General features: G+C 34.7%; 7 protein-coding genes across 9 annotated transcripts; 5 read left to right on the top strand and 2 right to left on the bottom strand.

Annotated features, from left to right (window-relative positions):
* The first annotated feature begins 11,109 nt into the window (after window positions 1-11,109).
* On the top strand, window positions 11,110-55,302 carry LOC126840851 (NALCN channel auxiliary factor 2). Its single transcript, XM_050576829.1, has 4 exons — window positions 11,110-11,738; window positions 18,114-18,949; window positions 43,519-43,708; window positions 51,022-55,302. Exons 2-4 carry the CDS (start codon window positions 18,197-18,199, stop codon window positions 51,333-51,335), a joined length of 1,257 nt encoding a protein of 418 aa, XP_050432786.1. The 5' UTR covers window positions 11,110-11,738; window positions 18,114-18,196; the 3' UTR covers window positions 51,336-55,302.
* Window positions 55,303-60,501: 5,199 nt separating this feature from the next.
* LOC126840554 (folate transporter 1-like) lies at window positions 60,502-64,959 on the top strand. Of its 2 annotated transcripts, none has more exons than XM_050576386.1 (10): window positions 60,502-60,879; window positions 62,241-62,379; window positions 62,597-62,767; window positions 62,846-63,059; window positions 63,135-63,307; window positions 63,725-63,862; window positions 63,945-64,062; window positions 64,363-64,555; window positions 64,623-64,761; window positions 64,825-64,959. In XM_050576386.1, the coding sequence occupies exons 2-10, from the start codon at window positions 62,257-62,259 to the stop codon at window positions 64,903-64,905; spliced, it is 1,350 nt and encodes a 449-aa protein (XP_050432343.1). In that variant the 5' UTR covers window positions 60,502-60,879; window positions 62,241-62,256; the 3' UTR covers window positions 64,906-64,959. The 2 variants fall into 2 exon arrangements, with proteins under 2 accessions (XP_050432343.1, XP_050432344.1); XM_050576387.1 differs by having other exon boundaries at window positions 60,503-60,879; window positions 63,752-63,862; window positions 64,825-64,956.
* A 1,360-nt stretch (window positions 64,960-66,319) lies between these two features.
* On the top strand, window positions 66,320-71,205 carry LOC126841114 (TBC1 domain family member 5). Of its 2 annotated transcripts, XM_050577405.1 has the most exons (15): window positions 66,320-66,734; window positions 66,808-66,892; window positions 67,148-67,215; window positions 67,396-67,654; window positions 68,833-69,003; window positions 69,069-69,160; window positions 69,228-69,278; window positions 69,339-69,438; window positions 69,517-69,644; window positions 69,710-69,855; window positions 69,918-70,021; window positions 70,081-70,169; window positions 70,260-70,308; window positions 70,583-70,693; window positions 70,778-71,204. In XM_050577405.1, exons 3-15 carry the CDS (start codon window positions 67,148-67,150, stop codon window positions 71,006-71,008), a joined length of 1,599 nt encoding a protein of 532 aa, XP_050433362.1. In that variant the 5' UTR covers window positions 66,320-66,734; window positions 66,808-66,892; the 3' UTR covers window positions 71,009-71,204. The 2 variants fall into 2 exon arrangements, with proteins under 2 accessions (XP_050433362.1, XP_050433363.1); XM_050577406.1 differs by lacking the exons at window positions 66,320-66,734; window positions 66,808-66,892 and adding an exon at window positions 67,022-67,062 and having other exon boundaries at window positions 70,778-71,205.
* Window positions 71,206-71,798: 593 nt separating this feature from the next.
* On the bottom strand, window positions 71,799-72,636 carry LOC126841115 (26S proteasome complex subunit SEM1). The gene is made up of 3 exons (XM_050577407.1): window positions 72,385-72,636; window positions 72,227-72,323; window positions 71,799-71,956 (listed from the first exon to the last, which is right to left on the bottom strand). Exons 1-3 carry the CDS (start codon window positions 72,491-72,493, stop codon window positions 71,917-71,919), a joined length of 246 nt encoding a protein of 81 aa, XP_050433364.1. The 5' UTR covers window positions 72,494-72,636; the 3' UTR covers window positions 71,799-71,916.
* Window positions 72,637-72,993: 357 nt separating this feature from the next.
* On the top strand, window positions 72,994-75,853 carry LOC126841113 (leucine-rich repeat protein soc-2 homolog). The gene has a single exon (XM_050577404.1). It carries the CDS (start codon window positions 73,166-73,168, stop codon window positions 74,846-74,848), a length of 1,683 nt encoding a protein of 560 aa, XP_050433361.1. The 5' UTR covers window positions 72,994-73,165; the 3' UTR covers window positions 74,849-75,853.
* A 2,147-nt stretch (window positions 75,854-78,000) lies between these two features.
* Window positions 78,001-129,325, bottom strand: LOC126841112 (division abnormally delayed protein-like). The gene is made up of 7 exons (XM_050577402.1): window positions 128,758-129,325; window positions 101,615-101,773; window positions 97,186-97,934; window positions 81,823-82,082; window positions 81,209-81,341; window positions 80,423-80,633; window positions 78,001-80,154 (listed from the first exon to the last, which is right to left on the bottom strand). Exons 1-7 carry the CDS (start codon window positions 128,927-128,929, stop codon window positions 79,976-79,978), a joined length of 1,863 nt encoding a protein of 620 aa, XP_050433359.1. The 5' UTR covers window positions 128,930-129,325; the 3' UTR covers window positions 78,001-79,975.
* A 6,595-nt stretch (window positions 129,326-135,920) lies between these two features.
* Window positions 135,921-138,230, top strand: LOC126840731 (uncharacterized). The gene is made up of 5 exons (XM_050576654.1): window positions 135,921-135,993; window positions 136,584-136,706; window positions 137,682-137,830; window positions 137,917-138,030; window positions 138,117-138,230. The coding sequence occupies exons 1-5, from the start codon at window positions 135,921-135,923 to the stop codon at window positions 138,228-138,230; spliced, it is 573 nt and encodes a 190-aa protein (XP_050432611.1).
* Window positions 138,231-144,179: the final 5,949 nt, after the last annotated feature.

The following is a 144,179-nucleotide window of genomic DNA, read 5'->3' as shown; positions in this document are numbered from 1 at the left end:
TTAAGCTGTTTTGTATATTATACACTCGGTCGTGCTTTTAAATTATTGCGTGCCTTTAAAAAATACTTTAAATTTTAATATCGCTAGAAAATTGCACGTATACGTAATATAAACTATTGAAAGTTTTGTATTATATTAAAGTACACGAGGTTATAATAATTCGCTAGACCGTCGTATATTATATTCAGCCCATATAATATGAACGGAATCATTTTTAATGAATTAATTTTTTTTTAAGAAATATAAATAATATTTATTTTACACCTTTTACTTTCGATGCGGATCTATTTTTTTTTTTTTATAAATTTACAGTTTTATCAACTTATATAATATATATAATTTTTTTGTCGTGTTCGGAATACAAAAATAAGAATATTTGTTAAATCGCATATATTTAAATATTTACATTTGTGATCCCAGCTTTTGTTCTAACGGATTTTCATAAATAAATATTTATATTCTATACAAATATAGGTATATACATATTATATGCACTCGTATCGAGTAGATAACCGATTATGCCTTACGCGTGTGTCTAATAATGGTGACTTGTGTAGTAATTTTGATATCACACTCACTATTAGTTACATAGTTTAGCAAGAAAAAAAAATCGCTGTATACAATTCAATGAATGGTAAATTAACCTATATCGTTGAGAGCCAATGTATACACAATATACTATACAGGGTGGCCCACAAAGACTTGACTTATGAAATTACTTTTGTTCTAGTGAATAGTAGTCAACCTATATAATATATTTCTGTTCAATTATTTTTTATTTCAAAGGGTTTTTAATTCAAACTTAAGTCGAGTTAAATTTGGATAAAATTATTATTTTGCGATTTTCATAAATTTTCAGTCTAACACCATTATGTATAAGTGGTCAGCGAATAAATGTTTTTAAAACGCTAATAATGCGACAAACTATTAACGTTATATTTTATAATAATACAATCATATAAACAGAAAAACTAAATTGTATTTAAAGCGCCGGGTTAAATATGGTGGCCAACAATAATTAAACTTTTAACAAACGATTAAGCTCCGACTAAACAAATGTTTATGGCGATATTTTAGTGAACTCGGCACGTTCTTAAGACGCCAGAGTAGGTATGTGATATTGAAAGCCAGACCGTTAAAGAAACCTTGTAAATCCTCACGGATGCGCCACATGAAAAGTCTTCCAGATTAAAACGACGTTTTTATATTTTTCTCATAGGTCAACGACCCAATGTCAAAATTATTATGAACAATGCGCAATTAATCCAAATACTTTCATCCCGGAATGGTGACATAGTGGGAACGGCCAACAACAGTTAATTGTAATTATATTTTGTCTTAAACAGCGCCACGTCCTCGGACACGGGGGCGCAGCGTACACTCGAGTGTTCTGTATTTAATGAGTTTTTTTTTTGTATTATTGTTTTACTGTTGACAATCATAAATTGCCATTATCCAGCTCTGCAGTCGTTTAAAAACGCGAATCCGCCAAAAGACCTGTTCGTGGCGTGAGAATTAGCAAAACCGTGATTAACGACCCGGCATCGCAACAAACATTGACCACGGCCGGTAGTCGCTGTGTACCGTATAATTAACGTCTCGGTTCTTAGTAAACATGTTGAAAATGACGGACAACTATTTTTTTTTTGTTTCTCGTCTTATTTTACCGCGCCGTAGCTTAAGTAATTTTAAGAATCCTCTCTAGGAATTCTCGGCGACCGAACCGAACGGCCATCATCAAACGCGTTGTATTCAAAATTGAAAAAAAAAAAAATTCAGAATAAAATTACAATGCAAATATAATATAAACATAAAGTATACACTGGTCTGCGTACGGCGCGTGTACGTCGATTGCAAATTGGCATCTTTCCACTTGCAAAAGCTTTTGGCTTTTGTATACTCTGATCGTACGAGACTGGCATTACAAGTAGCCAAAATATACACTTGGAGTGTACTTGTATTACAAATGAAATTTCCTGCGAAATACTAATAACGTATAATATTTTTGTTGTATATTGCATAACATCTTTCGGGTCTCCATAAACAGCAGTTTGCCGTTTGTGCGCACCACGATCCATCTCTCCTACGCGCAGCGCTTGCATAATATTACTGCGTAAGAGAATACATTCATAGCAAACATGTTATATGGCATATACAGTGTTTAATTGAGTTCAGCTGCTGGCCTTTGATGTCTTAAATGTGCTGCCTCGCCGTCGACTATTCATCCGCACCCGCGCTGGTTGAATACTTCAGCACATAATATTGTATTTGGGTACAACCAGGCTAATCGTCGTTGCGCGTATCTAAATGCCAAATGGCTTTTGTTCCGGCCACGAGTGTAAAAGACGAACAAGTTTTTTCAAATTAGCTCTAAATTCCGACGAGCTTTCCATAAAAACACGTGCATGCAATTAATCTAATAGGAAAAGTAGCGCGACGGTTGTTTACCATTGCAACGCGATGACCAATTATTCCTGAAAGGCGAAGAAGGATATACCTTTACCGAGTGAAAATGTTTTAATCATTCGAGTGGAGTACCACTTGAGACGTTCGGTAATTACGAAAGCTACAATATTGATCACCTCCCCGAAGCTTCATCGCAGTGTTCCCCAAAAGATCGCAAAAAATGTAGAGTTATCTGAAAAGAGGAAAAAAACGCAATTTGTGACAAACTAAAAGAAATCTCCTTCACGTTAGAAATTCCTTTTGACTGGCTAACCAGTGATTCGATATTTTGTGGATCACTTAAACTGCACTATTTAATATGACAAGATTTTCTTGTATTAAGCTTCGTGAATAATATTTTAATACAAAATGTACCTCGACAAATTATTTTGTTGATGGTGGCCGGTTAATATGTGTACTCTAAAAATCAAATACTGCGGGAATTAAAAAAAAAAAACAAAACTTTAAAAATTTACTATGACCTAATGAAATTTTAGACTTAATGTGTCATACTTTTATAGTTTCTACTTTCTATTTACTTAACACTTTTAATAGTACAATAAAATACAAACACCTATTATGATACGGTTAGGTACAACATTAAAAGTAGTGTTACTGCGCATAAGCGTTATAAATATCATATTGTTATTAAATAATGGGTAACATATTAATTAAAAATACATTAAGCATCCTGAAGCCTCCCAATTAATCGGAATTATGCAACCTTATCTAATGAAAAAGCAACAGTACTGTTGAATGAAAATAGCAACTAGATTTTTCAGAGTATAATCTGATGTTTTTCAACCACTGCAGATTTAAGCGAATCAGAACTATGAAATTTGAAATTAAAATAGACGTTGAGGTATAGCGATCTTATATTAAATTATACGTCTAACTGTAAATAATTTGACGTGTACATAAGTTATAAGTACATATTATTTTATTAATCAATTCAATTTTTATAATAACACTCCATGGAATATTTCTTTTTAAATTTGATTTATACATCTTGTAAGTTTTTTATGCCAGCCGATTTTTACTTGGATTACCGTAATGTGATACCAGGATATTGATTTAACAGCATGAAATTCGATGCCGAATTTAACTAGTATATATTACAAACATGTACTAATATTATGTACATTGTTTATTCTTATCGTGGTTTAAAAAAAATATAAAACGGCTAGTTTATACATTAAAACTAATAAAACTCAAAATATGTATACTACACGTTGGACTGATTGAGCATGAGTTTAAAATAGAGCGTGGATCTACCACAGGTTTTATTTTATTTTACTAGTAATATTACAATATTATGTACAAATTGTTTTGTGTGGAAAATAAATATTATTAATTTATAGGTAACAATACATTAAACGAGTACCTATACATAATCCATGCGTCAAATTTTTACTTTTAATCTATTCACAACTATACAAATACTTACTTGTTAGATACCGGCTAAACTTTGAAGTTCACTTACATTTTCTATCTTTTTTATTGCAATTGTCAGACGATCTTGATGGGCTACTGACATATTTTACTACAGTATTATGCGGTATACGTTGCATAATGGTTTTGAGACTGAAGGGTAGTGTTGAGAGTTTTTTTTTATATATTGGCGCGTTCAATAAATGATTAAACTTAAAACCATAACTAATCGCCGTGATCAAATTGAAAAATAACTCTCTTCGATGGGCGTGTACAAATAATATAATTTTACCGGCTATCGGATCGGGCGGATACCTAAGTACGGTTGGAGATTGGTGACAAATCATGCAGTTTTAGCGGTTGCGTGTTTAAGAGTTTGTTTTTAAATAATTGCGTCCAATAGGAATCCTTCGGTGGATTAAATATACTATCCCGTGGTCCGTAAAAAAATCAATTTCAACGCGAAATAACTAAAATCCTGTTGATGTCGTTATTACACTTAAAAGTATAGTCTACTAATAGACTAAACGCTTAATTAAAATCTATATTACAATTTTATAAAGAAAAAAATAATTTTAATGCGGATAAAAATAAACCAATGGCCATTTAAAAAAATTTATCAATAATCACGTCCACGCAAAAATAAACAGTTAAAACAAAAATGATTTTACACTGTTCTTTTAATGGTTGAGTCGTCCAATTCCAAAAGCCTCTAATTGAGGGCAAGGAATCGAGTGGTGAAGTAGTTTTGTTGTAAAAGCCATTATATCATTTTGAAAACAAAGCTGTTATGTTGCGTTGTAACAGTGTTACATTCTTGAGTCATAACGGTTTTTCTTAAATGTCTCAAAATGAGGTGGTATGTACGTAGGCTTTTAGAACTGGACGACTCAATTATTAATATAGTAGTACCATAATTTTTAATTAATGTAGCCGTGCATTTTTCACCGTTTTACAGTTCATTTAAAATGCGCTTAGTAAACGGAAACTCTATACACCGATAATGAAAATCGTATTATAGTATTCTATTTCGGTTTAATACATATAAATAACCTATTTGATGGAATATTATGCAGAACGGTGTGTAGTAGGTTACTAATGATAATTAATAGGTCCTCCCTCGCAGGCGGCATTCTTCGGACTTAGTATACCATCGCGCTTTGGCCGAACCAAAATACCTACATCTGGTCCAGCATTTCCACTTAATTTAATAATATAGTTTCACGATAAATATTTCGAATTGCTATCCCAAATTATTACCAAAGCAAAACATTAGAACTCGGTATTTTAGTAATCGTGGTCTGAATTAATATATATATTAACAAGGGTTAGAAAATATTAGCGGGGTAAATCTAGAGCTAAACTATTTCAAAGTAAACTGAGTACATAATTGAACCTGAAAACTTAAACTGTAACGAACGACGACATGATATAAAAGTCTTCGGATATATTATAAATTATAACTCTCCGGTAATATTAATGCTGGCAACATTAATATTGTTTGTCACATACTTATTTTAATAACATCATTATCTATATTTTATCTATATTTTATCATATTGTTTTATTCTATTACATATATTCTATGAATTTTATTTATATATTCGACGACATCTCCTCTTTATTGTGTATTTAACGTAATGGAAACTATTAAATATTTTAAAACCAATTAATGTAACTTATTAGTTTTATAATTAGGTCACCAAGCATATAATATTTTTATTTATTTATTAAGAGTATTTACAATCTATGCTGCAAGGCATAATAAGCAAATAGTTACATTGTTTTATATACAGAGAGAGGGAAAAAAAATAAACAAATAGAAACGGTGATTTGATATGAGGAGGGAGGCTATCCAGTAATAGAACCCAACGTGATTTTTGTTCTAATTATTTTTAATTAGATTAATTTGAATTATTGTATTAACAGATCTCGACACCAATGTCTTCGGAGTCGGCGAGGTGGATTTCCGGGGAGTGAATTAGAAGCAAGTTGAGATATTAAAGGGTTAGAATGAGTGTGTAATTTGGAATGAAATTTTTTGTAGTGTTTTATGGCTAAATGGTTTATTGGTTCTATTTTAAAGTCATTTTGAAGTGTGCAGTTTGATACATACCATGGGGCAGAAGAGATAATACGTAGAGTGATAGATTGGAAAGCTTGTAAGGTACGAAGTTGGGATGGTTTTGCACATCCCCAAATTTGGATTGCATATGCCCAAATAGGCCTTAATAGGGATTTGTATATAATAATTTTAGTGTGGAAAGGTAATTTTGATTTGAGGATTGGACGTAGTAAATGGAGTCTGCTGTTCAGAATTTTTCTTTTAGATTTAATGTGGGAGCCCCAAGTTAATCGTTTGTCGAGTGTGACACCAAGATATTTGACTTCCGAGGATATTGGAATAAGTATTCCTTGGAAAAGCATATAATATAGGTAATAATTTTCACTAGTGTTGTAATGCATACAAATTAAATAAGAACGATTAATAATATACAATAATTTATGTTTAAAATATTTATATTCTAATTTAAATTCGGAACTGTTCGAAAGTAATTAGCAAATATAAATTTTCACAAATAAAAACGTGTATAAAAAATACTTAAAGCTAAATACGTTGTAAGTACTGAAAATGTGAAATGGTTTCTTATCCATATTTTTTTAAGGAGAGGCATATATTTTATGGGGCTGTTGTGATAGCAACCTACTTAAAGTTAAACAAAAAATCATAATCATGTTGGCACAGTTTTAGATGTAGGAATCTAAGCATTCTAAGTGCTATTTTTATACGTAAATAATGAACCTTGTATGTTTTTGTTTGAAATAATTATACATTTTTGTCTAATAGAAAAAATTATTTAGCTTCTAGACAACACAAATTAATATAAGTAACTATGTGTATATAGTACTATTTATGTTAAAATATAAACAGTTTTTTTCGCTGTAGGGATAATATAGTTTTAAGTTTATTCAAAAACAAAACCAAAATAACTAGTTGAATTAAAATTAAAATTCAATTCAATTTTATGTTATTTTTAACGTTATAGGAAACTATTTGTATACAGGGTGATCAGTTTAACGTAAGACGCTTATTTTAATATATAGTATGATATATGTAGGTGGTATTAATTTGCCTACAAAACCAAACATGTTATTGTACCCAACCTGACTTACAGAGATGGACATCTTCAAAATTACACTATCCGCTCAAGTGGAATAGTTAACACTTGGATTTTATGTTAATTTCGAAGTATTTCGAGTGTCGGCCTTAAGTCCCACTTTAATGAAGTTGCCGTTATGTGTTTCCACCGTTACATATTGTACGAAATTATTCTAGTACGTGCCGCGCCGCGCCGTACTTATATGTATAATAATATGAATATAATGTTTTGTATGGGTTTGTCTTTGAGGTTTTTCGCAGTGACTAGTGAAATTAGTACTGCTGTATGGAAATCACGGACTTTTCTTGCTAACGACGAGACCGGGTAACTTTGTTGTCGGCGTTTTAAGAAAACGAGCCCAAAAAGTTTACTGCCGCCGCCTTAGAAAATATATACAACGATTCGTCTTCATTAGAATATATCGATGTGAGTTTAAGCGAAACGCGCGTGTAACGAAATTTGTTTTCGCCGCCGTCGCGTACTGTTGCCCTTAAATTATAATATCTATAAATATAATAATATATTCCACATGTTATTATCTCGCAAACGCCAGTCGAATCCGATGATAAATGTTCGGGTGCAACACTAAAGTTTTCGAACGCGATCACTGTTACATACCTAATACCGTTCATTAATAAAACCCATTATAAAGTTATAGAAAATAATTCAATTACTATGTATATATATATATAATAGTATAGCCGTTGAACGGCACTTTATGGTGACAACTGCATGTTAATAAACAAATGTATGATTTTTACACAAGTATTTTTTTATCTTAGGAAAAACGTCATCTCGCGTTAAAATATAAAATAAAAAGTCAATAAAGATTGATCTGAAAAGATAATATACGAGTAATAAAATTCAATAATTAGCTTAAAAACAATTTTCAGTTTAGGTACGTATAGTTTTACTTGGACGGGTTTTGTGAAAAAGTCGTGTCACAAATACAACTTTTTCAGAAGATAATATTCATTATAACGGTGCTACAATTGCTTGTTCTTAATGTAATTTTATAGTAGATAATTGATTAATTTGTTTACAAACACCGACCTACATAATATAATACTGGTAATATTTAGTGTTAATGTACGCATAATTTTGTTCTAATTGTTGAATTCGAATGACTTTAACGAGAATCAGTGGCGTGAAGTTGAAACTGCGACTCACCCACAGAAAATGTATTCTATTTTTGCCTCTGTAACATAATCGGAATTCGGAATAATACCTAATCAAGCACTTAGCTGGTTCGGTAGGTAGGACCGATAAGAAGCGCTCTGAGTTAATTAACCAGAGTTAGGAAAGTATTTAGAAATAGTGACGGCCAATAAAAGCGCACAAAGTAACCCAAGATTGACAACTCAGCACTATTACATAGTTTTTTTTTAAGTCTGTGGACAAAACTCTATCGCATTGCCTATTTTTAATCATGCTGTTCAAAGTGCAACAACGGCCTAACCCAAACAAATTAAAAAATGGAGATAATACTATCATTTTTTTTAGAATTAAAAATACTTAAATGCAACACTGGGTTTTTTTACTAGTTGACAGCACTTTGGAAAATATTTATTGCACCGAGTACAGTGTATAAAAAAACTTTAAAATTATATTACTTTTTAGTTTTTCTGGGTTAGGCCATTGTTGTGCTCGCCGCCTAATTTCTTATAAACGAATATGCATTTAAACGATTACTCTTGTAACTGAGAATTTAATAATATATTATACAGTACTTAATTTAACTTGTCCAAACATTTAACACGGTTAGACATGGCCATACATTAAATGCAAAATATAAAAACAAACATTTGTTTCGTTCGTTTTCAATTACTCGACCCGACTGGATAAATGGACAAAAAAAAGATAACAAACATAAACTAAACTATACACGTTTCAGACGAAACGACACAACCACACTGCTCAACAATAGTGTCATTGTCCGAAAACCGATTGATCAAAAACACGACTTTTTATTGGCTTATTAGTCAACTTTATGGCGCACCGATATAATCATTTCGAATCGGTTCATTCATTCGTGGCAGAACACACGTGGTTATTTTAAGGCGGCGCACAAATATTGACGAACGATAAAAATGGGACATGCAAATATTATTATTACATCCAAGGTTGAGCAAATAGCAAGGTGCATGCACTATAAAGATGACGCGTATTTAGAGTAAACGTCGCAGACGCCAACGATTAAGGACGATATACATATAATAATATATTATGTGTGCGTGCGCGTCAATATTGATTTTTGTCGACGAGGTGAATTATTGTAAATTGTAATAAATGTTAAGCTAATATTTTCTCAGGCTTAAGGGTATTAACTCTTGCGTTGAAGTATTAACCGTCAGTTTCCGAAAAAACCGCGTCGTTCAACTGTAGGCAATAAATATAGACGCCGAGCAAAGTGTATAAATTATATTATATTATAATACTTTCCATAGCGCGCATTTAACGTTAGCAAAAAAAAATACAAATTTCGTTTCAAGTTCGTTGCCACGGTCAAATTGCAAATAGTATTGTCTTTAGGATTGACAATATAACTATGATTGTAAAAATACAGTCAGATAGGCTCAACCCTTCAGTGCCCAATGTAGCAAAAAAGCAAAAGTTTTTTAAATAATTGTATTTTGTTAGAAAAAATAAATATAATTGAAGTTGCGTTTAAACGTATTTTATTTTAGATTTATACTTGTTTTCCCAAATTCCTGATAATTCATTCTATACAAGAAAAAATTGTATATTATAAAATTAAAATTAAAATTAAGCATTCAAGGGTTAAACTTTATGTGGTACAAAACGGTAAGCAACGATCGGTCCGACTTCGAGGAACCGTTAACTGTATCAGATTTTATTTGGACCGAAACAAGTTAAAGACGAGCACATCACTGTTGAGTAGTATTAAAAATTTCAAATTGCAGGCTATTGTATATTCCGCTTCTCCGCTCCACGGGCTTACGACATTTGGTGGATCTCTCGTTCGTTGAAAATCAATCAAATTGTGGCACGCTAGGAAATGATTTGAATAAGAACCCACAAGTCGACAGTGCTAATACCACCTGCAGCGCAGATTCCAAAAGAAGACTAATGGAGAGGCCATGTGCTATTTCTGTGGATAGGCCGTTACGCTCACGTACCGCGCGGCGGCGGCGTCTCTGCTTAAAAAGTGTATAAAACACACTTGGAAGTTTTCTTCCGAGTAAATTTAAACTTTTATCCGTAGCGCATTGGAATATTTCGGATTTTCCTCGAGTATTTCAGGAAGAACGTAATATTATATTATCTCCGAGCGATGCAAAAAAATAATAAATAAATATTAATAATAATAAACCACCGAGGTTTCGTTTAGGACGAAATCGTCCGTTTTTGGAACTTTACTCTGTTCTGCGAAAAGCCGTTTCTAAAGAAAACGTTCGAATTAGTCGTGCGGAAAACGCGCGTGTACACGTGAACCGTCCAAACTATGTGGTCAGATCGTAGCATACAAAATATATTATGTATTCGGATATTTCTGGATGGTTATCTAGATCATCGCGATTGTAGGGGCCGTACGGTGGCGGACTTGCGGTCAAAGAAGGGAGGGAGAGAGACAGAAGAAAGTGAACACATTATCTATTAGAGATTTTTTTTTTGCGCGTCCTACACCCATCCCACCACTCCAGCCGCTCCTTTTTCGCTGTCGGCCGATAAAATACTGTGCGGTCCCGTACGTACAGCGTACCTTCTCCTCCTCTTCTATACCGTTTTACAACCCAGTCACTCCTACTATCAACGCAACCTCACCGCCGGTCGCGTCCCCCCGTAACTGACGTGCCGGCAGTATAAATAAAAACCACGGGCGTGTGCGACCAGGGGGGGTGCCATGAACGAGGGGGTCGCGGACCGAGATGGGGTACGGCCGGGGGATTTTAGGGGGAAGCTGCGGAGCTTCACGCGCGCGTCCTATCGATCGGGCGGCGGCGGCGGCGGTGGCGGCAAAAGATGGCCACTGCCGGCGCCCTCTCGCGCCGCCACTAGGTGCGATCACCCGGACCTCGGCCGCCGCACACGGAGAGCAGTCTCGCAAACGGTCGCGCCCCCATAGGTTTTGCGTGTGCGAATGTCATTGTGTTTATGTGATCGCGCGTGTCTACAAGAGTGCAGTACGACAGTGTCGGCAGTGTGTGTGCCTATAGATTTTGCCGCAGTGCCGCGCGGTTATTGAAAAAAAATACATTTTTAATTACATAAAATAGTCGATTTTTTTTTTTGGTTCCGTTCGACGAGATATAAAAATCGTCGTTCGTTTCGCGCTTGTCGAGTTCGCAATCGGTTCCGTCGTGGACAGCCACGCCGTCGGGATGACGGCTGCGACGGCGTCTGTTCCGGCGGCAAGTACTGCGGCGGCGACGACACGGTGGTCGGCCGCGATACGCCACCATCCGCACTGATATTATGGGACGCCGCGTAGCAACCCGCACCGTGGTACGGCATCGTCGCGTGCGGCCAGCGGACCGCCGTCGTCGTGGGCTTGTTGTTATGGTCGATTGTGCGGGTCACCAGCCCGGCGACGCGACATGATCTCTGGCGTCGACACGACACTACAACGCAGCATCACTCTCTTCGCATCGTCCTCAAAACCGGCACTCCATCGTACTGTTGCAACACCACTGACACCACTACCACCACCACCAACACTACCACCGGCGCGTCCGTCAAGTAAATGATTAAAAATATACTGTTAATATATTATACGATAGAAGCTAGAGATACCAAAAGCGAACAACCGATAGGAGTACGACACCAAAAGTCTGACTATAAAGTTTATAGAATAGCCGTGCAGCCCGCATAATCTGCGATCGGTCCGATAAGTATAGATTTCTTTTTGTGCAACCCAATATGTTCCCCCGTTAAAAATTCGGAATTCCGAGAGATTTGCTAGACCCGGATCCTCGAACTTGAGTATAGTGTCCAGAACGGACGCGGCGTGGGTTTCAGGTACTGAATACGAATTCAGAATTATGATCTATGTAAAACCCCTCTCATCGTTAACGGTTAGTCGCGGTCGAAAAAGAAAAATAGTTGTGTTTTTCTCCGACTAAAATAACCGATTTGATTTGATGAACCAAAGCGTTTCCGTCGAAACACAATAAATTTTCGACCGTTTAAGTTTCTTCGTGTACCTACCTAGTATACTTATCGTTGCCGTACGTCGACGGGGTTAGCCGCAGAAAAATCATTCTGAACCATCAACGGCAATATTACCGTGACGACGATATTATAGATCTCTGGGAAACCATCGCTAGTATTCCGGTTGCGTTCGTAAAAACGTTTTATTGTCTACCGTGTTCTTACGTAACGGCCGCCGGCTGCTGCTGTTACGTGAACACTGGACTTGAGGCTTTGAAGACCGGACAGGGCGGGAGGGAATCGATAGGAGAGACGGTTACAGTTGTATGATTACACTTTGTCCACGCCATCGCCGCCGACCCGCGTCTATCCCGAAAACGGTTTCAAACTTTACTATTTCCCGTCTGTCCTCGGACTTTATGCGGCCGTCTCCTCTTTCCTACCCGACGACAATGCGACTCGTTCCGGTTCGTTACACCGCATTCTCTCTCATCACGTATGTCGTCGAGTATATCCGTCAATACTCTAGAGCAGCAAAAGCTAACCCTTTGGTCGCAGCCGACTTCTATTGGGTCATTTGAAAGAGTCCGACGCGGTTCGAGTTATCTGCGTAGCAGACGTTGAAATCATGTAATAAATTTGTCCGCAACGGTCAGGGGGCATCCCGACGTACGGCATCGTTCATTAATTTCGGCGTGGACGCGTGGATAAAGTATTGGAGCGAGTGGTGTAGGATTTATTTGACCAATTAACTACCCGGACTAGCAGGACACTCAATTGCACCGGCGAAACTAATTATGTATGTAAAGAGGAAATTGACGTTGATCGGCTGTGAAAATAATTATTTTCGTGACGAATATTATTTTGCCACAGTCGCGCCGTGGCGTTATTTTGTATATGATTATTATTATTGTTGCACTATGTACAACTGTGTGTCAATTGAAACGAAGCTACCCGTTAACGGCACTCGTTGGTCGAACGGTGGTATAAACGCGTGCCGGCCGGCTACACGACAACCTTATTAGCGTTTAGGGTTGGCGGCGTACAACAAATATTCGGTTATACAAATATTTTAATGTACTCCGCCGCCTCGAATTCCGTACAACCGATCTGTCAGATCATTGTACAGCGAAAACACGTGAATCGCATAAACGATGGGCTTAAATTAATTCATACACTATCTTCGCACGAGCTCGGATCTAACGGACGGGGTAAGTGCTTAACTTTGTTTTATTTGTTCAACTAAAGCTGCCGTCGATACCATACGCTCTCACGGTCGTCACTTCAAATAAATTGTGTTTTTAGTTAAAAAAAAAAAAATGAAGATCGATAACGCAGCTTTATTTTTTTTTTTCGTAGCTTTTTCTTCTTGTAACAGAAAATATAAAAAAAAAATACCCGCAACAATCTTTTACTACCAATTGGAGAACGGTAGTAACATTTCACAAATCCGTGCTGGCCCTTACCGTTATTTCGAGAGTCTTTAATTCTGAGAAAAGTCCCATCGCGTTTTATTATTAAAAAAAAAAAAAACCAAACCGCAAATATAATGAAAAGTTCAAAATTTAATATCGTCAGCGCACCGATTAAGATGATAAAAATATTATATAATATGTGTACGGACAACAGGCACTTGCTATGATTTTAAAACGTTGTTACTAATTTGGATGTAAATGGCAAGAGAGAATGTCGAGTTGCTCAGACGATCTATATTATCCACCGCTTACAAAGCGCTCTACAAGGTTTAAAATGACGGTAATAAATTGACAGTTTGACATTTCGTAAAGTCAATCATCTAACGGCAAAGTAAACTTTAGTTGCACTCACTAGAGCGTTGCGCGCCTCTATTGTGGCCCACGCGGTGCGTGATGCTATAGAAATCAGTCCATTAGTTCTCGAGCTACAACACCACTGTCGACCTAAATCTTTAGAAGTATCATTTTTTATTATCCACTTCGTTTTTTTTACCTCGCATAATATTAATATAAAAGTATACAAATTTGGAAATACTTTAAAAAATCATAACGACCCGACGTCGATTTTTCGACGTTGTATTTTTTTAATAAATATATTTACTTTATATTCGAATTTTGGTAAGTACCTCAAACTGGTTTTCACTTGGATTTTCATAAATTTGCTGAAAGTATAAAAATAAGACTGAAGTCTTCTCTTACAACTACATAATTTGTATAAACTCATCGAAATTAAAAACTAGTAGCACAGTAAATATTTTCATTTTCAACAATTTCAGATTAACCGAAATGTTTTTTTAAATTCAATATTCAAAATACTAATTTAATTTTATGTAAAATCAAACCATTAATCGAATTACTGTGTTGGCACCACTAGATCTGTTTTAACGCCTAACTAATCAGTGTTGTATAATATCAGTTAACTAGATTCGTGAGAGTTCATCGATTATATTTTGGTCGATCTATATTATTACATGACCGGATTATCATGTTTCCACTGTCGATTTAGAATCCTGTATCATATCTATACTTTTCACCGACCGAGGCTGTAGTATTAGCATAATATGCATTAAATATGAACATGGAGCGGCGGGGGGGGGGGGGGGAAATTCATTAATACGTTTCTGAAGGATTAGCGGCTTAAGGACAATGTTGAAATACTATATAGCCGGCTAGGCCAATGCAGTGTAGTATTATTATAAATTCTTTTGCATATTATCGCGAGTCGGTATCCGTGTAAGATCGATTTTTATTACTAGGATTGCCCGTTATTACAAGACGAACTGCTCAAAAAGGAAAGACGGAGGGAAGGGATTCACCATCGTCATGCTCTCAAACTGATCAGCCGATAAAGCGATACTTACCTATATTGTAGTAGTACTCTTGACGAACGAGCACCTCGGATAGCGTAGATTGCACGTTTTTCACAATAGCGCCGTCGATTCCGTTCGGTATTTTTTTTTCTCATTCTCTCCATTTATTCTTTTTTTTTTTTATATACATTTCGAAAAGTCTAAAAGAATTGAACATTTTTAAAGTGGACCGAGGTAGGCGAAAGCCGTGGGCCAAAATACTAAAGCAGTATACCTAACGAAAAACGAAAATCCACGACAGATGGTAAAACAAACGACGGCATTATATTTTTGAATCGTGTAATTTATTTGGCGGTTTTTTTTCACCGTGTGGCTAGTATTACATAATTGTTTTTTTTTTTTTTTTGTGATTATTTACCAGGAAAATACTGCGTGCGGATTATATATTTAGATGTTCGGTTTTTATGGGAGACGACCCGACCGGTCGTGGACGAAACGCCACCGGGATGCAGGCTGCACGAAGACTTGACCTAGTTTCCGGTATAATGTAAACCGTTTTTAGTGGCCGCCGCCGTTACAACGTTATATTGTATCGGCCAAACGACCCACGCAAATAGCTTTGCCGAAAACAACCCTAGATGGCAATCGGAACCTGTCGGCGGCGAGGGCTGGCGGTTTTCTCCGTTTTTTTTTTCACCATTTCCATCTTTAGACGGGATAAAGTGCGAGTAACCCTTGATAGGCGTAAGCCGACGGCGGCCACGCAGGTTTTGTGCGCGTCACCGAAATCATAAACGTTCCGCCTTGGTCGTGTTCGCCGGCCGGGCGACCCTTTTTGGCTAAACAAATAATATATAACGTTATATATATATATAGAGATTGATAATAATAATATATCAAGTAACAAACGAACAACGGACGCGCGTTTTTAGTCGGTCCAAACACCGCGATTGTCATGCGAACAATAGCCCCGAAACGGTCTTGGCAAAAATGATGTATATATTTTTTTAACGCACTGAATAGTGTATTATTTTAAACGTTCTCGTTAGTATGTATATTTCCCTCCCCCCCTCTTTTTTTTAAATACTCTGAAGACCTAGCCCTCAGGAGTCGGTAATGGGAAGCAAACAGCTGAGTGTGCAAAAGCAAGTATAAGCGGCGATGAGGAATATCAATTCCGGATGTAAAACTAATATACTTTTAATTTAAAGTTTTTTTGAGAATTTTTCTCGGATCATTAAACCTACAACGTAACCGACCAGTTTTAGTTTGTTAATGGTCGATATTCTTAATAACTATTTATGTTATTAGAAATGGATCAGCAATGATTTGTTTTGTATATCAGGAATTACCGAACATATACTCGTATTATCGTGATAGTTTATAATTTATACCATTTGATAAATATGTAATTATTTATGAGAGAGCGGGTGAGGTATAAATGGTCGATATTTGATGGTCGCTTTAGTGGGAAAATTATCTTTGTATATATTTATTGGTAAAAGTACCTAAGTATATTGTTCATTATGTAAACGTACGGAACAACTGAGTAAATCTGGGAGAGAGAAGTGTTTGTTTTAATTCAGCTCCTAAACGGCATTAATATTGCTTACATTGCACGTACACTCACTAAAAGGTTTCGGCGGCTCCTTTTTCTGTGTGTGTATTTTTTTATGTAATTTGTTTGACCGCTTAAACGGACTGCAAGTGGCTATAAAGCAGTCAAACGCAAATGCTCACAGACGCCTTGTGTTTATTTTTGTGTTTCCTTTGAATTCGGATAATGTTTCACATCATATACTAACGTCTGCTTTTAACCATTTTCGAGGTTAAATAGCTGTTATACAATATAAATTGCCAGTATTGATACAGTATCGAATTGTCGGAAGCAACTACCGTGCAAAACCGCACTGTATCTGCAAGTTCCACAGTATATTTGTTGTACATTTTTAGAAATAATTAACTACTAAAACAAATTGCTGCTTCTTTCATCTCCGCCTCAACGCAATATTGTTTATTTACAACAAAAGCTTATGCTTGTTTGAATTTTTTAGTACACTCTTTTGTCGTTTAACACATTATGCTAATACTACATTACAAAACGTTTTCAGAGTTTTTTTGGCCGTAAGAAAAAAACTACTATTTTGTTCTTATTATATACTACAGCGCAAGATTCGTACGAACAAACTTATTATTCAAAAGTGCAAATATCACGAGAGTTTACTAGTGTCATTTGGACAGCTGTGTATTATTTACATAAAACCTTTGTGTAAATAAAATATTGTTTCAAATAAACTTGTTTCGCTCGGAATGACAGCAAACTCCTAACGGAAATACAACGTTTTTTTAACGTAGAGATTACATTTTTTCCCCCGTATTTTTTTAAAACTTGTGTAACGTAACTTGACGAATACTACTTTCACTGTACTTTTATTATTATCGTTATTGAGATTACTATAGTGCACTCGATGAGTCCGACGACTTAATGCTTGAGTCTTGACAATTTTATTGAGTCAATAAACCTATTTGTCTTTATCACTTTCTTTCAAATAATAAGGTTTCTAAAGAATATCACTTTTATTGATCTTCGGCCGATTTAATCCGGACGTGAGAGTTAAGATGTATGGGATTCGGTTAGGTTGGTAAAATGAAACTGTCGGATTCTTAATATACCGGAAAAGTGTATGTGCCAGAATGGTCTCGCTTGCATGTGTACCTACTATACTGAGCAAGGCGGAAAACTACTTAATGTAGAATTTCCTTGCGGTCCCGTACGATTCCGTCATGGACAGGTTTCTTTATATCGTTAAACAATTTTTATTTGAAAACTACTTTACCATACCCCCAACGTTCTCGGTAATGATATTTGATACTGTTTAGATGTGAATTTCCTGTAAACTCAAGTTCTCACCGTTAGACGAGGTCTAGTGGGCGGAGTCACCGACCGCACAATCGTTTGATTCCGACTTTAATGTACTTCAGACAGTCCATATCCTTTTGTCATTTTCTAGATACTTGACCATGTACATAATTCCTTACTACGAGAATCCTTACAAACGTTGGTGGATTTTTAAAGCACACGAGGGACATCTTAGAACATTTTGAGATAACGATGGGGAACGGAAGACGTGCAAAACAATTGTCTCGTGTTTAATATTATGTATACTGGTTGTTCGCAGGTACCAGAAGCAAAAATGCAGATCCCTCGGCGAAACGGCCGGATCGGTTGTGATAGAGTGGTGGCGCCGGTCCCGGCGGTACAATGCGCGGTGCCAGCACCGGCGGCGGTTCCGTTTGTGTCATCCGGTGCAAGGTGGTGCTTGCAGTGTTGGTCATGACCGCAGTCGCTGCCACATCAGCGAAACCAGCCGCCGCCACTGCAGGCGTCGCCGCCGCCACTGTCGCCGCCAGAATCTCAGCAGCCACGGCTGCAGCCGCCACGGACGCCGTCACGCCACCATCACCCTCGGCACCGCGACCGCGACCGCCGCCGCCGCCGCCACCAACAACGACAACGACAATCGTGTCCGGCGCCATGTCCAAGTACGACGTCAGCGGTGCCGACGGGGGGGATTGCGAACAGGTGCAGGTGTCGATCCGGGCGGCCGCGTGTACCGGACAGATCAGCGAGGGTCCAGGACCGCCGCGTTGCCCGGCTCCGTGCCCGGAAAGTTCCGATATTAATAATAATGTTAATACTAATGTTAAGGATAGTAATCTTCAGTGCCTTGAATACGCGCACCGAACGTCCGTGGCGGAAATGTGCCCGGACGACTTGGACGCGTACCGTCGACCCGGCCGCCTGTCCCGGTACCGGCTCCGACACTGTTGCCACCACACGGTCGAGTCGGTCGTGCAAAGGCCGTACAACGACTCCGCGTCGTGCGCCGCCGAGGTGGACGAAGCGTTCCACATGGACAGCATGGCGGCCGCCATGTCGTGCCAGTTTAACGAGGTGTTGGCCAGGTACGACTGCGGCCAAAATTACTCTTCCAGGACGTGCCAGACTTGCCAGGTAAGCACACGTTTATTATACTCGCCAAGTCGGTAGTAATTTAGTATACTGTTATTATGTTATAACTTATAATTCATTGGTTTTTATAAAACGTTTTGTTATGTTTGTATTCCGAATTTAAGCCCTTTAGCGTTTTCCATCCGATTTCAGTGATTTTTCATTAAAATACCTCATTGTATAGCAAACATTGGAAAAAAACGCCAATTAATGATGAAAATTGTAACACGGTCGCTAATTTCGATTGTCAAACCTTGTACGAACTCAACAAACGTCGTTTAGTGCAATAATAATAAGAAGTATGCAAGTCTGTGAAAAAAGTCGCGATAATATTGTTAAACTATTATGCAAAGGCGGTTCGTTGGACCGAAAGTAAAGGTGTAAAAAGGCACAAGTGCCGCGCCATCCGCCGTCGGCAAACACGATTATTATAATATAAGAGCAAACAAATACCAGCGGGTCGGGTATAATTTTTCGGTTGATATAAAACAAATATTTATTCAACAGTTTGTCGGCAGCGTTGCTGTTTAAAAGCGCGCTGCGCCGTTAGTTCTCTGAGCGTTAAAACGCGTAAACGCAGAAGAACTGTAGACAATGTAAACAGCTATTGTCTCTATTAAATATATTATATAACGTCTACTTTCGGTTTCCTCCGACAACATCGAAACCTAACAAATCGGAACGCAGTTGGCACAGTGGGACGCATGATGGTGGTTTAACTGTTTAAGGAAGAGTGGATTTCGAGAAGTACATCTAGATCATCAACGATCTAGGTGTCCGTTCGTCCAAAATTGTGCATGACCCAAACTATACTAAAACACTACGACCTATTTAATATGTATTATACTGATAGAAATGTGCAAAGATTCGATTAGTATATTCTTTATAGAAACAAAGTTCTGTATAAAAAAAAAAAAAATGACCAGGAAATGTATAATTCTTGGAAATAATGGATTCAAATTTTTATGGTTGGGTTATTTTTTTTTTGAATATATAATATAATATTTTAAACTTCTATCTTGTAAAATTAATACTTAATAAACTGCTCTTACTCGTTAAACTTAAACGTACGCTAATGCCATCGATAACGTCGCATTAAGTTATATTCTACCTATACAACGAATAGGCTACGAATACAACTTAAGAATACGCATATCATCTGTTGAAATCTCTGGTCGGTGAGAGATCGGTTTAAGGCGTCAAGCACATGTAGAAGACAGTAGGATGTACGGGTTAAATTTTACACGATTCATTCAAGTGAATACATTTCCATTCCCATATATAAAAACTTTTATGGTACACTTTACCTTATTTATTTGAACCACGATTAGGGCGCAGTAAGCTTTCTCGATAATTTATCGTTGGTCTGTAAGACGATGAAACTCGCAATTTTTTTTCTTACGTTTTTTTTATAATTAAGGCAAACGTTAGAAATTAATTAAGAACCGTTTGTACTACAAAAATAATTTATTTAGTCTGATATCCCTGATATCGACTCCGCACCTGAAAATACTTGTGTCAGTTACGTTTATAAGCCAACGTTAAAACATGCAAGCGTACAAACTAAATTAACATATTGATCGAGTCGGCAACGAATTATTATAAATACCCAGACGCTTACTTAAGTAACACCTTCGTGTTATTCTTTGATATTATACAAAAGCAGCTGCAGCATTTGTTTATTTTGCCCGCGGTAGGGGCATTTGATCCTATCAAGTCCTTTTAATCGAAAACCCTTTCTTTTTATTGTAAACATTTTGTGTTCCCGGCAAAAGACCACCCTCTTAATAGTCTGGTCCTTGGTTAAACACTTTTACTGATCGCAGGTGAACTGCGCCAAGTGGGTTCTTCATCCTCTCTTGGTTGTTATCCGGCTTAGTGGACGCCTCTACAGACCTATCTTAATTGACCGACCGACTTCAAGCCAATTTACACCAGAATACCGTTAAGTTTATTACACAAATAGGATGTTCAAATTGGTACAATAATATGACGTGTTAATTTTGTTTTTTTTCACGCTACAAAATCGGCCATAGATTTAAACTGTTCTCAAAAACAAACGCGGTCGTTCAATTAACAATAATATAACGGTATTTCGGTACAACGTTCGCCTTGGTCGGCGTTTGCAGTGAACTTATTGTTGTTCGGACGTTTAAGGAGGAATAGACGTGTGCTCTATCGATTATGTTGTACGGCTGCTGCTGTGCCGCACTTGGCCGGTCTCCAGACGGTTGTACAGTAGTGTTACTGGGCTCAGTGTACTTGTGGTGTACGCGCATCGCAATCGCTAAATGATTTCTGTCAACCGAGAAATTAGACACACATGTATGTAATGCGGTTTAACCAAAAGACACATCGGTCCGGCCCGAGAATGGATAGGTACGCACGAGGTGAGGGAAGCGAAGGGGAAATCTTTAAATTTCGACACAACCGACCGCGTATGCGCCTGGCCTCTAGACCTCTCTCGGGGAAAACCTCGGGCCGACATGATTTATGTCGTTTCCTGATAAGATGACCCTGTATTAAGATCACTAGCACATGTACACCGTTTCCATTACAAGCCCGTCAAAGCGCTACCGGCGACACTATCATCAAAATAAATACACCAACCGACGTCTTCGTTCACCTTACGTTAGCAGAAAACTTTATGTCGTAAGTCGTCCGTCGCCGAAGTATTTAAGAAGAAAGTTAAGTGTTTTTTTTTTAATATAAAAACAACAAACTACTATTAAAAAAAGATAAAATAAATTAAAACGAACCAAGTGAAAAAAAAGGGTAAAAGAAAAAAAAATATTTTCTCTTCGCTTCTTGCCGACATCCTAACGTGGTGTGTATAAAAAGCGAAAAAGTTTCGTCGATTCGTTCCGCGGTGCTCGACGGAGGGGGGGGAAGAGTTACCGCGATAAGAACTTTTTAAATCGATATAATTCGTTCGCGTTACTTTAATGACCTAAACGAAAAAGTTGCGTTATTGGTTATTATTCTCGCTTTCACTCTCAGCACCGGCACACCGTAATAATAATATCCACTCGGTTGTACCCTTAAGGCGGTCGAGTAGGTGCAACCGCCACGTTCGTTCTGTTAAACGAAAACATAAAAAAAAAAATCCCATATATAAGTACACTCGGTTAACGAAAGTCCCCTTGGCCGAACTCCAGTCCGTAGCCAACGGATTATATATAATATCTTTTCGTTATTTTTATACTTTGCCCCGCAGTCGGTTTGGCGCAATCGAATTTGTTGTGTTTGCTCTGCTGACCAGGTCGACGCGAGGGATACAAAATGAAATCATAAGTCACGTTATTTCTTTATTGCGGGCGGGTAAACAAAAACAAAAAAAAAATCATGGGAATAAAAAAACTATGGTCGGTTTTTATCGCCGGGCCACGAGCGTGCAGCGGTTTTGTGTGTTCGCCGAGAAAAATAAAGACAAACACCGTACACATTGTACATTGTACTAGCCCCGACAAAATTATATAGGATTGGATTTGGAATTGTAAACCGCAAAACGACGGCGGCGGTAGTATAGACGGGTTTATAGTGTAACGAAATCACGTAATTGATTCGGATTGGCTACGCGGGACCAATGGTAAATGGTAAGCCGTTATTGGCCCTCGGAGGTTAAGCGACGGGTGCAAAATAAACCTGCGATAAATCCTTCTCTCTCTATCTTTCTCTTTCATACTTACTTCCTCTACTGCCACCCGCTATACATATATATATTGTATTCTATATATATATATAGAATACAATCTCCTATCCCAGAAGCGGTTCACAATTAAAGGGTACACGAGCTTGTCCCTGTTCCGCAGCTGTACTTCCGTGTCCCATGTACTTAAGGTACCTATATATTATATATATATAGACCTTATTATTTCAAAGGTCTCACAGCCTATTGCCACTCTCTCGGCCGGATGTTAAATATTTGACGACGATTTATCTCCCTCCCTCGCCCAACTTGTGTCGGTTACGCGCATTACATTGTCCGATACGATCTGGCTCGGTCGATTAATCCAGCGGCTAAGTGGCAAACAACGGAATGGCCTTTTGTAAATCGATTACGTTGCGATTCGACCAGTGTGTATGCAATAGAAAAAAAACCTCCATAACATATTTGGTTCATATATAAAACACTCGGGAGTCGTCCCGGATATCTAGGGGGGATTTTTTAAAAACGTTTAGTTCCTAGAACTAGACTAATCGGCAGTCGGTTTAGTGGCTGGTAAGATTGTCAGGTAGTTGGCCCAAAGAACTGTCTCGGTGTCATTAAATTGTTTTAGCCGCTTTTTAAAGATAAGGGTATGCGAAAATTATAAAAAGATTTGTATTTGTCTTGTAATGCGTTATGAAATGCTTGTAAATACAATCGACAAAAAGAAGATTTTACAAAAAATATCCCCGCTTCAGTTGTCAACGGTATTTAATTATGGATAAAATATACTACCGTATAAATTTGTTTCTTTGACATTTTAATAATAAGACATCCGTAGTAACGATGCAGATTTAGGGAAAACTTGCCGCACAGTCAACGCGGTTATATCGAGCATTCTATACGGTATAGTTGATGCCCGCAGGCCGTCAAGTAAGATTTTCAATATATATAAAAGAGAACATCAACGTTTTGAGCAAGTCGTTTTTTTTTTTCAGCTCGGTGTTTATTTTTTATGATAAATCTCAAGCATGTACGAGAGCCAATATTGTATAGCGCGAAGAGAAATAGAGATGCCAAAAGACACATTCCTCTCGGCCTCGAAATTGTGCTCTTATTTTTATGCCCTCTGGACATAATAATATAATGCCCATAGCCGGCGCTCCGTATAGGCATTTAAACACCACGGCAGTCCTCCAGGTAATCGCGCCTACTCTAACCCCGGATATTCTGTTTTTTTTACATTTTTTCGGAGAGTTCACAACCCGCCAATTTAATTCCACCAATTCACAGGCGTGGAAGGTAGATCTAAGAGTAATAAAAAGAAAAATTTGATAAAAAAAAATACAAGTATCGATTTGTTAATATTGTTTTTTGCAATTATACGGTTTCCTAATATTTTGCAGCCCCCCAGGAAACTTTGGAAAATACTCCATCGAGTACAATACACGAATACATCAATTTCAACACAGCATAAAATAAATCCAACAAACTTGGACTTACGCCCATTACCGTTGTAATAGCCGTCGGGTTCGGAGCGCACCGATATTGTCTTTATTGTGTTTGTTTACTACTACTAATAATAATAATAGATCTAATAATTTTTGGTTTGATTCTGTTTTGTTGGCAAATAACAAAACATTTTCATTTATTTTTATTGGAATAGAACCGTTTTTTTAAACATGATAATGTTTTTAGGCTATGGTCGACCAAGAAAATTCATGAGATTTTTTGCGTCACGCTAAACGCTTATTAAGTTATTATATGTTTACAAAATAACAAGTTATAATAATTAACAGTTGAATATTATCGATTTATTTTTTCGTTTACTCATTTGGTTTACTAAGGATTTGTTGAAGTTTTCTAGCTTTAGTTGAAAATGACACGATATTGTTTCAAATTAACTAATATATTTTAAAGTTGTGTGATTTTTCCACCCAACCTGTGATGGATATTTTTTTTTTATTTAAGCGATTAAAGGATCTAATTTGTTTTTGTCAAACATTGACTCTCTTTTAGATAAGGTATTATACATATAGCATGAAAAACTTTGTCGAAAACCAAACTTACTAAAAAAAACAAAAAAGGCACGCCTACAATAGTGGTCGATTTAAACGAGTTGTTCGTCTGTGTGTGTATATATATATATATATATATATAAGGCTTTTATTAATGATATACACGCCGCGGTGTATGCATATTGAACAAAAAGCGCATTAACGTCTACCGAAAAGGTATTCCGTGTTATTATTGTTATTATTATTATTATTATTATTGTCGTTGTTGTTGTTGTACATGTAGTAGGTACTATACTACGGTGGGTACCGTTTCTGTGGTGTTTTATATCGGTTTCCGGAGAGGTTTACTCCGCCCCTGTCCCCGGTAACGCCGAACTGCTCGGGAGCAAAATAAACCCGTATTAATCAAATATCGAATTGATTGAATTTCCAATGCGGCCGAGGGCGGTGCCGCTGATGCCCCGCGCTACTCGATTGTTGTGGGGCAAATATTATTATTCACTGGTCTCAATTATATGCCGCGCGTTTGCACCGCCGACAGTGATGTCGACAACGGTGGAAAAAAAGTCATTTTCCTTCCAAGTAGTACATTATATTATATATGTATAATACATTTCTTTTTACAATATAAATTGAAGTTTCCCACGAGAAGTTTTGTCCTCAAAATTCACAGCGGCGGCCTCCTTTCGAGACTGATTGAAAACGAAAATGTGCTTCTGCCTGTAACGCGATTCCCCGCACCGCGTCCATTACCGCGCGAGGTACTTAACCTAATTTCGTATATATTATATAATTGTACTTCGTCCGTCTGGTTTGTCTGCTCGGGCCAAACTTTAATTTGCGTTGTCTGTAAATAAAATTTTTATTTTTGTTCCCTACAGTAGACTTACGGTACCGCCACATTATAATAGTATACAAATATTGTACGCAGCGTTCAAACGAACATCATACATATTGTTCAATTTTTTTTTTTTTTTGAAGGAGTGGTCGGGCTGGAAAAAGGTTACACGTATCTTGTTTTTTGAAGTCTTTAAAAAAAATACAGTTTAGAGATTAACGTGATAAACATGACGTCAATTTTGTTCACATTAAACCGAGACAATAGCCAACAACAACTGTTATGTTGCTAAGTGTTTTGTAGTAATTATGTCTTTTTGGCACTTCCCACGGATATGTCGCTGTTGTGTTGTATTATATTATCACCACAAGCCGAATGCCCGCAGCGGCGATTACCTTTGCTTCGACCACCCGTTGCACAGTTGGCCATTGAATTCTTTTGACAGTTTTATCGCCCGTTGGTCCATTCGGTGGGAGACAAACAAGCTAGTATTTTTGTACTTGAAAAAAAAAAAACAATAATAAAACCAGTTGCTTTTTATTAAGTAAGGGAAATCGAAAAAAATATATAAACTATTCAATAAGTCACAAGCAACCTTTGCCGCGAAACGGATTTACTTGTTTCACTATCAGAAGTGAGATCGGTGAAGTCAAGAATTTCCGAGTTAAAAGAATCATGTTGAATCAATTGGTTTGAAATACGTCACGATATAACACACAATAATAATATAATGTGATAATGATTAGAACAAATTGCCGCCGGTTGATGACCGGTCTGCCACGCACAAACGGTATTTTACTATCGAATGCGATTTGCGTGCAGTACATTACACACGACGACGGTTGCAGTCAAATGTAAATAAATACATATATTATAATTTATACAAGGCGTAGGGTAGGCAGGTACTCGTTTGTCGAAAACGCATAAACGCCAAACGGTTAAAACGTCGCACGGCTTGTTGACGGGCGGAACACGCACGGTTTTGGGGGGTTTCGCTCTTTATTTTTGTGTTGTTTCCGAAAAAAAAATTAATCATTTGCGACTACCGGCTGAGAGGGTTTGTATTGATTTTTCGTTACGTTTACCGCTGGACAATTCACTCGATTTTCAACGGTCCGGCGTGGGACCACGCACGCACCAGTACGGTCCGACAGCCGATTTGATTACACCGAAAAGCAAAGCCCGAACAAAATAATAATTGTTCGGTTTATTTTTGCCTCGCCCGAAAAATAGTTATATTTTATTATCCTCGGCCATAAATCTCCACGCGCGCACGACACCTTGTGCCCGTGTCTTATATATATATGTATTCTATTTTGTAAGAAAATCAATCGGCCCAAATAATATTATACACCCGAGCGCGGGGCAGAGACGTCGAGTCGGTTAGGACTTTTTTGTTTGGTTTAAAAGTTTGATTTTTTTTTTTGTGCCAGCGCGGGGCGTTTGCAAATTTGCTGCCGGTTTAATTTTGAAAATTCTGGTCGCGCCCCGCAGTCTCTGTGCCGCGTTTAAGACAAAGACGCGCCATTAATCATCGATATTACAGGAAGGCGGGGACTTCGAGGGCAACGACAACGAAGAAGAGGGTTAAGGGTGTGACAAAATAAAAAAGAGAAGTGTCTATATCTAATATATACATATATATATATATATATATACATCGTTTGACGGCATCGCCGTGTATAGGCTGCCGGAGTTATTTTGTCACGTTTTTAACCCCGTGCCCTCGAGCCGTTTTCGACATATCCCTCCCATCAAGCACATAACCCTGATAAATATATATGTATACCCTGTATACATGTATATGTATATAACCTGTATAGCCGTGTCGACTCTGTATATATATATATATATATATATATATCGAAGAAGAGGACAATATCGGTCGGAAATGAAGGTGTCGAGTCGACGAATTGTGTGTACGGCGGCGATATTAAGTCAAACTCTCCTCTCCCGGACTGATTGATGGTAGACGGAACGCGAGGACGACCGGAAACGGAGGAGACGTCGTCGCTGAAGAGCTTTGGAATCACGGCGGGGCGCCAACCCCCCAATCGACTTATATACACGCACTTAGCTTAATTACTCGGCACTTTACACTGGGGGAGGGGGGAGGGTTACGCATAACTTATGTAACGTTGAGTGTGTGTTGGTGTATTCACTCACAACGCGTTCTCGCATCGGCAAATGTAAATGGGCAAAAAAAAAAACAGTAATAATAATAAAAGAAATTGTCGGTATGATAACGCGGGGGGCATTTTTTCATTCCCCTCCCCCGCCCGGTAATCTCCGAACGTGGATGTGCGACGGTTCGTGTAGAGTGTTGTAAAACAAAAAAAAAATAATTTCCGCATTAAAAAGTAGGCCGAACGGAAGAGAGAAACGTTTGCTCGTACGACGATAAGAGCATTATACACGGTTGACCCGGGAAAAGGGGGAGGCGATGAAGGGTGGCTGTAGTAGTAGTGTTGGCGACGGCCGGAGTAGTGCACAAAATACGGTGAAGCAAAAATCTGGAATAGGCCTTTGCGCAGTCGCCGCTGTGTTGTGTATATGCGAAAGTAGTCAGTTTCTGTCTCTCTCTTTCTCTCTCTCTCTCTCTCTCTCTCACTTTGCCTTTGCCCGCTAACAAAACGCAGTCGCGCTACGACCCTTCTCCGGCCACGGGACGGACAGGCAGAACAGTAGCCGGCTGCTGTGGTAAAATATATATTTATACATACATATACAATCCGACTCCGTGCTAGGGTGCGTGGGAGGAAATGGTTATATAGGCAATTCCGTGGGAATAGAGAGAGAAAAAGTATGGGCAAAAAAAAACCATCCCCGGAGTGTTGTTTTATTAATAATATTATTAGGTATAGGCGTTAGGGTATTTTTTTTTTTTGACGCCATCGGTTGGTAATCTGACTTAACGGCAATAATGAATGATTTTTATTTACGCCATTCCGATTTATACGGGCTCGCATTTTTAAAATTTTTTTTATTTAGGTCAAACCGTTCTTCTTACGGTAACGACACGGGCGCGTTCTATGTAAATCGACAGAGAAAACAACATTACTATGTCTTGTCCGTCTATCTCGAAGTGGAGATTTCGACGGACTATCGACCAATAAATTAATAATATTAAAAGTAGAGTTGTGCAAACGTAACAGTTGACGATTCGAGAAGAGCTGGCCGTTTTTCGGCAGCTTAAGTTCTATTCGCATTAATAGCAGGGGGGCTTAAACCCGAATTAAACCCGATACCGCAAGAAAAAAAAAAGTAAAAGCCCGAAATGAACCGAAAACCAAATAATACCGGAATAAAAAAATGTCCATTTTTTCCTTTAACGCCCAAAATAAAATAAACCCTAATTCCGTAAGTATGAATCGGGTGTTTAATGGCGGCTGTCGAGCGCAGTTTTTTTGGGTTCAAAAAACATAGGTCGACTTACCCTCAAACAAAAATTACATCTTTCCATACTAATATTTAAATACTTACATTTTCACTTGAAGAGTAGTGATATTATGAAAAACATATTTTGTTATAGAAATGAGCAAACAATATTATTTAAAAACAATTGAACAACATATTAGAATTTTATTTTTAAAATGTTTTGAATACTGCAATATATAGACTTCATAAACAGGAGGGCATTGCTGTGTATAATTGTTTTAAACATATTTTATCTTCTACCGGGGTTTTAATTGAATTAAGCCCATTTATTTCAGCAGAGTTTTCCCAAGGGTATTGCTAAAATTATCTTGTGGGTTGGTTTGTATTTTTAATAGCAACATTAACACAACTCGGAAGTTCATCGTATGACAGTATTAGAGAGGTTTGCGTGTGACAGTTTGACTGCGGCTTAGTCCGCACTAGTTTGTTACTTGTGGTTTTAAGTATAGCGTAGAAGACTTATTAACTATCAGTGGCTTTTTTTCGTCATTAAATGGGTATACTGGATATGTGGTGTAATTTGTTATTGTTCATATAGATATGATTGTTGCTTTATAAATGACTTCAAAAAAAGTTTTAAGTGCTTTTTGAGAATAAGAAAACATAAGTTCACAAAAATGTGACATTACAATTACAATACAATTTTGCACAGATTTTATATTCTATTCGAAATTTATTCCAAAAAAAATGTACAATGTTTTTTTTCATTACATTTTAGTTACACTTCACACATGGCTCATTATTGAGTTTGTTGTCGGATTATCAAAATTGTATTACATAACTTAACTATCTCTATAAAAATATTACTAGTTTTTAATTAAAACAATTACTTTGATAATTTTGTTATTGTGTACGTTTGTCATATTTATAAGTTTTGAGTGTTTTTTTATTGTTTGCATTTCACTTGCTGGTATACTCGATATTTTATCAGGCCGGTTGCACGTTAATCGACCATTGTTTAGCGTCTATGATTAGTGTTGGGAATTTGATTTTTAATTAACTTGTTTAACTTTTGGCTTTTTGAAGCAAACTATCTGTGTGCGATTTCTGATTTGCAGATTAGCTAAATTAAGAGGTTGGTCAGGCGGTTAAAAAGTTATCGTGGATATGGACACCAAAAAATAAAAAAAACACATCATTGTAAAGCCAATGTAAAACCTAATCTTCTCTACTTTTGAGTTCGGAGTTGACTTGATGGTTTTTTCTTGTATTGAACGTTTGTAACAATAAATATTTGTTAATGGTTCAAAATAAAAATTAAAAAATCGAAGATTTAGCCACACATTTCTATGCAAGTATATTATTAAATTATTATAATAATGTTTATGGGCAATGTAAACGTCATAATATAATAACTTAACAGACAGTCGACGCATGGTCTTCTTAGAGACGGTACGTTTTTTTGCAATGCGTGAATTCTACCTATTTCCCGCAAGCCGGCTTTTTGTGTATTTACATTGATATTTAAAGGCCGTCAATTTTTAATGGTCGGTTAGGTTTCTACGGAATCGTATACCAAAGGCCGGGGCGAGACGTATGAAAACAATGTACGGTATTTCGCAGCACGATTTCCGGCTAAGGCGAAACTCAATTTTCACCACTCGATTGAACGCAATCGGCCGCGCTTTCAACACAATCTTGCAGAACAGTCGACGGACCTGAAACGTACATCCGACCGGACACGGGTCGGGCGATTCACACATATAATAGTGTAAAAAGCCCGCCAAATACGTTCCGGTCAACTACATGTTCGGCACCGCAACCGGCGTTATTCCACCCCGAGGGCCCGTTTAACATCAGCCAACCAATTCAGTATAATCCAAGCCGAACCAAGTTAACTTTGTTAAGTCGAACGAAACATCATCAATTGAATTATACGAGTTAACTCATTCAGTTCAACTCGATTAAAACGATTATCTCAACTCGCTCACAATCTCATTATGTATTTAATAGTATATAAATTAAATTAATTTTCATAACTCCTTCGTTCTGAGCCATTTTTAATTTGTGTGCAATTTAAATAAATAAATACGATCGACAAATATAATGATAGCGTAAAAACCATTCAGTTAAACCACACATCGTGTATTAAGCCTGTTACCCTCAAGGCGGTTCATTGAACCGGTACTAATTTAAGCGGTAGACCGCCATTAAAAACTGAGCGGTTTTATACCTTGACTCTTAGAATTATAAAAATGCGTTTATCCAATTAGCGTTGGTAAAACGTGAAAAATCAATCAAATCAGAAACTCAAAATTGCATTGTAATATAAATAGGTTAATTGGAAAAAAAAATAACGTGAGCACCCAGCCATATTTAACCGTGTTTTCTGTATACTCAACTTGATGGTGAGAATTTCAACGATTTATTCAATAATTTTTTTTTAAATTTTTGTTTTATACAAGTATTTTAATTCAGACACTCGTCTATTAATATTAAACGCTATAAAGTGCTTAGAAATAGTAAAAATCAGTTTCTATCTTTTTTGAAGAATTATGATCGATCACCACTGGTTATATGACTTTTGTAAGAAATAGTATTCGACATGCCTCATAAAAATGTTGCAAAATATACACCACTGCACGTATTATTGCAAATAATTTATATTATTTTACAACATCAATTTTATTATTAATGTTGTTATAATTATTTGCAAAAGACAATGTGGAATCGCAGTTTTTTTTAATAACCCGCGAAAACGTTCTTAGCTGTAATACTGTTTTGCGAAGAAGAAGCTATTACTTAAATCTCTCCTTCTCCCTTTCTCCAACTATCTATCTCCGTTAAAGCGTACAAAGCTCGTTGTGTGTGACGAGTGCGCAATCCGCTGTCACTTTAGTTTTACAGGTTTTAACTCGAGCTACCCGAGTCGACAGCGAGATTGTTAAACTCGGTATTATAACCCGCGTTTTATGTCTTTCCTATCCAACAATATAATATGAAGTCTATATACATCATCGGTCGTTCGGTCGTTTTCTCCGGGTATATAAATCATATATATATATTATACACAGTGATTGAACGTTATGATTTTATCATGGTTTATTGTCTAGCCGATGATCAATTAAATACAGTTGGCACGCAGGAAAACTATAGTTTTTAAAATTTTTGTATTTGTAGGCGCCAAGAGTGAGCTTCTTGTGAAAACAAGTCTCGTATAAGAGTTTTGTTCGGTTTAAACCGTGATCCAGATAAGGAACCAAACGTCTGCGTTGAAAGCGTGCATGGTAAAATGATCGCCAAAGTAAAATTTAAAATAATAATAATATTCAGCGAGCAGTCCAAACTTACTTTTGACTGCGGAATAATCTGTGCGTCTCGAAGGCCGATGACCTGGATTCTTTTCGGTCGGGACCTTTGTTGGACGTTGAAACAATAAAGTGCGGATTTGCACGCATTACACCTTATCGGCGCGGATCTATTGTGCTTTGAACAATTTATCGGCGGCGGTGTCGGCGATTCGTGACTTTCTGGCTAGTGCTGCGAGGCAATATATTATTATTATACCATAGCCGTCGATACGCCCAACTATTGGGGAGAGGGAAGAGTGTCTGCGGGTAGTTCTTGAGTGTAAACGGTCGCGAGAGAGGTAGGGCATACGGCGAGACACATACTAGGTATAACACCCGCGGTAATCGCCGCGATTTAGGTTAACTTTAGCGGTGAAAACGATTTGAATCCTGTAAGCACGGGCCACGGCGCGCCCTCTTCAGCGCAAAACGTGTGGTATCCCATGACCGACCCCCCCCCCCCATTTCGCACACGCTAGACGGTACAGCCTGGCTCGTTTATTGGCACGGCCGTGGCGGCGACGACCGTCCATCCAGTGTGTGTACACATATATAATATAATATAAATATATTTATACATGTGTGTGTGTGTGTGGTCTGTGTACCACCGACCCGTAAGGCTGTTGTAAGCGTTCGCCGCCGCCGCCTCTGGATGAACGTAGGTTATAATCCTCCGTCCGGGTTACTATAGCGACCGGCGTATCATCAGACGGGGGTGTCACGTGTGGTTTGCGACTTACAGACGCTACACGCCGTTAATCGATTTACTCCTCTCCACACACACACACACACGACATTATATTATTACTTTTGTATAATATACAATATATAATATATATATATACCGACGACAGTAGAGTGTGCACATACACTCTACGTGTGTGTATACATACATGTAAAAAAATATCACCATATTATATTTTTTACCTTACGTACGAAGTTTGTATTCTTTGAAAACAAAGATAAAAAGAAATTGTATCACAATAAACCCGCGGTTTTCAATTCCAGTAAACCCGGTCGGAGCGGCCGTCCGCAAATCAACCGCCGACACTATTTGTCGCCACTATACTTTTTCGCTTTCAAAGGCTACCGTCGATGGCCAATGAGCGACCTCGCCTCTCTCACGTCTATATTATGGTGAAATCCGCAATTTCCTTTTTATTTCTTGCTCATTGCATAATGTAAATAAAATACTATACTTGTGGTTTGTGTCGAAAAGGGCTAATCTCATTTCATTTACATACTTTCGGTAAATGAGCTGTATTTTTTAATTTGAGTTTTTATTCTGATTACCATAAGGCTCTGTAATTATTTATTTATTTCTATAAAACTCTTCATAACTTCTTGTTCTGGAACTTGGAAGTGCTGTTATTTTACAAAACACAAAAGGGTGTAATTGTGTCAAAAATGCATAATATATTCGTTCGAATAATAAAAAAAAACATAATTTTTAAAACCTATTTCGCATTGAACTAATCTCACATTTAGCAATTTTTCAAAAATTCATGTGAGTGTTAATAAATAATTTACCGTCATATTTTTTGGTTTATGAGAAGTATAAATACATGTATATTTTTTTAACTACCTAAAAAAAAAATAATTAGCCTTCTTGGATCCAAAATAGTACATATGAAAACGACTTAATAAACTGGCCGTAATATTTAGCTGTTACATAATAACATAGACACATAACGCCATAAAAGCTAAAACAAATTTAATTTCTATTTTTTACATTAAACATTTTAGAATTTTTTTAAAATAATAATCTATTACAATATTTCAAGACCTAACTAACCCAACCTAAAAAAAAAAATGGATCCACTAAATGGCAAAACTTATTTTTTTTTTTTCTTATTGACATTTGAAAAATGGTGTTAAAAAATTATAATTGTTTTTCTTTTATGTGATGTATTTGTGGGCTAAGCTTTTCTGACGCTATGTACCTCATATGAGGTATATAATACGTATAAAAAACTTACCTATTAGAATACCATAAAGACTGATTTCCAAACTAAATGAACACCCGAAATAGCGATATCACAATATATTGCTAACTCTATTAACAGGTGATCGCACATTTATTTACCGAATGGTATTCAATTTGTTCGCGTACAGACAATTAATGACAACGGTGCGCTTTGTATATATATATTATAGACTTTATACGTACAGACTTTTTTAGGCACTCACCAATGGGTACTGTACCGTGTAGTGATTTCGTCGAATATAGGTCGTTCATTAAACTCGACTCGTTTTTTTTCTATTCGTGGCTGGTTAAGGTGGAAGGAAGAGAGAAAGATTTACGGGTTGCACGCTCGAACTGTAAGTAAACACCAAAACCGATCCGATTTAACGGTGTGCCCCCGAGCAAAGTTTGAAGGGGCAAAAATTGTCCTCGGGGACCGTTGGTTCGGAGTAGGACACTCTCCTTTATCGCGGTACAACGCAGCACCTGTACACGGAATTCCAAACGTTTGCCGACGAACCGGCGACAAAATACGAGTCGACCGTTTGAAATTTATAACCGACCTCGTGTACTTGGCCCGAACCGAAAAACAATAGTTTTTTTTTTTTTTTTAATTAAATGGCTTAAACGTTGAATTTTGCAGTTGGAGTTGTAAATTTAACTCGAACAAAAAGCCACAAAGGCAATGCGATACTTTGAGTCGCTGTGCGTTCTAATTTATTCATTCATTCATTCATTCCTATACAACGAAACTGATGTACATGCACTTTATGTCTCTTTTTTTACCCCGTCAATTGTTTATTGTTCTTCCTGGTTGTAGGGGAAAAAACTACACTAACCGGCTCTAAGTAGAATATACAACACGGGTTTGTTTAACCAGGCCGCCGCTCGCCGAATACATAGGGTTTTGCATTTATAACAGGATAACAAAATGCACAGCGTCCAACGATACATTTATATGTATTTCCCCGAGGGTAACAACCCATGCGCATTTTATCTTATAATACATTTTGAAATTGCATAATACTCCAGTTGATTTCGAATGCGGCCGCCTTAGATGATAAAATATATAACAGCTGAATTACTTAAACCCCAACAAACTAAAAATGTATACTTTTATTACAAATAAAAACAAACTAATAATTGGTTCTTGTATCGCACGGCCGGGCTTTCGGAAACGCTGGGCCGATTTATACATAACGCACTATGGGACTTTTCTTTTCTACTTTTTCGAGATTCAAGAGGTTGACGTTTAAAAAAATCCCTATCTACCTATCTCTCTGAATCGTAAAAAACTCATTAAGTACCGAGTTTTTGAGACAAAACGCAAAGTTTGGTCGTTACGATACGACACACCTTATTTACGGTACAAAAGTCGCTTTACACAGCGTATGCGGGAAATATCGCTTTACACACCATAAAACCCAAGTTGATGGGGAAGGAATAGCCACACGGGACACAAGAGAATTTAAGAGTTACCGTATTTACCGTTTGGGCCTAAGACGAAGTCGAAAAAACTTTTAAACTTTGGTCGGTATTTTTTTTTCTGGACGCAGATACTAATAAACGTACATACAACGTTAACGTATTACATACGAGAGAGCTCTTCGATATTTTAAACCACATTAAAATATATCTAATAATGTGAGTTTTTAAATTTAATAATGATTAAACTATTATTATGATCATCAACCCATGTGATTACTTTTTGATTAATGATTGATTTAATCTAACATTATAGTACCCATTACAATTATTGATCGTAATGACTAATCTATATCAGATTACAATTTACCCAACGCTGGTATAAGATACAATACCTTTATTCATTTATAAATAATTACGCATCTGTATAAAATTACATCTTGATTAAACTTGATGTTAATATTATAATTTATAAACTTAAATTTAATCCCAAAAATGTAAAACCTAATTTTTTTTTTAAAAACAAATTTATTTTTAAAAATTTGAAAAAACCCTTACATAATATAGCCCTAACGTTTGTGCGTATTTGAAGTATTTTTTCTCGTTTTATTTCAAAATATTCAAAAATCAAGGATATTGGCGGTTTTTGCAATTTATGATATCAAATCTAAAAAAGTTCATTAAATGCTAAAATTTTAAATTTTCCCATTACTTAAGGTCCTCGTTGGCTCTTAAAATTTGAAGCAAATTGGAGACACGACTTACAAGTTGCGGGAGTGGAATAGAGCTTTGGGTGCTGAGAGTTTGCGCCTAATTATCCTCCCTTATCTAATACCCCATTGCATTTTGTTTGTTTTCGTTTTTGTGCCGAACCACATGTAATGGCCCGTAAAAACGGTTTCGGAGTAGTTTTGAATAATAATATGCGGGGTGCACGGAAAATCGCATAGTCATATAGGCTGAAATCGATAATGTATACATTTATACTTGGCTTTTTTTTGTTTCGACGGCAATAAGACCGGGGACACGAAAAGGTCCTGTATTTTTTATATTTTTGTTTTTTTAACAAAGTCTGGCCCGAAGGTGGTTCTAACAGTACCCCGTGCATTGTATTCTGTCGTGATCAATAAAACATTAGACGAATAATGCTCATCGACCGGCATTTGTCGTTATTATATAATACACGGCAATACCCCGTACTAATACCCCATCACTTGGTGATCGACCTAACCGTGAGTCGTTAGGAGTTGACTTCCAAGCCAAAATCATTAATATAAAACATTTAATTTTATCGTGTTCTTCATTAAGTCTTAAAAACTAGTGCGAACACGATTATGATGCGACCTATTTTGTCAGTATTTTTTTTAACAAAATGAACAGTTTTTAAAAATTATTCAAAATCATGCAGCAACCGGATTGGAATCAGTTCTGGAGTAATAATTTAATTACAAAATTCATTATACTCTCTTAACGAGTTGATCAAACAATACAATACTGCTATTATAAATATATATATAACGGGTTATATAAATGTATAACGCTTATTACCGTTTATTTGATTTGTATTGTTTTATAACCTGTAAACAATTATTTTAATCCTATGGTAAATACTTAAACTATCCTTCCCATACTTAACTCGGAGACAATGACAAAACTTTGTAATACTTTCAGATGAAAATATACAGATTACGCCCTGATAGGTTACTTCAAAGTTACTAATTACTATATTTTAGTCCTATAACAGAGTTAACGCAACCAGCGGCACATTACAGCATAATATATGTCGAGTCAGATGGGTTAATTATTCTACAAGCGAAAATAATTTTTTAAAATATAAAAATAGTTTTTTTATGTTTTACTAAACCACGCATAATTAAAAGTCTATTATAATTAAAATCTTAAAATTAAATTTAAAAATATACGTATATTTTGTTTAAAAATTGTTTTAATTAAATTTATCGCATTTGTTTAAATATTTCTACTGACTTAGTTAATTTGTTGAAACTATACATTTCAACGACATCGAACAATTATTTTTGCTAAAACGTGAAAGTAATTTAGACTAAGTTAATTTTTTATAAAGTAAATATTATAAGTAACTACTGGGCAAAACATTTTTTTAAATAAAACAATGAAATATTTCAAATTTTCAAAACATCTTACTGAAATTTGTTTCTAAAGAAATTTTTTTTATGGAAATCAAAAAAACAGTTTTCAAAAGTGAAATTGTTTTTTTTTTCGATTGAAAAAAATAATTGTTGATAAAACGGATTGATGATTGTTTAAATTATTATTAGAATAATTATCTTACTTTCTAAGATTTTAGGTTTCAGACGACAAAGAATTTACTACAAAAAACCTTTTTACCAGTAAAATGTGCTTATTATAGATTACTTATTTAATACAAATTACTTTAACAGAAATCTCTACAGTCCTATGGTTTTTCTAACTGTTATCTTTCTCCAAAAATACCCTAAAAGCACCATGCTAAACTTATTTAAAACAATTTAATTTATAAATATTTAAAGCAATTTTCTATGTAAATTTAAGTTTATGACAATTATGTGCACTCAATTATTGTTTTATATGTTATATACAATTTCTGAGAACACTGTACACAAAATTAAAAGTATAGTTTACTATGTTAATTTGACGAATCGTTGTTAGTTTTATAAAATAATTAAATAAGGAAAACAGGCCTTAGATATTTTAACACGACTAAATAATAGTAGGAATTTGCTTATTATCCCACTGCCTGCATTTATCATACGGAAACAAAATAATATGCTTAAGCCGAGAAAAAAGTTTTTTTTAATAACCGAGCCGCACTATTACAAAACAGTCGTTAAAAACTATAAAAAAAAAAAACTGGCCCGAAGTGCTTTATTGCGAGGAAACTTTTTCAATTTATATTTTTTCGGCGTGACGAATATTTGTTGAGAATTATTATATTAATCTCTTGCGCGTTAATCGGGGTAACAGTGTCGTTATTAAGCTACATTTTTAAGTTTAAAAACTGCAGTCATGCGATTTATATTATGCTCATCGTCGTCGTATATGTAACTCCGTTTGAAACAGGTTGAATATTCTGTTATTTCGGTTTGCCCGTTCAAAACTCAAATTCGTATTAGTCAATAATTCATAATAATAATAATGATAATAACAACACGCTATAATGTAAATTATATTGAACGTACCGCGGTGGAAATCGGGTATCGAGCTAAAATAATTGTTTCGTTTGCCGCCGAAAGTTTAACATTACCCCGTATGAATCGTCTAATACAAACGGCTGTGGCGTTCCATTAGTTTTGTGAAGTCGGAAATAATCCCACGGAAAACACAGCCGATTACGGGCGCGCGATATAATATTGCAATGATATAATATCATTGCAATATATTATATTGTGCTCGAGTAAAAGCCAAACCGTATACCGTGTGCGTTCGTCATTACTTCCGGGTGAATCGCAAAACGAACTTTTGCGTTTACCTTAATTTAAAAAAAAAAAAAAAATTAACGTGAAATAAAAACAACGATAGTTTTACCTCCACCCCTCCGTCCGTGTAACAACGCCGCATAACGTTTGTACATCACGAGAGGTCATATAGACGGATACGGTACGCTAACTGTTGGCATTTTTATACCGTTTCATCTTTTCGTAATATTATTAGTTAGGTATACAATAAATTGTACTTGTGTGTGTGTGTGTTTTTTTTTTTATGTGTCGTCCACACGAAACCACCGGCTGGAGGGCGTGCAAAATTTAATCATCCCGCCGCGGCCTAATGGCCGCTAATGAGCCGGGCCGGTTCCAGCAAAACCCCAAAAAGGGTCAAGGCTGATTAACGCTCTACAATTAGCTCGTGCGTTGTATATTTACATATATCAATTATTTCCTAACCAGCCCGTTGACGTCTAATCCCGGGGTCTTAAATACCGTCCCCGTCGGATCGACCCCTGACACGAGTTTTGTACGATAAAACATTTTGATCGCGACCGCGGGTAATCTTTATTGCGGGCCGAAGAAACCGTCGAACCGCGATTGCCGTTGTTATTATATTGCGGTGTACAACCCCGACGGAGCTCAGCACTTTTAGCCGCACTCGGCCGTGGTCGATCTCCACTGTTTAACTTTTAAATCCCGGCCAACGGCATTATAAACGAGTACGGAATGCATATAATAGTATTGTAATATCTTACTAAAATAATGCAACTCGGCGAAGTAACGACGAGCTTGTTACGGCGCCTCGGGCAAACTCCAAAGTCGTTGACTGGATTTACAGCTTTAGAAAAAAAAATACACATGTATGTATATATATATATATATATATATATAAATATACAACATTATAAATTGCTGTACGCGTAAAAACGAACAAACGTTACGAGATATCTCGCCGGAAAACTTGTGGAGAGTAGTCATCTTATACGATATATAATAATAAAAAAAAGAGATTGGCATCGTCCCCGGATGTATATTCTTTATCCGGTGTATTATAGTATTTGCTATCGTTTGAAGAGCGCGTGCCTATAGGTGTTTGAATACGACAAAGAAGCGCACAAAGAGGAAGTGGAAAGACAAGAGGCAAAAGGTAAAAGATAAAACGAGCGCCGACCTCTTGAACTCCGATAGACACCCGTCACGCTTTTGTCAGACGACAAGAGTCTACAGGCTAAGCCCACTTTAGCATGTACCCTGCAGTGTTATTTTCCGGTTTCCATGATCCCCGAGTGGCGTACCGACCTTTATCCGCGACAGCGTAGGTCGATGCAAAATGTGTATCAGTAGAGTTGATTTTAGCAGGGCGACAAAAACCCGTAGGCGAAAAAAATATACACATACAATGACGTCAAGTTTTTAATTGAAAAAGTTTAAACGCTAAGAAAACGGCTGGCTGTTTCCTTGCAGAATAATTAATATCATGCTGGTACTGTGTGCGCGACCGAGTTGTAGGCGGGTCGCGGCCACTCAGGTTTTTGACTTTGATCAAACAGTGACCGCACTTTGACGTTGTGCAAATAATCTACACGGCATAATATTGCAATCTTATTATCCTTACTCGATTTTATTACATTCACGAATCGCGTTTGGCGTTTTTATTTTAAAGAGAAATGGTTTACGAGTAAGCAGATACTTACATAGTACATTGAGTAGGTACCTACTTACCTATAAACCATTTTCCTGTGACGAATAAGGCGCACGTAATAGTCTTTTAAATTTACAGTCTTTTCTCGGCACGCTGGACAATCCTTTTTCTGTTTATGGCAATGGTTTCGCCGAAGGATAAACCCGCAGTTTTTCACCCGAAACGAGGAAAATAAAAATAATGAATCGATATCATTTAGTCGTTATAAATGACATCGAATGAAGAGTTGTAATTTTATGACTCAATAGCGATGATTTGTCCATAACTACTACTAAAGTTTTATTGCCTCAAATATAAATCACAATGATAATGATTTATTACAACTGTCATTTTAATATTGTCAAAGTGATTATTGGCAAAACATTGTGTTTGTTTTAAACGTCAACCGATATTTATTTAACACTTAAGTCGATCGCAGTGTTGGTTTAAAATTGTTTTCATGTTTTCCCGTTCCAGCTGCGAGAACCACTGATTTATCGCCTAAAGAGCAGTTTCTACTCTGGTAAACACCTGATTTTATGATTCCCTTGCTACCGATGATGCTGTGTCATCTGCGAATGACACTATAAACTCCCGCCCCTCGCCCGCGATATTTCCCACGCGGCCACATATTATATTATGTAAAGTAAGGGTGACAAAACAGTCCCTTGTGATACACCTGGTCGGAGGGGGGAAGGGATTTTACCCCGACTACTTGTCATACGCCTTGTTCTTACCAAACGTACGTGACGGAGATAGAATTTTAACAGGCAGTTTGTTAATATAACAATAATATGTTTAAACTAATTTGTTTTTGATGATTATTTTGATGTAGGACGTAATTCTGAAAACAGAGCGTACCCAATCTCGGTGACGTATAATACATATATAGTTATACGATTCTCTGTAATGGTAAACGCACCGTTACACATTTACATTTTTAAAAATTCCAGGTATTTTCAGCTTGTTTATTCTGCTTATAACACAGTATAATATGTCGTTAAGTATTATTATAGAACAAGCTCATATTGTGCATTTCATCTAAAATGCCATTTTAAGAACAATTACTCAAGACACCCCCCAGGGAACGACAAAACGTTCGTAACGGTTGAAAATGAGCTAAATAAAATGAACTGCAAATGTTTGTAAAAGTTTTCAGGAGTAATTTCCAGAAATACGACGCGATAAATGAGTTTAAACGGTCTTTCTCGAAACCAATTAGTACCGGAATTAATATCGAGATTCAAAAACATAACAAGTTATTAAAATTTAACTCTTACCGAAATAAAACCTGTGTAATAAGCAAATAAATAATACGAGTTAAATTAAAGTTGTCAACGCGATACAATATTGGCTTAAGGTAATATTCTTAAAGTGTTCAAGCTAGTTAGCTGGAACAAGGATAAAAAAAAAATGTAAGAAATGTACTTAAATTTGATTTGTTGTTCAAAATAAACTTCTAGTATCCTCGTCTTCCGTTATGTATAACTAAATTGTACACAACGAATTATTTAGTTTACTTAACAATCAACGTTGTAAACAGATACTATCACTTACAGAAGATTATATTTTATGTATACTATTTTAGCTATCTGTGTAATCACAATATTTAATCAGACCCATTGACGTGTAAAATGTAATATTATAATAACCCAAAATATTTAGATGATGACTTTTGATTGCTTACTTTCAATAAGCTATAAAACATTAGCATTAATGTTACCCGTTATAATAAAATACAATGTATTCGTCATGTTTTTAAGACTCACAGGATTTTATTTTCGCAATTTTTGTTCTCAGTAAAAGATTAATTATTTTTAGCCCCAATATCACATAATGCGATTTAAACTTTAGGATAAACAGATTTTTTTTTGTGAAAATATTTATTTTCTCTAAAAAAAAAATATTTATATGCTGATTATTAATAATTAAGTGTATGTATAGTTTGTTGTATAAGCCGGTGCATTATGATTTTAAATAAACAGTATGCTAGGAGTCGTAGGATACCTATTTATTTACGTGATATGAATGTGAAAACATTTCATTTTTAGGATTTCGTTTGGACAACAAAATGTCCCATGGTGAGTTATTACAAGCGATCCAATAAACGTATGGGTTTGATAAAATTAAACATCTACTGAACCTTCACTGTGCCGAAAGCGCCCCAACACGTGAACCATCAATTTTTATTGACCAAACCCAATGACATGTTAAACCATTTGCGCGACTCTGCTGCCACCGAAAGTTGCATCGAAAATAACTGGCTTTATGTTACACTCTCTCAGTTCAAAATAAGTCAAAAAGCACAATATATAAATGGAATCGCACATACTTTCCATGCATTAGCTTTTGTACAAAGTCTACTCTCGTTGTGTACTAGTAAATAATAATAAAAATACACAAAAAAGTACTATGATTTATAATAATATATTTAGGTAGGTAATCCATACCTCTTTATGTAAGTCCAACATAAAAAAGCTAGTACAGTGGGGTCGGGACATAGTGAGGATGTAAAGTGTGTGTGTTAATAATTAGTTAACTAACTATACATAGTTTACAAGATTTGCTTAGGATTTTTTCTAGGTTTCATTTCAAAATTAATAAATGTGTTATAAATTAACTGCGATTTGTAGGTATGGTATTTATCTACCAAGGGGTGGAGGGTTTGGTTTAACGTCTATTCCAAACGGTTTATATCTATTTTGGATGACAAAAATCTATTATTTTGGTAGACCCGAGCCACACATTAATACCTATATTATTTTCATCGAATAAAATGTTGACAGTTGTTAATTTTGCCATTTGTTTTTTTTTTGTGTTTCAGGACGCCTACGCGTTATGGGCTTGCTCGGCCGTTTTGCCGCATTGGATCCCGCCGGAGAAGGAACCCGACCGCCGGTACAGGGTGAAATCTTGCCGGTCCGTGTGTCTCGAAGCCGAACAGAAATGCCCGTGGTTGCTTCCGGTGGCCGACGCCAACCCTTACGCCGGCGAAGCGGCTTTCACTTGTATAGGTAAAGTTCGCGCTCGATGCGCATTTGTATAGTTTACACAACACATACATCACATACATATACAATACGATAGGATATACAATAAAAGGAGTATGTGTAATATTAGCGTGGGCGGCCCGGCCCGGAGAGGGAGCTAAACCGCTAAGCTCGAGTGCCGGCGTAGGCAGTCGGATAGGTAGACGTGCACAGTGCACACACACACACATAACGAGCATCCAACACAAACTGTATAACTCATGATGGGCGCAGCGCTTGTTTCCCCTCTCCTTGTCATTGTCCTAACTCTCTCTCTCTGTCTCCTCGTGCCCCTCTGACGGGCGATGTTGAAAAATCGAACGTCATCACGTCGTCCGTCCCGCATCTCTCTTTGTCGTTTTACCCACGCCCGTCTGCCGGCCGACCCCTCTCGCCTATACGTTCCCCTCCGGCGCCGCTTCCCATACGCGATCCTTGTTGCCGTACACACGGCAGTCGCCGCGATCCCGGCTAGCTAAGTCCTGAGAACTACTATTGCCGTCCCTTTGGACCACCGTCGTATCCTTCAGAGGGCGTTCGTCTCTCGAAGCCTTATATTTATATGTATATGTTATTTTCTCTCTCTTCGTTTCAATAATGCATTTTTTTCTCCAGGACACGTTTGTGTACATACGGGAGCACCGGACGGTAGCCACATACATTTACGCATAAGGGTTTACCCTTTTTTTTTTTCTAGACCGCATAAATGGACACGTCTATAAGGGCGGGAGCACGGCTCCGGTCGATTGTAATTATTATTACTATACAGCGATGCGACGAAATTACTCGTTAGCCGTGGGAATATTACAACGCGGTTTTACGGTTGTTACTTTTCAACGGCAACGCACGCGATACATATTATGTTAAACACGCTGAACACCGCACGATCGGCCGCGGGGTGCGTCCACGACGGAACAGCCGTTGGCGTTACACGGGGCGACGCGATGGCGAAATCCCTGTATGAAAACCTTTGGAATTTTTTTTGTAAACGCGTTTATTGCCGACAGTCTGGTGGCCTTTTGGAAACGGCAAAACTTTCAAAAGCGAACCGACCCGTTGGATAAACTTAGTCCGATTGAACGCATTGCCCGTCACGGTAGCCGGTTTCGAATATCGCACAACCGTAACCCTTGTTGACGGGTAATTACGCGCGAAAAAACGTTTCGGACCCTTAGGCCTGTGTTTGCGACATTTTTTTTTATTATTAAGTTAGATTCGCTTAAAATAAAAAATAGTCGCTACAGACATTTTTATTTGAACTGCGTTAATATAATGCACTTATGGGTGATATGAATTACGGTTAGTTTTGTTTTTAAATTAAATGGCCAATGCAATAAATATGTCGTGAGCCGGGTGGTAACTTACACAAGCACCGAGCCAAGCTCGCATAGCTGTCGTATACATATACATAATTCGAATCCATTTAGAAAATGATGTAATTAGAAAATAAAATAAAATAAAAACAGGACCACACCACGCCGTAAACCAAAATGAATACACTTATCAATAGAAAATATTATGGTACGTATAATATTGGTTGGCCAATTCGTTACCGTCATATAAATTTTATACCCTGTTTATAAATGTGTACATTTGTGTAGCTAACGTTCTATTAATAATTTAGTTAATTATTTGTACTAAATGCACGAAGCCATTAAGGATTTTTTACTATCAACATTCCATACCATTGAACTCCAACTCTCGTAATTATGGAATAACATAATAGTTTTTTTAATGTTATTTAAAAAACTAATATTTTTAACGACGTTATTAAATTATTGTACTGTTTAGTATTGCAGTTTTGTTTTTTTTAACTTGCATTTCTTTAGATAATTTGTTATTTTATTAACCATTAAAATGTTTCCTGGGCGTGCACTCTATCACAATAGTTAAAATTTATTATAATATGGTAATGACTCAGTCTATTATTGTTATCTATAACGAACGAAATGATAAAAAGTTATGAGCGTCCAACGGTATTACTGTTATATTTTTCTTTTTTTTTCTTATTTACCTATATTAAATTTAAAAATATATACATTTATTTTTACGGTTCAGTAGTTTACACGCATAAACACTACTTAAAATTAAAAACCCTTTTCCGCAACGGTCGGATAGATGAGTGAACACTGTTCGATAATATATTAATGGCCGATAAAACACCGCTCATTACATGTTCACTGATCAAACGGGTCGTATGTAGATAGGTGCTTTGTTATTAATAATTTCCGATTATTATTGAAATCATGTTTGACAAATAGCTCCCTCTTCCCTCCCATCGTCTGTTCACTGCACATAACCTACTACATTGTTACGATCGGTATTCGAACACCGCATTTAATACACCATAAACGGTAGAGTCAATATTTAACGACCCAATACAAACGATGATACAATTTTGGATTTCAAAGTATTTCCCCCCTTGTATTTTCTCAACATCATTCGCGCTTACCTTATGTTATGTTTCGGTTTTTGAAGAAAAAAATTATAGCTATCAGTCAAAACCTAGTAACCCGTATCAAGCAGGCTCTTTATACAACACTCATTGGGTTTGTATAGTTGTGTTATGAGTCATTAGCAAAGTTAACTACGCACTACGCAGTAGTTTGACACACGTGCGACGTCTTTCACGAGAGCCCGTTTGGCGACCAACCAAAATCATATACTATGCAAAAAGCTGGCACCTTATTTGGGTTTTTTTCTTAAGCTTAACATAATTTATACATCAGTTGCTCGTAAAACGTTCCGTCTTCTTGTTTTGCTAAGGTAATTTGTACCACATGTTAAATAATTTACTAATAGTATGCATTTATACACGGTGTATTCCATGAGGATTTACTTATTAAAAGTTGTCTTCAGTAAATTAGTGTTTCAAAATTACGTTTGGTTTAAAGACTCTGGCTGTATATTATTTTCGTTTTAATTATAACATTATTCATGTTATTATGGAAGAACAACATGGATTTCGGCCTGGTCGGTCAACAATCACAAACTGTCTAATTTTTAATAATTTTGTTTTCAACGCTTTCCAACATCATTCTCAAGTAGACGTTATTTACACAGACTTTCATAAGGCTTTCGATACTGTGAATCATGCTGTCTTAATAAATATTCTAAAGGAAAATGGTATCGGCGAGCCACTATTGTCTTGGTTTAAATCCTACCTTGAAAATAGGTTTCAATGGGTAAAATTATTCAATTTTAAATCTAATGTGTTCCATGCCTCCTCTGGTGTACCTCAAGGTGGACACTTGTCTCCATTATTATTCGCTATCTTTATCAACAGCCTAAGTAAAGCGCTGCATCACTGTAGTTTTCTTTGCTTTGCTGATGATATTAAACTTTACATGCAAATAGACTCTATAGAAGATAGTCAAAAACTTCAGAGTGATTTAGATAGTTTTATTGCTTTTTCGATAGATTAGGTTTATCTATGAACTTGGCTAAATGTAAAGCCACGACATTCAATAGGATCCGCTCCCCTATTTTGTTTTCTTATCACCTCCGGGGTTCAAAAATTTCACGTTGCAATGGGTTCGTTATGGATCTTGGTTTCAAGCTTTCTAGTAAGCTTGACCCTGGTCTCCATATTGAGATGGTTTGTTGTAAAGCTCTTAGAGTTTTGGGCATTATAATGAGGATGTCAAAGGACTTTAAGCTAAGTTCTTCGATTAAAGTTTTATACTGCTCTTTAGTCCGATCAATACTAGAATATGGTGCCATAATATGGGATCCCCATACTGCCGAAAATGCTTGCCAGGTTGAAAGGGTACAGCGTAGGTTCCTTAGATTCACCAGCTACATTTTGGGTATCAATTGTGCACCTCACGACTACACTCCCGTTGCCAATCAACTTGGTTTAGCCTCATTAGCGGAGCGCAGGCAAATTATGGGTGCTAATTTCCTGAAAGGACTGTTAGCTGGTAAAGTAGACTCTCCAACCTTACTGTCCTGTGTACATTTTAAAATTCCACAACGCACCTCTCGTTCCACACCAAATTTTCATATTCCATTATGTACCACCAACTACTTATTAAATGAGCCTATGAGACGTATGATGTCTAATGCCAATACGGACCCCTCCTTTCTTATTTAACTATTTTCAATATCTTCCTTGGGTTTAATTTGTAAATTGTAGATTGTTATATAATACCTTATTTTATTCTCTTTATATTTTTATATTTTTTGTTCTAGCTAATATTTTAATTCTCGTTTTATGTTTTTGCTGTATTCCTGTTATTATTTCGTTCATTGTACTAAAAGGGCTCAGCCCGTATATTAATAAATAAATAAATTATATATTTGCTAATGACTTTAAATGAATCAAAAATAAAGAAAAAAATATTTATTCGCAAAATACACAACAGACATTTATGCGCAAAATATTCGACAGAAAATATATCCTAATCTAGTATTTGAAGTATTTGAATATGCTTGTAGTTGTAAATATTTAAATTATAATGAAGAGGGTTGGTTTTTTAATGTTTATGTGCTTCAACAACCTTAACATTAAAACTTAAATCATGTAAACGCCAATAAGGCGCTGTTCAACTGCGTAGTGTAAGTATAGCTGTAACTAATTACATTTTAAAAAATATTAAATTTGTACCGAGCAGTTATCAAAAACATAATACTTAAAAGAATTTGGTTTAAATAAAAAATATTACAATCCTTGCAAGACACCTTGTATACGATTTATATTCAATATTAAAACCTTGTGAAGTAAGACGTTAAAAGTTTTAACTAATACTAAATTCAAAGGCCAAGAAGTTATAAGACATTAAAAAAAAAAATAGTTTTCCAAAACAAAAAGTATGTTTATACTAGTCGGTACAATGTTAAAAATTTAAGGATTGAATTGTTTAAAATCATTGTCTCCCGGAATTGTTTTAACGTTAGGATATTATTTTTAAGTTTTGCTCTTACCTATATATAGATATAACTGGTATTATATAAATGTGCCCAGTGTTAAATGTCAAGCCGCGTCGGTCGACTGGCGTATTTTTTTTTTTACTCAACATCAAAAAACAAAACAGTCAATAGAGTAAAGCTTTCTTTTGAAAAACTACCATGACCCATTGTTCGTCCGCCTTTACCGAAGATTTGTTTTCCATTATTTTTTACGTGCATTATTAAGCGAAAATGGCAACCGACAAACGAAATACACGCTGTCTAAAAAAAAAGCTTATATATATATATTCTTATGTATTATATACAAATCACGATTTTTCTAACGCTGATTTTTGACGACCATACACAAGCTCTTCGTCCGACAACATATCGGTTAGACCTTTTTCTTGTTATTGTTTTAACAAAGCGTGCGTTCAGCATCCTAAAATTCTGTACCTGTTACCCCCAAGATAAAGTTCGTCGAGTCTAAAAGCAGGTCAAACAATATGGCCAACTTGCTAAGCTAACGAGATATTAGTTTCCTAGTTGAAAGTACAACACATGTTATTATGGAACGTGGCCAAATTCAGCAATTCTCGTGCACTACGTTTAATATTGTGGTCCTGCAAAGCAATAATTAAATTTTAAATTAAGTTAATTCGTTTAAAAATTAATTCAATTTCTAACCGCCACTAGCCTCTATGATCGGGCGCACTGTGTTGTCATAATGCATACACAAACGCGCTCCGTGTACAACTTTGCCTATGCGTGTTTAATAATTTGATTTTCAACAATCTTAATGATCAAAAATTATTAACAATTCGTTTTCATAATTTTTAATTAAACCCCAATATAATGGTACACCTCGAACAAGACCGCCACAACTCAGAATTAATCAGTTTTGAGTTATAAATACTTTCGAGCAGTAAAAAATTAGCTTTATAATATATTGTAAGAACGCCACATTACATATAAATACCACTTAAATGCCACCTTAAATATGTGTCAGTATTGATTTTTTTTTTAATTTTTAGTTACTTATAAAAGCAATAGAGCCATATTCACTTTATAATAATATTTCCGTTTTTAATTTATCCGACTAATCACTGAAGTCAAAATATAAGACTGTATTACTTTGATTTGTGGCGTCCTTGAATATCAACTGAATACAAACTATACGTTCAGTGTGTAATTTACCTCCATACAATGTGTTCATGGAAAACAGTAATTATTAGAGTTGTAGCAGTATTGCATTTAATAATTTGTGGATATTACAATATGCAACATGTATTGATTTCAATACTGTCATATTTTATTAATATAGTATTCTTAAAAACAATAAGCATATTCAGTACAGACACGTCTTTAAATAAGGCAGTCTTGCATTCACAATTATAAAACGTCATAAGTCTACATTTTTGGGTTTTAGAAGCATTTCAAAATATTTAAAAAAGGCATATTGAAAAGTTTGCTTTATAAATTTTGAGTTGTGGTGGTTAGGTTCTATATGTATGCGATACATCAGAATTACAACTAATACATGACACTGTTTTCTTAGACTGATTTATTTTATTTTAAAATTGATGAAGTTTAATTATTTCTCGTACGTCCTAAATTTAATATGATAAATAGTAAGTGCTCCAACAGTTAAAAATGCACACTAATTGTAAACATAAACATATGTTTATCTCAATTATTGAGCAAGTAGTCCCGTTTTCGATAGCCCCTTGTCAACAATAAGTTGGAAAGGGAGGAGCTGCGCGTCTTTAATAATTTTTCCCAATAGATTCTTAGAACTATATGTTCCCTAAAAAGCAACTATAGGAAGCTCCCACTCTGTGTCCATAAGCTAAAAATAGCAATACTGGTTTACACCAATTTATAAATCTTAAAGAAACTGTCAACGGGTACTTTCGACGGTCTGGTTCTTAAAATAATACGTAGTTAATAAATTTAAAACATGATTTCTACTTTTTTGTTTTATAATAAATGCGTTTATATTAGGTATTCACGATGATCTGACCAATTCATTCATAATTAAAATATATGATTAATCTGATTATTGTGAAACACAATATTTAGGTTAGGTTAAAACCCATTACTTAAGTCAAACATTTTTCTACTCTCCTCGTTTTTCTTTAGGTCGCTCTTGGCAAACACGGTATGCCAGAAACTCGTGTAATCAATTTCTACAACACGGCTGCCGCTGGTCTCGTGCAAGTTTCTTGCAATTTTGCGGTTATCACAAGTCGCTGACATACCGTGTTATTTTGACACGCGGGCACGCTCTGCACATTTACTTCGAAGAGAAATCAGCATTAATATTATTATATTAGCGTTAATACGTGTGATATTGATATTATCTATTATATTATATCTAATCATATTGTCGGTGGGTATCGTTGCAGATCCTGACATCATGTACCAAATGTCCGCTGTGGACGCCAAAGAAGACTGTTGCTATGAGCACTGCGGCGACGGGCTGTGCATAAAAAACGCCTCGCTGTGCGTCGACGACCGATCGACCTTTGGGCCTAGACCGGCAGACCAGAGACCCGTGTGCGTACACTCCATACCGCCGGAGGACGAAGAGTCTACGTGCAAGGATTACAGCCTGTCGGACTCTGCGGCCGACCGGGATGTACCGGCGCCGTTCCCCTGGCTGCTAGTTGCCCTGTCGCTGCCCCCGCTGCTCCGGACTACACTGGCGGCGGTCACATGACGATAATTAGGGACGTCGACGAGCACAAATAAATACATTTTTAAACAAAACGCGCCGGAAAAAAAATCTTCCAAAGCGAATTCGACGCGAACGGGATTTCATGTCGGGAACGACAGACAAACGCGTGTCGGGTACGTGGCGATAAGAACGTCGTCTCCGTCCGAAGGTACCGAGACGGACGCAGTTAGATGGAAGAAAGAGTAAACCCCTCCCTCCACCCACGCCGGCCGGCCATCCCTCGTTTCCTATAATATAATAGGGTTGTACGAAAAAAAAAGAGATGACCGGACGCAGGGTGGTCCGTTCCGGACGAGACTGTATAATACAAGTAAATGGACACGAGTCGTCGTCGTTGTTTGTTGTTGTTGTTGGCGCCGCAAGTTTCTACTGGCCGGGACCAATAAATAATAAATATTAATAAAATACCGCGTGTTCGTCGAAACGGGGAACACTCAGTAACTCAATACAGCCCGTATGCGTATATATTTTTTTGAATTTGGTTTTCGAAATATCAAACTTGATCTCTAGACCCTCCATGTACTCGTTATCGTGCGTTATGCGAATTGTATTTTTTTAGGGTATCCCCACTTGTAACGTTAAAATGTTCCCGTATTTTGTAAGCGACATTTGGTGCTCGGGCTGTTCTTTAATGTCAAAGAACCAACAAATTAAAAAAAAAATATTAAAAACATGCGCTTTCGATTTTAATTAATACTATTACCCAAAATTTAAAAAAAAAATCGTGTTTTTCGTACCATTGATTCTAAATAAATAAATTCATCGTGAGTTCCCATACTGAGTATCTTTCGGTTTTGATACATATTTTAAAACATAAAATAACCCGAACGCTAAACACAGTCAAAACAATTGAGGTAAATTTAAATCATTTAGGGAATTGACGGAATAGGTCATAGATTATAAATACTATTATCTATTATGAATGGTCATATTTGTGTATTAGTTATTTCTACTACATTACTAAAATCGAACGAATAAATACATGGCTTGTAATAATTATTGTTATACGCGCGTAAAATAAAGAACCTCCTCATTTTAGAAAGTCGGTTAATAAAAGACAAACATGTTTATGTAGGTTAAAAGAGGATATGCACGTAGTATTAAGTTACTGTGTGTTCTTTGTTGTACGCGGTAAAATATACAAAACATACAATTAAAAAGGCCTTTTTTTTTGTTTGTTGTACTTAATTTTTAATTGTTTTTTCTAACACACGTGTATACAATTAATGTTGGTATAATTTAGTTATCATTATTAGGTAATCGAATCTTGTTAGTTAAATGCGCGTGATATTGTATTACAGTGTAATAGTAATAATAATAATAATAACGATAATGATTTATATAATATAATATAATATGTATAGTTATACATATTTTATAGGCCGTATTAGTATTGAAGACGCTCAAAGGAATTAAGTGGCACAATATTCTGAACACATAAAGAGCTGCTGTTGTGCGAGATGTGGTGCGGATGTCGACAGCCGGTGGCCGGATATTGCAGAATTATTTAAAGGGTGCTTGCAGTAGGAACGGGAAGCTTTCATACACATATAAACACACATATATTTAGTTATATGTGTGTGTGTAGGGGTTGGCAAGAAGGGTAACGATCAACGACTTTTCGCAAAATTTCCCTGCCGTCAGCTCAAATGAGAGACTATCGTATACATTATACAGCAACATACACAGGGTTATTTTTTTTATATATATATGTATATATTATATTTAGCCCGATATTACTATTTGTTCTTTAGTTTGTTAATACCCTGTGTATAACACTGTATACTAATCGAAATAACACATCTCATTGAATTAATGTATACCACTTAATACCAACTTGATTGTTTTACTATAAATGAAAGCGTAGACCCTTACCACTAATTTACAAATAAATGTATTCTCGACCAATGCCCAACCCATAAATAATGATTTGCAATAACTGGCCAAACTGGAAACTCGCTGAACGGCAATGAGATTGAGTATTTCTTTATCAAAAGAAATAGAGGATAACACAGATCATCTACTTTATAATAAAAAGAAATACTACACCACTAAAAACGATGAGAACTTACCAACTTATCTTATTTAAGAAAACGCAGAGTAGTTTTCGTTGAAAAGAAATGTAGAAAACAATGTATTTACAAAAAGAAAACTATTACAAACGACCTTTTTAGGGTAGAATTAAGGAAATCAAATATGATGTTTCCGTTAAGAATATTATAGGCGCAAAAACATAATTGTTTACCAAAATTTCAATTACACTTTGTCATATTTTTATTGAAGTGCCTAACGTTTTTAACGTGCGTTGCTAGAGTAGATATTATATTTATACATTATATTATTATTCTTATTATTATTATTATTATTATGGGTGTGATATTCGGTAATGAATAATTTAGCTTTTATTGTTTTGTTTTACTCGAATTGTTAAATTTGAATGTCTTTTTATTTATTACTGCCGATGTTAGTTAAATTTTGTTTGTAAGAAACATTGTTAATTTAAACTTGTTTAATATTATAAAAAAAAAATGTGTAACTCCGAATTAGGCCATAATATCCAATTAATATATTATGTACACAGCTATGAATATGCAGGCGAGGGAGTTTTGAAATATATATTATATTGTTCCTGTTAGTAATTATTAAACATTTAATAAATTACACCGAAAATATTCGTTGTGGTTTTTATGGATAATACTATAAATTCGGTTTGTAGTTATAGTTATATTCAAACTTTGTAATTAATAAACAATAAAAAAAAATTAATAACTAGGATTAAATTTTATAATTTGTCTGGTTTAGAAGGTAATCATGGTTTCAAAATAATAAAAAAATATATATTTATTTATATTTAATTATACGATACAGTTTAGCTTAATTTGTAGATAGTTCCGTCCAAATAGATAATATATTATCAAATAATATTAATAAACGGTATACCGTAATGTAATATCCTACAAAACATGATTGAATTGAGCTATTTATTTTTAAGTCTACTGTATTATAGTAATTATTATTGTCTTGCCCTTAAATATATATTATTTGTTGATTTCGTGCCAATTAAACTCTTACTTAAGTCGGTATTTTTAGAAAAGTGCTCAATATTGTTGTATAAAATTATAGATGTAGATAATATATAAACTTATATACATGCATATTTTATGTCAATATATTGTAGGTCTGATATTTTAAGGGGAAAAATCTTTATGATTGAATGCGCGTAATTTTCAAATTTAAATAGGATTTGATCTTCTTTTTTACAAGAAACAATTTTCAGCATAATATGAGATATAACTTACGAGCGACTCAAAAACGAACCCCGTCGTGTATATTAAAACCAATTATACAATAATATGGAAACTTATCATAACAACACTAACAAACCATCTGTGGTTATGTTCTGTCTGTATATTAATCTGTAAAGACTATTATAAAAAAAAATCCAAAACCGACGTGACATCAAGACAGACAACACAAAATCAAAACGAGTTGCTTAATACAAGTCACAGTGTGTTAGGCTAAACATTGAGATGGTGGAAAAAATAGTCATACTCATTAAGTGGTACAAAATTATACTGATCTTAAGAAGACCGTCCCATTAGAACTTACAATTATGTACATAGCCATTTAAAAAAGTTTAGTTATTATAATTGATTTCTATTCTATAATTATTTTTAAAAATATGTTCATGAAAAATAAAACGTTTTAAAGATATTTTATAGCTTGTTAGGTCGTATTAAAAATTACTGTTACGGGTTCATTAAATTTAATTGCGTGCTCTGTAGATGAAAAGTTTTAAGGTATTTTTACACCACTCGAGTAGAGGCCAAGGGTTAACCATTCCATAGAAGTCATTTGATTCTTAATTACTAATATTGTTATTATTAATATTTATTAATAATAATAACAATATTAGTAATATTAATAATAATTGCGGTAATGAAATATAGGTATATATATATATATATATATATATATATATAAATTATGATAATAACATTATTAGAATACTTTAATTATATAATATACACATAAACAAGACGAAAAGGATAATATGTAACGAGTATGTGTTGTATAATAAAAACAATAATTTTATCGAAAACAAAAAAACAAAAAGAAAACATGTAGTCAATTGTAAAAATAACTTATATTATTATTAAATATTATTATAAATAAGAATAATAATATATAAAAAACTGTTGGTTAATTATTAGTTTTGTAAAACATTTGTTACGTTCAGTCGTATATATATATTATAAGAAATTTAAGAAAATATGAGCCTATAATACGAGAACAAAAAAATTTTATGTTATGAAATAAAACGTTTGTTTTATAGGAAATATATATAATTGAAAATAACACTTATTTGAGCATCAGTGTTTTTATTTCTAACCATACACTCCTGTCTGCCAATTATCCCAATTACTAATATATAATGCAATTTACAATAATATTATTAATATCTTATATGGTTAGTATAATAATTAATAAGACGTAATAACATAACATAATACATAATGTTTAGTGCTATTGAAAATAAATAAAGTGTTAATAATACATGACAACGAAAACTACCATACATCTCTTTTTTGTTCAATAATACAATTTATTAGATATAATTTAATTGTCAATTGTTGAATTTATAACACACCCACATACTTATGTATGTATTTACACATACTTATTCGTGTATTATATTATACATATTAGTTATTATTCGCCATAATGTCGTGCACAACAAAATGTCCTAGGACGTACCTAAGGTAAACTCAAATAAAATATATTGACTAATTATTAATTGCGAAGGGAGGAAGGTATACACAGTATGGCAATCAGGCATCTTGACCTACATTAGTGTTTGACTTTACTCAGTATAGTCAGAGCATACGTGAAGAACACACAACTATTCTAGCTGTAAATAGTACTACTAAATATCAAATTATAGTATATTATTTGTAAATTAAATCGGCATTTTTTTTAACTATTATTATTATTTGTCGAAATGAAAATTTATTATTTGTGGCTCAATTTCTGAGGGGGGGGGGGAATGTATAAAAGGTAGAACCACCCCTTTACTATATATAGACATTTATTATATAAGTTGTACGGAGAAGTACAAATTAAAATAACGAAAATGTATATAATGATAAAATAAATGTTCTAATAATATCGATAATACTAATTGACTAATTTAAAAATCTGTCTCGTTGCGTAGTTTTTAAATTAAATCTTACGTCACGTCTGCAATCATTAATGTATTTGCGCCAATTTTTTTACGACTTATAAAATAAAATAAAAATAATCTAAGGTGACACTTAAATCTCAAAAGGCAGGTTCTGAAATTGTTATTTTTTATGGAACAAAATCCCCACGAGAAAATAACGTTTTGTCATCCCCTATATTCGAACCATTTGTAAGTACTCCATTATTAATCTTTATGATATATTTTTAAGGAACAATGTTCAATCTTTTCCTTAAAGGAAAGACATTGGGTCACGAATAAGTCTTATGATCAGGCATCAGCTGATTCTCTTGTCAGTTATCGATGTTCCCTCAACATAGTCGATCGTCGATATCCGCCACCATTTCATCCCTGCCACAAGTACACTTATCCCATCCCTTCCCCTCTTGTCACAAAAGCATCACACTAAGTTCTACAGACCCCAACTAAATGACATGTTTATTTTAAAAAAGGTTTGCTCTAATCATTCGTAATGTACTTAATACTTATGAACAGTTATCAGCATCCGATAATTTCAAATATCACAAACAACGGCTTTTCAATATTACCAAATGACAAATCGGCCATAGTAACCATAGTAGCGCAAAGAGATTCTAAAAATGTTGTGGTAAAAAAAGTTATTTTTTGAAATTTACATTTCTTATGTACTTACAATTCTGAAAAGAATATAATTTATTGTTATTTCAACAGACCGAAAAAGCCGACATCGCCCAATATCGATATCGATTTTTGGGAGAAAATCGTCGGAATGCTGCCGGCAGGCATTGAAGCCATGAAGAATAACCAAGAAAGACAAAGAAAGATTATGTTATTATTACCTATTACGTAGTTAATTCATCTTTTCTGTCATAAAATGAACATGACACTCGGATTAATAAGTGAAAACAACTATTTTGTGCCTTAATCATTTTTTGAATGTTTATGATTTCTATATTTTATTATTTTTTGAATACTGTAATTATATTTTCAATATAATCTTTATTTTGTATACTATATTAATTTTTTGTAAATTATTATAAAAAATATGGTTCATATTCCCACATTGTAAAATTTAAACAATTTTTTTTAAATCTTACACTATTTATGATTAAAAATAAAAACTTTAAAAGATAATTATTAAAAATTTGTTTGAAATATTGTAACCTTATTTATAACCTGGCATTACTTATAGTGTACTAAGTTTGAATAGGTTATACTCTTAAATTTGCTTTAAGAATTCATAACTTTTTACTTTAACTCGCCGTAAGTCGCGCTATAGCCACACCGACCGTAGTCACATTTAGTCACTATGCGACTCAGATAAGAAATGTACGTAGGTCACACTTTATTTAAGTTACCAAAGATAGACTCAGAAGTCAGAACAGTTCATACCGTGTACAGTAGACATTATCTTCAACTCCTATTAGTTACAAGTAAATAACTTTTGATTTTATTTAAACATACGATGCGACATTAGGGAAGGTTTTCGGATGATCATTTCATTTACTATTGTTCTGTAAACTAAAGTGACCTTGACATTTTTTGTTTTATAAAATATGAACAATCTATCCAAATTGTTTCTTTAATTATAATAGGTATGATTTTTGCAATAATTCGATGAAAGAACATTAGAACGATATGTTGGGTGTATGACGGGTCAACATTTTATCAACAATCGTAAAACATTTAAACAATCTCTTTAATTTACTATGGATATGCTTTTAGGTTAAAACTCTTTAGTTCCACCAAAAAATATTCCTATGTTCTGATGCATATGACAAATTTCGCCGTAACAATTTACATATATAATTTAACTTACATTGTACTACCTAATTGTAATAGTGTTAACATGAGTAAAAAATATCGTGTGTACAATTATATGCATTGCTTATATGTTGTGAACAGTGCAGCTCACGATTCGCAGCGTTCCTTTGTAGTTTTTAATTTAATTAGCCAAGTACTGTTTTGTTGTCTACAAACTCTATCATGACAACCGAATTATAGTAAGTAATTAATTTTTTTTTATATTTTGATTGTTATCATTTGAATACACGCCGAGTATTTTGGATTTTTTATTTGGGTATTCCGCACCATTGGCCCATACAATGTAATAGGTTTACTAAGAGGTAAATTGTGGAACCTACCCTTTTTGATTACCTTGAATTGTATATTCCCCCTATATTGGTATTATATTTTGTTTGGGCGAGTACAATTTGTTAATTAGGTGCATACACAATAATTAGTGTAGATAAAAATATTAACCAAGAAAAAATTGTAAAATTATTGTGATTGTTATTATTACAGACATTGTAGAATTAAGGATAAAAATATGAATAAATTGTATAATTTGATACATAAAACACAATTATTTTTTACATTTAGTTAATTAAAAAAAAAAAATTCGAAAATTCCTAACAGGTTTTTCAAGACATTTGCAATATTGTTTTTAAATATCATAGAAAAACAATTACGCTTAGTACTGTTATGGAATTGTCATAATTTTGAAGTTTTCGACGAGATAATAATTAGAAAGGCAAAAATTAGCGGTATTGTGGAAATCGCTGAGTCCAAATTTGGCTGTCTAAAATATCACAAGAGGCACAAAGTTGAATGACAATGGGTTTTCGGGAGTTACGAAAGAGAAACAGAGGGAATGCTTTCTTATTCTCTTAGAATTTTCTTATTATGTCATTAGATACTATGCTTTTATTGATATTCGCAGTTCTACCATTTATTAGTTTCGACGCGATATATTTAGCACCTCTATAGATCCGAAATTGTATGCTGATGATACTTTGATGGGTCAAAAATCCATGAAAATATATATTTTATAACTTCACACGTTTTATCTAAAAATTGTAATTTACACATGTGTGCACTTGACAATCGACGTATGAGTACATCATGATCAGACTAAATACGATTATTGTATATTATATATATTGTATATTTAAATTTGAAAAATTATTCTTTATTCAATATGTCCAATTTTTATAAATTTTTTATGCGTTTTACTTGACTTTTGGATTAACTTTTTTTCAAATCTAAACTTAAGGAGTTGTAAAAGAGAGAACTAAGATAGTCCACAAATCGTTGACCAAAAGATGTGTTTGTGTAATTCATTTTTCTATTATAAAGCCCTACTTCCCCTAATTTTTTCTAAATTATTTACCGAGTCTCTCAGACAACGTGGAATTTCATAATGCTTAAACGAGTTTAACATATTTGTTTAAATTATATGTATTAGCCATGTTTTAATAATTAAGTGTCGTCCTCGTGTCTATACAAAAATCCTCAGATACACCACTTAACCGTAGGGGCGAATTAAAAATATGTACTTCTTAATTTTTAAATTACTAAAACTTTATATTTTTAACAACAATACTAGTGTTTCCACGATCAGCGTTTAGCCTTTTAACCAAGAGTGCTTTCACGGCGGTAGGTAGGCAACCAAATGACCGCTTAAAAGTTGGTTTTGTACAATATCGTTCAGTAGGTACATTGTGCATGCATCATACATACCTATCATTCCAAAATGCACACACATTAAACAACATTTAGTAACTTCAGTATTTTTATATTTATAATATAATTGGAAAAAAAATCAGAATACTTTAAAGCAAGTTATGAATCAATTATATTGTTACAATATACACATTTTTTTTTACTTAAGTATTATAATATTAATAATTAAATATCATTAATATGAAAATTTATAATTCTTTATAATAATATACTAAAATGATATTAAAACAAAATATTATTAACACCCCGATAATGTGTCTATATTAGTTATTATCATGAACTATGGTAGGTGTATCTTAGTTCATGGTTATTATTTAGGTGACAATCTAATATCTGATAAGATTAAATTTCACCGGGCCCATATCAGCAAAACTGTAGTTATGTTATCACTTATCAATAAATAATTCCATTCTAAGATCAGTACCAACTACCAAATCTGTTTTAATTACTTGTGTAAAATCAAGTTTAAAGTTACTACCTATTAGGTATTTGCTAGAGAGTAGAGATGTGTGGTTCGAAAATCCAGATTAGTCTGTGAAGTTTGTATTATTTTAATGAAAAACAACTTGCTAGTTTTATTATGACCATGACCTTTACGAAAATCAAGCAGAATTTACAAATCACAAGATTAAAAATCATTTTCATAATACACACACGTGTCGGTATTGTTTGAACATTGAGATTGATATTATGATTTAAATTATGAAGTTATTCACATTTCAAGAGTAGTATAAAATAATCAAATTTCTAGGCTACCATTTTTCATCATCTATAATTTCGGTAAGTTATTCCATTATTTATAAATTATACTTTACCCAAGTGTGTATTTTTCAATAATGAAATTAATTTATATTATTATTAAGTATGTAACTATTCTACATTTCTGTAATCTTATTTATTATGTACCGATATGAGAATCAACCTTTACATGATGGTATCGGAAAATACTACCATTAATTTAGATGTGATCATTAAAAGTTAATTCGATACCTATTTATTTGTTTAATCTAATTGTATTCTAATTTCTATTAAAATAATAATATAATATCGGGTTACTCATTTATAATATTTTGTATTTAACAATGACCCTATCATAGTTATAACCAGTTATTATAAATTAATTATTTTTAATTGTTAAAATAAATTGTTTTTTTACCTTAGGTATAAAAGTACTAATTTCAATTTATTACAGTACCTATTTGTAATTATATTGCAACATTACAAATACTGCCAAAATACTTAATTTATTGTAAAAAAGATAAAATTTCATCGTCTATCAATTTCATAATAGTATACATTATTTGAAATATTTTTAATGGTTTCTTATTTTTAAATAAAAATGTATACATAGAGGTTTCTTTTTTTTAAATAAAAATGTATACATAGAGGTTTCTAATTAGGTATCATTTAAAAAAGTATTCTTAAACTTCTAACATTGTATCAAACTCTATAAGGCTTAAGAGGGTGTCGCACCGGTGATTTTCAGTGGTAAAAACATGTTTATGCCAACTGAAAATAACTCGCTTAATTTTGGTTTTTGAATAAAAGCACACAGTATAAAATTAAAAGAAAACAATATCCCGGAGAGCACCACGGTGAGTTTTTTAAAAAAAATGCATTTTTTGAAAAGTTACGGTCATTTGAAAATGTCAAAATAGTCGTTATTTCTTAACTATGTATTGAGCGTTATACTTTGAATAATGAAAAAACGCACCGTGGTGCCCTCCGGAATATTGTTCTCTTATAATTTTATAATGGGTGCTTTTACTCTAAAACCAAAATTTAGCGTGTTATTTTCAGTCTGCTTTAACATGTAGAGATGAAAAAAACATTTTTAAATCGCTTTCAAGGATGCTGTGGTAGTCCGAAAAATAATTTAACTACCAAAATAGAGTCCTAGTTATTGAACTAATAAGTACACATCACAGTTTAACCTTTAAATTAAGATTTTGTAAAAAATTGCCTATACTTTACTCCTTAAAAATGGGTGGTGCAACGCCCTCTTAAGTCTAACAGTTTTATATAAAAAAAAAAAATGTTATAATTTGATTTCCTCACTTGATAGGTTACTTTCACCAAGCATCTCATCCGCTAATATTGTTGTACAAGCAAATTATAATTTTGTTCTCTTGTGTTTGCAGCTAAATTATTATAAATATGTACTGGAAAAGAATTTCTTTTTGCCTGTGCATCTATGGAATTCTTAAAGAATTCCGCCCATCCGAGTCTTATGTAATACCTTTTTTACAAGGACCTCGTATGAACTTCACCGAAGAACAAGTAAGTTTATCTAGTACCTACTTGATAATTTACAAAATAGATTATTTAATTCCTTTAATAGTATCTCAATGTCACGTTATAAAAACTTATCCCATATTTGCTTTGCAGCTTCCTAAATATTTGTTCTTTCAGCGAATGTTTTATTTTATTATAGTTATTCAAGTATTTTAAATTAGTTTGTTGATAATTTTTAAATTATATTTTACAATTGTTTTAGATAAACAATGAAATCCTTCCTATTGGAATATATTCCTTAATGGTTTCTATGATTTTCGTCACTTTAACTACCGATTTATTACGATATAAAGCAGTAATAGTCATACAAGCGATATGTGGAACAGTTGTCTATGCAATTTTATCGTTATGCACAAGTTTTCCGTCCATGATTGTATGTTATTTTTATACAATTACTCATTTATTATAAAAAAAAATAGGTATTTGATTAATTTGGAGTTTTTTTTTTTAGATAGTTCAAATTTTGTATGGAATTTTTTCAGCAGCAGAAGTCGGCTACTATACGTACACTTACTCTGTTGTGGATACAAAATATTATCAAACAGTTACTAGTCATACAAGGGCCGCACATCTTATGGGTCGTTTTATTTCTAGTATTGTAGCTCAATTGTCAATTTCAGCTAATATCTTTGACTCTTACCAATTAAATTTTCTCACTCTAGGAAGTTAGTAAGGTTATTATTTTTCTAGAAAACTTATACATTTTAATTGTTGTGTAATAAATAGTTTTTAAATAATAGGTTTAGCTGCTGGATTACTATGGACTACGGTTTTACCGTCTGTGGAACAAAAAGTTATTGAACCCGAGGCTCAAAAAATGACAGCTATGAACATAGCATCCCTGACACCAGAAGAAGCGGAACTTGAAATAGCAGAAAATGAAACACTTCAAAAAGATACACTGCCAACAAACGTAACACAATATTTTTTTATCCTTAACTCATTTGACTTGAACATTATTTATTTATAGATCATTATATTGTAAATACAAAATGTCTTTACAATATATTTAATATATTATACTTTCATGGCTGCACGTTTTTTATTTAAATAACTAATTAAAAATGTTGAGGTATTTAAAATACATATTTGCTATTTATAATTTGAAATATACTTTTATTTAACTTTTTCAGATAATCTGTTATTTCATATAATTATTACCAAACTATTAAATTTTAATCTAACAAATATTTTTCAAATTTTTTATTTAATTATTTCAATTTGTACTTAAATAAAGCATTATTTAATTAAAACTGAAAATTCATATAAATAATTTAATATTTTTCATTAAAGTTTTGTTATAGCTTATAATAGCTATTTTAATTTCTAGAAAGATAAAATTAATTGGTTTTTTAAGGACAGCCAAATTTCTTGGAATTACTTTCAATCACTGTGCGAAGAGTATAAAAATTTGCAAGTTTTAAAATGGTCATTTTGGATAGTTTTGGCAACGTGTGGTTTTAACCAGGTAGAAACATAATGCATTAAATGATTAATTTTTAGGAATATATTTTTTTTACTTTAAAAACATCATTAAATTTAATACTTAGGTATTGTTCTATATTCAATCATTATGGGAATCAATAAGTCATGAAAGTTGTGTCGAAAAAAATTGCCAAACATATTCAGAGTGGAATGGAGCTGTAGATGCAATTTACACAGTTATAAGTAATTTTTTTTTTGTATATTTGTTTAATTCTATACGTATTAAATTTTTGATAGCTTGTACCTAGTTAAAATTTTAAAGTTTAAACTGTATTTGCAAGTCTAATTTTGACATAAACATTTTTCAAACATTTAGCGGTTTTTTTAATAAAAACTTACATAAATTTTTTTTTTTTTTAAGTTAAGAAACACTTGCTTTGTGATTTGACCCTTTTTAGCTAATTGACTCTGAATAAGCTATATTTATCATTTTGTTATTTTGTTTAATGTCAAATGTAAAGTGACTTTGTATGATTTTTATAGGTTTCTGTGTAACAATATTATGTGGAAAAATAGCAATAAATGTGGACAAATTTGGTAATTTTATCATTTTACTTAGTGCTATCACCCAGTGGGCTACTTTATACACATCGATCTTATGGAATTCAATTTATATTTCTTACATAAATTTTATTTTATATTGTACCGTTTATCAAGGCATGATGACCATTGCTAGGTAAGTTAAATAAAAAACATGTTGAAGATTTGATAGTTTTAACTATAACTTAATTTAAAAAATGCAGTACAGAAATAGCAAAATGTGTCAATAAGGATAAACATGGATTTGTATTTGGTACAAATAATCTTTTAGCGGCAATTTTACAATCGTTGGCCACATTATTTATGAACTCCTTGGGTATGTCTTCATCGTCTAAAGCTTTGGTAAGTTTTCATTTTTAAGACATCAAATATTCCACTTATTTACTGTTTTTGTTTTTGTTTCAGTTTAAGTGGTATGCAGGCTATTGTTTTTTCATTGGAATATGTTTTTTAATCATTTTCATTAAACAAATTATAAGAAAGTAAATATTAGTGTTGTAATTTGGATTTGAATAATTAAATATTTTTAAGCATTCGACTATTTGAATAGTTTTAAAATTAATTTTAATTATTTTTATGTTTAAAGTATTTGCATAATATTTGAAGCATTTAAATCCGAATTTTTTGAACACAAAATATTGCTCATTAGAAAATAGTAATAAACAAAAATTATAAATTTGTTATATCAATATTTTGTTATTTATCAAATATATTTTGTTACATTCAGTGTATGAATTTTATAAAGGAAATGTGGAATGAAGATTTTTAAATTTGTTTTAAAAAAAATAATTTAATTTTTAAAAAACATGCTTGTTTTGCAAGTGAACTGTAAAGTAAAAAATAATTTTACTACAAGAACAATTTACCAATCAATTGTAGCATATTTTTTTTAAATGACAATTATTTTGAAAACAACCCAAAATGAACTACAATTTTAATGTAACCATCTTTAATTTTTTACAAAAAAGAAAGCGTGGTCCCTATTCAACAAAAGTCCCTAAAAAATATATAAATAAAATTTCAGATAATGTATTATATTGTAAGTTTTTTTGTAATTTAAACTTGGTTCAATATTATTATTCGATATAACATACATTTCATAATACTTAATTCAATGAATTTGTATTTTTGGAAAGGCATGTAAAAAGTGAAGAATAATGTATGGACATTTTGACTGGTCTTTTGGGAACTGTATAATATTTAAAATAACCAATACAATTATTTTTAAAAAAAATTCCAGATTTTCAATTTACAATTATTTTTGGAAAATAACAAAATGTATGTTTAATTTATTACTTTGTACTGTATACATATACTTGAAAAAAATATAAAATAACAACAGGTAACAATATTAAAATGTATAAGAAAAAGTTCCCACCCTTTCTGGATGGAAATAAAATGATATTTGCTTAGTTTAAAAATTAAGAAATAATTCTACTATTTTCCAAAAAGTTTTAGTGTGTCATTATATTAAGTTTTAAAACATGTTAGCGATAAGGTGTGTTGGCCGGTTCTGAAGGAGAACTAGGGAGCCGGGAGGGAACTAATATTATTCTTGGCCTTCTTCTTCAGATCTATAAAGTTGTTGTATAAAGAAATCTTGAGTCCAGGCAGAAAAATAGAATGTTAAAAAAAACAACACTTTCTGAGATACGCATCGAAGCTAAAAGCATTACATAGGTAGTTCATTAATTCTCACGTTTGACCCTCGATGTTAATTAAATGTTATGTACTACAAATAATGGAGAAGAAAAGTCATGATAATGAAACATTTTATTAATAAGATTTTTTTACTAATTACCTCGATTATAGACGATTTAATTAATTAGTAGATGGGCTAATTACTTGTGAAAACCTTCATTAAAATTATAATTTTTTTATAGTGGTCCCGTATGAAACGGGCCTTACTCTCTGCCCTCTGGAAGCTACAGCTGATCTCATTCTGATAACAAAATTAGTATTATCTCTGTGAGTAATATTTTTGCTATATAATATACTTAGGTATATGCATATTATTATACAAACAATACGTAAAGAGTTACTATACCCGTCTTATCTAAAAGTTGAAATTGATAATAATTGTGGTGGATCACCGAATCAATATAATATACACCTGGGGTGTTGCTGTCTACCGAGTGCTGATATGCAATATAGATTATAATGCTAAATGCACATTGCCCAGTATTTGACTTCCAGTCAGCGATATTTTACATAATAATATGTTATAATAATTTCTCTAACCTCTATAATATGTTGACTTTATGACACGATAAACGTATGGTTTATGGACGATGAACCTTCGTTACAAAATACAAGTAAACTATTAAGTTGTTATAATTAAATGTATAATATTTATTTATCTCTGTTAATTCGTATGTTTGTATGAAGAAATTTCAGTTAGACCCTTTTGAAATAAACCTTTGCGCGGGGATTGTAGATTTATTTAACACTGCCTTATCCTCAACTCATTCAGGTTTGTATTTCCACTTATTGTACTTCAGTTATTGTATTTTTGTTTTTGTTAACTGCCAATAATTTTTAATAAAATTCTTAAATTGATAATTAGTTTCTAATAACATTCAAATGCATTTTAAGATTACCATGAATTCTGGTGTTCATTGAGTTTGGAAACCGGTTTCTATTGTAATTAAACATATAAAACACTGTATATATTTCCATTTTAATTATAAACTGAGTTTAATTAAATTAAATTATTTCTTTTTCTTAGATGTTTTATGTTGATGAGTGTACAGAAAGTGCTGAAAATGGTGAAAACATTGCTGTCAAATTATATGAGTAAGCCCAATGTTTTTGTTTTGTGTTAGCAATTATTACAAATATGAAATTTATTCACTATTGAAAATATTATAACAAAATGATGACCAACATAGAATTGTTGACTGTTTTTGACATGTAAAGCTTGTTTTGTTTCATTTAAGTTACATAAAAAAAATGTAGATAATTTTTTTATATTAGACAGGAATGGAATTCACTATTCAATACCGCCAGTATGGATGAATTGCGCAACATTGCTATTCAAGGGGATTTGCGAGCGTCAAGGTTTAGAAGTGTATGTTGGCGTATATTGTTAGATATATTGCCATTGGACTCGACTAAATGGATATCGGTTATAGAAAAACATCGTTCACGGTATGAACATATCAAACAGAAACATTATAATGATCCACACTCACAGGACACAGAACCCGATGATCCACTTTCACAAAGTGATAGTGTAAGCAAACTGTTTGACTTACCTATATTGTTTAATTGTATATCGCACATATATAATAAATATGCTTATTAATATATCGTTAAATGTAGGGCTTTAGTAAAAACCAAATGAAATTGTATAATAAACTCAAAATTACATGGAAAATGTGCTTTTATTCCTCATTAGAATATTATTTTTATTAATATTTGTACTTAGTTGAATTCCTAGTCTTAAAAATCAGAAAGTTTAAAAATCAATGATCTGAAATAAATGCCTATATTATTAATTCATTTCAGTCTTTGTTTCAGAACAAATAAAATCTATTCGTTCCTTAAGTTTTTTTTTTTAGAAGTAAATGTAATATCTTATTACTTAATTAACATTATTACTGGAGATGGACCCCTGCTAAAAATATAATGTTTAATTCTTTAATACCAAAGATACTTTAAATAAAAATAAAAAATTCTACCATCATCAAACTACATAGAGAATCCCATGTATTAATTTGTTATTCTCCAATAAATGCTATATAATCTTTCTAAGCTAAACCTAATCTTTTATTTTTCTGTTTGAATTTGTTGGTTATTATTGAATACAAAATGATTTACTAATCATGTTGAATGAATATGAACTCAATCCTATTAATTTAACTTTTTTATTATATTAATGTGTTTAACTATTATAATGCAATGATAAATTTAGGTATATATTATCATTGATTGTAAATGTTATAGATTGCCCACCGAGATCAATTTCAGTCGACACGGGACGGTTTTTAATGGAAATTATACTACTAACGCCCGTCCCATGTCAATGTTCAGAACTTAAATTTGCCTCGGTGGGCAATGTTTAATGTTTATAATCAATGATATTCTAAATATAATATTTACGAATCACTATTTCAGTAATGAAGGCTAATATTTTTAAACCAATATGAAAATAACTAGTGCTTGAATTGGGGGTGGGGGGGCTGAGTACCCCAAATATTTTCTCAGAAATTGTAGTGTAGAAACCCTACTAATTTTTAAGTGGTAAAAAAAATTCTGGATACACTCTTTTTTTTTTTTTAAGTAAAACCGCACCCTACTTTTATTTTTCAATTTGAGCATCGAAAATAATAACTTGTATAAGAGAAGTAGGCAGTTGTCTGCATAGTCTGGTCGAGCTATTTTCTTATAGACTATAACATATCTTTTTAGAGTATTTGGAAACAATATTTCAAAGACATGGAGTTGAAAAAATTAATCAAACAAGATGTGGTTAGGACGTCTCCGGGCATTCAATTTTTTCAAACGGAACGAATACAAAACACAATGGTCAACATATTATTTTGCTATTCTAGAGAACATCCCGACTTGAGTTATAGACAAGTATGTGAAGTAAAATAATTTGATTGTTTTTTATTGACTTTATATGTTGTTTATTTAAAATTTAGGGAATGCATGAAATTTTAGCACCAATATTATTTGTCCTACATTGTGATCATCAAGCGCTGCTTCATGTCGTAGAACAATCTTCTGATGTTAGGTGTGTTGAATACTATTAAATACTGTTATTGTAACCTGACAGTAATAATTGTATTCTTATTTTACAGTGATGTAATACAACAAATTTTGAACCCATTACATTTGGAAGCAGATGCATAGTAGGTGTGATGTTAAACTAATATTTTACATAGTTGTATTGACTTTATATTGATGTTTAGTTCGCAGTTTAGTACTTTGATGAAGGTTATGATAGACTATTACACTATTAACGATAGTACACTATTGTCGTCGGAAGACGAATCGGAGACCATAAAGATTGTACGTTTTGTATCTATAAATAAATAAATATATTGGATTTAATTTAATAAAAAATTCACTGCATTATTTTTGCTATAGAGTTCTAATACGGAAAGTGAAATTGTTCGGAAACTATTAAAAATACGCGATAGTATGTTACCCAAGTATGATCCCGAATTGCATAATCACCTTATAAGACTCGACATTGCGTTCACTACATTTGGAATGTGAGTATCTAATCCCTATTTTATTTAAAACATAAAATTAACTCAGGCTAATCTATTATTTTTAGCCGCTGGTTAAGATTATTATTCGGTGGAGAATTTTCATTGATGGATTTGTTAGTATTGTGGGATGTTATTTTTGCAAAATCACCGCTACACTTTCAACTGATAAATCATATATTTGTTGCGATGTTAATACTATTACGGGTTCAGTGTATGTGTTTTTTTGGTTTTCATTTATTATTTTTGGTATTATTTTTATAGTTAATTTTTCAGTATTGAAAAGTGATAGCACTAGCTGTCTTACATTTCTAATGAAGTACCCACATGTAGATGTAACATCGGTCATTGAGTATGCGCTTCACATGTCCGATCCTCAAGTATGATAAATATTTGCTGTATTATGTTTATTTCTTATTGCAAATTTTATCGTCAACAGATCTATCCATTACCGTCCGTCATCCATTCTTTGAAGCACGACAAAAGGGATATCTCAAGAACGAATTCATTGGAAGAAGAACTTCAGAGGTCTGTGTACTATTATATTTTATAACTTAGTTAAATATCAAAGTAGATTTTACATAGCTCAATCAATCAATTAATGTTAATATTTTGTAGGCCATCACAGTTGGTATATTCGTCAAGAAGAATGCGCAACTCCTCGGAGGTAATTGTAATCCCATATCTTATTTTTCTCCTCTTAGTAATTTGCCTTAAGGATCGTACTGGCAAACAAATTCCTTGCTACCACTCCTTTTACGCAGGAAGTCAAAAATTGAGTTCAATAAACTGGAATTTAAAAAAATAGAAAACATATTTAGACCCTAAAATTGAAACCCTTCTTCTTCATTGCTTACGATCTAGTAGTTTTTTTTCTTATCTGTTTTATTACGATTTATTTTGATACTTCTAATTAAATATTAACACAATTATTCTTTTAGGAGTTGGTGGAACTTTGTAGAGTTAAGTTGTTACAATATCATTCTATTTTAAATCCAGTTGTCGGTGATCACCACAGAGAAGCTCGACAAGCATTAAACGGAATGTTGGAAGTAAAGGAATACGGCAGAGCCAAATATTCATTATGCATGCATAAACTAAACTTATTATACTTATTGAAATATTTTGGATTTCAGTTGTGTGCCATGCTAAGTACACATTCTGGCATTATTGAAATGGGTAAAGATGTGGCAAGAATCGCCTCTCCCGTCCAAGCCCCAAATACTCCTGATACTCCAGATAGACCACAATTACCTCCTCCCGCATCTGCCATTACTATGAAAGTGTTCCGTAAAGTAGAAAGTTCTTCTAACTCGCTTATAAGAGGGGCGCCGACAAAAAATCCTCTCAAACAGATGAAAAGATAAACGCTGAAAAGACTTAATTTTTATAACCTTACTCTACAAAAAAAAAAATGTATGTGTTGAATAAGTTAACGTTTGCCCTCTAAAAATGAAGCTTATGAGTTTCTAGTCTAATTTATCAAATATGTACCAATTATGATATTTTAATTTGTCTGTGTATTTGTATATATTTTTTTTTTAGCATAATGTTTTACACTTAAACGCTTAAATTATAAAAAAAATGAGCTTGCATTTTATTAATTTACAACAGTTTACATCTACCATTGCTTAATAACTATGCGTAGATAGACAGAAACATATATTTTAAATAGGAAACCCATTTAATATAACGGATGGACAACAAAAACTGTTTAATATGACGTTGGATATAAAGCGTATATCCAATAACAGGATTTAGGTGGCTGGAGCAACTTTACATGCGACTTGTTTTCAGTCTTTTTTTGGTAGAACAACATTCTTTGACTTCAGCTGGATTGGAATACGTAAGAGTTGGTTGTCAAATATATTACTAGATAGTGCCGAATGTCGTTTATTGGATTTGTATCCTTTACCGGTTTATGAAGCAATAAAAGTCTCACTAAAAATTTAACATGCAATGTCGCTCCAGCCATCCCTTCGATTGGTTGAGTCTATCCATGTATGTTTACCCTAATTATCTACCTTAGTATCACTTTTACAACACACTCGGTAGGCCTTAATTTAGACAAATAAAGAAATTGTCACATGAATTAGTTTTTAATTTAAAAAAAAAATATGTTTAATACAAGTTTGTAGTTAAATAAATTAAACCCAATTCTCAAAAACAAATCTTATATTTAAAGGAGAAGTTCAAAAACTTTATAATTATTATTTTACACATTTAATTTTTTTTTATCAAATTGCCATTGTTAATAGCGGGTAGTAGGTACATTTCAAAAATTAGCAGGAATATTTTGCTTTTCATACTCGGCTCTGAAAAATTAATAAAAAAAATTATTAGAACAAAGTAATAATGTTTTTACAAATCAAATTTCAAGAATTGATATACTAATCTACAAAAGTTTTAACGCATTCATAATAATGATTTAGCAAAATGGTATAAATGCGCTCTTGATTTTCTAAATTTCTTAACAATTCTTATTGTTTCTATCCTTTGATCAAGATAAAAACTGCCCTTTTCTAATTTATATATTTTTTTATTAAGTGATTAAAAAAAATTGTTAAATCAATTCTTATTGTTACCTTAGTTGAACACTAAAATCATCTTCTACGTTATCATCGTCCCAGTTATCTTCCCAAACGTTAGCTTCTTTATCTTCTTCATCCTGTTCCGTCCATTCTATAAAGGTATAATAATTTAATAATATTTTATATTCTTAATTTTACTTTTATAGAAATACCTTCTACTGGAAATTCTTCAAATTCATCATCTTCTTCTAACAGACCGACGTCTAATGTATTTTTATGTTTGTCTGTGTTCGAAGACGGAACAGTACTCCTCGTAACCATTTTGGTACTTTTTTTGTGTTCTTAAAAAAAACAAGTTAATAATCGCAGTATTTTTGAATTAAAAACTAAAAATTCTCCTGTAGTTAATAATTGTAACACACTATCTTTGTAAATACTGATTTCACTTGTTTTACTTAATGATAAATGTTATAGTCATTCTCATAACATAACCTCTAAATTCGTCAATCCATTGGTTCCCAAACTATTCAAATTAGAAATAAGATAGTATCTATCACAGAATAATGGAAATTTAATTTATTCTGTGATAGTATTCCAAAATTAATAAATAAATAATTTTATTATATGGTATGTAGTTATTTTTGGTAAAATCATACTATTTGCTTGTTTTAATTAATTATCGAGTAATTCGATTTTCGTTGTTAATCAATGAACATTGGAAAATATTGTATAGAATATAATATGTCGACTGTCGAGAGGTTCATGGAAGGATAAGTATATATTAGTTTTTCCATCCATGAATGTTATTATCTGGAAGACTAAAAGATATAATCAATAACAAAATAATATCTTGGTTCTCGAGAAAAACTTAATTAATATTGAAAAAGTGTAAAATAAATACCAATTCCATTTGGTATGTTTCGTGCGATTAGTGCGAAATGTTGTTTTTATTGTATAAACTAACGTGTTGAATAGGCTATAGCAGTTTTTGTTATGAAGCCCGTCGAGGTAGACTTGGTGAAAATGATCGAAGCCAATAAGATACGCAAGGAGAAGAAATTGTCAGTAAGTTCCATCTCCAACACTCCTCCGGTCGATCTAAAGCCCCGAGTAGTCACGGTCCAGCAGCCAGATTCAAAAAAACTGTACACGCCGACCTCGACGGCCAAAAAAGAAAACACAAAGAAAGTGGTACAGGATGCTACCAGAGAAATACAAATCTGCATCGAAAGCTCCAATTGGCGTTTGGACTTGAGCAAGTCGGGTCTGACAATGGTGCCGAATACCATAAAAGAAGCGACACAATTGACCGAGCTTTACTTATACGGTAACAAATTGACCACTTTACCGCCGGAAATGGGGTGTCTTGTAAATTTGCAGACGCTGGCTCTGAGTGAAAACGTTCTGACCAGTCTGCCCAATTCGCTGGCTTATCTCACCAGTCTAAAAGTATTAGATTTGCGACACAACAAACTAACTGAAATTCCAGACGTCGTGTATAAGCTCGACACGCTCACAACGTTATTCTTGAGGTTCAATCGTATACGTAGGGTAAATGATGATATTAGCAAACTAGTCAACTTAGTCATGCTTAGCTTGCGAGAAAATAAAATCAAAGAACTATCGGCCGGAATCGGTAAGCTGCAACGACTCATCACGCTTGATGTTTCCCATAACCATTTGGAACATTTACCAGAAGAAATCGGAAGCTGCATTCAGCTTTCCACGTTGGATCTTCAACACAACGAACTCATCGACATTCCCAACACAATTGGTAATCTTACACTATTAACGCGACTAGGACTACGATACAATAGATTGAAAGCGTTACCGAGTTCCTTGAGTAGCTGTAACCGTATGGACGAGTTCAACGTCGAGGGCAATATGCTGAGCTCATTACCCGATGGTCTTCTTGCTAATCTAAAAGAAATGAGCAGTATATCGCTAGCCAGAAATAGTTTTACGTCGTATCCGACTGGCGGGCCTGCGCAATTCATGACGGTAGACACGATCAGTTGTGAACATAACAAAATCGATAAAATACCTTACGGGATATTTTCCAAAGCCAACTACTTGACCAAGTTAACCATGAGAGACAACGCTTTGACGTCGTTACCATTGGATGTGGGTTCCTGGACCACTATGGTCGAGCTGAACTTAGCGACAAATTTGATTACCAAAATACCTGACGACATACAGTACATGAATTCGCTGGAGGTATTGATTTTGTCTAACAACTTGCTGAAACGACTGCCTGCCACAATAGGGAACATACAGAAACTCAGAGTGCTGGACTTGGAAGAAAACAAACTCGAAATATTACCTCAAGAAATAGGCTACCTGCGAGAGCTACAAAAGTTAGTATTACAAGCCAACCAGTTGCTGACCTTACCTCGCGCCATTGGTCATCTTACGAATTTGACCCAACTGAATGCAGCAGAAAACAAACTGACCACGTTGCCAGAAGAAATCGGCACGTTAGAGAACTTAGAGGCTCTCTTCATTAACGATAATCTAAGTCTTCATCATTTACCTTTTGAGCTCGCTCTTTGTTCCAAACTAAAATTGTTGGGAATTGACAACTGCCCTTTGAGTCAACTCGGTGATGCCGCCAAAGGTGGACCTTCCATAGTGATGAGTTATCTCAAAGTAAATGGCCCATACCGTACACTATAAAGATTTTGATCCAAATTCGAGACTATGTATATTTATTGCAGTGAGTTTTTTTTAGACAACTTGTTGGTATCTTAATTTAAACCGATTGATTTTAAAAATATTAATGTCAAAACTACAAAATAACGTGCTACAGCTGTAGCACATTATGGGTACAACCGTCCTTTATATTGTTTCTGTATCAGGATAAAAAAAAAAAAGTCTCTTTTTATTCGTTTGACGTGAAACACTGATTAATTCAAATAGTTATTATTTTATTATTAATGTTCTTGTCAATTGTATCAAATATAATATAATACTTTATATTTAGCCGTAATTACTTGAATCAAATTCTATTGTTTAACAAAAAGTTTAAGTCAACATCGATAGTGCAAACAGGAATTTAAAGTATGCATTCAGATTTAGAATTCTAAAATATTCCAGAATTTCTTTTTATTAATAAAATCCAAATTTAGAAACTAGTTATTGATAATATCTGGATGAATCAGACATGTACAAATTGTTAAAATGAATCGAAATAATATTTTAGTATATTTATCGTCCTGTTTTTTAATGACTTACAAGATTTAAAAATTGTTATTTTAATTACTTATAAAGTTATATAACATTTATTCAGCACAGATATAAGTAAATGTGTGTTGTACCTTTTTCCACGCAATTTAACGTAACGTAACGGTGAACTTAACGTAAGTGAACAGTGATAAAGTTTGCATTGTCAAAATATTTATTAAAATATTGTTATATCGTCGTTTGTTAAATTAAAACAGTTATCAACAGCTCATTTTGTTAATTATGCAAATTTCGTTACTATTTACACGTAATATTATCTTTCGTTTAAGCACAAAAAAATGCATATTTAGTGGAAAAACCAATTTCAATTTTTTATAAATCTGTGATGTATACAATATTTTTTAAGCGGAAAAAAAAAATTATTTTTTATTGTACAACTTTAAGTGCTATTTGTGACATGTCATTAATGAAAACTACCATACAATTAATACAAGAACATTACACATTGTGTTTATATAATGTTATTTTAATATTTATAGTTATAGTTATTTCTTAACCAGTTTTCTCTTTTTCAATAAAGTATCGTTTATTTCAATTAAAACTATTTAAAAAATTTATCTTTTAACATAAAATAAATATAAAAAAATATAATATTATATACATAGGCTAATTTGTGTGTACAAATACTATCGTTTTAACATTTGAACAATTTGTGAACTAATTTATTTATTTAAAAACATAAGAAAATGTACTATATAGTATATTAAAATATTGTAATTTTAATATAGTAGTAATAGTCAACCATTAGTTATATTTTGTCAATCCATATAGTGTACTCGTATATTATAAATTAGTATAATTTGTATTTTTTTTGTTTTGTTGAAAATGTCAGTTTTTAGGTCTGCGCTTGTGCCAAAAATTCCAATAGGTACTTTAAAAATGTGTACTCCTAATTATTTTTTAATATTATTATATATGCGTTTAAAAGTGATCATTATTACTGTGCAATTAATAATTATTATTATTAATTTAAGAAAATATATGTGTTCATTTATTTCTACAATTTATCCTCCATAACTTTGATTCCATAGTTGTAAAATATATAATGTTCGATTACTACAAACTGGTTATACACATGGTTTTGATTACATTTGATGTATGGACTCGAATTACTAAAATAGAATTACAACTATTGTTAGTCATTAAAAAAAAACGCCTGTAGCTCATGTAAAAATTGATGGCAATTTTAAATTTCATCAATCATCAGTATATTTTCGGTACAGTTAACTTAATCATGATTACATGATTAGATTGGATAATGCATGAACTTGAATATTTTAATTCTACTATTTTTTATTTGTAGACTTAACTATTTATGTTCACAAACTATAAAAAATATATATATATATTTATATTATGCTTAATTATTCTGTGCAAACATAGTAAATATTTTCTTTTATTTGATTAAATATGTTTTGTTTTAGAACAGTTATAGCCAGAGTATTATTATACTACTATAGATAGCGTGACAGTATGTCAATATTTTTTTTGAAAAATTTACTTATTGAGGATTTTTGGTGTGCAATTTTCCCAAGACAATTTTATTAGTTCATAAAAAAATTGAATTTGTTTTTTAAGGTTAAAACTAACAGTTGTGCAACAAATACTAAAGGTAACGATTAAACCAATAAGAATTATTTGTAGAAAAATGTATTGTCTTGAGCGTTTAAACGAAAGAAAAATAATTAACGTGACTTATCTCATGCGTATTTCTATTTTAGTTAAGAAACAATTAGTTCTTTATTGTTCGTCTAACAGTATGAATTAAAAAAAAAACACATGGTTACTTATATTTCTTGGTTAATTTAAATGGTTCTGATGAATGCTCTGTTTAATTATAATATTCGGTTTTCGGATTAAATTTGTAAATACAATGCGTGGAAGATATTGTCGAATATTGTTTTACACATAGACATGTGGTTTTTGCACTGCTTGTTAAAGCGCTCCCTGTATTAAATATAAGTAATAGGTAATACCATTGAGTATGTACAAAATAATGTACTCATTGGTAATACATTTATATTTCAATTATTTTCTAGTCAACCGATTGTCGATTATAATTATTAAGTACTTTGAATCGTGACGCGATATAAAAAAAGGCAAGTAGGTGTACACAAGGTTGAATACATTTTTTAAAATTACTATTTTAGATTTCTGCATAAAAAAAAACATTTCCATTTACACAGTCTTCGTTCAACGGCGTTTTGGATATGCAATATAAGTACACGGCTGCAATGAAATATCGTAGGCGCAATTGTATAGTAGGTGTACAAATCAATTCAAATTTGGTTGCTTAGAACTGACGTTTAAGAAGCCAATAGTACCCACCGAGTAAAACATCAGTAAAATCAAACTAATTCAAATCCATTGTTTGAGCAGGAAAAACACAAAATTAATATAATCAATAAACTTATTAATCAATCAAAGTTAATTTCGTTTAGATTTGTTTTAAAATGATACCTTACAATTAGAAAAACAAACAGTCGTAGTCTAAGATTTTTTTTTATTACATAATATATGTATTTATATAAATATTTATAACTATACAATATTTTATTTATTAGCATGAATAAACATTAAAGACAATATTCATATAATATAATATATAATAATTTTTTTATTTTTAATTGCCTACTTAACTATACAAATCACAGTCATCAAAATGAAAAAATCAACTACACGTAAAATATTCAAAATTATTTCTCTTTTTTTTCTCCAATAAAACACTCATCGGTAAACATATATTACTATAATAACATTGTCCAACAACAACACAACTATTTCGTATGTTACAAACCGTTATTAAAATATATAATATAATAATAAAAAAAAAAAATTATATTCGCAAGCAATCAACTCTATATTATTATTGTTAATATTATCATAACTCTTTGTCGGACACCCAATGGAAGCCCAAAAAGAAAACCCTGCCCATCAGAGACGAGACGGACCTGAGAAATCATTATCAAAAATGTAATACTATTATTAATTAGGTAGAATTTTTGGTGAACTGTGCGAATCGCTTACCGAACACCGTCGGTATATACTTGTACAGTTTAAATATTTAATTTTGAAATTCCACACTAATATGGATAAATTATGCTTGGTGTCGCGTCGTTTAGTTTATAAATAAAAAAAAAAAAAAACAATTGTGATTATCGTGAGATGATTAATAATGCATAATATATAAACTTATACTTAAAAAAAAACAAAAAACACCGGGCTTAACGGATATTCATTTTTTTAAATTTTATTCATTTAACTCAATTTATTCTCGACACCCGTGTCGCTGTCGAACCGTCCTCTGTATAGTCTGAACGCGTTTGATGTGCAACGATGATAATACATCCAGCTCGGCCTACAGTAATGATAAATACTGAAAGGCGTCACTACCCGGGGGGGGGGGGCACACGGTTAATGTGTGATCGGGGAGGGGTCATGATGTTTCAAACCGTCGGGTACGCGACAATGTAAAGGGATTATGTTGTCCTAAAATTAAGTCATGACGACTTGAGCGCCGAGAACGTATACGTTAATAATTACAGTCTCACAACAAAACGTCTTGCCCGACAAAAAATTTAAAAAAAAGTGACAAAACATTTATAATAATAATAATAAATTAAAAAAAAAGAAAATTAAATTAAATTAATGATAATAATTATAATGACAACGATAATGATTAATATTAATTGAGTATTTAGTGCTGCGAATAAGACGTATAGTAGTAAGTCGCGAATCGTGATTTTTTATATATTTTATTTTTCTTATTAAAACAAAAAGTCAAAAACCGCCAGTCGAATAATTTTTAATCAATTTCGATTTTTTTTTTTATTATTAAATTAATAATTAATGTGTAGTAAAACCAGTTTTAACACGACTAATAATCAATCAATTGTTGCTTTTTTTTAAAAAAAGTAGAACTAGTCTAAATTGTCACATACAATATAATTATGTATAAATACACACTGCGTACGAACGTCGCGACGCGCGGTTATTATTAATGTTATGTAAAATATATATATATATAAATTATTGCTCGAGAACATCAAAAAAATATTGTTAGGCGTACAAGTTAAATGTATAATATCATGTAAAAATTGGGTAAAGTTAGTAAGCCTAATGGTATAAATATATATATATATATATTCATATAATTAACGATTGCTGTTAGAAATTATTGCGCTAGGTGAATCATCGGTTGAACAATCGTATAAATATCGCCGATATTACCGTAGCGAACCGTTTTTTTTTTCTTCTTTTCATCCCCCCCTCTCCCTCCCGCCTTTTATATAATATAAATAATAATAATAATTAATATCAATACACACGAATTTTATCAGTCTAAAGGACATAAATAAAAAAAACAAACATAAAATGACAAAAAAAAAAAAGTAGTAATCCCGAAAAAAACAAAATTTTTTAGAAAAAACTTATCTTTTTCGCGAAAGGTACCCTAACAAAAAAAAAACAACACAAAAGCCGAGTAAATTGAAGAACGAATTTCCACTTAACAACAATAATAATAATAATAATAATAACTTAACAAAAGTACAATATATCCTAACGAACGGGTGTCATCAGGAGGTACGAAGAAGAAGAGTACAGCGTCAGCAACAACAGCAACGCGACGGACACTTGTATGGACGAAGCCGCGCCCGGTTCATCCTTTTTGGTGTTTATCACGACGTCCGAGCCCGAAGTCACTATCCTGTTGTTCTGTTTGTTCTTGGGCAGCAGACCTATAAACAAACGCATAGTATCGATTAGACATAATATAACCAACCCAGCCGAAGAACAACCACGCACGGCAGATCTTTGTCTGTCAATGGCAGGTGCACCGTTAACCCTTTCACAGATTCATATAGTGTTCCATATTTTCCTTCTTTGGTTTTTACTTAATAAATACACTATTTTCTTTGAATTTAACTATGTTAAATTCAATGATGGCCGAATGGGGCAAGATGACTTTCTGGCGTTTAACGAACGGGTTGTAATCCAGCCACTTACCTCTAGGGTTTTCGGAGTCGTCGTCCGGTCCAGGGGTGGTGATGGGGTTTTCGCCGGAACCGTCTCCGGAAGAGTACTCGTCCGCGTTATCGTCGTCGTCACTCCAACCGGTCCTGTCGGGACCGCTACCGCTTCCTTCGCCCGAACCCTCAGGCTCGTCCGACATGTAGACATCCGATTGCGGGCTGGACGTCACTTGGTTGAGTACCATCTACAAGGAAAACAATCGGTTAAAAACATTATTGAAGAGAATAAAATATCTGCCCGGGAGACATGACCGAAACCCGAAAACAAGACAATGAGAATGTCGAGGGGCGGATATGTGAAATTTTGGCAGGGTGGCCAATGGCGTAGGAAAAATAAATTGAAATATGATTTTGGGCACGTTGAAATTCGGTGAGATCACTGTAGAATGGAATCTAGAAGTAGAGATAGCCCAAAGAAAAAGTGAGTGGATACGGTAAATAAAGACATAAAGATGTGTGTGTGTGTGTGAAGTGATTAAAGCAATGACAACGGATAGAGATTTGTGGAGAGAGTGGATTCGGTTGTCCGACAATAGTATTCGTGTACGGGAGAAGAAGAAGAAGACGACGAACAACGAAAAATATGTTGTTTTTAAATTGTTTAGGAGAATAGATGAGCTTTTGCCCTTTGAACTGTACTAAGAAATCATTCAGACAGTCGAAGAAGTCAGAGTCCACGCACGCATTTGCATATACACACATGATCGTTGTATAAACGATGCGTCCAATACGACATAACGATTCGATAATATTCACTCACTTGTCTGATGTGCCTGAGCTTGTCAATGACTTCGGCCACTTTGTTGTCTTGGTTGTTGATGGAAGACGTCCATTCGAATTCCGGGTTGTACATCTGAGCGCTCAACAGGGGCCCGACCACGTTGTCGGTGTATCTGTGTAAGGAACAAAGACAAATTATAGCGTTATTATTTTACCGCACAATCTCTGGTGAATACATACAACGCATATTTATTATTAATTTATGATTCGTTGACCTGTCCCGGGCGAAGGTCGCGCTTCTGCCGACGATAATAATTATTATTGTTTTACTACAATTATTGGTAAAATGTACGAGTGTGGCCACTGGCCAGACGACGGTCGCCGTGGATTCGGAAACAATCGTCTAGACCATCGGTTAGGTCTATTACACTCAATTACGGGCAATTAAAGACAAACGGATAAATCGATGATCGCCTAAGTAATTAACGCTAAGGACCTAGTATGTATAGTCAGTCCGCATACGCCCAGGTTGATTATATCACTCTTATATTTCTGCGTTCCTGTCGAACAGCATAATGGACCCTGGGACTCTCAAGACGCCATCGATCCCAACGGTATCTGGGGGTTTATGAATTATAGTAAAAATATACTCACTCTCCTACTGTCCGGCCGTTCCAGCAGTCACTGGACGTGTAGTTGGAGCACACCGATTGGGCCATGTTGGCGAACAAGCCTCGCACTCTGACCGCGGTCTCCGGGTCGGAGAACTTTGCCAGCTTGCCCGTCAGCTGAGCTGAGCTCAAGTCTTCTTCTTCGCCGTTCCACACTTCTTGGCTTTCCGGCGTTTTTGGCGGCTCGGATTCGATCAGCTGGGCTTGGGCGTTCCACTTGGCCGGACCACAGAAGTACTTCACCTGCGAACCAATTACAAGAAACACCGTTAGTATGGCATACAACAATAAAATTCCAACATTTCATAATCATTCGCCAGCTTAATTAATATTCATTAGGGTTCGATTATTGATGTACCCAATTCTAAACGGGGTTGGAAGTTCACAACTGAATACACATTGATAAAAAACCGACGGACAGTGTGTCACTGACGATGAATCAAACATGACATACGATATTATGTGAGAGAGTTTGCGACTTGATAAGATAAAACACATGCCGGCCTAAGACAAGTCTCTCTCTATCCTCTCTCTCTTTCTCTCTATGTCGGAACCATGATTTGGAATCCGTTAAGTAAAAAGGTCCACAACGAAAATAAATGCTATTTATCATTCACACCGGCGGCGTTCGTATCGAATAAATTGTAAACTCTAGACATACTCAAGACAGCGATAAAGACTTGCATACTTGGGTACATAGGGTCATATAGGTTTACACCGGTGACAGCTGCCGTGTCGGAGGCAAAGTTTTCGACACGCGTGACTTGTCTTTTTTGTGTACTTGTGAAAAGCTTCGTCCGGCGTTGTTCGGTCACGAGCCAAACATGCAGTCGTAACGGAAAATTAGAATTTAACAAAGCGGAATCCAAACGGCGTCTTACATTTATCAAGTGTACAGAGATCCGCACACTATAGACGAGCTAATTCGGGTGTTGAGACCGGTCCCAATGAACCTTGTCGGAATACCAACGGTGGTTTACAAACGGCGTTTGACGCTTAAACCTGGCTCGGATAGACACGAGGGTGCACCGTCGTATACGGCATTAGTCAGTAGGATATTTACGGTCAAACGAGCAATCGAACACTCGGGCCAGAAAATAAAAACACATTAAGACTAACTATGGGGGTTTTACAACAGTTTTTCTTTTTCATCCGCCCGGGGGCGGTCGAGCGTGACTTTATAACCGTCAGCGATTTTCCGAAGCGGCTCGGCGGCCGACCGGAACAACATCCTCTAACTAGCCTCACATGTAGCATAATCGATACAATAATATATTTCACTGAATTCAAGACCGGTCGCTAAGACTTGGACGTAGCGTCACGTAGTTCCCATAGCGACCGACTTAAGTTCATTCATCCGGTAAAAAACAAAATTACATTAGATGATTAGGCATTATTATCCAGCACCGTGCAGTCGTTGTGTCAAAATTTGTGGTCATGTCCAAGTGCTCGGCAACAACGTTAAAAATATAACACAAATCAACACTTGGGTAGGCATTTGTCAATAATACGGTAAACAAAAATCCACCCCAAATACATTCTATAAGCTTATACACCCACCTCCTAAAGCGGATTATTTGTTTTAATTACTTGTATGCATACATAAAAAAAAACCATACACAATTTGTACCATATGTAATCCATCAAACAAAATCTGATTAATTATTATAATTATAACACATAAACTAGTTGCTAGTTATGTAATAATTCGGTTAAAAAAAAGTAAATTTAATACATTTTTAAAATCATCAATTGACTCAGATGTTACAAAACATTCGATTGATAGATAACATTTTTAATATTATATTAATATACTTTCCTTCAACCTTAAATTTTTTTTTTAATGTCTTACTCGGTATTTGAATGTTATAAGATTGATTAATTGGAATGATGTATACAAAATTGATATCATTTCAACATTAAAGAGATCAGAATAAAGCGTATTGTTTTCGTTTGAGCCGGAGACGGTTTTAATTAAGAAAATTGTTTGAAAATAATCGACACACAAGCTAGATTCATTATCTTATCTAACTCGTTCTATCTGTCCGGCGATGGTAATTTAACCGATTCGGATGTTATGAATAACACAATGCGTGTCCTTGATGTTCTGCGGCAATCAAACTCAAAAAAGGAAAAAAAAGGGTCGTTTTTTATTTTATTGCGTCTACGTTTTGCTTGCGTTTTACGTACGTGACTACCGCGTCGGTCGACGCGATAAATTCAAAAATATAATATATGAAGTGTGCATTTTTAAAATTTTTTTTTTTTATCGTCACCACTACTTACAATTTTTTACCACGGCCACACAATTATACACGCGTGTCGACTAACCCAAACCAACAAACAATCCCTGTCGTGTCGTTTTCAACGCCAGTGTGATTTGGTAAGTATAAGTTTATGGATGTCGGCGGTCTGTCTAGTGATAAAAAAAAATCCCAATCGAACCCGAGCGAAAATTATTGTTGTACCGATACCAGTCGTTGCCAGATAACTTGGCACGGCGGCTTTTATCAGTAAAATATGTATTCCTAAACTAGTTTTTATTACCAAAGTTTTTTTTTTTTATTAATGAGATCTGTATAAAAAACCTACCGCAGAATATTTGTCGTTATTTTTTAATCTATTTGGTAAATCACACAAAACGAGAAAATCCACAGCTGGTTTGGCGCTATCGCGTGGGTAGACGCGGTCGAGACCCGGCTATCGACAAGCGGACGTTGGAGTGAATTACCAAAGGCCTATAGATCACAGAGGGGAGATTAAGCGTGGGAGGCGGACGCTAGATCTTTAGATGCGCGGATTCCGACGTCTTTCCGCCAATTATACAGTTCAGCTTACACCCTCAATACACTTCTACCTACACAATATGTAAGTTTGTAGTATTATACCGAAGTCCGGAGAAGAAGTATGTAATAATAGTACCACTCCGTTCGTGACTCAACACGAGAAAACAATGAAAAACGACAAAACTAGTGGGGAAGATGTAACAAAAAAATGTATAAAAAAAAATAATAATAACAAAACGAAACGGCGGACAACAATGAACGTCTTCGAGTCCGGGTTAGGTCTCCGACGTGTCTGAACGGGTATGCGCCGGTGAGTTCACATCCGACCTGGGGCCTTGGGGCACCGCACGGGGACCGTCGATCCGATCCACATGTATTGGATGTATTATATTGTACATAATATATATCTATATGTATATATACATATATATAATAATAAGAGGTAGACATAATATGTGTACGAGAGAAAGAGAAATAGAGAGAGACCGATTGTCAAGAAAATTTGGGGCGCCGCCGAAGCCGTTTGATGATGGTCAATGAAGAGCCGCCTGATCCTCCTCCTCCTCCTCCTCCTCCTACTACTACTACTACAATCGCCGGTCCTCGTGGGAAGTTATTAATCCTTTTTTTTTATTTTTTTTTTATTCTCGATCGGAAACATGACGTTGAAAATATTTTCAAAACGACCGCGTTACCCTCTAATATGCGCCTACCGCCATATACTGTACACCTCTATGATCGCATATCATATATGAGAATCTATACTATATTAATCATAATAAAATAACCAAATGTCGTCCCGTAAACGATTTATCCGAGCGAGTAAGAGACAAAGAAAAAAAATACTTTCTCGGCTAAAAATTAAAAAAAAACTCGCTTCAAACTCGAGTACAAAACTGTAATGAAATTATAATAATAATTGTATTACGAAAATATATTGCCGGGGCGAGGTTTACATATAATACGTTTATGTATTGCCTCGCGGCTGCAGCCAACAGGAAAAATAAATATGGCGTGTGCGCTTCGTTTAAAATAATAATAATAATAATAATACAACGCACAATATTTACAAGCATATAAACGCAGCAGTCACTCAGTTTGCAACGACAAGTGCCAGGCTCCCATTCGGCAACCGTTAACTCGGCAGAGATTGATTTAGGCAGTTGGCTACATTCGAAAATTGTACAATCTGTTCAGAAATTGTACCGCCCGAGGTGTACCCATATATACTTTTATAGAATTTTATATCTACAACGAGAAGCCGTTCTCTGTCCGGTCGAGTTGCGTCACTTGCGTGCTAGGTGTGTCTCCGTCATCGCCGCTTTCACGGCGGATTCGATTACACGACAAAAAAAAAAATTATTAAAATAAAACTTGCAGCGTGTGCATCCGTAATGGCACAACCGCGGCTAATGGTAATCACTAATCACGAATGCGTGAATTTGAGTGTAGTATAAATGACTCTGGTTCGTATAGACGAGCAGTGGCGTCCGCTAAAGCTTAGGACTTCGGTTACCGACCGAAAAAAAACAAATTGAAATTGAAAATGTTTACCACGAGAAGTCTCGAATTCGAATCGCAGCATATACTACTATATTATGAAGATGGTCATCTTCGGTATAGACTACGTGAAACACACTAAAATCGTAAGTGTCTGGTAATTAATTAACAACAGTTAACGGACGAATTAAAAATACATAGTTTTAGTTTACATAGTACATAGTCTATATTCTGTCGGTTTTTTTTTATAAAAAATAAATTGCCCTATATCGCGTCCACGACGGTCGATGGCCAAACCGGGCGCCATCGCTATTTTTTTTTTAAACTCCAAACACGTTATTTGCATTTATTTTCGAAATTAATCATCGGGTTCTGCAGCGTGTACTTGTCGTATCCACCGCGATAAACCTACTTATTTATCACGATACAGCCCTGACGTATGAAAAACCAATACAGCTAAATAATACACACACAACCCGCCCATACAACGTCGCTTGTACCTACTTGTAAACGGCGATTTGTAGATATATTTTTTTTAACACTCGAATAACATTATTTCAGACATTGTCGTCGAGCTCCAAACGATTGTGGCCGTCGATGCAAATTAAAAGTACACGTGTACCGCAAAATTAATGGACAGAGAAAAATAATATTAAAAAAAAAAGAATACAACCCAAAGGGGGGAGAGTTCGATTGCCAATGAGCGTTTTCATCATCAACCAGCAGAACCGATGCTGCTGCTGCGGCCAACATGTCTGATAATATTGTTATAACGAGTTATGTACAATATCATATTTAAAATTATTACACAGTTCCATCTTCCCCTAAGGGCACGAACCCAGGGCGCTCGGCCTGATGGGGGCCCCGAGTAGTATAATTTTACATCTTTACGTTATTTTTGGTTTTCTTAAAAGGCCCCCAAAACTCTGTGTGCCCAACGGCATAAGACGGCCCTTCTGGACAACTTACACAAGTACTCCGTTAACATAATAGTACAGCAGCAGCGTCGAACTCATTCGCATTGAAACGCTAATGTACACATCTGACATTACCGCACAAACACACACGATTTGTCTTTGTAAAAATATTAAGTACCTATAGGATATTATGAAGAAAAAAGAAACGTACACGGCATCTTCATAGTACTCTGTCCTGATCACGTATAATATTATAATAAATAAATCACGAGCTTAACCGTTTAGTAAGCGCAGGTACACGTATATAAAATATTATCATATTAATAATATTTTTTTTATTTTTACCTTTAACGGCAGAATACACGTTTGTATTTATTCAAATTAGCATGTTTTCTTTTTTTTTGGGGGGGGGGACCTCTCCTATTCTGTGTTCTCTGCGCGACCTACAACGGTTAAGATGGTATTCGACGACGACGATAATAACAACGTTTACTGCAATTAAAGTTATGATACATCGCCAGAAAATAAAATTATTATTATCATGATAACAGCCGGTACATCATTATGAGTCTAATTACGTCCGGGGTCCGTATAAAAATATAAACAAAAAATTATGTTTAAATCAACTATATCGGATCGAGTTATACAATATAATATATTATAGGTACAAGCTTTGTGATGGCGTGGGCGTCGCAGATTTACTATATAGAGGACGCGCATCACATTCGTTTTATATCCTTTTCTCTTCTTCGGAAAAAAAAAACACTTTCCGCAAACATCATATGTTTATGATAATACAACACTACATACAACTAAAACACATATATTACATATTATAATAATAGAATAAATTGAATAATGCAAAAGTGGGCGCACCACCGTTTGTTTGTTATCTGTTCGGGGCTCTTAATTAGACGCGAAGAAGGCGGTGGCATTCGGTCCATTATTATAATAATATATCATTATAATTTAGTAGATTTTACATATTTTGCGAATATCTAATAAAAAGCGCCGGAGACGCATACGGAATATAATCAATGTGTTGTATACGTTTATTGAAATATCTGTCATATTGTTATATTGTACACACTACATGTTTGACTAAAATACACAAAAGACATTGTCGACGTATCGTATCCAAGATGTCTTTACAATATAAAACGAATGAAATAGAACTTGGATTATAGAAGAACTTAGAAAGTCGACGCGGAAAACGGTGATTTTTATTTTACATTATTCACGCAATATACCTTTTACAAGGATCAGGCGGGCAAATTATTGTAAACGTGTTATCAGCGGCACCCCAGAAAATACAGCTTTTTTTTATAACAAAAATAATCAACGTATAATAATTGTTCAAAACCTTTATTTGAGACTTTAACCGTTGACCCCGTACAATTAAATTAGGTGTATATTGTTCATAAACGTGTCCCAGTGTTGCGATTGCTTAGCGATAGCGGAATACTTATTTGTAAATTAAAACGCGATTGTATACGCAGAGGAATTTGCCAATTAAAAAGCTATTAATAGTTTTTTTTTTTTAATTGATCACTTAACGAGTGTGTCCTCTGTTAATGGTCCACACGACCGCCACGAATTAGACAGATTATTGTTTTTAACGACTAACGCGAACAGGGTTAAAAATTAAAAAGTACATGTTTCCGTACAACTAACATTAAAAAAAAAAACAAAAACAAAAATGAATTGACGAACTGATAAAATACACGACTGACCGATGTGCGGTTGAAATGACGCAACATACTTAACGGAGTCTTCCTGGCTAGTATAATTAATAACAACACTGATTTTATTTATGCAAATTAAAGCGAACGTCGCTGCTCCATATTTTTCCAGATAATCATATTTTATCACTAATCCATAGGTATGTATTATATATTTTCTTTGTTTGTTAATCTACACGCGGTGCATTGACCGCAAGTACATATATTTAATATAGATATATGGCCATTGCGAAGACCGGCTCGCTTTTCAATAACTATAATATCAATTAAAGCACGCCTACGCGTTTTATAACGATAATTTATAACCTAATGCCACATAATACAATAGCTGTTGTTGAACCAGGCTCTTCCTTTATTTCGGTTGATTGCATAAATAGTTGCACCGCGTGTACCCGTTAATTGGTATTAGTATGTTTTCCACAATAATAGGTCGTCGTATGCAGGTACTCGATGATAAACACCACCCTATAACCCGATACACTTTGTGGAACGTTTTGTTTTCGTTCAATTATCTTACACACATCTCATCATCACTGTTTCCTCCGCCGTTGTTGTTTTTGTAGGCGAAGACCCGGCCTGGGCCTACCCGGTATCTCGGATAATAATAAAATAGAATTGTAAAACCGTCAAGGCAAACGGTCCACCGTAAGTACAGAGCCACAACATCCTCAGGATGTTATAACCGCCGGCGCCGGAAGGTACGGTGTGCTTTTAAGTGGATTATCCGTGTAAAAACGGTGAGAGAGAAAACGCTTTGACGAACGTGTTTTTTAAAAATATATTGGTGGGGGGGGGGGGGTAATACCTTGGGCGAGAGGAATACACATCTAAACCTGTAACCCGTAAAAAAAGATGTAAAAAAAATCTCGGCGAATCTGTGGAATCGACGGAGACGTGCAAATTTTATTTATGATTATTTTAATTTAAAAAAAAAAATGCTATTTGATAAAAAACAAAACCCGTTAAGACCCGACGATACAGATGAGTGGTTTGAATAATAAAATGCATAATATAACATATTATCTAGATTGCACGTGAAACCTGTTGGTTGCTCTGGCCGGCATTTCAAAGCGCAGTAGCGGTCCAGTTACTGCTACATCAACCGACTATGGTACCTAACTGGTGGTTTTTAAATTTACTTAAAACACAAAACAAGGGAGTTGTAACTTTTTATGCCTATTTATGTATTACAATTTTTTCTTTCCGATCAAAGCGCGCTTTAAATATTGGCGTTTCTCGCTATTTTTTCGAGTTTTTTTTTTCAACGGGAATGCATAAATTATAAAATATGAAGACCGACAAATTCAATAGGCCCGCGGCAAACAACTCAAGTGTGGTGTAATGGAAAAAAACATATCCGCCATGTTTATAATATATTATAGTTACACGACCTATGCTAACGTGCGCGTTTTATATTTTTCACAAGCCTACGCGCCGGCAGTGTTTATTTAGATTTACTCGAGGCACGGTAGGTTATTTTTTTTTAAACCAACCTCATATTATATACATAGACGAACAAGTGTTACCCACGACGGATGCGGAGCGCGGTAAGCACTTAAATAAGGATGCCGGTTTCTGGATTGCAATGTAAAGCGTTTTACAAAAGATAAAATATTATGTCTGTTTGCGGCAACGGTATAACAAAGAATATCGTTTTGTTTTTATTTGCAAAAAATAATTAATGCGTTTAAACCCAAACGAGTTCTAATAAATAAAAAAAAATATTTGTTTGGCAACAAAATAATAGCACATTGGTCCCATAATTACAATTATTATTATGTTAATGCATTTTTTTTTATCACTTTTATCTTCTCTCTCTGTAGTCTACACATGCTGCTGGCCATAAGCAAATCATAGCATCAATAAGCTCCTATCTATTAGATTGGTCGTTTAGGTATAAGTCTAGATTACTCGACTTAAAGTTATCGTTCGCCTGGATAGTAATACTATGCTATACTAACTGTGTATTCTAATAATAATATTGATATCAGTTTGCTTTTAACGGCCAGACTTTGGACTTGTCGCGTTCGATTAGTTACCTAATGGCTCTTTGGCAACAACTGGATTCATTAATAATATTTAACTCGCGCTAGTACACATCCAGATCGGTCGGGTTTTCTGTGCAGTCATTAATCATAATATTCTATACATACTATAATATTATAACTCAATAACCTTGTCCAGTATATTGAAGTAATGTACGGGCCGCGTTTTTTATTGAAAATCCAGAGATCTGTGCGGGAGCGTTACGGTTAATGGCTTTTATCCGAGAAATGACACTTTGAAATAACGAGGCCCTGCAGATTTCCCACAAATGCATAAATATATTATGTATATTTATTTTAAATGACGATCCCATTGTCTCTTAGCTGCTGCGATCGACCATACCGAGTCATAGAAAACACAATGCTTTACCCCAAAAAGCTTTTGCGGGCCCGCCGTTTTATCACCGCCGGTCGTCGTTTAGTCCACTGTAAACGATTAATGACACGGTGGTGATAATCCGAAACCGTTAAAATAATATTAAAACCGATGAACTTGACTCGCCCTATAATACATTATTATTCTAGATAAAACCGCACTTTGGTAAAGTCCCTCGCTTCCTCTTTGTTATGTTCCTAAATGTAAAATGTTAGAAAAATATTATTTTTTAAAAACTTTTAACCACCAGACGAAATTCCCACCCTATTAGTTTGCAAACCTTACTCCGCTGAACCCTGGCAATAATCTTTTACTAGCAAAAATAAACCAGAAAACGTAGCAGTACGAAAATTGTGCTACGAGTGGGTTTTTTTGTGGGTGGGGGAGAGGAGGAGCTAGTAATTCACAATCTGTTATAGGTAATATGATTACTATTATACAACACCGGACCAGAGGCGTGTGAGGTTCGTACTCGATAAAAATCTCAATCGACTATTGCATCATATCGTTTTAGAAACTATGTTTATTTTATGCGAGCTCTTCGTGCGGGTGGAGGACGAGGACACAACAACCGCTGTGTACACGAGCACAATGGCCCCACCGGGCAACAACAGTACGATGGCGGTGTGTGTACTGTGTGTGAAATGAACTGGTAAAATCACCGCAATATAATAAAACAGCGGCGGCGGCGGTGGTGCACACAAGAAGTCCGTCCTCTTCGTATTCTACAAGACGGTGCGCGCTGGTCGCTGTGTGTTAGTACCGGGAAATATTGGCATAATAGCATTCCGGCAATATGTTTAACGACGACAAAGTGAGATGGAATTCGCCCGCAAGAATGTCGCTGCGACGCGAAGGCGGATTTTCTATAGCTTAGTGTGTGTGTGTGTGTGTATTATAAGTTATAAGTTATAATAATATTATGTAGAAACACGGTTTCTATATTCAGGTTCTCGGCATTTTTACCGCCAACGTCATTATAATATTATAATAAAAAAAATAAAAAGCTTTAAGTCGACGCCGTGACTTTTATTGCGTGCTGGACGTCGACAACAAAATATCTTTTATATTTTTTTATAATAATAAATCGAATTTCACCGCAAAACTCTGCGGTCGCATTTTGTCGGACTCGTGCGTTTCGGGTCGGTTCATCTGCACGCACAGAAACCGTGCGATTTTATAAGGTTTATCATTACACCACACGCGGTACAAATATCCGGAGAAGCCATTGGCGTGCCGATATAATGTTATATACGTACATGATATTATTAATAGGCAGATCCGTCACAGGTCGCTTGTCCCCCGGAAAGCGCACAATTGACAAATAAAACATTATATGCATGCGAAGCCATATCCCAACAAGTGGAGTAGGTACATCTAACCGACGCAAAACTGTCGTTCTACTTAGGTCCGATAAAAAAACAACCCGCCGAATAAGGGCTGACTCACATGAAGAGCGTTAGTATATGTACACTTAATAGCAGTTGCATTATAGTTGTAAACGCGTGTTAATCTAACGTTCTGCGTGTAAACCAACCCAAAGACATTTGTAAAAATTGTTAACGACCAAGCGAAACACGCGCAAATCCAATGGAACAAAAACATTTATTGATAATACTTTGTTTACAAAAAACAAATTTACATACATAATGCCTTGTTCGCAGATTGTCGAAAGGAGAATTTTCAACAACCAAATTACTTAACAAAAATGCAACAATTATTATTTTTAGTTAACTTTGATTTTATATTTTCGCAAGTTTTTTACCTTTCCGTCAGTAAAGAGACATAACTATCAAATAATACTAACCCCAAAAAGGTTAAATTACAAAAGGTTAGTTGATTATCTATTAATAGGTTTAACTCTGCTTAACGATTACGATTGTTGCGGATGGTTTTTTTTTTAAACAAGTGAACGATCCACTATACGAATGATAACAGATCACTTTATACAGAACACTACTTTTGCAAGAAAAAAAAATAGAAAATACCCTCTCAAAATTGTGGGTTGAGATCTATTTTTTCGACAACACCAGTCCACGTCTGAAATCCGTCACTGCCGTTGTGGAACTTGTAAGTTTTCTAATTTCTGTTCAAACTTTCAACACACACGCACACGGTAGTAGGTAAACGCTGTAAAACCATTGCAACGGTTTCCGTCGAATCTCGCATTACCTCTAGACACACGGATTTGGTCGTCGTAAAACTTTCAATAAAGAATAACACTTGCAAACTTTGCGCGCCGAAAGAGTTTCGACCGGCGCGGCGTAGATTTGTATTACTATTCTCGGAGTTCTGTTTTATTAAAAACTTTGTAAAAATCAAATATCGATCTGTATTTAAAGTATTATCAAAATACCATTACGACAAGTGTAATCAATCATAAGAGAAAAAAACAAACAAACAAGTGTAAGCAAAAACTTTGAAAAGCGCCGTCGAAAACTTTACGACAACCATTTTTCATATTATTATAATATCACACAGCCGACCGGTTTATACTTTGTATAACAATGTATTCATACGAGTAATAAACACGGCGGATTAAACACACATCACCGTTTTTGAGCGGGGCAAGTAGTGCGGTGCAAATATTAATAATAATAATGTGTTGTAAAATGTCCCGAAAACAGTTCCCTCTGGAAACACACTCTTATTGGAAAAATTCGTTCACTTAACTACTAAAAACCGTGGTAGGCATTATCGCCCGCCTGCGCGTTTATAGTTAAGATTTTAAAATAATTGTTTTTGGCACGACCTATAATATAACTTACGCTTTCGGGACAGCCGATGACCCGCACGAGTGGCGACAGATTTATTGAACACCCCAGACTGTCCGATCGTGTATCTGCACAGATTCTATAATAAAGAAATAATTTCCCCGTTGCCAATGTGATACACAACTCATGCGTGGTTTGTGTATGTGTGTGTGTGTGTGTCTCTCTCTTTTTATCTTCTTTTTTTTTTTTTTTAATGGCCGGTAAAAATAAACCGACCGCTGCTGCAACACACGGTGACATTCCATTCCGATCGCAATACACATTGTATACACACACAAACGCTAAAAACGCATCGTCCATCGCCGCTGCCGCCGTTTATATACTGTATATTATAATGTTGTCACATGCGAGATATATATACATGCATAAATGTATGTGTATATATGTACATAAACCGTTGGCCTTAAACTCGGCAGAGTTATATCCTATGTACGTCAGGTCCTCTTTTTTTTTTTTTACCCCTACCGACCATCCTTGTTTTATTCGAAACCGTGCCTCGTTTTAGCACACAGCTGTTGTATTCGGACATTGATTAAATATAAAATTTAGATATTTATTGTAAAAACAATAAAAAATATTATATTTAATCAATGACTCGGATAATAAGAAATGGTAACGGGCATCCGATACATACGAGATAAAAAATTTTTTTTAATAAAACATAAAGCACCTGCCTATATCAGAGTAAACTTCCTCTTATACATTTTGATGTACCTAGTTACATGTACAACAATAACAACAATTAATTATTTTAATGTCTTTATATATATATATATATATATATATATATATATATGTATACTATATACTATATCCATATAGTATTGTATACTATATGGATAATCCAACTATCAAAATACGGTTCGAGACTTATTGATGTATGTATCAATTGATACATTGATAATTTTGCCCATGTCCGTCTATAATATTATCATCTGAAAAACAACTACTTTTATAAAATGTAACACAACGACGTATGTCGTTCGATTTCCGTTGACTGTACTACATAATGTGGAACGCATTTTTAACATTTTTATTTTACATCAACAAAAAATATCAAAGCTATATATTCATCAACTATAAAGTCACATATATTATCAATTGATGTATACAGCAAGTACAAAATATTGTTGTATTTTTATATATATATATATATATATATATAGAGAGAGAGAGAGAGATACATAGAGTTGTCTGTGTGTAGACATTGTGGTTACTGTTTTATTTTATTCGACTGCTTGGCTTTGAATAAACCGTAAACGTCCCGAGTATAGTGTTATGTATAAGTAACAAATGGTCCATGACCAAGGGCAACATCGCTTTAGTACCGCGTTGCACTTGTATTTATATATTTTTTTATTATTAGCACCAAGAAATTTACACTTGGATTACGTTACCGGCGTTACACTGAAAAAAAACATTATACAAATTTGCTCTGTAATCGACATTTTGTTCGGTGTATTTTTTTGTAATCCGCTGATCAAGTGAATTTTACTTTTTTCGCACAGTTTGATAAAAAAAAAAACGTCATTTACCGTATCACGTTACCTAAGCTGGCAAAATGTATAGAAAAAAAAATATTACTAAGTCGGATTGTTTTGTTTGCACGTTGGGGACCTACATGAACGACCGCAATTTGTTATTCTACCAGCCCGATCCGGTTATCTCCAGTTTGAAATAAAAAACTTATGAGAACTCTAAAATTAATTATCACACGCACGTCACATTTATTCGGTTACGTTATGACGCAGTAGCTGGTCACGTTACTCCGGTTCTGGCATAGTATCCGACTATGTGAATTGCCTGGATTGGTTATGTGTTTTTTATTGTTTACTAATCGCCCAGAACGCCTAGACGGATACCTCGAATTTTCATACAATTTAAACAAACGGTTCTACCAATTTACTAGAATCCGACAAGGTCATATACACGAGAGAGTAGTAGGGAGGTGTTTGGTTATTGGTTAGTATAATTACGGTGGCTCGATACCCCTTGAAAAATTGTACAGAGCCACTCGGTATAATAGTAATATCATTGATTATTAATATGTTGTTGCCGTCCATTTTTCAAAATCGGTAAAAAGTTCACAAGCGACCTTATAGTAGTCGATTAATTTATTTTACATCAACACTGCCGCGTAAGGACAATAGGAAAACCTACCGAATTCCATTAAACCTACTCGGCTCGGGTTCAAGACCAAAAAAAAAAAAACAGTTTTCACAATTACAAGAGAATCCGCGACGGGTGGGTATAGGGTTTTCATAATATATATATATATTTTTTTTTTTTATTAACCACCGCGGGGTTCCCGACTACTAAATGTCTATTTGCTATAATGCCGCCTCCGCCTCGTTAGCGCTGTACAAATCGATCGAATTCGCTCTTTGTATATTATTATATTATTGTGTATGTCCACCGCCGGTCGTGTGAATCCACATTGTTAAGAACTCTCTCACTATCTATCTCTCTCTCTATCTATCTTCGGTGTCTCCGAGCAGGTTAAACTCGCGCACACACACACACACACATATGTATATAAGGTAAATGCGGATTGTTAGGTGCAGTGTGTGCGTGTGTGTGCGAGTCGGAACCGGTCCAAATATGGTAAATCGGGTTTAGTGTCGGAAGGGTTGCGTTTGTGTGTACACGCCTACGTTTTTATACATGCGGTGCGTGCGTGAAAGGTGCCGGCAAGATCGGCATTCCTTTCGTCCGGGACCAATGGCAGTCGGGGGGGCATTTCATTCAGATGAGTCATGCGCGCCTCGAGCTCGACCGCCGGTCCTTTTATGCCCGGCCATGTGCATTTTCTCGTCCTCGGGTGGCGCTATCAGGCGCACCGCGTCTGCTGTGGTAACTGGTAGTCGGTATACTGATTTCGATTCCGAGCGCACACCATGTCATTCAGAAAAACCGTGTCAAACCCGTAACAACCCCATTGATGTCTCTCTGTCGGGAATCCGCGGCGCCCCCGCCCACTGCCCCTTCATCCCGCTATAAACAGCTGTTGTTCGTCTGTCCTTATATACCATCCAGACGGTCGGCAGACGTTTGGTCGGCGACGTGCACGCACTGACCGAATGCCATAAAACAAATGTACTACTCATATCGTTGCATTTTTCAGCGATATTGTTACTATCGGGCCACAAACGGTCGTGCGCGGAACTACGATATTATAACGATGATGACGATGTTGATTTACTTACGTTGTTTTGGATATCGGAAGCGTGGTTCATGGCGAACATGATGGCCTCGGAAATTCTCGAGTGTAAGGACCTGAGCAAGTCTTCCAGACACACCGAACACTGTCCGTTGTTAATGGCCGACACCAGTCGGTCAACAGCCTCGTAATAGCCGGTCCACGACGCATCCAGGTGCGCCGTCTCCCTGGCCAGACATCCGCGGACCACGTTCACGCACAGGCCGTGGCACGGTTTCGCGTCCTTGCCGGCGCACCACGAACACTGTCTCATCCTGGTCATGGCCGCCACGCACTGGTCCCTGTTGCCGTATCCCAGCCACGACCCGGAGTGTTGCTCGTCCACCAGCTGGCTGCCGTACCTGAGCGCGTGCATGAGCACGTTAGTGGCGGCAAACGTTCTGGATATGTCCTTGGACAAGGTGGCCGGCACGTCGCCGAACGGTCTGATATCGGACGTCTTGCCGGCCAGACACTGCGCGTAGTCGCCGTCGAACTGCGCGGCCTTGTCCTGTTTGTCGGACGCCACGGCGATCGTCCTGTAGACCACCGGGAACAGGTCGGTGAACAATCTGGAAGCGGCGTCCTCCAGGCTGGCCCCCGACACCGTTTCCGGGTCCTCGTGCACGTACCGCGACAACCGGTCGTGGAACGTGTCCAAGGGTCCGGTAGCCGGGCCGGCGATGCTCACGTACACGTCCGCCAGCACTCTAATGGTTTTGCTTTTCGATTTCCTAATCATGTGGTTCACGTGATCTGTACGGGGCAAAAAAAAAACAATATGAAAATTACATATGTTGTTAGGACGTGCGCGTGCGTTAGGGTATCGTCATGTGAAATCAAACACTCCTCTCGACACGACGCTACCGGCAAATATGAAAAAAAAATTCATAATATCATGTATTATGTGTATATATATATTTACTGTATCTTTCAATCTATTTTATCAATGAACGCTAATGGAGAACATACGACGTGTTTTGAACAATTACCGTATACAAATATATATATATACACTACAATAAAGAACGGATTGTGAGGGATTTTTTTTATACGCACACATAAAAATACTTTAACCGACAGAATAATAGACATCAACGGCGGACTATTCCCGTTAGAGCAGCGACTTCAGTACACGTTAACATTCCCTACTGGCCGTACACAAAGTACTCGTCATCGCTTTACGTTTAATCGTGTATAACAAGAATAACACCGAAATCGTACCCACACATAACACGGCAGTCGTATAATTTAATATAATATGCAAACGCCACAAACTGATTTACTGATACATATACAGAAACGGTTCTTCGCCATACAAAAGCAAACACATACTAGTTCATATTATACTAGTAACTAGACCTATATTAGAGCTTTAATTGTATTAATGTATTTGAAAGAGAGATCAATGTAGTCGCTTTATTGAACTCATAAGCATAGCGTGGTGGGATGAGCTAGGGAAATTCAGATCCTACCCCAACCGAGTTCCTACACGATTCAGGTAAAAAAACAACGATGGGCAAATGACTGATTGATGATTTTTTTTTTGAGCCTAAAAAGAAGTTTGGAAAGTTCTCTAGACTCCCCCTACTCCCACCAAGCTACGCTTATGATTGAACTTGTATTATTGCGGTAAAGAACAGCAGCGGTAGCGGCTAGAAAATACCAGTAGCCCGCGCGGTCGTGATATTATAATTAATTTATCCTAATAAGAGCGATAAGATTTGCCGTGGACTTGTTGCCAGTATATATATATATACACTATAATAATATATATAATACATGGTCGTCGAAACGGATCATTACGTTATTTATGTTCTATGAAGACCAGCACGCCGCGGCGTCGGTATTGGGTTTAATAAGACGGCGGGATAAAGAAATGAACAAAATAAAAAAAAACTGTATATAATCATAATAATAATAATAAAATCGGATTATACGAAATGGAATTAAAAGGAGGATCGACAAGAAGGGGCTGAGAAAAACAGAGATAGAAAACGTCGAGAAACAATTGAATGGGATCCGATCTGGACTGGAATGCAGTTTGCCGCAGAGCCCGGAGGATCGCGGTAACCCCGGGGGGGAGGGGGTTCGTTCTTCGGAATGCGGCGGCGGCCAGTGTTGCACCTGTGTGTGTGTAAGTACCGCCGAAAACAACAAACGCCGTACCTATTAAATTGTAGTATACTTTATTCAGCATCATTCGTCAACCGGGGTGAAAACACGAGACAACGATGGTCGGTGGATTTATAGATATATAGAAGAGAATCCGTTCACAGTGAGTATTTACTAATAAGTGTGCAAAAACGGTTGTACCGAAAACCGGTCCGGCCCATGGCGAGAACACGACCAGGACGAATGCGCCACCGCCACAAGAACCAGGAATATAACACAGGACCCGAGTACCTAATAATAACTATAATATAATATGTACACCGCAATAACTCGTCCAACCCTCCGGGCCTAACCTAAGCATTATATAATATTGTTTTTGGAGAAGACACCCCACGACGTGTGCCATAATTTTTAGTACCCTGTAAAACCGACTAATTTCGGGCACGTCTGTCTGTCGTTCTTATTTATACATTCTCGAGTTTTTATTTGTATATATTATATTATTATATCCTCATGTACGACCTGTCTACGAAAAAAAAAAAAAGGTAAGTCCGTGTGCTCGCGTATAACCCCTTCTCGATAACGGTTATCGGCAGTAGGTGATTATTAAATTATTATTGTCTTCTCAGTATATGCGTTTTATTAGGGTAAACTGTCATTTTGCCGCTTCGGCAGTTAGAACGTTCCGAGCCCGAGGCGATTCACACGGCCGAAACAATAACAGCGCATTCGGTCTGATTTAGGGTTGTTATTGCTGCGGTGATTATGTTTCTTTTTTACGGTTTGGCGGATAACTGATGAAACCGGCGAAAACAATATTATTATTATTATTATTATAACTACTATATTATTATTTTGTGGGGTTCAAAAGCGAGGAATGCGGTTGTAACCTACATATTTTAAAAATATGTACGGGCTGTATTGTCCGGAGAGGGACCGAGTTATGCGGGTGCGTGCGTTAAAGTACGAGTCGAGTTGACACGATGGTTTATTGAAAGAAAAAAAAAACACTAGTTTTCGCCAATTAGACAGAAGTTGTGATTTGTCCCTTAGTTGGGCATTTACGGTGTTTAGACTGTTTACCCTGAAACGAAAAAGTTAGTAAAACAAACGTTTGTCGATATAAGGAAAATGAAACGTCTTAGTTTTTCCAAACAAACTCTAATCAACGATGAATCTAACAAAAATGTCTTCAGATTTATGTGCGCCCTTGCCGTGAGTCACTCCGAAAAAGATTTTGGTATTCGTTTTGCGTTTCGGCCGAATTGTTTGGCCGACGGAAATGAAAATGGAGACGCAACGAGAATTATATTATTTCAACAATGATAATGTAATATTTTGCAGTTTACATACACAAAACGTGAATTCTGTGTTTAAGATGTTTTCCAAAACATACCCGCAATAATAAAAATAAAGAATAAACGTGAATAAGTTTAGCACAAAAGCAACGACGTTTTTTTTTTTTTTTTTTATAGTAGGTATTCTCTTTAGACATTCTTTGGTTACGATCGTACGGACAGTTATACCGACACATACAAAACCCCTTACTGTTTGACGTGCTTAAAGAGTATAGACACAAAAAAAAAATATGCCTGAAATTACCATATGTTATTTTCATATTATATACATCCGGCATTACATTATCCACGTTCGGATATCAATTAAAATTTACACACGGTTCATTTGCATTTAAACGTTTGCCGCCGACTTGTTTTGTATTCGAAATCCAACGATGGTGCGCCCACGCCGCGACGGGTTTCGCTTTAATAACGGCGATGATAAATACAAGCGTTTGCGGCCATATTACTCTTATAATATATAGGCAGCGCGTGGTCATGTGGAAAGCTGTTCTATTGCTATAATATGTAAAATTTGAATGTTTTCAATTGGTATGAACGCTCTTTTGATTCGGCAAACACGGTTTCGTCCCATATGAACAAATTGTATGTACTACTTTTGTCTCTCAAACTATTATTAAATACTTTTAATCAAATTTTATTTTTACTTTTTTCGGGGATTAAAAGTCGTGGAACTCGTTCATTCATGTATTTCACTAGTATTTTTTTTTTCTTTGCATTCGGTCGTAAAATTATTATTATAATCAGAATTCCCGTGGTCGGTTGTCACGGTGGCCTCGTTTTACGACTGCCAAAGACCGCCGCCCCCGGGGCTGTGTACCTCCTATACGGAACGACAACTGCACAGGTGATTAACAAGCATCCACGGTCAGCGGGAGCGCGAGTTCCCCGGACCCGGGTCCGAAGGATTCATAATAATGATAATAATATTTTTCTTAATGGATTGTAGTGCGCCGTGTTTACCTTGCAAGTGATGGGCGGTGGAGTTAAGCAGGTCGTAAACGAAGCCGGCCTGCGCGGCCAGATGTCTCTTGTACTCCTCGTCGACCATATCCATTAGCTTGGTCTCGGTGTTCGGGTCGCAACAGCTCTGCCGCGACTGACACACTTTAAGCTCTGTCCCTGTGTAAAAAAAAAAAACATAAGTAGAGTAATTGATTTAGGTACACGCATCATTGGCGTTTGACGGCGGCTTTTTGCAAATGAGTAACACAATTATTGTATAATATTTTCACTGAACATGTATTTTGTCGTGTTAACAAACCGCAAATACACCATTTAATATTTATCGTGTAGACATATATAATTATGTATGTATTTAGTTTATTACGCAGTTAAGTACGTCGCAATAATAAGAATTTTAGACCGAAAGCAACGACGACATAGGTTGTTTCTTGTTTTTTTTTTTGACAAGATTAAAAACGTGTAAAATTATTATTACATAGTCGTCGCGGCCATTTCACCCAACACCGTCTCCGCGATGGCGAGTGTATTATAAAACATTAATATAATTATTATTATTGCAATAATTAATACATATATATATATAAAACGTAAAACGTCATTGCCTCGGTGGAAACCCGCCAGCAGAGACAACGTGATTTCCGACAGAGTAGATGATTTTGTTTCGGCTCTGTTAATATTGTTTTAACCCAAATCGACCGTGGCGGCGGCACAGAGTAGATAATATGAAAACATTCTCTCGATATCCGATTACTGCGGGCGCCCTGTGCGCACTGTACTGACTTTCAATAGAGAATTTTTCAAAAAGCCCAAAGTTTATCTCTCTCCCGAGGATTTGTGTGTGGGCGTGTGTGTGTGTGTATCGCAAGTACTTAAACAGAACACAAAAAATACCTCAAAAAAATGTTACTGGTATCCCAATGAGAGAAGTAAGTGAGAAGGACGTTTTTAATAAACGCCATTTCGGCTCGTATAACGCTAAAACTATCTCAGCAACGTGTAAAGTATATTATATTATTTTTTTATTAATTATTATTGTTATGACCGGATTCTTTTTATTATTTTTAACTCGGTCGGCGGCGTCTAGAATCATGGACGACTCTATGTTCAGGCAAAACGGATTGTGGCGGGAGAGCATCTACATAAATATAGCCGACAAATTAAATTAATATCTTTTAACGACCGTGTCAACGTTATTTTTTTCTCCAAAATCACGTTGGTGTTTACGACGTCTACGTTAATTATATATTATATATCTACATATATATATTGCCCGAGTGTGTCAAAATATCCATGGCGGCCGTTAATCCCGACCAAAAACAACACGGACCAATTGGGCGGCAAGCCAAAGGTGCGAGACGACCAGATTTCAAGTGACTCGAAAATAGTCATTATATTATAATATATATTATTATTATTACTATTTTCTTAACGCCGCCGCCGCATCCAGTCCCAAATATGTATGTTCGTCCGGAACGGTTCCCTAGTTAATTTTTAAATATAACGCTACGCCTCCGGTAACACTCTACACATATATATATATTTTATCCATTACTATACACTACTACTGCACACTCTGACAAAGTGTGAAAACGCTAGCCGGCATGACGTGCTGCTGCCTGTTAAAAAATTGTCGACTATAAAACGTTGAATTTGTCACAATTAAGTCATCGTTTGTAAGTTAAAGCGCGAGCGATGCTTATTTACCCGTCCCGTTAGTTTTGTATAACGTAAATAATTAATTAAAGCACATTTGGACGGCGAGCGCCGCCTGTCTGGCGAATGCTGTGCGGTATAGGAATTATTTTTAACTTTATGTTTCTTTCCGGAATATTAAACGGTAGAAGCTAAAATTCAATTATTAACCAAAAATCGATAGCCGGCCGACTAGAATTTTGCACTTGACTAAGTAAAATGTCACAACAACTAATCCTGCAAACGATCGCTTTTCTAATTACGACAGAAACACTTTGAAACCCGCCCTCTCCCTTCAGTTGCAATTGGGTTAGGTCAAGTAAGCCACCGCCTTCGTAGCGAGGGCACAGCGAATAAACGTCCAATCATTTTCGATAAAACGCTACACAGCAGCAATGCTATTAATATTTTACTGCTACGACACCAGTAAGTTATAGTTTATCCCTTATCCTATCCACCACTGCCCCACTAGGGTCGTTACCATCGTCTCCCAAGTCCAGGAGAGTAACCTTGGGTATGGAGTCCGCCTCATGTCGCGCTATGTAAAAAATACAACATCACAAAGCTAATCGACCACGGCAAGGCAGTTATGATTTCGCTCGAGGGTTTTTAATTTTCACAAAACACAGAATACTTAGCCTAGTCGGAGAGAATAAGGTTCTAATAACACCATACACGTGTATAATATATCTACTGTGTTATTATATTATTATATACAAGTATAAAAATGTTGGGCACGAGTGCAACGGCGAGAAACCCGACACCGCCACCGCCCGGCAGTTAGGATGAATTATTATGTCCACAATTTTTATGGTATGTTTGTGTAGATATATATATGCCACAGCGCTGGGCATGGACTTGTATGTAAGTATATACGGTGCTGATAGAGACGAGGACACCCCGCGCGCTATTATCGGTCCCTTTTAAAGGGCGAGCGAAAAGAAAAATAATATAATAACTTGGCGACAATTGTATATTATGTGTCTGTGTGTGTGTGTGTGCGAGCCGCTCACAAGCATATAAATCTTAATGTCTTCCGTACAAAAGACCACTTTTTTTTCAATAGACTCGAGATCCCGGTGTACTGTACGAGGGTTGCGACCGAACACTATCGGAATGTCTATGTGTGTGTGTGTGTGTGTATTCAGAGGAAATCGAGGTTAATTTTTTACATACATTCTTTCATTTTTCCCATATTCGAAAACGTCTTGTATAATAAACGACAATAATGACACGATGATGCGCGCGTTACCTGCCCGGGCCTTTACAGAGAGCCTTTAGCGCCATAAAAACGACAACAATGCGCGCGCGCCGAACATTATTGTTATTATTATATTGGGAAAATAACCGGAGCCGAGGATCGTCGCATCCTGTCCCAGCTCTATTACACACACAAACACATACGCTGTCAATTAAGAGAACCTAACCTAAAACGGTACTAGTGCCGTGCGAAGGTTGTCGTTATGTACATCACATACAAAATTGATTTGCTTAGATATTAATAATAATATGTAAGCTCTACAGCTTTATGTGAGTAATTATGCGGATACCACTTACGGGGCACATAGGTATAAGCGGTGTTTACCCTAATAAATCCAAAGGTAAGTATAATTCTACCGAAAATATTACTACGGACCGCGGGTGTTTTTCGGAAGTCTTGGCCTGCGATGAATCATTGTTGGACGGCACGTACTGCGCTTCTAGGGTGGCGTTTAACCGAGATCGTTTAACGTTGAATAAACACGACGGCACGGCATGGTCGGGTTGACCTTAATTTCATTAAGAGAAAGAAAAACAAAAAAAAAACCGAAACTCTTTTTTCGTATTCCCTGTCCTCCGGATAACAGGCTTACAAGATTTACTTTTCGAAGAAAAAAATACCAACGCCTAACAAAATATAATATTATATCTTTAACAGGTACTTTTTGTTCGGCGCGATAGTAATTTCTCTTTGCAGGATTTAAGAAGGTGCTCGGATGTTTGATTTCTCGATACTACAATGGGGCGACGAGCGTTACACTTTTCGTTTTTCATATCAATAGACTGTATATATATATATCTATCTACACACCTGATCCGGATCGCACTTATTGTTTGTATGTGCGTTATTATCATAATTTTGTCTTCGGGTTATGTTTTCGTGTACGTACACGTACATTATACGCCAATATCGGGAGAGGTCCGCGTGTTGAAATGAATGGGAAAATTTCTAAATGTGCAAAAACCTATAAAGGCCGCAGAGATAAAAAAAAAACGTACAATATGCAAGGCCGACATTTTGCGCTAGATTAACTCCGCGGCATTGTTCATCCGCGCACACGATGGAGTGTACACAATGGATAAAAATCGTCAAAATAAAAAGAAGGGGTAAAAAAAATTGTCTAGAATACTGACACAAAATGTATAACAGCTAGTATGGGGTATATTCAAAAGAAGGAAATAAACGAATCAAACGGCGGCGGACGGGAGCAAGAAGACCCGGTCACATCCGTTTGGCGCCAAGAAATTGTAGAGACGTCGTTTGAAACACGGATCAATAGTATCAACCGCACGCAAAACATTTATCGCAACAATTATTATTATTATTATTATTATTATTGTCGACGTGGTCGTTGAGCGTACAGAGAAGAGTGAGCGCCAACTGTAAAACAAATAATTAATACCACTTCTCCCGATAATATACAAAGTTTAGCCGAACCAACGCTAAACGCGGCGCAACGAAACGTGTAATTTGTTAATATGTACTCGAGATCGAGTTTAGAGGTTCAAAGTGAATTTAGTTCGACCCTGCCCGTCATTTGACCGTTTGATTAAATTCCAATGATAGTACGAATCACTAAAAAATCGTCTGCCAACTTCCAATACGTCGGTACCCTCTGAAGTCCATTCTACGTGCGATCTATGTCCTAACCTACATAACGTAAAGGTTTTCTTCAAGGGCTTGCTCTTGAAAGTCCTAAAATAAAAAATAAACGGCCAAATCGAGGGCGAACGTGCACAGGCGCCGGACAGGCGGCGGCGGCGACTGCAAAATCGATTCACAATATTCCTCTTCTTTTGTATACAAAAACACACCGCCATAGCATATAGCATGGCTTGCTCGATTCTAGGTCAACATACATATCAGTGTGTGTCGCACTCGCCTGATGCTGGTCCGGCCTGCCCGCCAAAAGCCATTAACCGTTATGCAGACGGTAACTCACTGCATTTTACCACACACAACAGCTAGCACTCTATTATAATATATTGTATGGTACGAGTACACCGTACATAAGTCCATTAGTATGTGTTTCAGCTACATTGGTAGGTGAGTGGACAAAACCTCGGCAAGGCCACCGATGTTTCCGAATCCGGGGGCTTTTCTTGACCGGAAACAGAGTCCTCTTATAAATTTAAATTACCTTTTTTGTCTACCCGACCATTCAAAACCGGATGTGGTCCATAAAGTTTAAATTTGCCGCAAGATTTTACTACAAGAATAATGCAAATAATATAGAAGCAGAGTTGATACTAACCCGGTGTTTTTTTTTTATAAGCCCGATCCAGTTATAAAATTCTTTTTTTTTTCTATTTTTTGTGAACTGTTCAGAAGAACCTCGAAAGCGCAAATATGCTCATCCACCGAACAAAAGAATTGCAAAATGATTTTGTTATTTTTACGCTACAATTATTTTTAATGGTATACAAATATTATCATAATAAAAACAGCGTATGACGTTGAAAAAATATTTTGCGCTACAATATTATATCGCAAACCGTTTAACCAATTAAAATTTCGTTGAGATGTAGATAAAACAACAAATTGAATGACGTTCGTTCTCGCGCGATTGATTAAAAAAACTTAAATACTTAAATCGGTCGGTCAGTTAAGATTTAACCGTCCGATTCACAATAAAGTCCAAGTTAACTTTTGGTAGATAAATTATTGAGTATAAAAAAAAAACTAATCTCATCGTTGGAAAATGCATAATAGGATTAGAATTAAATATTTAAACGCTTTTTCTGCTACGTTTAAGTGACTTATTGCATGTGTTGTGCTGAACACAATATGTAAAACATAAACGTTACATCTACCTGTGTGGCCGTGTACGTTTCCATTGAGATTTCTGGTTGTCAATTTTTCTTTCATTATTATTAATACAATCATTGTTAGACATTTATAATGCACACGACCGAGATTTACGTTCCAATTTATTTTTCTCATAAAACACGCAACGTTGTCTAGTCATTCGTTTGGATTAAAACGTCGAAATCAGTTTGCAAACGACGACAACGTGACGATTCATCGCACTAATAATACCTATACCTATTGAGTAATATTATTTACATAACTTATTTATTGAATAAATATTTGAGTGAACATATTATCACGGGGCACGCGAACATACTAGTGTAAGGCAACCCGTTTTGTGGAGTAACACACAAAGTTTTCGATAAAATTTTCTACATTCAAACTGCACCCAACACGATTGTTTTTCCTCGTTCAAAAGTGTGGACGGTGTGCTGTCGGAATCGACTACGGCAATATTCTTTAACCTAATTCTCGTTTTTCTTATCGTCGCCGAACAACAGCCGTTGTGTGTACTTAACGGAGATAATAATTACGCGTTTACAATACATTATTTTATTTTATAGTCGGTATTGTTCGTCCGATATAGTCGGTATAATATTTTTTGGCGTTTACATGGCCTTTCGTTAGGTACGCTTAATCTGTATTGCGCGTGTAGTGAGCAATAATAATATTATTCTCGGTGAAAAAAAAAACCACACTTACTCGGTGGAAAATAATAAAATATATACAGAATAATATTCTTTATGTATCTTATTTGTTTCTGTGTGTGTCTGTTCGTCTTGGTTTCATGGCCACGGGGTGTACGCACGGGATGGATGTACTGACAAAAGCGGAGAAGAGCTCTGTGTTCAGGCCGAAATAAGAAGAACGGTGGTGCGGTCGCGGTGCGGGTGGGAAAACAAAAAAATAAATAGGAGAAGAGCGCCTCGCACGCAATGATCATTATTATTACTCACATAATATATAACGTTATTATTATCATCCTCATCGCGGTGTGGTCCGACGGATTGAGTCGTCGAAAACAAGACATAATATACAAATACTAATAATAATAATAATATACTTTTGCCGCGTGTGCGGTATACATAATAATATATATTATAATAAATGAGAAAATCGGTAAAAAAAAATTATGTGTTTTATCAATAAACGGTTCGTACGCCTATACACGAACCACCGCCACAACTGCGATCGTTGTGTGTGTTCTACGGTGTACTATATTATAAAAAAAAAAGTAGTCACGTCTCCATAGCGTGCGATTATCATATTATCAAAAGTATACAAGAAGAAAATTATAAAAACCCGTGTAAGGGCCGACAAACTGTCACGATTCCTCGATTGATATAAGTAATTGTATTGGAGAAAAATTGTTTGTAAAAAAATCGCCGTCCACTGTTGGGGCGTACATAGGTACTTAAAAGTTTCCGGAGCGACTTTTTTTTATTAAAAGTGAACGGTCGAGGTTGAGCTTCTCCCAGGGAAATACAATAAATCTAAGCGTTTTTTTAAACAAAAAGAATCACCGGAGGAGTTACTAGAAAGGCATAAAAGAATTTAGAAGAAAAAAAATCTATAGCTAGTGTTTTTATTGTCTGGTCGATGACGTGCACCACGATAATAAAAATAAAAATAAAGTAATGAACGTCGCAAATGACATGTTTTGTGAATGTTAGATTCGCACATTACACACACACACACACATAAAAAGAAAGCTTTTGGGGTACGAACGGCACTAAAGGTGTATTATTATTATTATTATGCGTCTGAGGGAGGTCGTTAAGCCTCGATTAAGCGTTGGCTCGGCAGTTAAATTGCTAACAAATTGCACTACGAAGGAGCCACGTGGGTTCGGGTTATGCAAATTTTGAGCATCATGACAATACACTGTACACACAAAAATGATGTTTTCAAAAATAAATCCAATTAACTATTACGTTGTACAGTATGATTATACCTGTGTTGTACACACAGTAATCATTCTCCGACTTGGCTTGCTGTATATTAAAATATAATGTATTCTGCGCGCTCGGCGGAAGATATTATAATAAGTCGCTGAAACGATTATATTCCCTAATAACTACAACAACAATATAGGTACTTCGGTATTGTACAAATAACAATAATATTGGCTTTTTACCATTATTAATATTATTATTTGTTGCATAGTGAAAACGATTCGTCTCTTTGAATGAATAATTATTAAAACGGCAACCAAGCCGCTATGGTGTGTGTGGGCGATATTCGAAGGGGGTTTTCGCTACACACAACAGCTATTATCATTATTATACCGTGTATATAATATTATACATTATTGTGTACTTGTTCATTAACATAATAATGGTGTATAATGGCCCGCGTTTAATATTATCATACGATTTATTTTTTCTAGTTGAGAAATGAAATAGGTACCATAAGTTGGTAAACGTTTCAATCCATCGACTCGCGACCGCGTTCGGGGCCTGCCATATAAAAACGATCGTTTGGGTACTACGTTTTCATACACACACACAAGCATTCGGTTGAATATGTCAACCGGTGATTTCTCCATTTACCTGCAGCACGAGAAGATGAGCAAGAGGCGCCATGTAAACGTTAACGAAAATTAGTTTATAGATTTTCATTATTATTATTATTATTATTATTATTATTATTATTCGTCTCGGAAGCGTGTAGGCGGCGACGGGGTCATCGTCTCACCTTTATTATACCTCACCACGTGCACATACAAGTAACATGGGCATTTGTATTTTGCCCTGTAACAATATTTCGGCGAGCCTTTTTTTTTAAATCCGACCTCTTACTTGTGTATAAGTATTTTTGTACCTGCTGCTGCTGTTGTTTGGCATACACGCACACAATGACACATAAAAGAAACACACATCCGTTTTTGCCGTCGTCCAACCTGCCAACCCCTCCCCCCCACGAAAAACTTCTCCGGGCCTCCTGTCCAAACATGCCGGAGACCAACAAAAACAACAACACCGACACCACCGACGATGCGGGGAGAGCCGAGATGAATAGATTTAGTTATCGCAAAACAAAACAAAAGTCGGGAGAGGGGGTATTTTTTTTTACTCAATAGGCCAACGCCTACAGCACCAGCTAACCACATTCAAAGGAAACTACAGTAATAATATGGCTTTTATCGAGAAAAAAAAGATACATATATTAACATAGATGCTACACAGATCAACTGTAATTTCCATTAATATGCAAACAAAACGACAGAGAGAGAGAGAGAGAGAGAGAGAGAAAGAGGCGTTTGGTCGAAGTCTTTCTAGTTTTTATTTTTCTATCCTTACCTAGAAAACGGGTCGTTTCGCGCGCGAGTATTGGAATGGAAAACGACTAACATTGTCGACAATAAAAATGTAAATAACCCGTGTATACATGAAATAAACGACTAGTATTTCACAAAACTAACGACCGGCAATTTTCAAAACAACCATAACCGAGTACTTTGAACTATTTCGATTGAATCAATGTTTAAAACTGTGTAGTGAACGTTACACGGTAACTCTTCGCTTGCAAATCCCATTAAACACCATTCGGCGGCGTTTTCGAAATCGCTTTGCGAATATATCCGTTAAAGCATTTAAAAATATTATAATATAAGTTAAAAAGACAAAATTCGATTAAAACTGTATTCTGTTATAATAATATGCATACCTACATACATTCTATTATTGCCACAGCCTGACCGCTACAATAATAGGCTGACGCACTAGTGTGTGTGCGCGTGTAGGTTATCTGTTGGTGTATAGTAATTTTTCCCGGAACCTCAAGTGTTCTTACAGCAAAAAAAAAAATCACACCGCAAATTCTCGGTTTACACTAAATAATAATAACAACAACGCAATTCTGTTCGACGACAATAATAATTCGCTCTCTGAATATTTCTCACGCAGAAATTTTCATTGTTAAATATTCATTTGATGTTTTTGAAAATAATTAATGTATAACTATATAATTCATATTTACACCAATTTTTTAAATAAAACATTACGTTTTTTCATTGAAATCTTTGAAAATAATACATTAATGCTGTATGTAGTGTGAAATCGACATCGTATACACAATACACGGTGCGACATAATATTATAATATATAGGTACGCCGTTAGTGATGTTCGATTTAAACGATAACGACCAGTCTATGCTAATACCGCAGTGGGGACCGGTCGAGCACCATTAGAGGTTGTTGCCAGTTATTGTGATATCATAGTAGTGTTATCACTTATCAGATATCATTTTTGTGATAAGTTGATAAGAATTAATACAATTTTATTAAATAAATATACATATAGGACATAATACCTATAGAAAAAGATTGATTTATTTTGTCTTTTCACCGGCTGTATCAAATAAAACAAAAAAAATATATTACTTTAGAGAAAAAATTACTAGGTGGATGAAAAGTACAAAATAAACTAAGGCCACGTCCAACGACAACCGGTGGTTTGAAAGTCGTTGACAAGATTGTGTAAAAAAAACTGGATTTTCCTTAAACTGCTCGCAACGAAAGGCAAACACGAATGCAATTGGAAGATAACGTTTTTATCGCACAGCTCAAACATTTACTCGGTTGAGATTTTTATTTCGGTACAAGCAAGCTTAAATTGAGAGGAACTCGCTTAAAGTGCCACACCTTTTAAGGTGTAAAAAAAGTGCATACAACTAAAAAATTAAACAAAATAAATTATATATTATGGTACACTCATCGTTGCCTGATGACTCCGAGTTACCGGTATTTAATCTTATAATAATATATATATATATATATATATATATATAATATAGTCACCGTGTTATTATTATCATTGTGATTACACATTGTTCAATTTATAATGGGGCTCGTTCGAGTGGTGTTTATTCGAAGTCACCGCGATTGTATATATTATTATTATTATTATTCTGTTTAATATTATTGTATACTTGAAGGGCTTTCCATAGCGGTTAAATAAATTATCCACTTGTCCAATCACTCGGTCGCTTTTAGTATTCCTATTAAACGTAATAAATAATAATTATAAATATTATCATTATTATTAATGCAAACACAAACGCGAATAAAGAAAACAAAACCAATTATTCATTGTTGACATTGAAATGTATGTAAAGGTTGTTCGTTACGTTTCTAGTACCTACCATTATTAATAATAATGTAAAAGTATTTGTTGATTAATTTCCGAGAGGCCTGCGTATCATAGCCAGAGTTGGTCGATCGGGTAAGACTTATATTTCTCCCTATATAAATATATGATGTAAAATAAAAATATATAGGTATATACTATATATATATTATATACACCGTCCGGGTTAAAGTATAACAGTATCGAAACGGATAAATAACTCGAGCGTGACGACCGAAATGGTATAATGAAAAAATATACGGTACTATCCTTTTGGAGAATTATTATGGTCCTTAAGTGATATTCGTTCGTTAAAGTTCAAGTGCGTCCCGAACCCTTTTGAGGACACGCCGCAAAGCAACCATGCGTTTAACATCAATAATATATTTACCATTGTATTATTATTATTATTATCATCATTATCATGTATCGGCAACGGCACCAAATGGCAGCTGTGTTGGATCAGTATTTGGTATATTATTATCGAGAAAACTATCACAACTCTGACGCGTTCTCGGTGTTATCGTTTTGGTTTTTAAGCCGGTAAAACTTTGAACCTATAAATTAATTGGAATTTGTTTTACTCGTGCAACGTTGTTTTAATTATTGTAATAACTGGTAGTGTACAGAGGTTGTTTCGAATAAAGAGATCTGCGCGCAATGCGGTAAATTATAATAATATGCATACAAAAAAAAGTACATACATACATAATACGGATTGTGGGAAAACAATGTTTTCCTCCTGCCGACGAGTCAAGACTGGCAAAAACTCGGTGGGGTGATATTCAAAGTGCACGAGGAAAAAAAATACCAAACCAGACGTGTCAGACGTTATCTCATACATATTATGCGCGAAAACCTTCACCGTCGGGGTTATTTATTAGTCTAGATCGCTCTCTTAATTGGCCAAACTCTCAATTTTTATATTATAATATTATGCGTTTTTAATGCGGGATCCACGCACTGCATTTTTCCATTATTTTTACCTATGAAAACCGTGTGTGTGTGTGTTTGTTTTTGTATTTATATTGTCTCTGAGATGCACCGGCCAGTTCCTACTCTTATTTGGACGTCTCTTAAACACATTTAAGATTAGGATTTATTTTAAGATGCAGTAGGACACTTATCGTGCAGTAAAACATTTAAATAATGTACTTGACTTTAGGAATATTATACAATATTATATTATTATATGAAATACGGACCTAATCATTTGTTTTGTCTCGATAAAACTGACAAAATAGGTTTAAAGTAAAACACATACGTGTGTAGTTGAAAAAGTCCTTACAATAAAGCCTGATTATTGTAAGGCCAAATATAACAGGTATGCGTAAGAGGTTTACTCTGGGCTTACCGAAGCCAGGCGCCCAGGTGCACTCGTTTGGACTACAAATACCATAGTGTTAAGTTCATCAGCCATGTTTAACTTTCTGGAAAAACTCAAACAACACGTGTACGCCCCGAACGCGGTCTTACACGGTTGGTTAAACCTACGTCAGACACGCGTGTGCCTTGCAGTATTATTTTTGGGCGCGGATGAACTTGACGTGAGTGCTTAGTCAACCGAATAAACTGCACGCTTGATGTATCGCCAATTTTCGGTCAATACAAAATATCACACACCCACCGATCGACTGCGAGAAAAGTGTTTTCAGTGTTTTTTAAGTGGTGTTGATTAATTCATTTTTTTTTATTTTTGAAAACAAGACTATACCGTTGACGTTTGCTAATGGGATTAACTACACGGTTTGTAAAGCAGACACGCTAATAACCGGTCTAATGTGTTATTATTGTTCAGGTTTGATGAACAAGATCACGAGAGGTATTGAAAGGAACAAAAAAAAAAAATAAAGAAAGTTCTAAAATATTACTATATTGTGTATGTTAATAGTGACAATACGCCTATTGTGTATTATATTATTACAATAATGAAAAAAAAAATATCGAGGCGGGGCTAAAGAACCGGACGAGACTATTTAATATTATAATTTATATACATAGTGTCCAGAGGGAAACAATTATTTATTTAGACGTTTTTAATTGAACGGTGATCGGCTCATAACGTATAATATATTTATTGGGGAGCTGCTTGTGTATCGGATCTCCGCCGGTGGTCGACCGGTCGTCGGATGAAGAAATCACGACGAAGTCCAAGAGAAACCCGTAAAAAACAAAAAAACGTTTATTACTATTATTATATTATTGCAATGGGAACTATAGCCGTTATTAAGTCGTTACCAATCGGGCGGTTTTTTTTTAAGATTATTGAGCCTTGCCAATCGTATAATTAATTGTTTGTTAAAAGTGCATCGAAGAAAACAACGCATAAAAATTTGAATAAAAAAAATATATACATGTACATAAATTACACACAAAACGATAAGAGTTATTGCACATTTTACTAAGTAAAAAGTGATAAATCACACGGCATTAAAAACCGGGCGTTCTTAACCCGAGTTGGTGAGAACTTTGATTAATTAATTTATAACGTTGTCGGCGGCCAACAACGAGTCGGGTAAGAATTTGTTTTTATTTTTTCGATTATTTTTTATTTCAAGCGACTTGACAGAAATGGTGGCGGCAGAGGGGTCGACATTCCTATGCGTTTTGGATTACAGTTTCCCACAAACGTGAGAAACGTCAACACTCATCCGCAAACGGTACATTTTTTTTCGTCTTTATCAATCCGTCCAATACTAGTGTTTCTGTGTGTGCAAAAATGTTGCGCACAAATCACAATACTATATTACAAAGTTAAAAAATCAAACCAAGCTAACAAAAACGCTGAACACTACCAAGACTAACGGATCATCATTTTAGTTCTGATTCCATTTGGTTCAATAACTACCAAAAAGGAAGTGCTAACAAATAAACATAGGTACACTATTTTTTTAGTAATTTGGTAAAAAAAGTACACAAAAATAGTCGACATAAAACTTGCACGGTAATTTGAGTGAAAATGATCCAAGCAAATTAATTAGTTAAGCATTGGTGATAACTAATTAATAAATATACACATAAGACAAAAAACAAAAATGCAGTTGTCCTATTAACTATCATTTAGCTCGACTGTTCTCGATTGTATAGTTCAATTCGATTTTTAAATCACGTGCGTTTTACATAAAAAACTTTTTAAAAATATGTTAAGTACACTCGCCAAGTTTATAATGATTAGCCAGTCGTACGCAGTTCGGTGTGTTTACTACTATTCGAGGTTCACAAACACCCACTGCAGCGGTCAGCGGGACGGAAACGGCATTTCAACTTTGTCACAATCCAAATTTATTCATCATGTAGATTTGAATAAATAAAACATGTTAATATTTAAAAAAAATATGTATTTATTTGGCGCACAGCAATCATCATAATATTATGCGGGTAATGTGCGACAAGCGGCTTATTCCATTCTCGGCGGGGGGCCATCGCATTTGATCCAAGCGCCCACACGACCGTTAGAGCTTGTTGTGTAATATTTAATATGTATATTATAATAATTATACTAAGTATGAAATATTATTTTCAAGAGGCCGACGGTGGGGACGGAAAGCGCAGGAAGGACGTGCAAACTACCGGGTAAAAATCGGGCATGTATTACTTATGTATATATAGTCATATTTATTTTTATCGACTATCGCTCGTCTTCTTCGTCGTTAAGACGCGCACACGATTATTCAGTCGAAACCGGTCCCCGACGTGTATACAAATTAAATTAAAAAATGAGAAAAAAACACACACACATGCACGGCAGATCAAATATCTTTATTTGAAGAGAAAAAAATCGGGGGGCTACTATATTTTTCCCGTATTCCAAATGACGGTAATATATCACGTTTGACCCGTTTATAGAAATTAAGTGCCCGGCGCGGCGGCGGCCTTGCCGATGGCGCACGGAGAGCGGCGGTGGTCCATTATAATTCACGGGCTGATCGCCTTTACTCTGCAATGTTGGTGGGAATCGTTGCGCACATCCGAAACGGCCTGTCGTGTGCCATATTTTGTATACTTGGTACGGTCCAACGTTTTGAAATGTCAGAGTTTGCGAAAACCCGGTCTTTTTTCATTTCTTTTTTTTTTTTGTATACCTACATAAACCCGACGAAACCAATGTTTTTGAGAAAAATACTTATTATTTTCTGGGCATAAATAAAAAAACCCACGACTGCATAGGATATTTTGGTGGGAAAGAAATCCACAACAAATACGAGGAAACCGTTTGGAGAAGTCTCTTCGCATAGCACACATTGTGCTATGAGAAATATGTCCTCGGGGCAGGAAGTGCGACGACTACTGTCTTAGGTTGCCACCTGGACGTGAAAAAGAATAGATCCTAATTCTTTATAGATAGGCGCTTCTTCACAGTCTTATATCTACTTATGTATCTTTTCACGTCGTTTAAACGTTCGAACATCATACAGCATCTGCCGCGGAGATTATTTTCCATATAACATACAAATCACACACTGGCCGTGAGATAAGATCAACATACGTATAATATAAATTAATCATATTATTATTCACGGGTAAGCGCGTATAAGGTATACCGCGGAGATCCCGGGGAGTCGAACACAATATAATATACTTGGTCGGGCATTTTTAGTGATGTATAATACACGTTTAAGTATTTAATTATGGCGATGCTTTATTATTTTTTTTTCTTCACATCGACACCCGAGAACAGCCGATATTATATTGTACTTTTGGGATTATATAACAAAACTATATGACTATTATTAATATGTATAGCTGCCGCCACAGAGTCCTTCGGATTTCAATGGAAGATTTAAAAAAATTATATACAAGTCTATATACATATATATGTATACGGACCGGCACTATTGCGGGGGACAAAGAGCGGTAGCGCCGGCAAAATGACGGTTTCATTGTAAATAATAATAATAAAATAGGAATTATTACGTCACCGTATATACATGTATTTTGTTTTCTTTTTATGCCTTTTAATCCGTCCGAACGTGCGTTAGATAGAGGGAAAAAATTAAGAGACGAGCGTGGGTGCGACTGGGGCGCAGAAAATCACATTATGGACGGTTCTCTTCGGCGGCGCTTCCACACATAATAAAAGATGGTGCACTGCACTGACACTACCCGTACAACACAATATTATATAAGCGCACGGTAAATACATAAATGTAAGAATATATATGTATAAAAAACAAAATCTATTTATGAAACCGCGTACGGGCCTTGAACGTCTAGAAGAAAAATATTATGACAATAGAGATCGGTAGCAGGAGGACGATTTTGTCTCTACACACAAATAATATAATTCGGCGAGACTACCAGTCTTTCCTAAGTATAAGTGTATTATATGATATACCTACAAACAAAATAAACACATTATCGGTAACCGTCGACACGGTTAGGTTTTCCTCTCGCGTACGGACCGACCGTTTTCACCGTGCGCCGTTCAGCCCTCGTACGTTATTATTATTATTATTATTTATATATAATATCTAGACTATATATTATATACATTATACATCTAGATGCGTGCACGCGGACAGCAGTGGCAGCGCATGAGGAGGCGCTTTCGGCGAGGAGACGACACGACAACGATACAAGAGCATTGACCGCCTCCTAAGTCTCTCACAACAAGCCACCGGCATAACGAATTTTAAATTACCGTACACCTCCGTCGTCGCACTATCAAACTCTGTGCTCGACCGTATACACAGGATAGATGTATTATTATTTAATATATATGTATATCATTTCCTATGGCGCGAACGCTGCACCACTCGGGTAGGTACGCGTAGTGTTAGACTGTACGCACATTACTAGAAAGAAAGAACGAAACGGTAACGACCGGATACTGTATAATATAAGTCCGATCGATTTACTCCGTTAAACTTTGACAGTGCTATCTAGATTAATATTGACCGTGTGACTTTTCTCGGTATCGGGGCTCATCTATAGACACCTCGGACTCGAACCCCGTGAACGTCACTTGTCCGCGAGTCGCCCACTCACGTGTTACGATAAAAAAATAAAATGATGGATTACAACAATGACAGTAAACAGGCGTAACGCGAGACAAGTAACACCTGTGTTCTCCGCGCCGCAACAATTGGTATGATCTGTGTAGCAAAAGGGGGACAAAAATAGAAGCGTCGAATAATAATAATAATATTGATATCGACCATCCAGGGAACGGGTCGGGCTTGTCGAACGGAGCACATTTCTTTTGTCCTGAGGAAATATAGTCTTCAAACCGTGGTACTGATCAGAGTCGGACCCGTTCGGAGGTGGGTTGGATAATAGAGTCTAACTGGTCGGCTTGAACGAGTAAACAAATTGTTTTCATACAATATTGTCGTTTGTGGCAAATTTGAAATTAGCAAACGCCGTTGACATTTTTTTTGAAAAGAGAGTGGTGAGATGAAACAAAATATTGATGATTATCCGGAATTGGAAAACGTAATGCGTTATCTAGTGTCGGTTAAACACTGCGTAGAGCCGGCGCCTCGGGACAGTGCACCGATCTTATGGTCAATCAAAGTATGATGTAATCGTGTACTTAAGCGGCGTCCCCGGAAAATGGCCTAAGGAGGGAACACATTTAATACATAATATAGACCACCCAATTTATTATTAATTAAACGCGATGAGAAATATGATGATGCTACGACGAATTATGTAACCATTATGTGTTATGTTGTACGCCAACAAGAAACATGTGCGGATACAAAAGGAGACTGCCTCTGTTCGATACCTACTCCGTCAACAGGCCCCTTAATTTTTCTATACAAAAATGTTAACCTGAACAACTTATCGTTAAGACATAATCCGGTTTAGAGTCATCTTTAGGCGGCCGTAAAGCAAATGAACGCCAGTCAACAACTAATAGTGGATTTATACAACAGTACATTTATATTTATTCAGCGTACAACAACATAATATTATCATTATTATTTCACAAGACCAGAAATCTTGGTCTGCACGCGACCACACAGGGTATGACATAAATGTACTGACGCATAATATTATACTAACAACATTATCAAGATTTCGAATAGTTATTAATGTCTTGAATAACGCCGGTGTTTGACATTGATAATTAATATATGAAAATGATGACCGGAATCGCATACAAAGTATTATAACGATGGGGAGAAAATTCAATAGGAAACTGACTGCTAATAATATTATTTTGTAAGTCTTGGTCCACGCACGCGTTTCTCGGCTGACCTCGAATCTGCCGGTGTGTATACTAGAATTAAATGATGATTTTTAACCGAGTCGTCCCACACGACTTCCGTGTCGACACACTTATTTGACGCCATCTGATACACAATGGTTTTTTTTTTTTGCATAAGGATTGCATCGAAAAATGGTTGCATTTTTACTACCGTCATCTTGGACGGGTATAAGCGCACTCAAAGAACAATGCATCTTTTTATAATAAGTCATCAGCTATAAAAAAAAAATATATTTCTATGCTTTTGTAAGCTACTGTATTATAAATTGTTTTATGAAAATTTCTCTAGGGAAATCACGAAAAAAATTACTTGAAAATTGAACTTCGTCTACTCCACCCAGTACAATACATATGCGTTGAAACTTTATGTTAAACGGACTAATATTTGGTACATTGACTATAATTGTATATATTATTATATTATAGCAATATTTACTTTTATACCCTAAATATTGTACCCAAAAAAGAAAAATCCGTTAGATTAATATAAAGTTCCGTGATACACATTCTAATTTCTATGATATCAAATTTTTTACCCGAAATCTCTTTGATTAAATCAATCACAATTAGTATTTAATTTCAAACGAGGCCTCATTCCTCAGAGAAGGACAAAGTTTCACCTTCTGGAAACTTTCAAAACTACTTATCTTTACAACGAGGACTTCACGTTTCGACTTCGAAAACTACTCCCGGAATAGTTTCCGGTAGTCTTTTGTAAACTAATACCTATACCTATTAATTAGTCGTGTGCCCGCTTTTAGACGACTCGCTCGAATACGAGACGACGGTATGGCGGTTTTAAGAGTCTTTTGGCGGTGCAGTGTGAATACTATGTGTCAATGAAAATAATGTACATAATTCATAATAACGAGCGAAGTCAACGCTTTTGTCTTGGTCACGTCGAGCGACTTTTGCACGCCAACTTTAAGAATTTCCCAACCCGGCTTTCCTGCCTACGCGCACACACAATGGAAAAAGTCGTTTTTGAATAGAATTAATTCATATAGCTCTAGCGCTCACGACCGGTCCAAGTACAACGGCGACGACCGGCCAATATTATTATCATTATCATTATTATATTGTACACCGCGGCGGTTGGGTTCTCACGAGCATATTCCAGGAATCATGTTATTGCCAGAACTCGGGCGCTCTTGATTTATATACGCCGGTACTATTATAATATACACATGATATTATAATAATAATAACATAAGGTACGCGGGGAGTTCGGCGAACAACCTTGAAACCTCGCAGACGATAACAACGATCGAGAAGACACGCGCGGAACTTAATAATAATAATAATATACATGTAAATCGCATCTCAGCCGAACCTAGAAGAGACACAGTAGTAGTCTAATCGGTTCGCACCCGTCCGGTTGGTCCGACAACCCTTTGACCGCTATCGTACGTGACCCTTTGCTATGGGCACCGGATTACACGGGTAGTCAAAATATTCCATGTGAACGCAATGGGTCAACGGAAACGGTGGCTAAACCAACGCCTAGTTATTATTTTGAATTTTACGGCTATTCGACGGGTCGCACTCCCCCCCCCTCCAGTCGTTAAACCTATCCTCGATGGCCATTGCCGGGCACGCGTCGGCAGACCCTCGTTTCTAATTACTTTAGTCTCCTATATATATATTGTCGGGGAGCCTCGTCAGTGTATCCACTGTCTAATACATGTTCCTTTAATTATTCGCAACGCACCTGTTGTTTAGGCAAATCGCATGTACCCATTACCCGGAAGCGTGGTTAAGTGGTTCCTCGTTAACACCCGGCCATGGCCACAACTGACTGGATCCAAAGCTTCGGATCGTCACCGTACTAAAAATATTTATACTGATATATTATCGTCAAATCCGACCTTGGGCGCAGGGACCACTCGGCCGGCGGTCGAGACCGGCATATAGGTGAGCTGACATAGGTACCTACAGGTCCGCGTGGGAGGCACGCATTATTATTATGACTATATAGGTACCGCATACTCCGGCGGCGGGCCACCGGCGTTAAAAAACCACCGGGGCCAGACCGAATGGAATGCAGCAGGCAGTCGCCCCTGCACCGCCGCGCTACCCCGTCGCGAACACCACCGCCACAGTCGCAGCCAGTACCTGACCTTTTCACGCGCTTTACACTTACACCATAGTACTCATAAACTCGCAGCCTTTTTTTTTCTCGATAAAGTAACGAAAAGCTGACCTCAGAAAGAAAGGTTTGCCAAAGAAGACCGAGAGAAACCAAACAACAAGTCGTACCCTATTCACTGACAACTGCAAAAATGAAACTAAATTGTGACAAAACTTTGTGCGAATGTTAATATGGATATGAATAGAAATAATAATTTCCATAGAAGCAAAAAAAAACAGCACATTATTTTTGTTTAAACATAAGTTTTATCGAGTTTACTACTAACAAACTGAGCCAGCTGGTTCGATTTCCCCCCGAAAACCCATATTATTGTCGACTATGCGGTTTACAACAAGGTACATGGTTTTACAACAGCTACTAGTTTTTGATTTCTAGTCTAATGACATATATATAATTATTGATCGATTAAACTGGTCCCAGACGTCGTATGGTGTTAAATCGAACCTATTAGACGTTGGCGCCTGACCATTATAAGTAATTTTATTCTATGCATAGACATTTTTCCATTTATACCTATTTTTAGAAAACTGGTTTTTAACATAATATGTTTGAACTATTACATTATTCGTAACATTTTTAATTTCGATGTATAAATGAAAAAAAAAAAAAACACTAAATTCTATAACAAGTGGGCATAATTTTATTTTCAGTAATATTTTTGTTATATTATAAAAAACTATAAGCTTTGCCAAGAATACTTTCAATGGTTTTAAAACAAGGTTTCAGTTTTTTTATTTTCATCAGTCGTTCTGGTAGATTAACTGGGCAAAATATACTTAAGTCCGTTCCTTAACCGTCAACGTTATTATCCTGCGAGGCTGTGAATATTGCAATCCGGTTATTAAGAGAATATGTTTTTATTAACTTTGAAATGTCTTACCCGGCACGAGTCTATAGAGATCGGTCATTAACTAGTTGTCAACCGTCGACGAAAAACCGTCGTAAAAAAAGCCTTTTAAAAAATAATACCGCGGGCTATCCGCCCTATTTACAACGTTGATAAATACTTTTGGCGCATTTCCCGGTGACGTTTAAAACGGGGATACGGTTTCTTTCATAAGTTTTTGTCGGCTTCGCCCAAAACGCCCAAGTGTACGGCTCGCGGACAGTGTTTTCAACAAATAATACTAGTCGATTTATTTACCAACCCTTTATTAAATAGTAGATTTATATGAACGCGGAGATATTAATAATTGTGCTAAAACCGACCAAACCCATTGACATGAGACTCGTTTAAGAAGCATTGACCGCAAAGTCCGTCCCCTGTACAGACGGCGCGGCAACGACGTGACCAAATGATACCGTTTCACTAAAAATCTCCAATATTATTTTTTCCATACAAACGTTTAATCTTATTATGGAACGATCAATACATAATAGAAGAAACGAGTTAGCAGTTGGGGTGTGTTTGTAAGAATTATAAAGGTGTACGTTTGTAGGGTAAGTTTTTAATGATAACAAATAAAAAAAACTTTATAATACGTTATGTGCTGGCGTGGAACGTTCGATAAGCGATACAGATTCATTTATTTAATGGCGGGTCAACGACCAACTGTAAGAGGTGCTCAATATAATTCAGTATCGCCGATATGAACCGATGTAGGAAACGATGTTTTTATCCTGCTCCGTGAACCGGAGTAGCCGACCCCAAACGGTGGATTGATAAGGCGAGAACAAGAAGAAATGTTCGTTAAAAACTAATAATACACTCGAACGCCGCGCCGTGTTTGCCCGTCCCACGGAACTTTCCGCCGGTGTTTATACTCAATTTGAAATGTTTTCTTAGAGAGACCGTGTGCGACGTCACGTTTTAAAGAGATAAAAAACACTTTGGAAATGCCTTAGTAACAAGCGCTAAGAAATTATTTAGCTTGTGTACATATACATTAAAGATTTAAGAGCGTCTCCGTACGCCATATATTATATTGGGCCGTTTACACGACGTGTAATATACTGACGCGATAAAGTATATTACATTAAGTTGCGCGGACGTGCTGTTTGTTTTTTTTTTCTTTGGTTTTTGGCAGATACTAGAAAATATTTTCGTTGCTTGTATGTATACACCAGCAGCCGACACCGGGCTCTGGCAACGGGCCACGACAAGAGCCGACAGAACCCAAAGCCGCTGTCTAATAACGTTGGGGGCCTCTAAACTCAAAGAACGATGCGGCTATCGTGTGTCCGATTATATTATAATAATAAATTGGTTTTGTTTTTTTTTGCAACAAGCATTAAATTTCAAACGACGAAATCGAATACTGCATACGCAGGGGCAGTCTTTGAACATTTTTTCGACCTGCCGACGAATCGGCTATTAACCCGTATGTGGAATTTGCCCCCTTACCTCCCTCATTTTGACGCCTATTTATAAAAAAGAAATTAACAATAGACTCGACCTAGCGCATTACCGACATAAAAGGTAGGTCGCCAAGTGCCAACCCCACACATACACAATTTATACAGATAGGTATGCTAAAAGAAATTTAGGCAAATACCTTTACCTTTATATACAGACATGAAAATGTCTTTAGCGCGAATATAGCACTAGATACCAAAGTAATCATAATAATATTCATATATGAACATCAGATATACATCCTCGCCATTACTAAGTCATAGGTAACATTGTAATAAGCGAATACTTTATATAAAATGTGTATTGTAATGTAATATTATGTATGGTATTGTCGAATGTCGCTCGACACAGTTGTGCATCATTCGAATAAAACGATAATATGTGAATTTATTATTATTATATTAAAAATTATTTAAAATGCGTGAATGGATCGTGACTAGAGGATACCATAGTGTATTTTTAATTGTGTGTAGTTAAATAGTATTACATAAATGGCATGCCTATTTAATTAATTAAATATATACCTACTTAAAACTATAGAATTCCATTTTACAAGGGAATCAAGAATACACATTTTTTCCTCCGAATTTTTTTTAATTTTGTTCGAATAAAATATTTACTCATCTCCGGTTATTGTTCAATATTCTCGTCGAGCACAGATGTTATACAACAATAAGACTACATCCATTCACATACAATGTTCATGTTCGGTAGCTGCAGGATACGATAAGCATGCATTTGGATTCTTTATTTTAAGCAAATCGCTATTTACTATATCTACTCAGCGTGGTTTTCATTTGCGGTATTGTTTCCGGCAGGGAAAAGGGCGTTCCCGACCTCAAAGAGTCGAGGTCCTTCGTCAATCGCTAATCGAGGATAAAATATAGCTGGTGTGCGTTTACATTTATTTTTTATGTTTTGAGTGTCGTATAGATGGAAACGAGGATTCGAGTTGACGTCAAAGAGCTTTTCGATGCGAAAGAATGTTGTCGAAGGAGAATCATTGCAAATGGGCCCAATAAAAGAAAAAGGAATACTGAAAATTGATATGGTAGCCGTTAACCGATAATTTGAGCTCCAGGACTAATGGGCGGTGGTTAACGTGCATTATTATTATTATTTTGAGCGCGCGGTCACGATTAAGCATGTTATACACGAGTTTATAAGAGCCTCCTAGTCATCTTCGTCGGCGGCCACGTGTAATGGTAATAATCGTATAATGAAGTCATTGCGGTCTAATTTACAGAAAGAAAAAAAATAGAAACCGACGTGCTCAATTAACCGTTGTGTATAGGTATATCGTTTTCCCTATTTTTTTTTTTATTTACTCCAAAGAACACACCCCCTCGGGCTTAACACGATCCTCGTGTACACGGGTGGTAATTCATTATGACACGAGTAACACAAAGTACATACAACCGATCTATTTTGTTATACATCTACCGACGACGTAGTCCGTTGGTAAAAAGTATTTACCTAACAGTTTGTCTGTGTTTATTAAAGTTTGATTGGTAAGTTTTCATAGAGTATTTTTTAAGATAATTACTTTTTTTTTTGTCTTTATTATTTTGCCTTTTACGTTAGCGCTCCCGTTTAATAGTGATTATCGTTTTTGTTAACAGACTTTTAAGGGGGAAGAAAGAGGGGAGAGAAAAACTTTCCTTCAAAGCGAATATATATGTATATATTTGTATTATTAAAATATTTATAAATAAAAATATTATTGTTATAGTGCTCGGGGAACCTTCTACTTGAATGGCTTGCTTGAGTCAATCAATTGCTCAAGTGTCGAAATTGGCGATACGCATGCTCGGGTCTCTGTATATAATCATATCCAATTGATACTTGTTGAGTTCCTATATGAATTAGGTCATCCGTTTTTTAGTGGTACTCGGAATTTTGAAAATCGAAAAATACCTCTTGTCGAGTGCTCACTAGCATATACTATTTTTAACACCGAGACCGTCGCCTTACGTTCACTAGAAACATGGCTACCGCAAATTCAGCGTTTAAAAGCTGTACAAATGTTTTAAGTGTGAATCAAACTTGTCTTCGATAAAGATCATCAACACATGAATAATCCTGAGTGTACAAGTTCGTTGGCGTATAACGTGCGTGTCCCTCCCTAACAGAATTCAGTATTGGACAATGTCCAATTATATAAAAGATTTATGAGGCCTGTAAAGGGGTACGGGGCACAAAATAAATGGGACTGTGCCTGAGACTACCCAATTCGAATTCGCACAAGCTGATAAAATAACACTAAACGGCTAAAAATACTTAAAGTATGAACAGACGGGAGTTTCAACAAATTGTCTACGATTTTATTTTTTAGTTTAAATTAACTAGAATTTCAACGTGAGTCGCTCAACGTCCAAAACAATTCCTACGAGTCCAATTTATTCTCTGATGCTGCAAATGTTTACTAAAAAGATAAAATGATTTTCGTAGGTTACCCTCGATAGCTTTTTGTTTAATAATCTATTTTTTTTTAACGTAGGTACTATTGTTGTGTATAAATGTGAACGGTCGATTAATATTATTAATAAAATGAGATTGTCCACGACCAGGTCACGTGCATTAAGGTCTGGGTCTGGGCCAACTCGAGTGTATTCGGGTCAATGCATATACATACGTATATTATAATATTAAAACAACATAGTGGGGGTGCCAAAAAAATAAAAGATTTTTCAACCCTAATTGGAGTTACTGCCGAAGGGTGCTGACCAAACCCCGATCGCCTGAGGTGTCGGTTCGATCGGTACTGATTTAAAAAAAAAACATTGAAACCTCCACCCCAAAAAACCCCCCGACAAATGACAAATAATTTCGTTTTAAAAAAAAATTGGCCCGTTGAAAATAAAACAGACACTTACTGGAGAGTAAATTGTTATTGTAATGTAACATGGCACATAACACCAAGTTGGCATTTGATAATTTTGTGTTTTAGATAAAATATGTTATCGCCTGTAATGGTTTTTACCGTGGATCGAGCCAATTGCTGACGTGATATTGCAAGTACAGCGCACGAGAGGAATTATATTGTTATTATTATTGGTGTTACTAAATACTATGACGTGATTCAGATCATCACACTCGAAAAAGACATAATTATAACAACAACCGGCAGAGTGTAGTATAACTAAAATATATCGAGTATATTATGTAAAGTCAAAAGGCAGGGTGGCTCTTGAAAAAAAAATCAGAAGCATTTTTTCCTCCGCTTATCATGTGCACTAGAAACGGCAATAAATACAAAACGCATTCTCAACAGTAATGTTTGCATGGCGTTGTAGTACTTGTGCAATTATTATTGTAATTATCGCAAAGAGATAGGTACCTACAGGCGGTCAGGACGGTGATATTTTGCACTCTAAGAGGCCCTAAACGAGTCGATAGAGAATGTGCACAACGGTTAATTAGACTGCAAAACGTTGTAGATTTTAATTTTATCAATTAGCAAACTCGATTCGACCGCAGCGGTGTCATTTTATCTCATTAGTTTCGCACGCTTCGATCCAACGCGATAGCAGTCTAATGGTATTATTATTATATTATAATAATTTTAACGCTTAAATGGTACCCAAGATAAATCCACAAACATGGCCGCTACGACGAATTTGACCTCTCGTTATCGGACAACAATCTGTTTTCTTATCTGCTTATCCTATTAATATACTTCGGCGATTTTACTCCACGTTGCAATGTTGCCTACGCTTTTGGCATGCTAACGTAGAGGATAGACACTACAAACGAACTAATTAAATAAATCTACCTAGCAGGTAACAATTGAAAAAAAATTTTACCGTAAAAACGGCAAAAGTCGGATCTGTTCTTTTTAGTTTTTATGTGCCGAGAATAGAATAGATACAGTTTAACTTATAAAATAATAATGTTATCTTAACTACTAAAAAAGAAAAATCTTCGTTTTAAAATACGAAAATACATTTAGAGCTATAAAAAATAGATGAACATAAAAATATCTAAGTCACGTCCTAATGGAATGTACAATATTATGCTTCTTGTGGATAGGTAATGTGTTAACACAAGTCATCACTCCTATAACTACTTATCCAATTCGATATTATTGTGAAGGTATGGTTTTAAATCAAAATCAAATGGGCACGACAAAACTTGGATAACACTTGAATAATAATTGAACAACACTTGGTTTTGTAACGTTGGAGTAAATTTGTTTTGTAAAAAATTGTGTTTTTCGGAGGAGCTAAAATCCAGCATAATTTGGATCTAAACCTCCTGAATACATTATCTACAATATTATTAGGTGCACATGGTTACCGTTCGGAGAACTGGTACTAACAGGGTTTCAGTCGGTGCTTGAAGACATATTTGTTTTAAGTTCAAGACAATGTGAAAAAACGTATCTCCTACTTCTCCCTCTACCTACCTAAATCTAGACTCTCGGTGAAGCACGCGACTGGTTCCAGCAGTGTAATTGCACACGGGGCTAATCGTAATGCTTAACGTACGTATAAAAAAAAAGGGCGGTTGATGACTTACCTTTGAGGACTTTTTGCGGAGTGTCGTAAAGTCCGACCGACCGGAAGTGTTCGACCGCTACACCGCAGTCGCTGACGGTTTCTTCGGCGGAAGCCGGATGCGCTTGACATTCCCACCGACGATGGCACAGCAACACGAGAAACGACGCCAACAACAACGACCGCATGGCCATTTCCGGTAAGACGATCGGTGCTAATTTGAATTTACCAACAAAAAACGGTACACCGCCGGGGCACTACGGCTATAGTGATAGTTGTGCGTAGACAGAATCCCGCTAGGCCAGCACACCGGCAAAGACGTCGTCTTCTTGTCGGCCGCGACACCACGAACGAACCGCGTTGCTATAATTGTTGCGGGGTTGCATCAAAACACGCGGCCGGGGGCAAACGAAAAACAATTTTAACAATCACAACGATATTTCTTTATTTTATTTGTTCATAGTTTTGGCGGCACGAATAAAATAAAGAAAAACGATAATCAAAAGTCTTGGCAAAACGGACACGCGACGACAAACGGCGGCGGCGGACAAGCGGTTGAGGACGGACGCGAGTGTGTCCGACCGGGTGTGAACGTGTCGACTGAGGACGGGGATTCGCGTCGCATCGTCCGGGGCGACGCCGCCGCTTCGGCAACCCAACGGGTGGGCGGCCCGCGCGGCTACGGTACGCGGGCGGGAGGAAAAGCCGGTCAGCTGTGCGGCCGCCGCGGGACGACGGACGATGGTGGCTGCAAGGGCGAACACGCGGCCGCGGGACGCCGGCCAACGACTCCATCTGTCGGTGGACGACGCGAGCCGCCGCGCGAGCGTCCGGTCGTTAACGCCGTGTTCCCACACGAATTATTATTATTATATTGTCGTTAAACAGCAAAAAAAAATAGCATGTGCACTAGTGCATAATATGCAGTATACATATAATACATGTATAACTCGGGAAAAATCGTAAAATTGCATAGACAGTGTTTAGTACTACTCGGTACCTACTGTAGAGTTGGGGGAATGAAACGAGTAACCAGTTCGAAAACTCGGAACGTTAAAAATGAGAAAAAAAAATGGCACGTCGCGTCGCCAAGTAATAGTAACACATTATAGCGTGACGACGTTCCGCTGCGAATGCTCGAGTCGGTAATTCAAAATGATTCTGCGGCGTTCGCATTCGAAAGGTCCAATAGGTCCATTTCTTATTAATTATACCGGCAAAATAATTATATAAAAGAATGGGTCTAATTGAAAATACATTTCAAGAAAAATACTAATAAAAACAGTTGAACAACGTTGATATAGACAATAAGAACTGGTGTTCTATGTGTAGGGCGCTGAGCGTAAACGGGATAATGTTTGTGTTCAAGACAACGGAAAGGCCGGATTTTCACAAAAATGAAGTCTAATGCGAGAAGACATTTTCCAAATTATCCACTGATCGGATTACATGTTGTTGTATCGCTCAATATATTCTTTGTAGTGGCTTAAAGACCGACTTTTGCTTAATTGAGTTATAAGAGATTATATTTTTAATTTTCATAAGTTTTTATTGTAATAGGCACATGTGCTTCAAAAGTGAGACAAGTAAAAAAATCAATAATTTTAGTTATTACCGTGGTAAAACTTGGGTAAACAGTCCTTGAAGGATGCAGTCATATCATTTTTTTTCTATCGCCTAAATGATTTGGAAAAAATAGAAGTTGGGTAAAAGCAAGTTTTTAAGTTCCCACACAAACATTTTGCCAGAACGTTAATTTTCGACTTGTGTCGCTATTGAAACACACGTAAGATATATGTTTTATTTTGTTGTGTAATAAATTAACAATTACAATTCAGTATTAAATTTACTATTTTTTGGTATAAAGCATAAAAACATTACAATTATACTACAGCAATTGTTAATTTATATCATTAAAAAAATTATCCAGCTAAAATTTTAAAGTGTCAACAGAGGAGAGAGGGAGAGAATCGAAATTGGACCTTACAATACAGTTAAACAATCGAATGTTAAGTATGTAGTTTTAAAATTGTATAGGTATCCTACGAACAATGTAAAATAAATATAGTGTTAAATAAATAAAACCTAAAAGAGCTTTAAGATTTTTGGACGGGTTACAACTTGCATCACAAAGAGTAATCACAATTGTATTATTGTACATAATGAATTAAACATATCGTTTACATAAGATGTTCTTTAAAACGGTTGCGTTACAATGAAATCAACTTGGGTTTTACTGTTTTCCTTCAAAATCACGTTAAATCCGCTGAATTAATATTAATATATATATAAAACACATGCAATATATGTTTTATTAAATACATCATATAAATTACAGTGCCGGTAAAAATAAATAATATTGTTAAAACTGAATAAAAAACTACTACACGATTTCAATATTAGATGTATAATGTATCCATAAGTTAATTTAGACGATGAATAAATCAGTCGTCTGTCGTATACAGGACTTGTTATGTAAATGTATAAATGTTAAAAATAAAATGTGTAGGTATCGGACCGAGCGTAGATCGAACTCCTGAATTCCACTCTAATGCGTTATCTAATAACATACCATTTAACAACTTATCGAGCTATTTAATTTCCTAACCTAACCGTTCTACTAGTTTTTCTATAGACAAGTTGGTATGTTGAAAAATAATTTAATTAAACATCAAATCGGTATCTGTTTTCATGTTGTATGTGTATATAAAGTTCAAGCCTAAGTACATGAAACAGTATTCGGTATCTCAGTCGTTGTGAAATTTATTAGTTAAATAAAAAATGCTGTCATAAGCAAGTATAGTGTTTGTGCCTTTGCACGTTTATATTATGACCTCACGCGGTCATAAACAACACGATTTCAGTAGTGCTTTTAAAACCACTTGCATATTAAAATAGACCATATAAAATTTAACAATAAAACGTGATTTTTTTTATTAGTACCTACCTAGTTCCGTTTGCTTGTATTCATTGAACACCGTTTGAAAAGTATTTTATAATTTGTACTCGTGCCATTAATGTCGCATGCTCTTTTTATTTTCTTATGATTAACAACATTCATTATTGACTATGTAAAACATACAAACAGTATGCAGGTTAATGGTAAACAGAATGGTTGTACAGCTGTACAATTATAATAATATTATGCATTTCATAACTCGATGCAAACGACTTGATCGGTCTCAGTAAAATTGAAGTTGTAACTTGTGTGATTCGACAAACGAATGCGCTGTGATACAAAATGGAATTCGAGAGGAAACGTGACAAGAATGGTTGGTTGACAACTTTTTGTTTTACGCGTGTAAAAACTTGTACTCCTGTACCAACGTCCTATAGCGATGTAGTATAGTATGTTAAATTTTGCATAGGTATTATGTTTGGTTATAATGTAAAACAAAATTTAGTACCATCCGCAGTGTCTCAATCACTGAAAAGAGCTTAAATCTATGTTGTCGAGGGTTATTTAAAAAAAGACTTGAGCTATTGCACAAAATCGTACACCGATTCAGATTTAGAGAAAAAATTTTAAGCGAAATAGTTTTTAATAAAATAATGCTAATATTAATATTGTGTATTCATTAAATTATGAATACACGCGTAGAAGTAAAAAAGTTATAGATAAAAAAAATTATTTTTTTTCCCACAAAAATGAAATGTTTTTCATGTACCCTTTTTATAGCACTAAAAAATACATTAAACTATGGATACGCACAGTGATTAAATGGAAACTTAGTATTTATGTGTGGCTAGTTCTAAATCACCAACGCTGAAACCACTTTATTTAATTTTATTCTAAACATTTGGCTCTCATCATTTCGCACATTTGTCCTTTTTGGACCGTCCTCCGATTTGATTTTACTATATTAACATATATTTACATACACAATTTGTACAGGCATCATGTTGTTATTAGATTGCACGGTTTGCAAATATCGTCACAACCAGTAGACTGTAGGTATTTATTATTTGCATATAATTATTGCATATAATTATTCATTATTACTACTGATTTCCAGCGTTTGGTATGTAACATAATAGTGTAATACTCGGTATCAGCATATACGATTAACTGTAATTAATTGACAAACCGGAGGATACGGAAAATTTGTTGAAATTCATCAGTAAGAGGTGTAAATTGTGTATTTTTTTTATGATTTGCAAGAGGCATTATGAGTGTTTGACGACATTCTTTTTAATAGGTTCAGTATGTTATTCTTAAATTATTACCCGGAGCCAAAAGCATAAATACAAGGGAAAATTATTCACAGCAATAACTAGATGCGCATGTACTGCAATTTTGTTGACTAAGACCGAACAGTGTTGTACCTATCCCGAGTAAAACTTAATACGGACAATGAGCATCGTTATTTTATTATAGTTTCGGTCAATTTGACATGCTGTTGTAGTCGAAGTGAATAACTACAAAATTCTAATGTTCGAATATACCGAAATGGCCTAAAAGGTACTGCCGCGCGTTTATACATTTTTTTGGGTTTCCTAGGTATCCGGACGGGTTTGTTTGTTTTGTTTTCTCTTGTCCGGGTACCTACTCCCTTATTATAGGTTATTGTATAAAGGTATACCTTTGTAACAATAAACGAATCCTGTTTTTCCCCTCAAAACTCTGTCCTTTCTTATGAGTTGTCATTTGCAAACCAGTGTAAAATGTCGCGCCCAACTGTTATAGAATATTTGACATTTTATTGTAATTATTATTTTGTTTTCTATATACAATTTAACCCGAGCGCCATTAACATAAATATATGGATATGTTCGCCCACCCTATGTTATTGACGGTAAAGAACTGAACGAATAAAGAGCAGTTTTTATTTTTTACCGAGGTGTCCAATCCAATTGTCATTAACAATTCAAATTATTGTGCATTGCATATTTGCGGTGATTAGATAAAAGAACGCTTTATATTATAGTCGAGGTAATTTTTAATTTTTCACAAATCCCAACTACGCGACGATTATTACACTAGTCGGGTAAAATAGGAAATAAAGGCAAACTGACTTCACTTAATTTGCGAGTTTGACAGAAAAACAAAGGTTCTAATGTAATGGTGCTATATAATGTCGATTTTCCTACCAATATTTGTGTTCTGCCGTCAGATTGAAGTTAAATTACCGGTAATGGTCAGAATAATTACTTTACTTGAAGCTACATTAACGGTATTACCGTTTCGAAAACAAGCGATTTAAAAATGGTTTATAGCCCACTGCGGATGAAAGGAAAATATTAGTATTAATAAGTATTGTTATTGATGTAATTTTTACTCAACCTTCATATGATGTAATTTTTAGTTCGCATTAAATTGATGCGCATTCGAAATTTGCTTTGCGTGCAATTTATATTGCCTAATTTTAAGTTTCAACTAACAGAATCATTTAATCTCTTATATACCTAATAGTAATGTGTACAGTGTTTAATTAGATTTTTTTTTTAATTGTACGATTATTAGCTGATGTATAAATAATAATAAATGATTATAATGTAACACAAGACTTTTAACCTCAGCCAACGTCTTCAAATATCTAATACAGTCTACTGGCCGTTTAATAACGCAGAATAAAAAAACAATAGAATACTACTAGCATTAAGCATCCAGCGACGCCATTTTATTTTTATACCCTATTAAGTTGAGGGTTGCTGTCGAAAATCGTTAGCTACCTTAATACTAATGAAGTTTTATTCACAACCTTTACATTGTGAGTCGTCACAGTCCCGCGCAGGTACTGATTACCGGGAAAATAGCCATATGTTTATAATACGTCTGGTTAGGTTTTGAATAGAAGTTTATCGTTTTCCCAGGGTTCGGAAATAACGGACGTTGGTTTTATGGCTATTGAATTGTTCGAAACGCGAGTCCCGTGCTTCTGTCGTCGAGTCATCCGTTAAAGGTATGACGTCAATAATTGATATCGTTGAGTGCTAAAACATGTTGAATAGGCAGTCGGCATAATAAAGTAGACGGCGTAAATTTTATATATATATATATATATTATTATATATATATATATATTTCACCGGAAGTTCGATCCAGTATATTTAATAAAATATATAATTTTTATACAAATAAATCCACCACTTCGGATGTTCACCTTTTTCACCTTTTCAACTACCCAAGTATTTTAGACATTATATTATATTTTATACACTTAGGTTTAATTGACTTAGAATGATTTCCATAAAAAAAAACATAAATTTGGAGAGTAGAAATACTCTATTTAAATAATCAATGGTGTTGATTAAATATTAATATTATTTTGTATCAAAAGAAAATATTGTGTTTAAATCAGTTTTAAATATAAATTTATATTAAACAGTAATAATATTTTAGTGATTTTATAAGATAATCATTTTTGTATCAATTACTTTCATATGATCCGACATATATATTCATTTTTAAATGGGAATTATCCTTATTTAAAGTAAAATGTGAATTTATATGTATTTTAATAATTCCCTATCAGTGAATTATAATTATCTCCAACTACAAAGCATATTACCGCTGGTAAAACCGTTTGTAGAACATTTAAAACTATACAGAAAGACCTGAACTCTCATTATGTCATCGTTACCTCGAGAGAGTACCTATAATATATAAGTAAGTACGTTTATTTTATTTTAATATATTTAGGCAAAAATTATTTTACTCATTTTATCTATGTCTTATGCCTAAAATTGTATTGTAATTTCAAAATGCTTACATAACCTAATGTAACCGCTAGAAATGTATTTAAAATTATTGACAATAATTTCACTAATAAGCCACTTATTATACCATTGTTCTAAAGCGTTTAGGTAAAAGGTGAGACAAGTCAAATGCTATTTTTTGTGTTACTAGGTAGTACGGCTAGTACCTATGTTTGATGGAGAGTTGTAGGTCATTTAATATTGATTTAATTTTTATACATCTGTGCTTAACGCTAGTTTTGTTGTTAGTAAAAAGTGAGTAAAAGTGTAATGCATTCAACTTGTTTGACCAAAAAAATATAAATACAATTTATAATTACCACATGTTGGCCAAATATCATAGGATTAGTTATATTTTTTTTTTTAAATAAATCCAACAGTCATTGTTAACTATGAATTTTAATACTTATAATGATCGGCTGATAATTATTTGATGGTTAATAAAACAGTTTTTTATTTTATACAGGTTACATTGTTTACGACAAGATGGATAAGAAAGTTACATTCAACTACATGGTGGAGCCAAAGAACTCAAAAATGGCTGGGAAATCTCCGTTTGGTGAGTATATGAATTAAATTTATTATATATATATTTTTTTAAACAAGGTATTATTTTAGTACGGTAAATCAAAACATAACATAATAATATTATTTTATAATAGTAACAAGTAGAAAACAAATAATCTTTTTGTTTTTTTGGTTGTTAATCAATCAGTTATATTATAAATTATCAAATCAATTCAGAAATTAAAACACGTTTAATTATACACTGAATTAATATGGCAAAGTAAAAATAACGTGACATTTAAAATACAAATTATTCATTATAAATATTATAAACAGTATACTATTTATTTATTATTATGAGTACGGTCTAAAAGCCCAACGGTTACATTACAAAAAAATAATTCATGTGTAAATAAAGATTTAAGATATCTATGATTACAAATAAAGGACAAATAAAAAATAAAAATAAAAAAAGTATGTATATTACAAAGAAGAAAAAAATGGTAATATCATACCTACATCTATTATTTTTTATCAATTTCCATCTCGGAGGAAATACATTTGAATTTGATTATCAAAAATATACCCACATTCATAACGTTTTTCCAATGAAGATAAGTAATTTAAATTTAATATTTCTAGATGGACTTATAAGTGATACGCTCATGGAGTTATTACAAAATCTGTATAAAACTGAGTGTACTGAAATAGCCAAATTGAAAAATGAACCAGTCGAGTATAGAAACTACATAAATCTAGTACGCGGTAAGATCCATAGGGATTAATAATAATTAACGTTTATCGGCGATACCGTTACTAAAAAAAATAGTAACTGGAATTAGTAAATAAAATCGCATTAATATTCAATACTTCTTTTTTCTTAGTGTCCAATTAAAAATAATTTAAAATGACGCGTATTAAATGAGATGTTGCTTTAATGGCTTCATATGAAGTGTACACTGTTTAAAACTTGACGATAAAAATGTAGAAAATAATAATAAAATATATTTATAAATAAATCTGCCCATGAATAAATTTATGTTAAATCAGTTATTATTATTATAAACATTAAATACTTAATTCCCTTATACGCCTAGATTTAACTTGTAGATTTTTAATCTGCTTATAGTACCTGTAACTAAATAAAAACAAATTTTAACTTACATAAAAAATAAAATTTAATCTTAATGACAATATTTACTTATAATTTCTAGTAGTAACAACAAGTACCTACGTGTTTTTAATGTTATTATCATTCTTTAGTTTATATTTCGTTGTGATATGTTTTAACGTCACTATAGGATACTTAGAAATTAAATTGTCCTCTTTGATTAAATAAGATGCTATCGTTGATGTTGGAAAACATTTTAATAATAGATAAAAATAATTATGACTATTAGGAATGGGATCACAGAAATTAGACATGTTTTTTAATCCAGGTACAGGGGTGGTTTTAAAGGAGGGAGAGCGTTTACCGCTTCCCATTTTGAACCGTATAGTGACATTTTTATGTCATATGTATATTATGACCATCTTATATTTTCTTATACAAAATTAGTAAAACGGTTAACAGTCATTTTAAATTTGGTAAATTTTATAGCATATTAAAATTTGTTTATTATTTGAATTATAATGGTTTTTTTGTATTTCCATAAGACTTTCCTCTGTCTAAATCAATAAATACACAGCACATTATACTACTATAATAACTATTCAATTTATTGTATTACAATGTTTTAGAAATAATAAACAAACGAATATGCGGGACAAATAGAACTTGTCAGATCGTCTATCGCAACAAGGGAATAAACGCTATGGAGTTAAAACTAAATGACCGTGAAACTCAAACTTCTCCATTGCGCTCTCCACCACAAACTAACCGTAAAAAAGTGAGTAAATAATACGTTTGAAATTTTAAACTGCCTACAATTCGTAGTTATTAGTTTACTGATGCTTTAAAATTGATGCTTCGTAGGAGTTGCAAGATTTAATCGACGCATACAAAAACGTTATCGCTAAGGTTGAACATCTCGAAACTGAATTTCAGAAGTCCTTCACAGAGCGTGGCAAAAACACTAACCAAGAGACGGTAAGTCCAAAGCTATAAACTTTAAATACAATGTGCTGAAATGTGTATACTTTAAGTGCTTAAGATAATTTCGATTTTTTTTTCAGATAATCTACGGGGAATCATTCATTAAGTCCTGTTTTTTCAACGCGGTCAATATTTTGAAAACAGTCATAGTCAAAGTATATTTGTTGTTCAAAACTCAATTCCAAATATCTTAGTACTATAATATTATAGTTGTATAGTTATTAACGAATGATTTATATTTTCCTTTAACTGTTTTTTCTAAATTACATAAGTGAAATTCTTCTTCTTTCGTTCGGTCGACAACCGTTTAGATCCCCTATGAGTTAAATTAAATAAGAATGCTGATAGTGTTTGAAATTTTCCTAATAAAATGTATACATTATTTAACTTTATGTTTTTAAACTACTTAAATTTATTGTCAACTATGATTTATTTTTTTAGTATTCTTTTTGTCAAAATTATTTATTATTTTTTATACTTGGAATAATTTTACTTATCGACTATTTTTTTTTTTAATTCACAATTATATAGTTAACTTTGAAGTAACTTTTTAATTAAGTGTTGTGATCATAATTCTATATTATACTATATTAATAGAGACGCTTCAAATTCAATTATTATTATTACAAGGCGGTAGCCGGTATGTAATCTAAATTTTCATTTTTGACCTAATGTTTAAGATTTTATATTTTGGCAGATTATTTTTACTACACATTGCAGGGACATTATTTCTATGATAGCGTTTTTATTTTTTTCGATAACACAACAATTTTTAAAAAGTAAATGCAAATATAAAAAAAAATATATATAACTTTTGTAAATCAATAACACTAGTTATATATATAAGTTATCAAAAAAAAAAAAAAAAAATCGCCACTAAACAGGGAAGTTTTTTCTGTTTACTGTAACCATTTTGTAATTTTATGTAACAACCCCAGAAATCATGTCCTCCGCAAAACGAGTAACGACCGAAATACGAGAGGTGTGATATCCTCTTAAATATTAAATTTTCTTTGAACTATTATTAATAACATAACGAATTTGAATAGTTCTAAAAAATAAAATATGTCGAGAAGTAGGATTTATAATCTGCCAAAACAGAAAACTCATCAGATGTAAATTAATCTTAAACTTTTATTTTTATTAATGAAATTAAATATGGAAATACGAAGGGTCTTTTTTTAATTGAACAAAATATTATTCAGTTATGTTAATTGTATTTTTTGTTTATCATTATTTAAACTTTACTTTTGAAACCGGTAAACTTTAGGTACTAAAAACTATCGGTTTTGTAAACTAATTTTCAATAAAACATTTATCAAAAAAATTTGTCTCATTATTAATTTTAATAACATAAACGTCTATTATATGATACGGATCATGTATTAAATTCCGTTATTATATACAATGTCAAGACGAATATTGTCCTAAAAATATTTATTATTTAATATTTTATTCATTGTTATATTTGCTAAACAGTGTCATACAATGCGCTAATCTTATTTACAGACAATGTAATCTCTTATACATTTTGGTTTTATAAATATATACTTGTTGTCTCTTGTTTGTATTTATATTAATACTACAGCGCCGTAATTCGTCTAGACTCTGAACTTGCTTCTTGATTTTGAGCTTATTGGTTTTTTAATATTAAAACATAACAAAATAATCAGCGACTGGAAAGGGTTGAATGTACGGCAGTGCGATAAGAGCTTTTATCGCAAATGTTATCGTAATTTAAAATGAAATGAAATTAATTAATTAATTATGATTTTAAATATTTAAAACTGTTCGGTTTAGTTCGAACATCAGAAATGAGCACACATCTTCCGTTTTTATAACACTGAACACCGAATACAGAACAAAATCCAAACTACTCAGTTTTAATTCCGTTTCCGTGTTCGGTGTTCAAACTATACACCGAACACTGTTCACCGAGAAATAAAACTGTAGTGTATGCCACCTTTAGCAATGCTTTATTTTTTATACCTACTTATTTTTTCTACGAAATTCAGAAAATTGGTATTATTCTATTATTAATATTTGGATTTACATTATTATTAACAAATATACAAAAGTAACAACAATTTGTAATTTTTGATCCACCATTAATTAGAATTTGTGTTTTTGTATATTATTATGCGATTAAAAATTTGTTGATAAATGCAATTTTTAATACAATCTATAGTACCATAAATAAAATGTATTAATGCAATCATAAGTACATAGTACATACTAATGTAATAAGTACATACCAAGTTCAGTTATATATTTATATGAAAAGCGTAGTTATGTTGTAATGTTTTAATAATTATTTTATTTTAATTAACTTTTAAGCTGTATTTTTTATTAGTATTTAGTTTTTATAGCAATCTAAGAGATTTCCTAAACAGCAAAGGAAATTAAATGTTATATTCTCAAGAAATAAATATCTATAATAATTTATTTCATCTCTTATAATTTATTGTACTCAAATATTAAATTGTATGTTAAGGACATATCGGAACCCCGCTTAAAAAGTGACACAACTCCAAAAATGCAATTTTCCAATAGAGCCATTTAAAAAAGTACAACGTAATGTAAAATAATGTAATACCAAATATTGCGTGCGCCATCTATCGGTGAAAAATAATAATAGACTTATGACGTCTTTACACAATAATGATATGTTATTTATTTAAAATGTGCTATAATAACCTCGAAAATCATGTTTTTTAAGTTGTGTCACTTTTTAAGCGGGGGTGCGATATCATTTAATTAAGGCACACTTTTCACTTTTATTTTTATCAACGTTTACTTAGCTCCATTTTGTATTATAATAGAAACATTTGATTCAAAACCATTAACGTAGACAAGTTCATATAGATAAGTCAATTTTAAAACAAAATCTCACTACTTCAAATTTCATTGAATTTTGTAAATTACACTAGTATATGCGATTAGCTAAACGTGTAATCGACACGATTCTGTTGCATAAGCAAAATGTAAATAACAATTTTATTCAAATACTAAAACATGACTTAGCTATACAACATAGGTAAATGCATACACTATTAAGACACTATTATATTTCAAAAGCGATAAGACAAACGGATTTCATAAATTATTTATCATTTGTGCAATAAAACCATAAGACTGTTTTGAGTTCAGCGTTCAAACATTTCGAGATAAATTGCGTTATATGAAATAATGCGTTATCAAGATAATTGTCTGGTAAATAGCACTGGTTCGCATTAACATAAGCACTAAAAGGTTGTTTGGACTTTTTTCCGGTAAATACAACGTTATAAGACCACAAGAAGGTTTGATTATATAAATCCATGTTGATCAAACGACAAAGTGGAATGAGGACGCAGCGGTTTTATCCCGTTTAAACATTTCTATGTTCAAAGAGCATGAAATCATAAAACGAGAGAAAAAAGACAGAAGTTAATGCTGGTGGAATATATGTTGTACTTTACTACGATTGATGTTCCTCCATACGCCACTCGCCGTCTTGTTGCGCATAATATTTCTGTCACATCTAAAAGCAATGTCGAAACGTTTTAAGTTATAATATAACTACCATTGGAGACTCTTCGCAGTAAACGCAAAAACATCAAAGGACAACAAAAAAAACGAATAACTTGTTGGTTTTAATACGTAACCCAATCATAAGTCTAAAAACTATAAATATTTATGATTTGTATACGATTTCTGAAATTCCATAATACATAATGAAGAACATTCTATTTTAAATTCAATCAAAATAAAGTCGTAGACTATACGACTAATACATTTACAAAAGCACAAGAATAATTCAGTCCAAGAACTCAAGGTTGTATATATTTATAATTTTGTCGGGAAAGTTTTTTTACATATAAAAAAAGTAATGAGGAACAAATCTGATTTGAATACAATGTAATTTTAGATAATTAACTATTTTTTTTTATTGAATGGGACTTTTTTTTCCATATATACTGGGAGGTCATTTACCGCTGTTATAAATTAAGTAGTTTCGATTAATTGTGTAATGACCAATGTAATTGTTTTTTTTTTTTTAATTTACGTCAACACGGAAAAAACTATATAGTTGTAACAACCATAATTATGGTTAATATAAGACACAAAAAATATTCTAGTTGGAATATCTAAATAAATAGTTGGACCAACTATATTTATAGCAAATGCAACTAGATGTTTAGTTGGGTCATCTATTTGTTTATTTATTCTAACTAGAATATTTATTGTGTCTAATATTAAGCATAATTATGGTTGTCCCAACTATATAGTTTTGTCCGCGAATAGACCGGATTCGTCCTTATTCAATTCCATTTTGAAGGGGATTTTGATTTTGTCTTATACTAACTTATACTCCTATATTAAGATCACAAGTCTCTATAAAATCATTGTACTTAGTAGGGTGGTAATTGTAATCAAATTGGACAAATGTAAAAGCTATTTTTTAACCCATATCTTGGCAATATATCTTTTATGATACGAATGTTTTTGAAGTAATTTAACGTTTTCTTATTCTTTTACATTTGCCCCATATAACCCTAATAATATTTTCCTCTAATCTACTCGGTTTCAACAGAAGACAAACTGTATTTAAATAGAAAATTCGACATACATGTCCCACTCTTAAAATACAATTGTATGGATATCTATTTTTAAACGATTTTGCAGAATACCTATTAACTTTGCACTATTTTAGTTGTTTTTTATTTCGGCTGTTGTTGCTGTAAACGATTCAGACGACTTGAATAATAGCTATTGTACGTGGCTTTATTGGACAATCCACTGGCATTTGTGAGTAAAAGTGCATTGGAACAAAAAAAAAACCCAACTCCGTCCTCTTGATAATTCACATTTAAACGCACACACGTTTCGCATATATTTGCATAGTTTACCGGTATTGGCATTAAAGAAATATATGTTTTACCACGACGAGAACGCCGCAATGGTCTAGTGGTATTTTTTTTTATGTGTCCTCTTCTTGGCGAACGGACAATAATTAAAAAAACGTTTCAATTCAGCATTTTGTTTTTTTTTTTGTTTTAAGTGTTCCGTCAAATTACTGTTTAATTATTTATACTATGAGATCACACGCTGCATTTACATTTGTCCTTAAGTATATAATGCCAAAAAAAAAAAAAATAGTAGGTATGGGAATACGTTTTACGAACACCGGTCAAAGTATGTCGCGGAGAAAAATTAATTTTAGTCCTCGCTACTTCTTTTGTTAAAGCGTAAACAAATTGTGAAAAATGTAAATGTCACGGTAAAATATATTTACATTAACTTATTGTTAATATTGATTTTTTATGATAATTTCTGATAATGCTTTGTGTTATTATATGGACGAGTGTGTCGACGAGTCGCATGACAATTCACAAAGCGACCACTGGTTGAAGTTATTTCTCTATTGACAGTGCGCAAACCCTTAACTTGAAAAGGGCAAATTGTTATATATATATTAAATCTAACAAAAATATTTTTACCGAAATCGTCACATCGTCTTTTTGTTAAGGCCTAAAATGAAGGGCACAAGGAAAAAAACAGATATCATTAAGAATAACAGATTTGAATACTTAATCGCAATTTTAAAAAATTACATATTTTGTTCCCTGTACCTTGAACATTTTCGATAAAGCTTGATACAAAGCAAAAATGATCGCACTTAACAGTCTAAACACCGCAAAGATAAATTCTTTTTAATATTTAATAGGTCATACGGAACTCTTACAATGCAGTTTTGTCTGAATTGTATTAGCTAATTTTTTTAACATAGACATGCCTCAGAACGTGCACTCTTTCTGAGAAATAGCTTAGTTATAAAGTATAAGTATATTTAAAAAAAAAAAAAAATCCTAAGGCTTTTTCAAATCTTAACATGGCTGATTTTCTTTTATAAAATGTTTAAAAACTAAGTAGTAAGACAGTAGTTCCAAATTGCTCAATTATTGCCATAAAATTGTTGAAAAAAGCTCATGACAAACTATTATAGATAATATCTTGATTTAAAGCGTTATAATGCTTTTTCTCTCCAAGTACAACATATTACTTGGTTTTGTTTAATTAGTGTATACACTTGTACATAGTTAAACCTAAATAAACCTTAAAAAAATAATTGTTTTTTTTTTTGTATACGACTATACATT

The sequence above is a fragment of the Adelges cooleyi genome, unplaced genomic scaffold (genome assembly GCF_023614345.1).
Source record: "Adelges cooleyi isolate 19-005CV unplaced genomic scaffold, UGA_ACOO_1.1 ACOO_flye_CR_arks_rails_tigmint_CR_PRNA_376, whole genome shotgun sequence".
NCBI classification, from domain to species: domain Eukaryota; kingdom Metazoa; phylum Arthropoda; class Insecta; order Hemiptera; family Adelgidae; genus Adelges; species Adelges cooleyi.
This window is presented reverse-complemented; position numbering and strand designations above follow the sequence as displayed.

Bases quoted from the DNA above. Each gene is read 5' to 3' on its own strand.
- LOC126840731 (XM_050576654.1), top strand. From the start codon at position 135,921: ATGGATAAGAAAGTTACATTCAACTACATGGTGGAGCCAAAGAACTCA. The intron at 135,994-136,583 runs GTGAGTATATGA...TAATATTTCTAG, and splicing joins GGCTGGGAAATCTCCGTTTG to ATGGACTTATAAGTGATACG. The intron at 137,831-137,916 runs GTGAGTAAATAA...GATGCTTCGTAG, and splicing joins CACAAACTAACCGTAAAAAA to GAGTTGCAAGATTTAATCGA.
- LOC126841112 (XM_050577402.1), bottom strand. From the start codon at position 128,929: ATGGCCATGCGGTCGTTGTTGTTGGCGTCGTTTCTCGTGTTGCTGTGC. The intron at 80,634-81,208 runs GTGAGTGAATAT...TTTTCCTTGTAG, and splicing joins AGCTCAGGCACATCAGACAA to ATGGTACTCAACCAAGTGAC. The intron at 80,155-80,422 runs GTAAGTGGCTGG...GTTTGTTTATAG, and splicing joins CGACTCCGAAAACCCTAGAG to GTCTGCTGCCCAAGAACAAA.
- LOC126841115 (XM_050577407.1), bottom strand. From the start codon at position 72,493: ATGGTTACGAGGAGTACTGTTCCGTCTTCGAACACAGACAAACATAAA. The intron at 72,324-72,384 runs GTATTTCTATAA...ATACCTTTATAG, and splicing joins TGAAGAATTTCCAGTAGAAG to AATGGACGGAACAGGATGAA. The intron at 71,957-72,226 runs GTAACAATAAGA...TTAATTTTTCAG, and splicing joins GATTTTAGTGTTCAACTAAG to AGCCGAGTATGAAAAGCAAA.
- LOC126840554 (XM_050576386.1), top strand. From the start codon at position 62,257: ATGTACTGGAAAAGAATTTCTTTTTGCCTGTGCATCTATGGAATTCTT. The intron at 63,060-63,134 runs GTTAGTAAGGTT...TTTAAATAATAG, and splicing joins AAATTTTCTCACTCTAGGAA to GTTTAGCTGCTGGATTACTA. The intron at 64,762-64,824 runs GTAAGTTTTCAT...TTTTTGTTTCAG, and splicing joins CTTCATCGTCTAAAGCTTTG to TTTAAGTGGTATGCAGGCTA.
- LOC126841114 (XM_050577406.1), top strand. From the start codon at position 67,148: ATGTTTTATGTTGATGAGTGTACAGAAAGTGCTGAAAATGGTGAAAAC. The intron at 69,161-69,227 runs GTGTGTTGAATA...CTTATTTTACAG, and splicing joins GAACAATCTTCTGATGTTAG to TGATGTAATACAACAAATTT. The intron at 70,694-70,777 runs GTAAAGGAATAC...TTTGGATTTCAG, and splicing joins CATTAAACGGAATGTTGGAA to TTGTGTGCCATGCTAAGTAC.
- LOC126841113 (XM_050577404.1), top strand. From the start codon at position 73,166: ATGAAGCCCGTCGAGGTAGACTTGGTGAAAATGATCGAAGCCAATAAG.
- LOC126840851 (XM_050576829.1), top strand. From the start codon at position 18,197: ATGCGCGGTGCCAGCACCGGCGGCGGTTCCGTTTGTGTCATCCGGTGC. The intron at 18,950-43,518 runs GTAAGCACACGT...TTTGTGTTTCAG, and splicing joins GGACGTGCCAGACTTGCCAG to GACGCCTACGCGTTATGGGC. The intron at 43,709-51,021 runs GTAAAGTTCGCG...GTATCGTTGCAG, and splicing joins AGCGGCTTTCACTTGTATAG to ATCCTGACATCATGTACCAA.